This window comes from Gastrolobium bilobum, unplaced genomic scaffold, assembly GCF_033153095.1.
Source record: "Gastrolobium bilobum isolate Gb01-03AN ecotype WA unplaced genomic scaffold, APGP_CSIRO_Gbil_v1 utg793, whole genome shotgun sequence".
Classification (NCBI taxonomy): domain Eukaryota; kingdom Viridiplantae; phylum Streptophyta; class Magnoliopsida; order Fabales; family Fabaceae; genus Gastrolobium; species Gastrolobium bilobum.
Genome location: NW_026895763.1, coordinates 14,590 through 158,768, shown reverse-complemented (window position 1 = coordinate 158,768; position 144,179 = coordinate 14,590). Strand labels below are relative to the sequence as shown.

General features: G+C 36.9%; 3 protein-coding genes and 1 non-coding gene across 10 annotated transcripts in view; 3 read left to right on the top strand and 1 right to left on the bottom strand.

Moving 5' to 3' along the window:
• LOC133295698 (truncated transcription factor CAULIFLOWER A-like) overlaps window positions 1–5,233 on the top strand; it is a 12,933-nt gene extending 7,700 nt beyond the window's left edge. For both annotated transcript variants that reach the window (XM_061494553.1, XM_061494554.1), the window contains exons 2-8: window positions 1,595–1,673; window positions 2,073–2,137; window positions 2,219–2,318; window positions 2,408–2,449; window positions 3,923–3,964; window positions 4,056–4,171; window positions 4,826–5,233. In XM_061494553.1, coding sequence (XP_061350537.1) covers window positions 1,595–1,673; window positions 2,073–2,137; window positions 2,219–2,318; window positions 2,408–2,449; window positions 3,923–3,964; window positions 4,056–4,171; window positions 4,826–4,934 — 553 coding nt within the window. In that variant the 3' untranslated portion in view covers window positions 4,935–5,233. The remainder of the gene's footprint in view (window positions 1–1,594; window positions 1,674–2,072; window positions 2,138–2,218; window positions 2,319–2,407; window positions 2,450–3,922; window positions 3,965–4,055; window positions 4,172–4,825) is intronic.
• Window positions 5,234–20,286: 15,053 nt separating this feature from the next.
• On the top strand, window positions 20,287–20,393 carry LOC133295700 (small nucleolar RNA R71). The gene has a single exon (XR_009749390.1). It is a non-coding gene; the product is annotated as a small nucleolar RNA R71 (small nucleolar RNA).
• Window positions 20,394–51,925: 31,532 nt separating this feature from the next.
• LOC133295697 (hexosyltransferase GAUT11-like) lies at window positions 51,926–55,950 on the top strand. Its single transcript, XM_061494552.1, has 2 exons — window positions 51,926–52,359; window positions 54,496–55,950. Exons 1-2 carry the CDS (start codon window positions 52,207–52,209, stop codon window positions 55,948–55,950), a joined length of 1,608 nt encoding a protein of 535 aa, XP_061350536.1. The 5' UTR covers window positions 51,926–52,206.
• Window positions 55,951–79,671: 23,721 nt separating this feature from the next.
• On the bottom strand, window positions 79,672–126,907 carry LOC133295696 (uncharacterized). 6 transcript variants are annotated; one of them, XM_061494549.1, is made up of 27 exons: window positions 126,825–126,907; window positions 123,871–124,560; window positions 123,236–123,344; window positions 123,017–123,114; window positions 115,760–115,915; window positions 115,097–115,165; window positions 114,715–114,837; window positions 114,475–114,624; window positions 114,249–114,380; window positions 114,093–114,172; window positions 110,829–110,923; window positions 110,672–110,739; window positions 110,361–110,462; window positions 110,193–110,266; window positions 104,545–104,652; window positions 104,296–104,371; window positions 98,604–98,740; window positions 98,330–98,489; window positions 98,056–98,235; window positions 97,798–97,914; window positions 97,517–97,672; window positions 82,459–82,626; window positions 82,052–82,164; window positions 80,715–80,838; window positions 80,405–80,500; window positions 80,187–80,249; window positions 79,672–80,100 (listed from the first exon to the last, which is right to left on the bottom strand). In XM_061494549.1, exons 2-27 carry the CDS (start codon window positions 124,369–124,371, stop codon window positions 80,077–80,079), a joined length of 3,279 nt encoding a protein of 1,092 aa, XP_061350533.1. In that variant the 5' UTR covers window positions 124,372–124,560; window positions 126,825–126,907; the 3' UTR covers window positions 79,672–80,076. The 6 variants fall into 6 exon arrangements, 4 of the variants coding, with proteins under 4 accessions (XP_061350533.1, XP_061350532.1, XP_061350534.1 ...); XM_061494548.1 differs by lacking the exon at window positions 126,825–126,907 and adding an exon at window positions 124,774–125,005; XR_009749388.1 differs by lacking the exons at window positions 79,672–80,100; window positions 80,187–80,249; window positions 80,405–80,500; window positions 126,825–126,907 and adding an exon at window positions 124,774–125,005 and having other exon boundaries at window positions 80,735–80,838; window positions 81,610–82,164.
• Between the last annotated feature and the right edge of the window lie 17,272 nt (window positions 126,908–144,179).

Below are 144,179 nucleotides of genomic sequence, written 5' to 3'. Positions count from 1 at the left end.
TCAGTTACATAATATACAATTTTTTCCTTCAATTTCTTCTCTAATCTTATTCGAATCCCTTCAGAGGCACACCCAACCTACTTGTGTAAATATAGATATAGAAAAAATTGGGTTGATGCATACTCCTAGAAAGAATATGCAACAAAATGGTGGTAGCTTAGTTGGCGCATGAGAGCTAAGCAGGTGGGGGTGAGAGTAAGGGTGTAAATGGACCAGTCTAGGCCAGGCTTTGGCCTTCCTGGCCTAAGGCCGTCTACGTAAAAAAATGTTCAGCCTATCTAGCCTATTGGCCTATTAAAGGCTTCGTTTATAAGTCTGGCCTAGCCTATTGTTAAAAATTATAAAGCCTGATATGGCCTACAGGCCTTATAGGCCTCCCGATATAGATACTAAGCAAAGAAAATAATTGTACAGAGCAAAGGAAGTTCCATCATGTATGCATTTACATTTCTCATAAGAAATAAAAGATGACAAACAAGAAAGAGTCAACATAATACCGCAGTTCTAGAATGTATATGAGAAAGGAATAAAGTCAAAGAAATGGGAAAAATAAGAAGAAAATACAATTACTTTAAAAAATTATTTTAAAGTAATTTTAAAATATATTATATTATTTTAAAAAATTAAATAGGCTAGCCTACAAGGCTTTAGGCCAGACTTGACAAAGTTGGCCTATGGTCTATTTGTTAAAAAAGCTTTCCTATAAGCCTAAGCCAACTCTATTTTTCAGAGAGGCTAGGCTAGGCCATGCCAAATATAGGCCAGGCTGTAGGACGAGCCAGGCCAGCCTGGCTCATTTACACCCCTAGGTGCAGTATCATCTTTTGGAGGGATTTAAAGCCTTAATCCTGGACCCTTCCGAATCAAATTAGTTGCGAAACAGTGAACCGATTAGAATATTTCCAAAAAAAGAAGAAGAAAGAATATGCAAGACGAATGTAGATGGCATTATTTTGTTTCTTTCTCTTTTCAAAAAGAAGAGGTAGTAATGTATGATTAAGAAATGTTGACAAATATTTTATTGGGATTGTGGAATTCTTGCCTGTGTAACTGAGTGTATTTGAAAGTCAAAATGACAAACAATTTCTTGGAGTATCAATCTTAGCTTTAGATTAATATTTACGCAATATATCATGAAATGCCCGAAATGAAGATGATAATTCAATCCGCTTAAAATTAATTTCCTTTCCTTCAATATCAATTCCTGTATATATATGTCTGAGAATTCATTTCTACAATGTGTGTGAATTTGATATTGGCTGAAAATTAGAAGTCTCTTTGTGCAATCCATTCTCTTTTGCTTGGAATAAAAAGTTGTTATCAATATGGGAAAGGTTATACTTACTACCTTTTTTTCTTACTACTTCTTACTACCAAATCTTAACCGTTGATTTCCTTCAATCTAACGGTTATAATTTATTGGATTACATTTATTAATTAATTATTAATTTTCAATAAATTATAACCGTTAGATCAACGGAAATCAACGGTTAGGATTTGGTAGTAAGAAGTAGTAAAAAAAAAGGTAGTAAGTATAACATTTCCCTATCAATATATACAATATTTGGTCACTTTTACTTTTCTTTGTCAACAGCATGGAAAGAATTCTTGAACGGTATGAGAGATATTCGTATGCGGAGAGGCAGCTTGTTGCAAATGATCAGCAACCAAATGTAGGTCATCAACTCCTATAAATCAATTTTGAACTGATTTCATTGCTTTATTTGTTAATTGATGTTAACTGAAGATTATTGTCTTTTTAATACAGTGACATCACTAAGATTTGAATCTATATATCCCTCACGACTAACACATTCTTTATGACTTTTTGTTTCGTATCTCTATACCATTCCTACCACCATTTTCCAAACCAACTAATTTATTAATTTTTATATAAGTCAATTCATGTACACATTTCTATTCTATCCTCACCACTTTCTAATATGTGTATGCTCTTATAGAAGTTTCCAACTGATGAAAACTTCTTTCTTTATGGCAATTCAAAAATCAATTAAATATTTATTGCACCTTGTTGTTGCTGCAATCATAACATTGATTTTATTATTTGTTAGGAAAATTGGACTCTAGAACACGCAAAGCTCAAAGCAAGGTTGGAAGTCCTACAGAGAAATCAAAGGTATTTAAGAAGTACAAGCAACGGTTCTTGTGTTTTATAATTGATGAAATATGAAGTAGGGTTTCTTGCTTTGTTTTGCAGGAATTTTATGGGAGAAGAACTGGATGGCCTAAGTATAAAAGAGCTTCAAAATTTGGAACATCAGCTTGATTCTGCTCTCAAACACATTAGATCACGAAAGGTAAACAAAAATGCGACCCAGAGTATTGGCAATATAGTATTGAACTGTATGTCATAGTCATTCTAACTGTTTAATTATATAACTTGCAGAACCAACTCATGTATGAATCTATTTCAGAGCTTCATAAAAAGGTAAATCTTGTTGCATTCATCTTGTTATAAAGTTTAAGTTGAACAATAACCATATTGCAATTGATAAATAAGTAGAAACTAATTTTTTCTTCTCCAAAATGTGAAAGTAACTCATGGTTATAGCATATTTGGAAGAGCTTATTTTTAGCCTTTTGAGATTATCTACTACAATAGGTGCTTATAAAGTATTTTGGTCATGTTTGTTTGAGCTTATCAAGATAACTTTTGAAATTCTTGGGCTTATTTTCATAAGCTAGAAATTGAAGCTTATCCAAATGAGTTGTTGTAAAAGCTAAAATAAAGTTAGGCAATAGTTGTTTTTATAATAATTTCTAACTAAATTAGATGATATTTATTAAAATTTTGTTTACATAAGCACTTATTCAAGCTTCATTCCAAATGCAATTTACACTTACTTTAAACCACATTATAGTTAAGCTTACTTAAAAGTACTTTCTGAATAAATACTTATTTAAGATATTTATTCAAAGTAGGTGAAAATAAGGGTGAATCTAGTAGATTAAAATAATAATTTTTTAATGGGTTAGATTTGATAGCAATCTATCATAAATAAAAACATTATTTTCTTATCTGGTAAAATATAAACATTTGTAAATGTTGTACAAAATACAAAAGAATGATCATTTGGGACTTACGAATTGAATATTAAACTAATTTGAACAGGGAAAGATAGAAAGAAAGAGTATTGTTTTCTTATTTAGAATCCTCATTGAAACCACTAATTTTGGGTTGCGTTTTTTTAGATAATTACCTTGACATTTGCACACCTATCTCGGATTACTTTGTTATTTATTTTTAAAGAAAAATTAAGTAGCAATAAAATAAAAATAAGGAAAGTAAATGTAATTTCTCATACAAGGAAGGGAGGATGGAGTAATAGACATTAATCTCACGGGAGGTCAACATTTGCTTTTTGTTCCTTTAGACAAATGAGTAATTAATAAATATAAGGTTATATCAATTTATTGTGATACACTTTATTTTATGAACTATAATTTCCCTATTTTTGTTAATATTTGTGTGTATACATCAACATCAACATCAACAACACCTTTATCCCAAATTAATTGGGGTCGGTGGTAGATGAACCCACATGAAAGATACAAAACGGTTGAAAAAAAAAAAAAAGTAAAAAAGTAAAAAAGCCAAAAATAAATAAATAAAAATAAACAAATAAAATAAAAATATAAAATAAGATAAAATAAAATAACAATATATGTATAAATAAATAAATAAGAGTAAAAAAGAAAGGGACAAGAAGAAGTGGGGGAAATGAAGGACAATTGGTTTTGCATTAAGGACAATTGTAATGTAGATATGTCATTTTAAATATCGTAAATTATTAAATATATTGATAATTAAATATCAATTTGTAGTATACCATTAGTTGAAACACCATCACGATTTAATTAGTTGTTGTGTATTAGCAAATTTTTTTGTTTGACGATGCAGGATAAGGCCCTCCAAGAACAAAACACCTTGCTTGCTAAGAAGGTAATACTGTTTTTTATTTCTCCATAGCTCTTGTAGGCTGTGGTTTAGTTGGATTATGAGTCTCACTTTACTTGATTGCATGAAAAAATAGATAAAGGAGAAAGAGAAGGCACTGACCCAACAGGCCCAACTGGAGCAGCAAACTGATGATATGGATCTAGCCTCTTCTGCCGTCGTACCTCAATCATTGCAAACCTTGAATATTGGGTTAGTGTATTTTATTTTGTACATCACTTGTTCATTAACTAATTTGTACATATAGAGATGCACAATGAATAGGAGAGTTATTATATATTGCATTTAGAGTGCCATGCATGAGCAATAATGTGCAAATAGGAACAAGAACTACTGTTTCGTGATCTACTTATGGATATGAAAAAAATACATTATGCTCTATAACTTCTAATGCACTTAAGGGTCTCGGAGTTGGATTGGACCGAAACTTGGCTAGTTGCATCAAAACGAGGTATTGAATAAGAGTCATTTGAAATTATCGATGGATTTTTTTTTTTGTTACAAAATGGTTTCAATAAGTTTTTAATATTTTTACCTTTAGTGATAATATCCGTAATTTTATATATATATATATATATATATATATATATATATATATATATATTTTTGATAACATAATTTTATATTTTTAATTAAATTAGATTTGAACTTCTAATTTTTATTATTCTGATAATTAATTAGAGAATAAGGTTTTTCTTTACTAATCCTAATTCTTTTGTGTAGCTAATATTCTATGCATTTTGCATGAACTTTAAGAATGTCTCGAAGGCATTATTCATCATACTCATTCACCTTAGCTTTTGTTTGAACGTAAAGTTATAACACTAAGTGGGTTGCTTGATGCAGTGGTTCCTTGCAAGGGAGAGGTGATGGGGAAGATAATGAAGGAACCCCAACGCGAACCCAAGCTACTGCCCTTCTTCCACCTTGGATGCTTCGTCCCATAAATGAATAGATGACAATTACACAACTTTTTATAATAAATATGAATATGGCTAGTACGAAGCCTACCTTATGTGTTGTGAAGAGGTCTAGTGTCTTGTTATGTTGAACGACTTATGGTGAATTAGACGGTCTAATACACACGCATATGGCTAGTACGAGGTCTAGTGATAATATCATATGGCTAGTACGAAGCCTACCTTATGCGTGTGTATTACTCATGGTTATGGCAAAATGGTCATTGTAATATTTGAATATAATGTGTATGTAATATGTCTGGATGACTACAATTCATAGTTACATGGTGAATTAGACGGTCTACTCACAAGCCTATAATACACACGCACGCATACACATATATGGAACAGTGGCCATTTTGTCACTGTTGGCCAAAAAAATTACCAAACTGTCACGCCAACAGTAAATTTTGTCAAAATGTCACGTGGCATATTTCGCTACACTGTGTAGCAAAATATGTGTGCAAATAATTCGCTACACAGTGTAGTGAAATATGCCACGTCAGAACCAAAAATGCCACGTGTCAAAATTGTAGAAATTCGCTACCCTATGTAGCGAATTTCTTCAATTTTAACATATGGCATTTTTGGTTCTGAGCAGTCTGACGTGGTATGTTTGGCTACACTGTGTAGCGAATTATTTGAACACATATTTCGCTACACAGTGTAGCGAAATATGCCACGTGGCATTTTGACAAAATTTACTGTTGGCGTGGCAGTCTGGTAATTTTTTTGGCCAACAGTGACATTTTGGTCACTGTTCCCACATATATAGTATCAAATATGGCTGGTTCTTATTAAAGGTTTAATTTGAACCAGGAGACCCACCAGACAAATGTGTAGTTGACATGGATAAAGAATATGAGGAATTAAATATAAGAGTAAATATCATTTTTGGTTCTCAGCAAATTTCACGATGCCTTTTTTAGTCCCTAGCAAATAAAAAGGCCCATCGTGATCCCTAAAAAATTCAAAATGGACCCGTTTAGTTGAAATCGAGGTCCCTCACAAATTCAAAAAAGACTCATATTAGTCCCCAAAAGGACTAAAATGGGTCCATTTTGAATTTTTTAGGGACCACGATGGGCCTTTTTATTTGCCAGGGATTAAAGCGGACTTTGTGAAATTTGCTGAGGACCAAAAATGGTATTTACTCTAAATATAATCTGGGTATTAACCGTTGAAGGATTACAATATATATGTATATATATATGGTTTCAATTTTCTCATGCTATAGATATAACAATGTATAGTAATTATAAATAAAAGAGTAAACACCATTTTTAGTCCTTGTCAATATCTACGAAATCCTTTTTAGTCCCTGGCAATAAAAAAGTACCAAATTGGTCCTTGAAATTACAAAAAAAGGGCCATGTTAGTCCTTATGTCAACTCCCAAATATGTAGAGTGGCCCTTTTCTTGTACTTTCAGGGACCAATTTGGTCCTTTTTTATTGCCAGGGACTGAAAAAGACTTCGTAGATATTGCCAGGGACTAAAAAAGGTGTTTACTCTAAATAAAATTACATAAGTATAGGAAATTATGGAATTATATAGTTAAGTTATGTAATTTCACGAAAAATATGTTACGGAAGCCAGAATTGATCTGTTAATCATCCGATTGACATGATATAAGTTATAGAAATACAATTTATACCAAGCAAGTCAATTATGACCCTTATAATAATATTTAAAAAATTTAGGGTCAAAGTTTTATTATGTAAAAGTTTAGGAACCAATTTGCAAATGGGCAAAACTTGGCCTAAACTTGATTTAATTGGTTTAATTAAATTTCGTAGAAAAATTTATTGGTTTAGAGTGATCTTAGTTTAATCTATATATGATTAGATTATTTGTTGAAAATAAGTCAAAAAACTTTGTATTCTAGTCATACATATTATTCTAGTATATATACTTACTTTTCATAATTTTCCGGGATACTTCATAGGTATGCATTTATACCGTGAGGCAGAACCGGTATCTGCACTTTTCGTCAGAAAAGCGACTTTCAACATTATTAATCACTTACTATAATTATTTAAGCCTTCTCATAATTATTAGGGTCAATTATGGAATTATTTCCTAAATTCACATTTAAATTAATTAAATTCCTAATTTAACGGTGCAGGTTCTTACACTGATCAACTCATGTCCTTGTGTATCATGTGCAGAGTTATGGCTAACCTTGGGAGTGCTCGAGAGATAACAAATGGGCGATCAGATCCCATTGCCACTGCATTGGCTGAGATGCAAATTGCTATGAAAGCTGAGTTAGGAGCGATTAGAGAGGCTAATCAGACTATGATGGTCACCATGTGGGAGGAAAACTAGAAAGCCATTGAGGATGTACTTCAGGCGAACCTATTGGTAAACATGACTATGATGAGGGTCATGTTGGAGGAGATGAGGACTGGTCACAATGATGGCCAACATCCTCCTCCGTGGCCACCCCCACCTCACCGTCAAGATGGGAATAGGAGTGGAGGAAATCATTTTCAGGAAGACATGGGTCATAGTAACTTGGAAGATGTTAGTCATCTTACTGGCATGATGCAGCCATACTACAAGCCTATTGAGGACCAGGAGACGAGAGACCGCCGACTGAATGCTTTTCGTAAGCATAACCAACCATCCTTTGATGGATCATATGATCCGATTGTCGCAGCCAAGTGGTTGCAGGCCCTGGATAAGATTTTCAGGGTGATGCAGTATACTGATCCAAATAAGTTATTGTTCGCTACCTACATGCTTGAGGGAGATGCACATGAGTGGTGGATGAACACCTCTCAAGCATACGAGATGCAGGACCAGATTATGACATGGCCATTCTTCGAGGAGATATTTTTGGTGAAGTATTTCCCATATGATACGATGGAGCGCAAGTAGGGAGTGTTCGAGCGTCTTGTACAGGGCTCGATGACTGTAGATGAGTATTTGGCTAAATTCAATGAATTAGCCAAGTTTGCTCATTTTTGGATGGCGATGCCAACACCGGTGTTTCTAGCTTCTAAATTCTGTAGAGGTCTCAGTGAGGAGATAATAGATAGGATTGCTGGAACAGCATGCAGAGACTTCGACACCTTGATTCAGCAGTGTCGTGACATTGAGGATGTTTGTGTGGTTAGCAAGGCCAAGAAGGCCAAGGTGTCTGAGGAGAGAGGAGCGGACACTTCTACTCATGATAGATATAGGAGATTTGATAGCAGAAGCAAAGGCAAAAGTCTTCACGTAAAGAAATTATATTAGTAGTTCAAGAAGACTACTACTCAGGCAGACAACTTTGCTAGACCTTCGACTATTCCGAAGTGTGCTGGTTACGGGAAGACGCATATGGGACCCTGTGCTATAGGAAAGATTGTTTGTTTCAAGTGTGGCAAGGAGGACCACTATGCCAGAAACTGCTTTATACCTGTTGCTAGTGCTACGGTTGCTCATATAGCACCACTTCAGATGATTCCTGCACCACTGGTTACTGATAGAGTCTACACTTTAAATCGTCAGCAATCAGATAGAGCTTTGAACCTTGTGAGAGGTATAATTCACGTTGTGGATACTTCAGTAATCTATTGTTTGACTTAGGGACTGCACACTTATTTATTGCGAGTCCGATTGTTGTGGGGCTAAACTTGCCCATGTCTGAGCTTTCTCTATTTTCGAGGGTTACTACCACTACGGGAGAGAAATACGACGCTTCATTTATTTTTCGGGATGTGGTATTTCAGTTGGATGGCCGAGATTGCATAGCAAATCTCATTTGTCTACCCATGGTCAACCTTGAGATCATTTTGGGTATGGACTTGCTATTAAGAAATTGTGTGTGTTGAATTATTGTGATTGCATAATATGATGTCTGAAATATGTATCATATATGGAATATTGTAATTAAGTGTTTAATAATACAACAGGGTGAACTAGGTTGATTGAGTGGGTTATTGGCCATTAGTGTATTATGGACTATCCTTGGAAGGGATGTATCCAAAGAGGTTTCCTCTGAGGAATTCCATTGGACACTCAGTTGATATGTGATTCATTGAGTGGTCTTTGTGTAAAGGTACACCAGAGGCTGGTATGCCTACTAGTTCTTGGCCAATAATCAATGTCATGGGCTTTCCTTTGGGGATTGGATCCTAAGAGTGTTGACTCTTGGAAGTCCCATGAGGGCACCAATTTGAGAGTGACTCATCGGGGGTCCTGGTGCACGAGGTGCACAGTTCAAGAAATTTTAGTTTGTCTCATAGTATAATAATGCATTAAGAGACTTGAAATATGAGTTTATACTCTACAGCCACCAAGTGGTGGAATGAGTAAAATATACGAAGAGTGATATGCCAAAGTTTGGCATGAAAGGTAAGGTGCCTTACGTCATTACATAATTTGTGATGGTGCTTTATTTTAAAAACGCAAGAGATGATATCTTATTGCGTGTGAGTGAAAAACACTCTCTAGTTAGGTTTGTTTGAGAATGTCAAATTCTCTTTAAGGAATTAAATGTGTAACACTTGGAATTTGTGGCAAGGCCACGCGTGAACTGGATATGTGTAAGAACCCGCACCGATAAATTAGGAATTTAAATAATTAAATTATGAGTTTAGGAAATAACTCCATAATTGACCTTGGATAAATATAGGAAGATTAGAATAATTATTGAGATGGACAAATAATGCTTAAATCGTTGTTCTGATGAAAAATGCAGACATCAGTTCTGTTTTACGGTATAAATGTGTACCGGTGAAGTATTTCGAAAAAAATAATAAAAATATAAATACTCCTAGAAAAATATCTAGGTCTAGGATATCAAGTTTGGAATAAGAATAATGAGCGGTGATGCCAGAACTAATATCGGTTACGTATAAAAAGCCTACTGGCAAAGTGCTTCGAAAATTATAAAAATATATATGATAATTCCTAGAAAAATGTCTAGGTTCAGAATATTAAGTTGTGTAGAAAAATGATTAGTGGAGCTATTAGAACTAATACCGATGGATTAATTAATTGCACCTATAAATAGCCTTTGCACATAAACCTAGGTCAATTTTTCTAATCTTCTACGTAGAGTGTTCTTGTGTTTAATGGCTGCCACCTTCCTACATTCTTAAAAGCTTGAGCTTTTTGATTGGAAATCACTCAAGACACCACCTTTTCTATTGGTTCTTCCTCTCTAATCTTTTAAACACTTGAGAGCAGACTTGGTGAGGGGGAAAAACCACTTCTTGAGAGGTTCTGAACTCTGTTTGAGGGCGGGTGGGGGGTAGAGTTGCTGACTTTTGGTTGAGAGTGTGAAGGCCATTTTCACTCACTTTGGTGCTTCAAGAAGCATGGTGGAGCAAAGAACCTTGTTGGTAGATCAAATTCGTGGCCTTGTTGAGTCAGAGTTGTAGGGTGGTGAGGACTGATTCAAGACCCTCCCTTTTTTCTGTTTTCACAAGCCTTAAGGTAAACTATGATAATTTCCATTGAAATTTCATGAACATAGCTTGTGTGAGTCCTTAAAAATAGGAACTTTGATTGTTCAAGTTAAGGGTTGTTAATCTATGTTTAATAAGTGTTAATAAACTTCTATTTGTGGAGAAATTGGACTTAGAACCATTGGAGAACCCTTAAAATCAAGTTTATGCAGAAACCATTCGAGTTTCTGCATTCTGTCTGAAAAGTATTCGAATACTTTTCGTGGAGTATTGGGATACTTTTGGTATTCGAATACTTTTGTGAAAGTATTGGGATACTTTTATGGGAATGGCACTATTCGAATACTTCAGTTAAAGTATTCGAATACTTATCGTGGAGTATTAAGATACTTGGTATTCGGATACTCCAGAAAAAGTATTGGGATACTTAGTGGTATTTGGATACTTTAGTAAAAGTATTGGGATACTTTTAGTATTCAAATACTTTAGTAAAAGTATTGGGATACTTTTGGTATTCAAATACTTTAGTAAAAGTATTGGGATTCTTTTCTGGGAACAAGAAGTATTCGAATACTTATCGAGGAGTATTCGAGTACTCTTGGTAGATTGAGCCTAAAATCAATTTTAACAAGTTGGGAAGCCTTAAAAACAATATAGGACCTTAATGAATCAATGTCGGCTTGTCCTATAAGTGTTCAAGTGATAAAAAATGAAGAGTAAACACCTTTTTTGGTCCCTAACAAAAAACATGATTCCCACTTTAGTCCCTTACAAAAATAAATTAGTCAGTTAGTCCCTAACAAATTCAAAGTGGATCAATTTAGTTAAAGTCGTGGTCCCTCACAAATTCAAAAAAGACCCATATTAGTCCCTCAAAAGGACTAAAATGGGTCCACTTTGAATTTGTTAGGGACTAACTGACTAATTTATTTTTGTAAGGGACTAAAATGGGGACCGTGTTTTTTGTTAGGGACCAAAAATGGTGTTTACTCAAAAATGAAATAACCCATTATTAAAGCTTTGGGAGAAACCTATAATCATTAAACAAAAAAGAAAATGTTGTCCTTATGCAATGAAACTCTAGACAATGAATATTAATGATATTTTTGGTATAAACAGACTGTGACCTTGTTGTTTGGTGACCCGGGGATTTTGTGTGGACTTTAGCTTGATATTGCTAGCTGGACAGGTAAGCTTTTGGTCCTCGGTTTTACCCATTACTTGTTCTACCAAACCCTATGGAGATTGGTTTATGTGCATGGTATGTTTTATGGAAATTATATATGTTATGTTATGAGAATTGGATATGCTGTTTCTAACACCCCGTGTGCACCCGGTGTATTAAACATATGAATGGTAATAGCGCAGCTAATTAAATGCGGAAGCTAATTTTTTTCTTTCCAATTATGAATACTTACCATATTTACCAAGTGGAATTACTTATCCATTTCCAAAATACTGCCTGTATGTAAATTACAATAATAACTACGCTGAATATCCTCATATTATAAATAGTATCAAGTCACAGAACTACAACACGTAGACCAGACAATATCCTGATACGTTATACAACTCAAGACTAAATAACATAACAGAAATAAATGTGGCATGAACAACCCCCATGCTCACCAAATTAGGCAACATAGCCAAACCAAGTCTCAAATCCAACAACAATATACTGAAAATAAAAATGATCAATATCCAGGCATAACAGCAATCAACATGCATAATCAACTCAACTCCGGTCTCCTGCCGCTAAAGGTATCTACTCCCGAGGTACCTGTACCTGAAAATGTGCCCCAACACAGGGTGAGATCTCTAAAAGGAAATTTCAGTAAGACAAGGGGTCCTCAAGGATCTCTCCACCCCAAGCTCACTTACATGTGCAATATAAGTTCCAAAACAGCATAACAATATAATTTCCAAAACTTGTCCATGCAGCATATATCCATGTCATGTGTGTATGCATCCTACTGGCCAGAGAATAAAATGTAGGGATTATATACATCTACAACCTACAGCACATGGAACACCGCTTATACCCCATCCACGGAGTTGCCATCTTGTATGTCTCCACATACTCAGGATTACCGTCTAGGTGGTACACCACATACATATCATATGGCACTTGCACTCAATAAAACAGCTCAATAGCATTTCAGTAATCATCACATAATTTCATAAAAACACATCATGAATATAAACCATCCCTCCATGAGGTAAGGTGGAACCAACAATGAGAAAAATCGAGGACACAGAAGCTTACCTTGCAAGCTAACAATCCCAAGTCAAGAGTTCCCAAAAGCCTAAGGTCACCAAACAACACAATCACAATCTGTTTAGACCATAAATCTCATCAACATTCAAAATCTAAAAGTTCATTACATTATGACAACGTTTCCTTTTTCGTTTCATGCCTTTAGGCTTCTCTCAAAGACATAAGCCTTTAATCGAAGTGATTTTGACTTAGTTAACTTATTACAGAGGTTCATACTAACCAATCATGGGTTCAGAAACCCAATCCAAGCTTCTGTTCGGACAGAACAGGTCAACACACGAAATTCCCAGAATATCGGGATATTTCACGGGGGCATATCCGGATATCCATATCTGGATATCCATATCCAGATATCTCAAACTCCATATCCGGATATCATATCCGGATATTTCGTGATAGAATACAGTTTCTGCATTTCGTGAAGATATCCCTCCAAGGTTCCATTTTTAGCACTTCTACACGTCCAAGAATTCATTTTAGACATATGTAGACCAATGTTCATGCTAGTTACTTAATCATCTCATTTAACATGCTAAAACTTGATTTTTAACAAGGAAACTCATGAACAAAGGTGATGAACATACCTAAAGGCTTCAAGACAGATGAAAAAGGTGATCTTGGAGCTTCCTATATGGCCTTACACTTCTGACTTCACAAGACCACAAATTTGCCTTGCAAGCTTGATCCTTTTACATAGAAAAATGGCTTCTTGAAACTACAAGTGCCAAAAAAATGGCTCCCACACAACAACAAAGGAGTCAGCCCCTAAACACCCCAGCCAGCATCCCTCCACTCAGCAAGAAGGTGTCTTTCTCCCTCACAATGCACACTCTCAAGTGCTCACAAGGTAGAAGAGGAAGAATGAAAAAGAAAGGTGATGACTTGGTGATCACAAGGAAGGCTATGTAGTTTGGTGGAGAGGGTGGAAGCCACCAGAAAACTCACGTAGGAACAATAGAAGCTGAAGGATCAGCCTAGGGCTTTGTGCAACCTTAGTATATATAGGTGCATTAAGTTTAATCCCACTGCATTAGCCCTAATATCTCCGTTAATCATTTTAATCTCAAACTTCATATTATGAACCTAGCCATTTTTCTAGGATTTATCGTATTTTTTTTTATAATTTTCGCAGCACTTTGTCGGTACGCATTTTTACGTAGCCAGTACAAGTTCTGACGACAGTTCTTGTTATTATGACTCCAAACTTGCTATACTTGTCCTAGATATTATTCTAAGATTATTCATGTACTTATTATAATTTTTCGGGATACTTCATCGGTACGCATTTATACCGTGAAGTAGAACTGGTATTTGCACTTTTCGTCAGAAAAGCGACTTTCAACATTATTAAGCCCTTACTATAATTATTTAAGTCTTCCCATATTTATTCAAAGTCAATTATGGAATTATTCCTTAAACTCAATATAAATTATTAAAATTCCTAATTTAACGGTGCGGGTTCTTACACTGTTTAGCTGGATTATGGAATTATATCTATTTATGTTGTGAGTATGGTATATGTTGATGAGCTGAATTTTGCTATAGTGCATTGCCACATGTATATGTAGGTGGGGTAGTGTGCACAACTCCTGTGTGGGGTTCCTGAGCATGGTGGACTCCATGTAAGGGGTAGAACTCCTGCAGTGTGGGTATAAGGTGAACTCCTTATACTTTTGAGTAGGTTGTAGACGTGCATAATACCTGCATTGTTCTCTGGCCAGTAGGATTATGATTTGCGCACCCACATAATGTATGTTTGAGGATGCATACACACATGACATGGACATATGCGACATTACACACTCATTTGATATACTGCATGACATGCTCATTTTATATACTGCATTATTTACTGCTATAAATGGCCTGGTATGGCCATTCCCTTTATCTTGTTATTAATCTGCTTTTTTATATACTGCCTACACTATTTTAGAACTTATATTATACCTGTAAGTGAGCTTGGGATGAAGGATTCCTTGAGGAACCCTTGTCTTACTGAGATTCCTGTTAGAAATCTCATCCCTTTTGAGGCACATTTTCAGGAGATGACGTTCGTGAGATGGACACTGATAGAGGCAAGAGGCCAACATAGAGATTTCGTTATTGTTATGAGTCGTGCATATTATGATTATCAATTTTGTCATGATGAGATTTTATTATGACTAGACTTGATGGATTATGTTGTTATTTGTGGTGAGCATATGGGTTGTCTATGCCACTAACAAATAATCTGTTTATTTGTTGATTTAAGTATTTGTATTGTAGCACCATGAGTTATGGATGCTTTTGAATTGTTATTTATGAGTATAAGGTATTTTAGGTTTTATTTTAGTGTTGCAATTACATAAGGATTGTTATTAAATTGAAAAGTTAATCCACCATGAGGATTTGCCTGGTTTAATTATATTAAATCGTATATTGCTTCAGCTATTAATTATTGCAAGCTGCGCTTTTAAATACCATTTGTATTTTAATACACCGGCTGCAGATGAGGTATTACATTTTATGGTATCAGAGTAAACTTTCTAGGAAAAAATCCTTATGTATTGCAATAACCTAGGATATCTTGTGAGTGTTAAGATGTCTTGTGAGTTTTAGGATATCTTGTGAGTCACTCTTAGAACTTACCATGATGATGCATGTGTGACCACTTGGTATGGGCCTGATCAACTCATTACTCTGTGTACCGTGTGCAGAGTTATGGTTAACCTAAGGAGTCCTCGAGGGACAACACATGGGAGTTCAGATCCCATTGCAGTTGGATTGGCTGAGATGCGGGCTGTTATGTGTTGCGTAAAATCGGCAAGTGCACCGATCCTACCAAGTAATAAAATAGTGAGTAGAGATCGTCTCCACGAGGATTAAGGCACCGAATTTATTTTTGACTATTCATTTCTTATTGGATGAACAAAATTTGGTTTGAGAGTAATTGTGTTTGTAAAAATTGTGAACTATTCAAGATTTGTGAACAATTCAGAGATAAATTTGAAAACTTAAGAGTAAAAGATTACGATTGAGAAAATATGTAAAAGCCTATTGCAGTAAAGGATGCCAACACATTTCTGATCCCCACCTTGTAATATTAATTAAAGTTTACAGTTAATTACCCAATTGATCAAACAATTCACCATCTATTAATTGATTAGTTAAGCCCTAATTCCTTAGTGATCTTAACTTTACTAACCCTATTAGAATCCTTTTTGAGTTAATCCTTTAAATTAGTGAATTTTCCACGTTTGCAGTTCATGTAGCCTATCCCTAGTGCATACATGAACTGTTATTTTACCCATTGTCAGGAACTAGAATCCCAATATTCCTATTGAAAACCCTAACCCTCGCAATCCTAATAGAGTGATCAATTCTAGAAGAATTAGAGATGAAGAACAAGGTAAAATAAATGCAATTGAAATAATTAAATGTAAAAACTAACCAAACTACAAGGGGTTCACATCAAGGGTTGTGACCCTTACCACAATATTAAAAGACTAGAAAGACATATTCATGTCTGACAATTTAAATAATGAGAAAGAGTTCATGAAAATGTAAAACCGAAAGAAGAAGAAGAAGTCTAGAATCTTCAGTTACCGAGAGCTTCCTCTCCAATTTCTCCTTGCCAAAAGATGATTTTCTTTTAGAGTTTCTGCTTTCTTTATATAGTCAGCTACTCAATCAGGTCATAATCCTTGAATTAATTTTGATTAAATTTCCATTTTCCTCATAATTCCACCAATCAATCAGGTCATAATCCTCTAATTAATTCTGATTAAATTTCCATTTTTCTCATAATTCCACCAATCAGGTCATAATCCTCTCATTAATTTGATTAAATTTTTATTTTCATCAAACTCCACAAATCAAGGAATGCATTCATGATGCCCGCGTGATCAGTGCCAAATTCGCGACTCCACAAATCAAGGACTGCATTCATGACGCCTGTGCGATCAGCGCCAAATCCGCGCGGACAAACAGAAAGTAATTTGCCAAAATCACACGGATCGCGCCATTTTCGCGCTTTTTGCGCGAGACTATGCAATTTCAACTTCTCTCTTTCACTTCTTTTTGGTGTTTCCTGCTATCAAAATGCATAAATTGAGTGAGAGAATGATTGAGAAGGAATAATCAATATTTCTTGCATTTATGAGCTTATTTTCACACATTTATGATTAATTCCTTGCTTCTTTTACTTAGAAATCACCATATGTTAGACACATATCAAACAATTCCCAAATTTAGATGTTGCTGTCCTCAGCAATAAATAAGATCAAACATCAGGCAGCAAGGATTAACTCTGTGAGAAGAATTTATATCACTAATGCAATTTTCTACATTGAAGAGATTCAGAGTTATAATGCTATGCATGAGTGAATTCCAAGTTGAGAATTTTCAGGAATCTCTTTTGGTGTAAGGAATTAGAATCTAGTTTGATCACTTCTTACCAGGATAATCACTGCACTTGTCACTCTTGTGTATTGGATTTAACTCTCAATCCATCAGTGCAATAAGACTACCATAAGCTTGATCCTATTCTCAAGTTCCTAAAGATGAGGAACATGTAAAACATGCACAATTAGATCCAAAGGTCTTTGCAGGGTTGTAACTTGGCTTAGGCTAAGGTATGAATATTTAGGAAAGTGGTTACTTTTTACTGTATATGAGATTGAAACACAACTATTTACTTTCAGTTGTTCATACTCAGACACAATTTCACTTAGTCTTTTCCTTTCTATGCATACTTTTCCTTTTTCTTCTTGACCTTTTCATGCTTTGTTGTTGCTTTGCAACTTTTCATTTTGTTTCTTTTCTCTTTGGTCCCAGCTTTTGCTTTCACTATCACTTTATTTCGGTGAAATTGTTCCTTGAATATCTATAATCAGTGCTTCAATCTCATCCAAGGTGTGTTGATAGGAATTAAGCTAAGAGTCTTATGGTTAAATTCAACAAGAAACAACAGGCTAAGGCTCAAAGGGCTAGCAATGAAATTTTTTATTTTATTTTTCGGGTCAGCTATTTGGCCAATGAGTTAACAAGAAAGAATTGCCTTTAACATTTCAGATCATGCATATATTACAGAGAAACAAATCAAGTTCTAGAGTATTATCACAGTGAGGTCTCTCTAAAAAAATTTATTGTATAGGCTCAAACCTCACGGCTGTGCAATCAAACTAGAATCTAAATTCCATTATCATCACATATCAACTGTAACTCTCAACAAAGAATTCGATCAAACGAGCAATAACAACTCTTATACTTCAATGCATTACTCAAAACATTAATCCATTATGACTTCTCACACAGTATCTTATATGCTCTCTAAGATTTAATCATCTTATTGCATAAGTAGCTAACACATATCTAGGTATGTTGCTCAGAGAATTTCTTCTATCAAAACCAAATATCAAAACAAAAACAAAAATATCAACAGAAATTGAGACAAAAGGTTCAGATATCTCCCCTGATTCAGAAATTTTTTCTGTTGGAGGTCATTTCTGTCTGGTTCCGCTGTACCGCATGTGGTGCGCTCAATTCCCAGATTTAGAACATTGCTGTCCCCAGCAATATAAACTAAATTAGGCAAAGAATAAGAAATTTTGTGCAAGTAACACACTCACACTGGTTAAAGCATCAAGTCAACATATATCAAAAGATATCTAAACATCATAACATCTCAATTGTCTCCACACAAAACAAGAATGTAAAAACATAATCAAAATAACAAATAACAAAAAATAAAAAAATAAAAAAAATAAATAAAAATAAATAAATAAATTGAAAAGGACTGACTCAACATTCTTGGGTTGCCTCCCAAGAAGCGCTTGTTTAACGTCACGAGCCTGACGTACCTCTTGTGATTTATGGTGGTTGGAAGCACGCTACCTTTGATGACCCAGTCTTCTTGGTCCAGTATTGTTTCCTTCCATGATCATATGCATGTGGATGAGGAGGAGGGTTCTCAAGAACTTTAAACTTAGTTTCCACATATTTTTCCTTGCTCTTGGGCTTTCCCATCTTCACCTTTGGCTTGCTTCTTTCATGCCATTGATGAACTTCCTTCTTGTTCCCTTCCTCAGCCTTTTTCTCCGTAATGTAATTGACTTGATTCTTAGGTTGAGACGCAAGCAATGAAGGAGCTTCATTTATGAGTACCTTGAATGTTGCTTGCTCTCCATCCACGCGCATTATCAATTCACCCTTAGGTACATCGATTAACGCTCCTGAGGTTTCTAAGAATGGCCTCCTGAAGATCATAGGCACACTGGCATCTTCATCAATGTCAAGGATGACAAAATCAACAGGAATTAGAAATTTGTCTACCTTGACTAGCACATCTTCCACAATACCATGTGCTTGCTTTGTTGAGCGGTCGGCCAGTTGAACATTCATCCTACTTGGCTTCACTTCATTAATTCCCAGCTTATTCATCAGATTTAATGGCATCACATTAATGCTAGCACCAAGATCGCATAAGACTCTCTCTACAGTCGTCTTGCCAATGGTGCATGGAATACTGAAGCTTCCTGGATCCTTCAACTTTGGAGGCATGTTTTTCTCTAAGATTGCACTGCACTCCTCTGTTAGTGTAATCGGTTCATCCTCTGTGAGCTTCCTCTTCTTAGATAATGTTTCCTTCAGGAATTTGGCATATGAAGGCATTTGCTCCAGAGCTTCTGCAAAAGGAATATTAATATGTAATTTCTTAAAAATATCTAAAAATTTAGAAAATTTCTTCCTTTGCTCATTTTGCTTGGGCCTCACTGGATATGGAAGTTTCTCAAAACGTGAGAAATCCCATTGCTTCTTTTGAACTGCAGGAGGTTGTTCTTTTGCTTTTTCTTTGCCTTCTTGAGTGTGCTCATTCTTTCCTGTAGAAGCTTCAACTTCCTTTTTTTCTAGCTCCTCACTTTTAGTAGTGATGGCATTGCAGTGCTCCCTTGGATTCACAATGGTATCACTAGGGATTGTTCCTTGACTCCTTTCAGCAAGTTGTCTTGAAAGTTGGCCTATTTGAGTCTATAAGTTTCTAATGGATGCATCTTGATTCTTGTGGTAGGCTCTTGTCTCATTTATGTGATCATTAGTGGTCTTGGAAAACTGTATCATCGCTTTCTCCAATTCCGATGGCTCTTTATGTGGAAGAGAAGGAGGTTGCAGATAATTGTTGGAGTTGTAATCCAGACCTCCACCTTGATTTCTCCTCTGAAAGTTGTTCCCTTGGCCGCCATTCTGATTCCTCTGGTAACTTTGGGTATTCTGTGGTGGCCTTGGATCATACCAAATTCCATTGACCTGGAATGGTTCAGCTCCACTGAATGTAGGGCACTCATTAGTATCATGCGGCTCCTTGCAGTACTCACAGTTAAATACATTAACTTTAGATGTTGAGATCTGCATCTTGTCGAGCTTGGCATTCAGACTGGCTAGCTGTTGAGAGATTACTTTTTGCTCAGCTAGTGACGCATCATTGTTCCCCAGTTGTAAGATTCCTTTCTTGGGTTGAAATGGCTGAACTTCCATTGAAGCATTATCGGTTCTCGCCATGTAAACAATCAGTTCCAGAGTTTCAGCTTCTGTCTTCCTTCTTATGGTTCCACCGGCTGCACCGTTGAAAACCATCCTGGAGTCGGGTGTCATCCCATTGTAGAAGACTCTGACCTTCTTGTCATAAGGGAAGTCATATTGAGGGCATTTTCTGATCAACTCCTGGAATCTAGCCCAGGCTGCACAGAGTGTCTCTCCCGGCTGCTGAATGAAGTTGGTGATTTCATTCACCAACTTATTGTACTTTTCCCGAGAAAAATTCTCAGCAAAGAACTTAGCGGCTAGTTCATCCCATGTTCGGATACTGTTAGGAGCTTGTCGATCTAGCCATCTGAGGGTTTTTTCGGTCACAGTAAAAAGAAACAACTTGTGTCTGATTGCATCATCAGACACTCTATGATGCTTAGTGGTGTCACAGATTCTCAGAAATCTGTCATTGAAGTCGGAGGATCTTCGTAATCCTCTTCACCGAAAGAGTTCTTCTCCACCAAGTTAATCAGAGACGGGTTGATATCAAAATTGTTGGCCTCTATGTGTGGCCGGACAACACTAGAGTTCGGCCTCGTGAACATAGGAGCAAGAATTGACTCCATCAACTCTGCTGCAAGAGGTGGAGGAGGAGGTTGATTATTAGCATCCATGACTTGTTTAGTGTGTGGCTTGGAACTTGCAGATTCTTCTTGCTTTCTCTGCTTGGCTTGTTTTCGATTTTCCTTTGCAGTTTTCTCAATTTCTGGATCAAACTGTAAAGAATCTCGATCTAATTTACCTCGCATAAACTACAGCAAAAAGATCAGTAACAAAACAATATACAATCAAGAAATTCAAAAGTTAAAAATAAAATTGGCGTAGTCAATCCCCGACAACGGCGCCAAAAACTTGTTGCGTAAAATCGGCAAGTGCACCGATCGTACCAAGTAATAAAATAGTGAGTAGAGATCGTCTCCACGAGGATTGAGGCACCAAATTTTTTTTTGACTATTCATTTCTTATTGGATGAACAAAATTTGGTTTTAGAGTAATTGTGTTTGTAAAAATTGTGAACTATTCAAGATTTGTGAACAATTCAGAGATAAATTTGAAAACTTAAGAGTAAAAGATTACGATTGAGAAAATATGTTAAAAGCTATTGCAGTAAAGGATGCCAACACATTTTCGATCCCCACCTTGTAATATTAATTAAAGTTTACAGTTAATTACCCAATTGATCAAACAATTCACCATCTATTAATTGATTAGTTAAGCCCTAATTCCTTAGTGATCTTAAATTTACTAACCCTATTAGAATCCTAATCCCTTAGAAATCCTTTTTTGAGTTAATCCTTTAAATTAGTGAATTTTCCACGTTTGCAGTTCATGTAGCCTATTCCTAGTACATATATGAACTTTTATTTTACCCATTGTCAGGAACTAGAATCCCAATATTCTTATTGAAAACCCTAACCCTCGCAATCCTAATAGAGTGATCAATTCTAGAAGAATTAGAGATGAAGAACAAGGTAAAATAAATGCAATTGAAATAATTAAATGTAAAAACTAACCAAACTACAAGGGGTTCACATCAAGGGTTGTGACCATTACCACAATATTAAAAGACTAGCCAGATAGATTCATGTCTGACAATTTAAATAATGAGAAAGAGTTCATGAAAATGTAAAACCGGAAGAAGAAGAAGAAGTCTTGAATATTCAGTCACTGAGAGCTTCCTCTCCAATTTCTCCTTGCCAAAAGATGATTTTCTTTTAGATTTTCTGCTTTCTTTATATAGCCAGCTACTCAATCAGGTCATAATCCTTGAATTAATTATGATTAAATTTCCATTTTTCTCATAATTCCACCAATCAATCAGGTCATAATCCTCTAATTAATTCTGATTAAATTTCCATTTTTCTCATAATTCCACCAATCAATCAGGTCATAATCCTCTCATTAATTTGATTAAATTTCCATTTTCATCAAACTCCACAAATCAAGGAATGCATTCATGACTCCCGCGCGATCAGTGCCAAATTCACGACTCCACAAATCAAGGACTGCATTCATGACGCCTGCGCGATCAGCGCCAAATCCGCGCGGATCGCGCGGACAAACAGAAAGTAATTTGCCAAAATCACGCGGATCACGCCATTTTCGCTCGTTTTGCGCGAGACTATGCAATTTCAACTTCTCTCTTTCACTTCTTTTTGGTGTTTCCTGCTATCAAAATGGTGAGAGAATGATTGAGAAGGAATAATCAATATTTCTTGCATTTATGAGCTTATTTTCACACATTTATGATTCATTCCTTGCTTCTTTTACTTAGAAATCACCATATGTTAGACGCATATCATTATGCAAGTTGAGTTAGGAGCGATTAGAAGGGCTAATCAGGCTATAATGGACACCATGCGAGAGACAAACTGGAAGGCTATTGAGGACGTAATAAAGGCTAACCGACTGGCGAATATGGCTGTGATGCGAGTCATGTTGGAGGAGATGAGGATTGGTCGGAATGACGGTTAGTATCCACCACCACCACCACCACCACCACTGCCTACATTCCATCACCAGGATATGAATGAAAATGGAGGGACGCATGTTCAGAAGAACATTGGACAAAGAAACATGGAGAACGCGAGTAGCTATTTCAGTATGATCCAGCCACACTACGAACCCATTGAGGACTAGGAGACGAGAGAACTCAAGCTGAATGCTTTTCGTAAGTATAATCCACCTTCATTTGATGGAGCCTATGATACTATCATCACAGCTAGATGGTTTCAAGCCTTGGATAAGATCTTCAGGGTGATGCAGAGCGCTGAACAGCAAAAGTTGATGTTTGCCACCTACTAGCTAGAAGGAGATGCTTATGAGTGGTGGACGAACTCCTCTATGGCTTATGAGATGCAGGGCCAGATTATGACTTGGCAGTTCTTTAAGGAGCTGTTCCTGGGAAAGTATTTCCCCTATGATGCTATGGAGCAAAAATAGGGAAAGTTTGAACGCCTTGTACAGGGCTCAATGTCAGTTGACGAGTGTTTGTCTAAGTTCAATGAGCTAGCTAAGTTTGCTAACTTTAGAATGGCGATGCCTTCACAGGAGTTCTTGGCTTCCAAGTTCAGAAGAGGCCTAAATGAAGAGATATCTAGGAGGATTACCGGAGCTGCATCTAGAGACTTTGGCACTTTGATCCAGCAGTGTCGTGACATAGAGGAAATATGCGTAGTCAACAAGGCAAAGAGAATTAAAGAGTCTGAGGCTAAAAGAGTTAATGGTTCCTCTCGAGGGAGGGACAAGGGGTACGTGGACAGGAACAAAAGAAAGGGTTTGCAAGGCAAGCAGTTGTTTAATAAATTCAAGAAGAAAATTCTACTCATTCTGGGAACTATGTGAGGCCTGCCCATATTTCCAGATGTGCTGGGTGTGGGAAGGAACATACGGGGCATTGTGCTTCGGGACAACTTGTGTGTTTCAAGTGTGGCAAGAGTGGTCACTTTGCTTACCAGTGTTTCCAAGGTCAGGCCAAGGTTACAGTGGCACATGCTATTCCTCTTCAGATGATTCCTGCACCACCAGTTACTAGTAGAGTCTACACTCTAGATTGTCAGTGGTCTAATAGTGCTTCGAACCTCGTGAGAGGTATGGTTTACATTGGTGGAAATAACATTGATGTGTGGTTAGACTATGGGGCTACGTATTTACGTATTGCGAGTCTGATTGCCGTGGGGCTAACCTTGCCCATATCTAAGCTTTCTCTATCTCTGAGGGTTACTACCACTACAGGGGAGAAATACGATGCTTCATCTATTTATCAAGATAAGGTATTTCAGTTGAATGGTCAAGGCTGCATAGCAGATCTTATTTGTTTATCCATGGTCAACCTTGAGATCATTTTGGGTACAAACTGACTGTTGAGAAATTATGAGTGTTGGATTATTGTGATATCATTATATGATGTCTAAATTATATTTTATATATTGAATGTGGCAATAAAGTGTTTGGTAATATAACCTGAGGAACTAGGTTGATTGAGTGGGTTATTGGCCATCAACGTATTGTGGATTATCCCTGGAAGAGATGTATCCGAAGAAGTTTCCTCTGAGGAGTTTGATTGGACGCTCAGTTGATGTTTGATTCATTGAGTGGTCCTTGTGTACGAGGTGCACGGGAGGCTGGTATGCCTAATTGTTCTTCGGCCAATAATCTATGTCAGGGGCTTTCCTTTAGGGATTGGATCCTAAGAGTGTTGACTCTTGGAAGTCCCATGAGGGCACCGATTTGAGTGTGACTCATCGGGGGTCCTGTGCACGAGGTGCACAAATCAATCAATTTTAGTTTGCCTCATGGTATAATGATTCATTGAGAGACTTGACATATGAGTTTATACTCTACAACCACCAAATGGTGGGATGATTAACATATACAAAGAGTGATATGACAAAGTTTGACATGAATGGTAAGATGTCTTACGCCATTATATAATCTGTGATGATGCTTTATTTTAACAACGTAAGAGATGATATCTTATTGTGTGTGAGTGAAAAACACTCTCTAGTCAGGTTTGTTTGAGAGTGTGAAATTCTCTTTAAGGAATTAAGTGTGTAACACTTGGACTTTATGGCAAGGCCATGCGTGACCTTGTATATGCGAGACAGGTGCATGTACAATTAGTTTTGTGGGTTGAGTGTTCTAATGACTCCAGGTTAATATGTAAATTGTTGATCAGCCACATATGTTGATTGCATGTGAACACCATGGAAAGTACTAAGCATGAAAAAAATGCTATGAACTGTGTTAATTTATCGATGTTATACCATCCTTTATTGACTTTCAATCTTGCAGATGCCATGGAGATTGAGGTATGCAGTTAAGTAGAATTATTGTACCTTTCTGTTTGAATTGTAAACTTTGCAGGTAACATGAACTGAGGTATGCCACTGGGTGAATTGGTATATTAATTAAAATGTATTGATTGAAATGAACATGAATATGATTTTGTACTATGAAAGAAACTATGGCTTTATTTTAAAAGAGTAATGACTTATGGAGATTGTAAGTCGTGACATAATAGAGTCATGGAATAGAACCTAAACTCACCCAAGTTAGTGTGAAGTAAAGTCACTGGGTCAGGTTATATTTGCGGATGGAGTGACTGTTGGCCCTAGTAAAATCGAGGAAATTATAAAGTTGGAAGGGTCCCTGAATGTCTTAGAAATCAGGAACTTTCCTTGTTGATAAATTCTGAAAGGATATTCATTCTAGGACACTCTCTGAGGGTACTACACTTAACTTGTTTACTAGGAAAGATATTCCTTTTGTGTAAATTCATGAGTGCGAATGACGATTTTGAAATTTTATGGAGACATTGATAACTACATCGGTGTTGATTCTATCAAATCCTGAAAGTGAATTGGGAAATGCTTCGGAGTTCCGTATGTTGATGTTGGATCGGTATTGACACAAGGTCATGAAAACTTAAGCTAGGGAATCATTCATCGATGTTGCTACGACTTCAAGACATCAGTATTGAAACGTATGCGAGCAAGTATATGAACTTGCACGAAGAAAAGAGCATATTGTCTCGACAATTTTGAGAAAATTCCTCAAGGAAGTAATCATTATATGAGGGTGACCTGAGATGTTATTCTCGGATTGTCAAAGATTTAGACTTCTCTCAACTCTGTTTGGTTATCGTGGACATGACAACTTGTCTGCCCAAATTTTTTCCTAGGAAGGCAAGCTCTTCCACGGAGCGGTTGGCTCAACGTTATACTAATGTTATAGTAAGAACTTCTTAGGGTACATGAGAGAATTATCAATGATTGGTACCCGAAGTTCACCTCTCATGTTAGAGTGCATTGCAAAGAGCTTTCGTCACTCAATCGAAAATAAGTATTGCATATCATCCTCCGATGGATGGTCAAATTGTGTGGATCTTTCCAATAATGGAGGAAATACTGAGAGCGTGTGCTCTGTGGCAGAGCACATCACGGAAAGATACTTTTCACAGTATGAGTGAATTCAAACCACTATTGAACATAATTGATTAGAGATAACCTAAGGTAGAACTCCTGAGGAGTGTACTTGGAAGCGGGAGAATGAGCTTCTCTGGCAATACCCCAAATTAACCATTTGTAAGTTAATACACCCACTGCAGACAAAGTGTTACATTATGCGAGATAGGTGCATGTACAATTAGTAACGTGGGTTGAGTGGTCTCCATGACTCTAGATTAATATGTAAATGGTTGATCTGTTACATATGTAGATTGCATGTGAACACCATGGATAGTACTAAGCATGAAGTAAATACTATGAACTGTGTTAATATATCGATGTTGTACCATCCTTTATTGACTTTCGATTTTACAGATGCCATGGAGATTAAGGTATGCTATTATGTAGAATTATTTTACCTTTCTGTTTGAATTATAAATTTTGCAGGTGTTCGCTACCATGTGAATTGGTATATTAATTAACATGTATAGACTCAAATTAACATGAATATGATTTTGTACTATGAACGAAATTATGGATTTATTTTAAAGAGTAATGACTTATGGAAATTGTAAGTCGTGACACTACTAGAGTCATGGAATAGGACCTTAACTCACTCAAGTATTGTGTGAAATAGAGTATGTGGGTCAGATCATCTCTGTCAATAGAGTGACTGTTGATCCTAGTAAAATGGAGGTAGTTGTGAATTAGAAACACTTAGAGAATATAAAACCTTTAAATTCTAAATCCTATGATTATATTTAAAATATGAGTTAAAGGATAGGATTAGTGAAAATCCTGAATTCAGTGTTAGAATACGTAAAAAGGATAAAACGGTAAATTGACAAACACGTAACCCTAGGAAATGAAATATGAGTAGAAGGTCTCAAATGGAAAAACTAACCCTGGAAATGGATTCATAACAAAAAATTGATTTGTTAGACAAGTTTCTTGAATTTGAGGAATAATGTCTTTACCGGGTAAAAATACAGCGGTACAGTTGCACCGAAAAATGTGCCGAGTGAAATTTGAGCTCTAGATTTAAAAATAAGTTCGAAAAGGTACATAGGACTAAGAATTATAATTATTGATGAAATTTGATGAAAATTAGGATTTTTGGAAAAACGTGCCAACTGTGAACACATCGGGTTAAAACTGTGATTTCTCCGAATGACCGAAAAACTTCGGATTCATCTGATCAAGTATAATTAAAAGATTTTGGTGAATGTTAAATTTGAGATTTTTTAAATAGTTCATGAATTAATTGAAGATTAGTGGTGAGATTAAGTGAGTTTAAGTAAGGTGGCACTTGTTGTGCTCACTCACACTTAAGTGACATGTCACATCACCTATTCCCCTCATTTTCCTTTCCTTTTGTGCGCTCAAACAACCCCCCATCTGCAGATTTTGGGTAGCCCTCCTCACCTCCATGGAAGCATGAAGCCAAGCTCCTAACTCCTTACACAAGCCTAGAATCAAAAAATGCTATCTCACAAAAGTTGTTGCCTTGGCCGATTCTAAGTGAAACCAACCATCATTTGCACTTGGGGAGCATTGTTGGAGGAGAAAACCACCATGGAAAGATCTGAGAAAATCTGAAAGGGAGCTTGAAGGAGACATTGTAGCTGTTTCAAAGCTTAGGGGAAACACTCATTGGGGTCTTGGGACTTGATTGGTGGTGAGTTTCCTTGATTAATTCCATGGACTTTGTGTTAGGTTTTACGAATTTGGGGCTGTTAATGATGATATTTTAATGTTGGTTGATGATGAATTTAAGTGGTTTTATTGATGTTTAAGTTGGTTAATGAGTTGTGATGGATTGGCTTTCTCTACTACAAAAAGGAATTGAAATCTCAAAAGGGATAAGATTAAGGAACTCCATATGGTTCAGATTTTGTGTGTAAAAATATGCACACCAAGTGTTTGATAATATGGCTAATTGAAATAAAAGATAGTATATGTATTGATGAAGGTTCAAGTGATAGAAAAATTGAAAGAGAATTCATTAAACCTTAAACTAGACAAAGCGGTTATCATGTGATAAAATAGGTAAATTATGTGTTTAATTATGTATATCAAGTGTTTGATATATTGCCTAAGTGGTATCATGAAATTAGAATGATTTTATTAGGACTTGAGTGAAGAAAATGGTAACTAGTTTATAAGAAAATTGATGAACCTTAAATGGGAAATTCAGCCTAGCATGAATAAGATACATGGCGATGAGTTTAATGATGTTATGTTAAGTTAAGAATATGTTTTTAGTGGTAAGATTATGGTTCATTGATTAGAAGTTGCATTAATGCATGAAATTCCTTTTGTTATGTAAGCTCCGACTATTGAGCTTTAAATTAAGCTATGAGATTGTTTTAGAGTTTGTCATGAAAGAACAAAGTTTAAATTACTTTGACATTTATGGTGTAAAAGAAACTTATGGATGTAAAGGTTTTAAGTGCTGTCAGAATTTTACGTAATAGTGAGCTCAGTTGTAGAAAAATCATATCTCAATCAATTCTTAACCAAATGGCTTGTGTGAGGTACTAAATTGAAGCTTAGAATGTCTAGCTTCTTGTCCTAAAATATGAGAATTTTATGATCTCACTTTACAATTTTCAAAAAAAAATTAGTGGGCATTGTTCATTCCCGTTTCAGTTTTATAGCAAGCAACATTGAGTTTGCGAAATTCATATCTCCTTCATTACTTAACGAAACAGGATGATTCTTATGTCAAATTAAAGATTAAGATGTCTAGTATTTGTCATAAAAATTACAGAATAAAATGGGCAGTAGATCATTCCAGAATAAATAAATAGTCCGCGACCCTGTTCTAGTGACGTTGGATTTTCAGTTTACTACTTAGGGCGGACGTATCTTGAGCTGTACTTATCAGAATAAGGCATATGATATATCGTTGGAAAGCTTGTGACACGTAGATTATGATGGTTAAGTATAAGAATACTAGGAAAATTTTGGTTGGATGAGCATGAATTGGTGTTGTGTTTTAACTTGGTTTACAGGTGGATTGATGATCCTATGTGTGATCGTTGTAGGTTACCTCCCACGAACGTGATCATTGAGGATTGAGCTTGGTAGATTGCCTTTGGTCCTTAACCAAAATTTTTTGGGCGTCTCGAAGTGGACGAAGTTATGGTAAAACTTACATTGGAGCTACTTACCTAGCTTGAGAGCTTCAATAAGGTAATCCCTTGGTACTGGGGTTAGTCCCTGTGTGTGCTCCACCATGCCCCTTGGGGGTAGTGGTTGGAGGTTTATGTTGATAGTGTATTATAACATGCTCATGCATATATGTATGTATAGTGGTACATAGGATGTACCGTGTCTCTGGCCAGTAGACCGTTGCCTTCAGGCGTCACAGACTTCCACTGGATAGGTCTTCGTGAGGGAGTTCCAGTTGACCTGGAGGTCATGGAGTGTCATCCATTGAGGAAAACTCTAGGAATGTCTCGGGTGTATATGGATGGAGGGTGTAAGAACCCGAACCGTTAATTAAGGAAATTAATTAATTAATTATGTGAAATTATGAGATAATTCCATAATTGACCCTAGTAATTATTATGAGGCTCTAATAATTATAGTAAGTGAGTAATAATGATGAAAGTCGTTTTTCTGACGAAAAGTGCAGATACCGATTCTGCTACTCGGTATAAATGCGTACCGAAAAAGTATCCCGGAAAATTATAAAAGGTACATGATAATTACTAGAATAATATGTAGGACTTGTAAAACGAGTTTCAAGTTAAAATAATGAGAACTGGTGCCAGAAACTGGTACTGGCTATGAAAAGCGCGTACCGAAAAGGTGCTCCGAAAAATATAAGAAAAATATCATAATTCTTGTAAAATTGAGTAGGTTAAGAATCCTGAGTTTGGGATTAAAATGCTAAGCGTAGCAATTAATGTTAATACTGTGTCTTTAATTCTTAAGTGGCCTATATATAGGACTTTTGCACAAAACCCTAGGCCATATTGTTGCCTCTACGTGAGTTTTGCTGAGCCTTGTAGTTAGCCACCCTTTGCCACCTTCTCCTCCATTGTTGTGAACCAAGGAGCTTCCTTTCTTCTTGGTTTCTTCTTCAAAATACATTGGGCTTGTGAGAGCTTGCTTGGTGGGGGAGTGTGAGTGTACATTCCGAGTTCCAGCCACTATGTGTTGGGGAGGGTGCTGACCTTGTGAGGTTTGGGTGTTGAGAAGCCTTGGTTATGGCATTTGGAGGTCCAAGTAGTGACCTTTGAGTTGAAAGAACCAACCTTTGGTGGAACATTTTCGTTTTGGGACCAAGTCAGAACCTTTGGAGTTGGTTGTGAGCTCTAAGAGTCTTCCATTTCTGAGTTTGAAGCTTTGGTGAGTTGCCTAACCTTGATCATGAGTTTAAATGATTTAAAGGTGGTGTCTTTGCATGTAAATGGGTTAAGCAAGTAACTAACATGTGTGTGAACCTGTATAGACCTAAAAATGGAGTCTTGAACGCTTTTATTTGGTAAAAGTTGGACCTTTGGTGGATATCTTCGCGAAATGCAGAAACTGCATTCTGTCGCGAAATATCCGGATATTTGGTCGATAAATATCCGGATATGGATATCCGGATATGGGGATCTGGATATCCAGATATTGATATCCGAATATTGCCAGTGAGATATCCAGATATTGATATCCGGATATGCCCCCGACAGATATCCGGATATTCTGGGTTTTCGTGAACAGTGAAGGTACTGTTCATACAAAATTGAGTTATGGGTTTGTGGACCCTATGTTGATGAAGTTGAACTTTTGTGTTAATTGAACTAAGTCAGAATCAAGTGATTAAGGGCTTATGGCTTTGTGGGAAGCCTTAAGACGTAAAACGTAAAGGAAAACATAGTCTTTATGTTTATGCTTTGGAGCTATCTATGTTGATTTGCTTGCTGCTCCTAAATCAGATTGTGATCTGCTGTGTTTGGGCTTTGAGGTTGTGTGGACTTGACTTGGATTGATTGCTTAAGAGGTAAGCTTTCGTTTCCTCGGTTTAGCCATTGTTGGTTCCACCATTTCCCATGGGGGGATGGTTGTATGCATGATGTGTTTTCATGTACTGTTTTTTTGAAATGCTATGGAGCTATTAAGTGCAATTGCTTATGATATGTATGTAGTGTTACGCCTGCAGGAGGCCAGGGGGCGATCCTGTGGGTGGGTGCAGCGAATGCTAGTACCGTGTGGGTTTATGAATTCCTACACTTCTCTGATCAGTAGAATAGTTAACACACATGTCATGATTATATGCTGCATTGCACTATTTTGGAAATTATATTGTTAAACTGCTTTTGAACTTATATTGCACATGTAAGTGAGCTTGGGGTGGAAGATCCTTGAGGACCCCTTGTCTTATTGAGATTTCTTGTTTAAAGATCTCACCCCACGTTTGGGGACGCTTATTTCAGGTTCAGGTAATTTGGGGGCTGATGCCTGTGGCGGCAAGAGGCCGGAGCTTAGTTGATGATTATTGTTGTTATTATTATATTGCTGGATGCTGGATTTGGATGCTGTTTATGTTTTCCGCCTTATTATTATGTGGTTGATGTTGAGACTTATGTTGGGCTTTGTTGCCTTATTTGGGTGAGCATGAGGTTTGTCCATGCCACTTGTTGTTAGCTCTTTTTAGTTTGAGTTGTATAAACTATTAGTTGTCCGATCAACGTGTTGTAGTTCCGTGACTAAAGACATATTTGTGATATTAATTAATGAGGTATTTCAGTTAGCTGTCTTTTTCAATATTCATACAGGCGATGTTTTTATGAAAATGGTTAAGTAATCAACTTGGCTAAGTATAATGACGTCATAATTGAAAAGAAAAATATATTCCGCATTTTTAAATTAAGCGTGGCTTAATACGATGACATGTTAACAAATCGGGTTAACACAGGGTGTTACATTTTATGGTATCAAAGCAATAGTTCTAGGGAAAAGCCTGTATGTATTGCAATAACTTAGGATGTTGTGTTGTGTCTTGTCTTGTGTGGTTGCTCCGTTGGGTTGTTATTATGATGATGCATATTTGATCACATTGCGTGGGCCTGATCAACTCATAATTTGTGTAACTCGTGCAGAGTCATGGTAGGATCCAAGAGAACACATGAGACTGCTGAGGATCAACTCGATCCTATCCTGACTGCATTGGCTGAGATGCAGGCGGATAGATTAGCCGACCAGGAGGCCTCTAGATTGGCCAACGTGGCAATGATGGACGCCATTCGTGAGGCGAACCGGAAAGCCGCAGAGGATGTTCGCGAGGAAAATCGGAGAACCACTGAGGATGTCCTTGAGGCGAACAGGATGGCGAACATGACGATGATGAGAGTCATGTTGGAGGAGATGAGGGATGGTCCTGCTGTTGGTCAGTTCCCTCCACCACCCCACCACCGCCGCCGCCTCCACCTAGTCTGCAGGAGGAGAGCCAGAGCCTTGTTGGTGGTACTGGTCACCGTACTGGGGCATTGGAAACCTTTGTTCGGCCTACGGAAGACCGTGATGTTATTGATTGCCGGCTGAATGCCTTCCGAAAGCACAAGCCACCTTCCTTCAACGGGTCACTTGATCCCATTGCTGCTGCTAGATGGCTACAGGCATTGGATAAAATCTTTCGGGTCATGCAGTGTACTGATCCGCAGAAGCTGATGTTCGCCACATACATGCTGGAGGGCGATGCACACGAGTGGTGGATAAACACCTCTCAGGCGTATGAGATGCAGGGTCATTTTATGATGTGGCCGTTCTTCGAGGACTGATTTTTGGACAGATACTTCCCTTACGATGCGCAGAAGAGGAAGCATAGGGAGTTTGATAGATTGGTTCAGGGCTCGATGTCTTTTGACGAGTACCTGGCCAAGTTTAATGAACTTGTGAGGTTCGCTCACTTTCGGATGACGGCGCCCACTCTGATGTTTTTGGCTGCTAAGTTCCGCAGGGGACTTAGTGAGGTGATTGCAGAGCATATTGCTGGAGCTGCATCGAGGGACTTCGGTACACTGGTGCAGCAGTGAAAGGACATCGAGGATGTCTGTATCACGAGTAAGGCCAAGAGGGCCAAGGTTGCTGATGTGAAGGGAACTGGTAGTTCCATTTCCTGGAAGGACAGGAAGTTTGCTGGTCAAGGAAAAGAAAAGCAGTTGGCGGCTAGGCAAGCGCCAAATCAGTTTCAGGGGACTACTACTCAGGGTAGTACAACGAGACCTCCTCCTCCCAGATGCTCGGGATGTGGGAAGTTTCATTTGGGGCCGTGTGCTAACGGTCAGACTATATGTTTTCAGTGTAGCAAGGAGGGCCACTTTACTAGAGAGTGTCTGTCGTCGACGGCGAGGGCTGCAGCTGTTCGTGCAGTTCCATTACAGATGGTTCCCCTTCCACCTACAGCGGCACCATATGTGCCACCTGCCATGGGGCGAGTTTACACATTAGATCGGCAGCAGCCGGACCGAGCTCCGAACCTTGTCAGAGGTACTGTTTCCTTTGGTGGAATTGTGGTTGTTGTTTTGCTTGATTCCAGGGCTACACATTCGTTAGTTGCAACCCCGATTGCTTTGGGGCTTGAGTTGCCCATGTTTGTGTTTCTCCACCGTTGCGGGTGACTACCGCCACCGGAGAAAAGTGTGATGCTACCACTGTACATCGAGATGTCGTGTTTCAGTGGGAAGGCCGTGACTTCTCGGTAGATCAAATAGGATTGTCGATGGCTAATTTGGAAATCATCCTTGGCAAGGATTGGTTGTCCACGTTTTGTTTTTTAATTGATTGGTTGTTGTGCCTAGCGAGTGGTGATGTCTCCGTGTGATTCCACAGCCAGTTCCTCGCCTTATATATCTTTTTACAGGCAAGGAGAGCCTTGAGTGCAGGGGCATTCAGATATGTCTGTTGGGAGGTTGGGTGAGTGGGACACAAGAGGATCTCACTGGCAGTCCTTTGGTGAAGGAATTCCTCGAGGTGTGTCCTGAGGAGATTCCTGAGATCCGCCATAGAGGGAGATAGAGTTCTCCATTGAATTGTTGCCTGGTGTGGGGCCTTGTTATTAGCTCCCTACCAGATGTCGCCACCAGAGTTGGCTGAGTTGAAGTAGCGTTCTGAGGGTCTTTCGGCGAAAGACTTCTATCGACCTAGCGTGTCTCCTTGGGAGCACCGGTCATTTTCGTTGTAAGGTAAGATGCCTTACGCCATAACTTAAGCGTGATGGTGCTCTGTTTGAGGATGTGAAATTCTCTTCAAGAAACTGAGTGTGTAACACTTGGAATTTGTGGCAAGGCCACACGCGTTCTTGTATATGCGAGTTTTGTGCATGTTCAAGTAGATTGTGAGTTGAGTGGTCTTCATGATTCTAGGTTCGTATGCTGATTATTGATATACTTAATAAGTAGTTGGCATGTTAACACCATGGGCAGTGTAAAGCATGAAATAAGTACGATAAATTATGGTAATGTATCAATATCATTTCACCTTTATATGACTTCGATTTTGCAGATGCCATGGAGAGTGAGGTATAATATTGCATAGAGTACTTGATTTATTATGTTATTAAAATAAAAATTTTGCAGGTGTACGTGAACTAAGGTACGTTACTATGTGAATGAGAATGTTAACTGACATGTATTGGTTGAAATGAACATGATTATGATTTCTGACTATGAAATGAATATGAATTTACTTCGAGGACATTGATTTTATATTGTAAGTCTTGTCGAGGTTAGAGTCATGGAATAGGATCAAACTCACTCAAGTCTTGTGTAGATTAGAGTTGTGGGGTTAGGTCACCTCTTTTGAGAGAGTGACTGGGAATCCCAGTGAATCGAACGACGTTTTGATGTCATTATAAAGTTTTGAGTTCGGTCGGTGACCTCCTTTTTTGGGGGTGCACTTCTCGAATGGAAACCGTGAGAGTCGAGATGAGCTTGTGGAGAGAACCAGGACAGTGTATCCTGGAATGAGATGGGGCATTGTTGCTGAGTGCCCTATTGTTGGGATGCCCGAAGGTGAAGATCGAACACCAGAAGCCGTTGATGAGCTTCAACCTCTTGATGTACTGCAGTGGAAGTGGAAAAGTATTTCCATGGACTTCGTTGTGGGTTTGCCAAAGACTCCGACTGGATGTGACTCTTTTTGGGTCTTTGCGGACAGATTGTCAACGTCTGCCTACTTTCTTTTAGTAAGGGTGAGCACGTGTTTGTGAAACTTTCACTGTCACCGGTGTTGTTCGGGAACTCGGAGCGAGGAAACTGAGCCCGCAATTCATTGGGCCAAACCAGTTACGTGGTCGAGTAGGACTTGTTGCCTACCGGTTTGCCTTGTCTCTGAACTTGACCAACACCCACGACGTGTTTTACGTGTCTCAACTTCGCAAGTTGTAGCGGATCCTTCGCACGTGGTGCAACCGGATGTTGTGGAGGTTCGGGAGAACTTGAAAACTCCTGTCGGACCACTCAAGTTTCACGATCGTGGCGAGAAGCAGCTGAGGAGCAAGATTATTCCGATGGTCAACGTGTAATGGACGGGAAGAACTCCTGAGGAGTGTACCTGGGAGCGAGAGGACGAGCAGCTGAGGAGCGAGATCATTTCGATGGTTAGAGTACGTTGAACGGGAAGAATTCCTGAAGGGTAATTCTGGAAACGAGAGGACGAGCTTCTGCGACAAGTATCCCGCGCTTCGGGACATGTATGTTTTCTGATTTTGAGGACAAAATCCTAAAAAGGTGGGGTGAATGTAAGAACCCGCACCGTTAATTAAGGAAATTAATTAATTAATTATGTGAAATTATGAGATAATTCCATAATTGACCCTAATAATTATTACGAGGCTCTAATAATTATAGTAAGTGAGTAATAATGATGAAAGTCGATTTTCTGACGAAAAATGCAGATACCGGTTCTGCTACTCGGTATAAATGCGTACCGAAAAAGTATCCCAGAAAATTATAAAAAGTACATGATAATTACTAGAATAATATGTAGGACTTGAAAAACGAGTTTCAAGTTAAAATAATGAGAACTGGTGCCAGAAACTGGTACTAGCTATAAAAAGCACGTACCGAAAAGGTGCTCCGAAAAATATAAGAAAAATATGATAATTCTTGTAAAATTGAGTAGGTTAATAATCCTGAGTTTGGGATTAAAATGCTAAGCGTAGCAATTAATGTTAATATTGTGTGTTTAATTCTTAAGTGGCCTATATATAGGACTTTTGCACAAAACCCTAGGCCATATTGTTGCCTCTACGTGAGTTTTACTGAGCCTTGTAGTTAGCCACCCTTTGCCACCTTCTCCTCCATTGTTGTGAGCCCAGGAGATTCCTTTCTTCTTGGTTTCTTCTTCAAAATACCTTGGGCTTGTGAGAGCTTGCTTGGTGGGGGAGTGTGAGTGTACATTCTGAGTTCCAGCCACTGTGTGTTGGGGAGGGTGCTGACCTTGTGAGGTTTGGGTGTTGAGAAGCCTTGGTCATGGCATTTGGAGGTCCAAGTAGTGACCTTTGAGTTGAAAGAACCAACCTTTGGTGGAGCATTTTCGTTTTGGGACCAAGTCAGAACCTTTGGGGTTGGTTGTGAGCTCCAAGAGCTTTCCATTTCTGAGTTTGAAGCTTTGGTGAGTTGCCTAACCTTTATCATGAGTTTAAATGATTTAAAGGTGGTGTCTTTGCATGTAAATGGGTTAAGCACGTAACTAACATGTGTATGAACCTGTATAGACCTAAAAATGGAGTCTTGAACGCTTTTATTTGGTAAAAGTTGGACCTTTGGTGGATATCTTCGCAAAATGCAGAAACTGCATTCTGTCGCGAAATATTCGGATATATGGTCGATAAATATCCGGATATGGATATCCGGATATGGGGATCTGGTTATCCGGATATGGATATCTGGATATTGCCAGTGAGATATCTAGATATTGATATCCGAATATGCCCCGGACAGATATCCGGATATTCTGGGTTTTCGTGAACAGTGAAGATACTGTTCATACAGAACTGAGTTCTGGGTTTGTGGACCCTATCTTGATGAAGTTGAACTTCTGTGTTAATTCAACTAAGTCAGAATCAAGTGATTAAGGGCTTAAGGCTTTGTGGGAAGGCTTATGGCTTTGTGGGAAGCCTTAAGACGTAAAACGTAAAAGGAAAACGTAGTTTTTATGTTTATGCTTTGGAGCTATGTATGTTGATATGCTTGCTGGTCCTAAATCAGATTGTGATATGCTGTGTTTGGGCTTTGAGGTTGTGTGGACTTGACTTGGATTGATTGACACGAGCTGTCGAACTCGCGCAAATTAAAAATTATTTTTTATTAGGGTTCAGAAAATTTGTAGTAAAGTGGAAACCCTAAGTCGTCTCTCAAGGAAATTGTTTTGGTAAAAATCGCTTATGATGACAGAAAATTAAAAGGGGGTTTTGGATTTTGATTGAATAATTAAAAAGGTAGAATATAAATTTGGAATAAAAATTCGTAATTAAAAACTAAGGTTAGGGTTCCATGGACGTCCTTCCTCGGATAAAAAGATATCAGAATCGTGATTGATCGTCAATCGAATCAGAATCCTTATTTCCAATTGACAACCCTCTCTAAGCGATCGCTTAGCATTTGATCAAATACGGTGCTTCTACTCATACAATCGCAAAGTATCAGCCCGTTTGATTTAAGGTCATAAGGTCAATCAATCTTACCATCAAATATGATGATTAATCCCTTTTCATAATCGCAATCGCGAACCTCAGATTGAATATACACGATCGCACGATATCAATCTGAGTTGGGAAGGGAAACAAAACTGATTTAAAATAAAGCGCAGACCCTCAAGACTAATCCATGGAATCCGTTACCCTTAGGTTGATTAAAAGGTTCTTAGCCTCGCATGGCTAAGGTAAACATGATTAAAATAAAATAAAAATAAGAAGAAGAAAAAGATGAAGAACGCTCCAGAGAAAGTGCTTTGATCCCAAAATACGAAAATTCAGAATGAATAAAGTGTTTTCTACTCTGCCGTCATATACCCCTACCCAAAGCGGGTTAGGGTTCAGTTCTGATCGGTCCATCTATCTAAAATGCGAAATAAAATAAATAAAATAAAATAAAATAAAACTTGGCTTTGTGCCACTTATGTAATTGGGTTTTAAATTACAAGTCTAAAACTTCAGCAAAACACGTTCTTCTTGGCTTCAGAAATCTACCAGCTTCCAATCCGAATTGGGCTTTGAGCTCTTCATAAGAATTGTAGCTCTCTGTGTTATCTGAAAAACCCAACAAGAACGGAGTCAATCCGACAACTGTGGATCGAGATATGGCCAAAATACAGAAGTAACGTAAAGCTGAAAAATTCTGACGATAATAAATTAAACCCAATCAAACACTAAAAATGTAAATTAACTCAAAACATCATTATTTTATTCAAATAAATCCTAAAAATACTAATCAATAGTAACAAATAAGTGTAATAAAATATGAGTTATCATTGATTGCTTAAGAGGTAAGCTTTCGTGTCATCGGTTTAGCCATTGTTGGTTCCACCATTTCCCATGGGGGATGGTTGTATGCATGATGTGTTTTCATGTACTGTTTTATTGAAATGATATGGAGCTATTAAGTGCAATTGCTTATGCCTAATATGTGTGTCTTTACCACTTTGCTTTCATCACAGGCATAACTTTGTTTTGCAGTATCCATCGTTCTCCAATCCCTCATAACTTCTTGTCAATTTTAGTGACATGACTTTTAATCCACTATAATGTAAATCTTGCATAGGCCAAGGCCATACCTAGGTTGCACTTTCACTATTTTATAGGTAATAGTTAGCTATGTTACAAGTTCGTCTGCCTAACCTCACTTTATTTTTCCTTTTTCTCTATTTCTTTGACCCAAGGTCATTCACAATAACCTCAAAAAGTTTCCAAGTATCTTTACCGGTCATTTCTTGAACATTTTAACTCACACTTTCTTTAGTACTTCAATCCTTTCGCTACTAATATTGTTTCAACAACACATCAATATACCAGTCTTTTCCACTAATAATACTAATCTTACAATCTCGTTGATGCCTTAACTTCCCCACAAGCATATACCTTCTAGTTTCAACGATACTCTACAGTACCCAATAATCCCAACTCACAATGAATTCCGTATTTATATACTTTACTTAACTTTATCACCGGTCTCCACATCTTCTTAGATAATCACAACTACACTTTCTCTTAGTGATGAAGGCTAACAACCCTCATCATAGTTCATACTTCATGTCAGTCACTTCAAGGTCTTCATCCACAAATCCATTCATGAAACTTTCCATCTACAACGTCATATCTATAACTCATACCCATTTTCATCTATTTATCAACTAGCCACCTTAACTCTATCAACTTAGGCATCTTAAAGTCTAAACACAAAATCAATCGATGACCTCCGCATCAAAGGCCTCATGCCTAATATTTTCACCAACTAACCATTTTTACTTATCATTCAATGCAAATGTTGTAATTTAAACATATGTTCCACTTATTTATACCTTAATTTCTTAATCATCGACATTTGGTCATGGATGTCCATCTCAATATACTGTATCATATTCTTACATATAAGTCCCATCACACTGGGATTTTCCAAACATAACTGTTTAATCATCTGGAACTAATTTCATCCTTAAATCAATTTTTAAAATTCTATCCATATATTGTATCTCCAAAGATATATTTCTCCCACCAAGCATGTATAAACATATAATACTCTAAGTCACTCTACTGAGTTATCAACCTTTTCTTCAACCGAACACAACTTAAGTTACCAGTCATTATTACTTGACTTCGTCACAACTAACTTCTCATTGAAGGCCATCGGCCATCGTCTTAACTTAACATCTCATCATCACAAGCCTTCCTCGAGGAACATTTACTCAATTCATCAGTACTAAACAAGTTGTTATTCCTTTCACACAGGGTGAGAATCCCAACCACCTCACAACATCACGTGAAACCAGAATTCATATCCTCACACTTGGTGAACACATAGTACAGAGTGCTCCAAAATGACGCTTTAGAAATCCTTCTCATGATGCCTCACATCGTATACCCAATTTGATATATTACTGTTCACTCAGAAGTACTTGATATCACAACTTGTGTTCTTCACACGACATAATCTCTATTGTGCAATAACATAATGCATCTCACCTGTACCAGCAATTATATCAATGCAGGATACTTCCTTGTATCCAAGTCCTTATAGAAGATAATAATAGTCTTCGGGAACATAATCCGCATAAAGATAACAAGAGTCTCCGGGAAAATAAGCCGCACAGAGATAACCATACTCTCCGGGCACATAAGCCGCACAAAGATAGTAGTATCTAGTCATATAACGTGAACCCAGCGCACAGGGGAATTTATATTTATAATATGTCCATATATAACGGCAAAACGTGTACCCAGTACACTCCAGATCACACATGGACCTAGCCTATTTGGTGTATGTATCATATCCGTATATAACGCCCAAATATGTTTCGTATATTCACATGGGGCTACCCCGGTAATAATAGTAGTAGTGGTATGATATAAACACATTACATATAGGTATAATTAATCATAACTCCCTCGGTTATTCTTCCCATAGATAGTTTACTCTTTCATTTTGATTAGTCATCTGCCATGGTTTATAACATAGTCACTATTACATGAATCCATATTCTCCTTAGAATTTTGTACATATTTCACAATTCTTAATAGTTCTTGTATCCTATTTCAATTCTAATTCATTGCCTACTATGGCTTACATAACCTATGCTCAATTGTAGAGCAACCCACCACTTTCCTTGCTCGTTTCTCCTCTTGGTGGTTGTAGAATATCCATTACATTTAAAATATCTCCACTCCGTCTATCAATCCTTTAATATGTCACGAAGAATGCCATCACACCAAAACCACCTGATGAGTCCCACTTCAAACAATGTCTACCTGGGACTTCCAAGAGTTATACTTCTTAGGATCCAATCCCTAAAGGGAAGCCCAGAACAATTTTACGGTCGCGACGTCTATGTATAGGCACTCAGGCCATCACAGGATCATTGTCCATTTATTCTTTCAAGATGTAGATTGGCAATCAGTCCCTTAAGTATAATCCATTTATCCTTTACGGATATCCACCATATTTAAGTTTATCCAATGACATATAAGCCTATTCAATGGCATGTGGGCCTATTATGTTCCTAGACATAATATTTAATGGTTACTTCCAATATTAGCCTTCAACTATAGCCCTGCTCTTTGGTTAACACCGTCTGACAATCCACACAAGCTATTGCTCTCGGGAAAGTCCCATCCCCACTACCAGGAGACCATATTCATATGTATATATATATATATATATATATATATATATATATATATATATATATATATATTTATATATCACGTCATACTATATTCTCCATATTTCATATCAATTATACGATTATTTCACAAGTACACTACTATTATTAATATATATACATCACTGGATCATAATTTCTTATATAATTCTCATTACTATTTTACGTAAGATTATACAATTCAACTGTCCTATTCATTTTACCTATGGCAAGTATGCCAATTAAAATCGACATCCATTAATTACAATGGTGTCCTCATTATACATTCATCCTATGTCACTCATGGCAACTCTCTCAACTTCTTCCTTGTACACACAATATATAGTGAATTCCTCTTACCTAAATCTATTCAGTAATACCTCGTTATGTAATTACATTCTATCATATCTAGCATTAACACTTCACTTACATAACCATTCCAAATGATCATCTCCCTCAGGTTCAGATTTCAAATATTCCATTTATTTCTCTACATTAACCATCTCAATTTATTCAAGTGTACGCTATTAATCAGGGACTTATTACTTTCTAATCAAACATCAAAATATTCAAACTCGTACCTAAGCATACTTGTTCACATTTTTCAAGAATTCACCGGGGTTCCTAGTCACTCTCCGTGTCAAAGTCAACCACTAAGTTCACTTGTACATAATTGTTTTAACTAACTCTACACATATAGGGAAGGTCTAGAAACATTTCTTCATGATATTATTCCACCTCATTTATCTTTACTAACTGTAATACCACAATATCCACCTATAATAGCACTCTACATAAAAGGGTTAGACATAGCATCCAAATTGTTCTTGTTAAGTCCTCAACCATATATAATTTACTTACATTCATCTTTGTCTGTGGAACAGTTAACATTGTAGCCACAACATCAGGCTAAGGACTTGCATTAGGTGCTCCAGGGTTGCCCCACGGGCTCTTATGATGACCACACATATAACACAAAATGAATAGGTTGATCAGACCCACACTAAGGAATCGTATATGCAATAATCAATAAGAATCTACATACAACTATACAGCACTTAACACAATCATACAACAATCAGAGTTCCCTAACAAACTACTCTGATACCATAAAATGTACTATCCCGTTGTACACCGGTATTGTTAACATTGATTATGATATTAAGCGCAGTTACAATCACAACATTTTATTTAAAATGCGAGTAAACTTTTTCCTTTTCATTACGTAAGCGTTTAAAACGGTAATAAAACGTAATGTGTAAAAGTTGTGTTCATAACTGAAATATAAATGCGAAATAATTAAAAATAATTACTTAATTATCATACTATACTTATCTTAAGTCACTAAGGGGTTCTCATAAACTCACTTAGCATAATTTTCACTTTTACGATTTTTACATAATTGAACATGGTTCAGTAATCTGGACATTGCGAGAGATTTAGTGGTTACCAGCCTCTCATATTTTAGTATGTTATTCTAGACTCAATTATCTTTCCAGGAAACTATCATATGCTCCATAAAGTTCTCGTTTGCTCCAGTTATCACCGTTTGAAGTTGGACAAGCAAGGCTGCCAGCCAACCCCAAATAGGACTCCAAACATACCTTACCATTTCTGCGATTCTGAACAAACTACTCCACCAATTTCTCTCAAAGTTTTATACAGTAAACTATACACCTTAAGCTTCAATTTGACATATCATGGGCCTGATTTGACCAAGAATTGATGGAGAAATAAATTTTTCAAAAAGTGCTCTCGACAGCCCCCAAGTGGAGGGCAATTAGGACAGTCCTCACTCTTCTGCGTCTCTAGGTCTGCATACAACTCCAATGGCTACCAAATCTCTTCAAGAATTCATGGCAAGGGGTCAAGGATTTCTCCTAATCTAGTGAGTTTCAAGGGTTGGGAGTAGCATGGTTGGGTTTGGATGATGTTTTACTAGAAGTTTGATGACAAACTTTGTTAATTTTGGTGGCTAAATCATCAAGAATTCAAAGCAAGAAAATCTCCCCCCTTTCTACATGTAGGCCGCGGTTTTGGAGAGAGATAAGGTGAGGAAGAACATGAATAGTGCCTTGTGCACATGTGTCATGTTATAACTTAAGTGGGTGGGTCTCACTGCCACCTCGTGCGTTTCAAATTAATTCAAATCTCCCGCTTAAACCACTAAACTCCAATTAATTCTAGACTATTTAGAAACTTCAATTTTTAACATTCACCAATGTCCTTTAATTGTCCTTGATCAAATGAATCCGAAGTTTTTCGATCGTTCAGTGAAATCACAGTTTTAAGTTGTTATGTGCATTGTGGGCACGCTTCCCCAAAAACCCTAATTTCATTGAATTTTCATCAGAAATCATAATTCCTAGTCCTATTATGACACCCTCCCTTGTATGCATCCAGGGAAGAGTCTGCTAAAACTGATTAGAGACGTAACGTTGACGAGTAAAATTCTTATTCAGTAAAAACAATTTTATGTTACCAATTAAAATCTTGCTAGGAAAACTGACTTCACAAAACAAAAGCAGCAAGTAAATTTTTGGAAAGGCTTTCGCTGCGCAACTCTGATTTTTCTTGAAAACAGCCTGTCTTGCAAAAATCATGTAAATTCGAAATCAACAGCTTAAAAAAATATTCTATGATATATAGAAACTAGACATCTGGGGCTTCGCGTACATATAAATTATAAGCGAATCGGAGGTGAATAGCCCCACGAAACAGAACTCGCAAGGTACTTGAAAATTCATTGTATTTTTTCAGAAATCTCCTGACTTGTAAAAATCATAATAAATCGGAATTACAAGCTTTGAACATAATCTGTATATAATTTGAAAGTAGACAACTGGGGCTTTACGTACATATGAATTATACCTCATTCGGAGGTCTGTAGCCCCAGAACGACAACTCGCAAAGTGCTCGCAAAAACAGTTCAAAAATTCAAATTTAAGTACAACAACAATTCTTTTCGCAAACTAATTACTAGAATTATAAATATCATGCTACACTTCTTTTCAAAACAGAATATACATCATGGCAAGCCATTCTTTAAGAAACTACATCAAGGTCAAATATTCAGAATACACTCAATAGAGACAGCGAGCAAATAGCAAGGTTGTCAATATCATAACTTAACAGAATTGTTATGTAATCATGTCATCAAACACTTCCTCAAATGCTTCTAAGTCCTCCTGCAATTTATAAAAATTGAGCCCCCGAAGGGGTGAGAAAAATCCCAGTAGTGTGATAGCAAAACCAATAATGCAACAGTATTAAACTAGGCACAAAATTCCAAAACAGTCGCATCAACATTTAAAATTTCGTACAGCTGTTAATCATCATCTTATTGCGCATATAACGCCATGGTCATGTATATTCATAATAGTCATAATAGTGCGTATATAACGCCATTTCCTTGTTAGTGCATATATAACGCCATTTCCTTGTACGTTTATAGCACCGTCGTGCACGTACTAACATATACAGTGGATATTCCATGAGGGCTCCCTTAAAGGTGAATTCCAACTGTGGCCTATGCGGACGGAAGCCAAGTGTCCCGTACCTTGGTACCGAAGGGATGCCTATATGATGCGTGCTCAAATGTATGCATATTTATATAAATATACTAGTCCATGAGCAACATGAAATTCGTGCATGTATGCCATGATATGCTTCACACACAAATAAGAAACAAATGAATTATGAGGTGTATATGCATCACTAGATCATCATCATAATATCATATATTTCATGTACTTTCAGTACCAAACTGCCACATAACAATTACTTCTCATAACAGAATTTTCCATCTTGTCACATTCATAGAAAGCATACATATAGCATATAACAGCACATTAATCCAAGGCACGTGTGAGCAACAATTCACAATTCTATACGCTAGCTAATAGTCACATTAGGTAATACCACTAAACACTTACCTCAAGTCTTTAACATTTTTAATCAACATATCACCGAATAGTCCACATTTAGGATTTTGCGCACCTAAACAATACATGTATCAAGTCAGAATTTGTTACACCTTTCCTTATACACTACGCAGCTTTACCACATTCCTAAATCCTTGGTTCATCATCGGTTTTATGGTTCTTAAATTAAATAAATAAATTGACTCAGGTTGCATTACCATATGTTCTCAAGTGACATACATTGATTAACATCTTCCCAGTGAGCACATAATTCCTCCGCTAAATCCTGAACCCTCATGGTGAAGGAATCAGAATGAAAGCATCAATTGATATAGTGCGCGGACCTGTAATCAATTGGTTCAAGAAAAAACAGAAAGAGAGAGAGAGACAAAAAAACAAATTGTATTATTTCCTTCCAAGATGAATGTTCCAGAGATACATGACATCTCCCTGTATACAAGGCCAACTAATTGACTCAAAAAAGACAACAACCGAATCCCCGATACTAACTCCTTTACAATCGATTCCCCCTTCAACCCACATAATCTTGGCCCAAACAAGCCTTCTCCTATCTCTTATGGGCCTATCTACAGAGCCCAATGTTTGGATCATTGCCATGAAAAAGGAGATTGTTGTAAATAATAATTATTTAGTTATTATTTAGTCATTTATTTGTTGTATTGGGCCAAGCCCATTAGGTCAAAATTAGGTCAAGTATTCTCTATAAATAGATAACCCTTTGTACAGATTATTTACAATTCTATAATATATTAGAATACCCTTTTTCAAGTTGGTATCAGAGCTCTCGATCTGAGGGCTTTGCTTCCGCACATATTATCTTCCTTTTTTAACAAAACCCTAATTTCTTTGCCTCTTGCCGCCATCAGCCGCCACTGGAAAATTTTTCCGGGGACCTTTTGGACCAAGGGGACCATTGTTGACCTTATTTTTCCTCCGTTCTATCATTCTACGCACTGTTCCTCCGCCACAAACGACCGAAACACCTCCGACCGCCTCCAATCAGATCTGTCTTCACCGTTTGAACCACTTTCCGACGACTTTTCAACCGCGACCACCCACAGACAGGTGTTCGCTCACCGGACGACCACACCAGAAAAATCTCAGCCGGAGAAGCCCCTCCACGCGCTCTCACGCCCCGCCCCCTTTCCCGGCGAGTGAATCCCACGCGCAACTCCTTTCTCCAGCGCGTGGAGGCGCGTGCGACCATGTTTTTGGACCGGACCACCACCATTCTTCTCGTCTTCTTGTCTTCTGTCTGGATCTGTGATTATTTTTCTGATCAGAGGTCATTTGATATTCTGTTTGGTTGATTTTATCGCTGGTTGTTAACTTTTTTGTTAAAGAATGACCGAGCATGATAGTTCTTCGATCTTATCTGGTAAGAGCACACGTTCTATATCTCTTCTTGCTTCTTGCACTGATTTTAAAACCTCATGGATTTTGGATTCTGGTGCAACTGATCATATGGCTTGTCGTACTGAGTTGTTTTGTTCTTATCATCCTACTGTTGGTAGTCATACTATATCCGTAGCTGATGGATCCCATAAATCAGTTATTGGTTCTGGTAACATTCAAATTCAACCTTCCTTGTTTCTTAAAAATGTTCTTTATGTTCCTCAGCTTTCTACTAATCTTATCTCCACTCAAAACCTTACAACTGATTTGAATTGTTCTATCACATTTTTTCCTTCTCATTGTCTTATTCAGGATCTTACCACGAAGAAGACAATTGGAGTTGCTAATGAACAGGATGGGTTGTATCATCTCCTTCCAGACCATGCTAGCAAAAATCAGTTATTAATGACATGTCATCCTTCTACTGCAAAGTCTATGATTTGGGTCCATCACAAGCGTCTGGGGCATCCACCATTTAGTCTTTTGAAGTCTATGTTCCCCTCTCTGTTTCTCAATAATTCGGTTGAGACCTTTCATTGTGATGTTTGTGAATTTGCAAAACACCATCGAGTGTCATTTCCTTCTAGCACTATTAAAAGCAGGGAACCTTTTTCTTTTATCCATTCTGATGTTTGGGGCCCTTCTAAAGTGCACAGTGTTTCAGGTGCAAGGTGGTTTGTTTCTTTTATTGACGATTGTACTCGGATAACATGGATATACTTGATGAAAAACAAGTCTGAAGTACCAGCGATATTTATTCGGTTTCATCACATGGTTGAGACTCAGTTTGGTAAGGGTATTAAAAGACTCAGATCTGATAATGGTACTGAGTACGTCAATCAACGCCTGTCACAATTCATTTCAGACAGAGGTATGATTCATGAGCTCACATGTGTTGATACCCCTCAACAAAACGGGGTTGCTGAAAGGAAAAATCGTCACCTTCTTGAAGTTGCTAGAGCACTACTTTTCCAGAAATCTGTTCCTAGTTCTTATTGGGGAGAAGCAGTATTAGCTGCAACTTTTTTGATCAACCGTTTACCTTCACGGGTCCTTAACAATATCAGTCCTATTCATTCCATGACTTCCTTCTTTCCTTCTGTTCCCATATTGCAGACCTTCCACCAAGAGTGTTTGGATGTGTTGCCTTTGTCCATGTTCATAAACAACATCGGAGTAAGTTGGATCCTAGGGCTCTTAAGTGTGTCCTCCTTGGTTATACCCCTTATAAAAAAGGGTACAAGTGTTATCATCCACCAAGTCGGAAATTTTTTGTTTTTATGGATGTCACCTTTCAAGAATCTGAATCTTATTTCCTAGGTCCTCATCGTCAGGGGGAGAACAGTTCTTCAGAAGACTCGTCCCCTTCCTTCTTTGAGTCTGGATCAATCTTCTCTCTTCCTAGTGTGTCTGCTTCTGGTGTGTCAAAACCTTCAAATACACCTGAGATACAACCTATACTGTCTCACCAGCAACCTCAATCGTCTGAACCACTGGTAAGTCCTGAATCTCCTATTTCTTCTGAGTCTCCTGAATCTCCTGTTTCTGATTCTAATATTATTTCCTCTCATGATTTGTCTATTTCTTCTGATATCTCTAATGACTTACCCATTGCTTCTACTTCTGATGACTTACCTATTGCTCTTAGAAAAGGAAAAAGATCTTGTCACAAAAAAACTTGTTCTTCCTGTCCCTCTTGTACTCAATACCCTATCTCCCACTTTGTTTCCTCTGCTAATCTTTCTGTGCAGCACAAAAGCTTTGTTTCAGTACTAGATTCTATTGCAATTCCAAAATCAGTACATGAAGCCTTGAAATATAGGAATTGGGCTCAAGCCATGCAAGAGGAGATGAATGCTTTGGAGTAAAATAAAACATGGGAGGTTATTGATAGACCCAACGGAAAGAAAGCAGTAGGGTGCAGATGGGTTTATGCCCTGAAATATAATTCTGATGGCACTCTTGAGAGATATAAGGCTCGATTAGTGGCCAAAGGTTACACTCAAACCTATGGCATTGATTATGAAGAAACCTTTGCTCCAGTTGCAAAGATGAATACAGTGAGAATCTTGTTATCCCTTGCTGCCCATTACAATTGGGATATAAATCAATTTGATGTGAAAAATGATTTCCTCAATGGTGAGTTAAAAGAAGAAGTCTACATGGAAATCCCGCCTGGTTTTGATTCTGTGAAGGGGGAAAATAAAGTTTGTAGATTAAAAAAGGCCTTGTATGGATTGAAGCAGTCACCTTGTGCTTGGTTTGGAAGATTTACTAAGGTTATGATGACCTTAGGATACAGACAGAGTCAAGGAGATCACATTTTTTTCTTCAAGCACTCCCAAAATGGGAAGCTTACTGTGCTCCTTGTATATGTTGATGATATTATTATCACAGGTGATGATTTTGTGGAGAGACAGATTCTGCAAACACGGCTTGCCTCTGAGTTTGAAATCAAAGACCTTGGGAAACTGAGATATTTCCTAGGGATAGAAGTAGCTCATTCAAGCAAAGGAATTTTTATCAGCCAGAGGAAATATGTTCTTGATCTTCTCAAAGAAGCAGGAAAGCTCGGGTGTAAACCCTCTAATACTCCTATTGAGCAGAATCACAAGATGGGCTATGAAGAAGAGAGTCCTCCAGTTGACAAAGGACAATATCAACGGCTAGTTGGAAAATTGATATATCTGGCCCATACTAGACCAGACCTAGCTTATGTTGTTAGTGTTGTCAGTCAGTTTATGCACGATCCAAAAGAAAAACACATGCAGGCAGTAGAGAGAATTCTTCAGTATCTTAAAGGTACTCCTGGTAAAGGATTGTTATTCCGACGTGATGACAATCTATCTTTAGAAGTCTACACAGATGCTGATTATGCTGGATCCGTGACTGACCGTCGTTCTACCACTGGTTATTGCATGTTTCTTTGCGGTAACTTGGTGACATGGAGAAGTAAGAAACAAGATATGGTTGCCAGATCAAGTGCAGAAGCTGAATTTCGAGCTATGGCTCAAGGCATTTGTGAGTTACTGTGGCTGAAAATTGTACTTGATGATCTCAAAATAAAATGTGAGGGACCTATGAAGCTGCTATGTGATAATAAGTCCGCTATTTGTATAGCTCATAATCCAGTTCAACATGATCGGACTAAACATATTGAGGTTGACCGCCATTTCATCAAAGAGAAACTTGATAGCGGGTTGATTACCACTCCATACATTCTCACTGGGCGTCAATTAGTTGATCTATTAAGGCTTCCTTCAGACAGATTTCAAGAACTTACTAGCAAGCTGGGAATGATAAATATCTATTCCTCAGCTTGAGGGGGAGTGTTGTAAATAATAATTATTTAGTTATTATTTAATTATTATTTAATCATTTATTTGTTGTATTGGGCCAAGCCCATTAGGTCAAAATTAGGTCAAGTATTCTCTGTAAATAGAGAACCATTTATACAGATTATTATTTACAATTCTATAATATATTAGAATACCCTTTTTCAAGTGGGATCTTCATCTTGATAAACTTTAGAGGAAAACATGAATCAGGTGACTTAGTATGAACATTGGGTGACTCCTACAACCTTGTCTCCATCGACTATTGAGACTCTAGTTGCAAGGATAGCTTGCGAAGGCGAACATTCATGGCAAGGCTAGTTGCTGTTGAACTTGTCGTTGACTTTTTTCCATACGCTGATGGAGCTCAGAATGCTCGAAAGCAAGTTCATCCGATAGATCTTGCACCCTTAAGGTGGCCACTGTATTTGGAGTGAAAGCACGAATTGACTAAAAATCAATCTAACAGAAGCAATTAACTTCTAACGGCTCCTAAAGAACCAATTATTTCCAACGAAAAGCAATTGACTCCTAACCGTTGTTTTAACCATAACAGGCAGCCACTACATCATCCAATACAAAGATCCACCGCAAGCAGGTTCTATGCGCATCATAACCATGTCACACTAAACTAACTCGGGTTTTTCCAAACATCGCCATCATGCTACCTGTCTTACTTCTAGGCAATTTTTTTTTATTTTTTTTTATTTTAGAATGACATTATTTCATGAGGACACCATGTGAAATGGTCTCTTGCACATTTGGTATGTCCATATGTGCAAGACTCTCCATTTGTAATTATTTTTTTTTAATATACCAATTTCATTTTTTTTTTGTGGTCTCTCCACTTTAATAAAAAAAAAGGATTGAAGAATTCTCAAATTATATGATAAAAATTTCTTCTCCTAAGCATATAATAAATATGTGAGTCTCACTAAAAAAATTTTCCCCTTCTTTCTAGTGGACCCACATGTTTTATTATTTGTGTAGGAAAAATATTATTATCACTTAACATGAGAAATTTTTAACCAAAGAATGTATTATCTTCTCTCGACAAATTTGATTATTGTCACTAATAAAATTTAGAGTAAAATTTATTTTGGGTCCTTAATAAAAAACATGGTTTCAACCTTTGTCCCTTACCAAAAAATAAAATTAATTCTAAAATCTATAAAAAATTCAAAATGAACTCATTTAATTGAAATTGTGATCTTTCACAAATTTCAAAAAGACTCACCTTAATTCTCAAAAGAACTAAAATAAATCTACTTTAAATTTCATAGAAACTACGAGATTTCTTTTTTATTTAAGAGACTAAAGTAAAAATCACAATTTATTTTTTGGTTAGGGATCCAAAATTACTTATCCTGAAATTTAAGTGGAGATGAAATAATGAACCGAAAAGTGTCACCATTCACTTCATCATATCCACATGCGATCATGTGCCCGCGCTTCCTTTATAGACTTCCTCATCTATCTTTTTGGCTTTTTATATTTTGTTTATGGCTTTGTTTATGCTTTGTTGGTTCTTTATTATGTTTTAACAATCTACGGTGAATACAAAGCAAACCTAGGATGTAACTTCCATAGTTTCAAATTTCTCCTCTTATGTATGTATATCCTGTTTGTGTTCTCACTCTCATTGGAGAAACCAAACCTCTTTGCTTAATTCTCTCTCTCTCTCTCTCTCTCTCTCTCTGTTTCTCTACTTTCACTTGTCGGACTCAATATTCTTTATTTGATTATACTGCCACTAAAAACAAAGAATAGATCATCAACATTTGCACTTGCGCTTTTTTCCTATTTGCTATCACTTCTTTGACAAGTAACAACCCAACTCGTTTCTGATTCTTGCTCCCTCTATCCTCAGTCCAAGGCAAGTGCATGTCACAGGGTACAAGGTTGGGGGTGTACAGTGAGTGAACATTCGTTTTCTTGCACGAGGGCGCCAAAAGGCCATTCTTTTATGGCTCTTTGATCGAATCCGAATCATGGGTTGGTATCATTTCTCGTTTTGGTGCTGAATTGTGGACGGAAAAGGTGAAAAATGCGGCGACGGGCTGCCGAGTTTCGGCGCCCGGTGCGGCGGAGGTTCTCTCATTGGATCTGGTTGCTTCTTGGCGCGTTCTTTGTTGTGGGTTTTGTTTTGTTCATTGTGCAACACAATCACCATGAAGATCGGGTCCAAGATCCCCTTCTGGTAAGAACATAACAAAACAGGGTCCCCTATGTTGCTTGATACTTAACGTGTTTCTTTCATTGGATATGCTTGTTCATTTCATAAAGTAAATGATTTTGGCGATGCCCAATTGGGCTTAGAACGTGGTTATGGCTGTGTACTAGGACCTACACGCTGTTTGAATTGGTTTCATCATCCGAGCACTTATGATGATATGATGTTGTTATGGTTTTAAAGGATTCTCTTTTGCATATCTAGTTTTCTAAACTTTTCCATCTTTGCTCACTTCTGTGAATTGTGTTTTGAATCAATTCATCCGAACGTTTCTGTTTCGTACTTGTAGGTGTTAATTCCATTAACATCTAACTATTGGCTCGTCTTTGAGTGCTTTTAATGTGGATCATGTGTATTCTTGAATCTCAAAACTTTGTTTTCTTTCTTGTTTCACATGCACAAGTTTAGTATCTTTGGAACTGAAAACTGTTCATCTTTCTTCTACTTTTTCTCATTGCTTTTATTCAATATGTAATAAAAATTTTCCTGGGACTGTGATTGTGGACTTCCTGTTATCATGAACGAGTATTAGTTAGCTCTTGATGCTAGAGATCCTATTGTTTCTGTTTTTTGGGATTTTATTTATTTATTTCTTTTGGACTAAGAACTAGATATCATAGTTGTTTCACTTTCAGTCATCTGTAATTCAGAATTATTGCTTGGAGAATTGATTCTATTTCTGATCCCCTGTCTATGTCAGAGTGAGTTACAATTTTTTGTAGTTACTTGCATAGCTGAACTTTTGGGAGTCAATTGTGGTGGAAATAGTTAATTTGATACTATCAGATGTGATCGACAGATATATGAAAAATCATCTTTTTTTTCTTTGCTATTTCCTGTTTTGAAGTCAAGCTTAACCTGAGTATAGATGGATCTTCCCATGGTTCATGATGTTATATATGCACACGGTTGATGTTGAGGCAAGAGTCCAGCAGTTTGAATGATATCTGAGATGTACTCTGGCAATAAGATGTGCTACTAATATAAACTGAAAGAAGATATATTACTTGATTATTTTTCATTCTAAATTTATGATTTTGTAATTGTTCATTGTTTTGGTCATAGTAGTATTATCTCTGGTGGATGAGCTAATTGGGGCAGGGAACCCTCCAAGACTCTTTTCATCACACTGGAGTTTTTATTTTGTGTGTGTGTGTGTGTGTGGGGCGGGGGGAGTTTATGACTGGCTCCATTTTTTGTTTCCAGATTCAGACTAGTTTTTGTTTAGCATACTAACACAAATTTCCATTTGAATTTTGGGTACTCTGTAGCATTTGTGTTTTAAAATCCTACTGAAATGGAAGAGAGAAAAAATTGCTTGTAGTTAAATTAAGGTGGTTTTGTCATGTGAGAACAGGAACAATAGAAGCTCCCATGAGAAAAGTGAATCAAATGAAAAATACTCCAGTTAAGAGAGGCAGAGGAGAATCGAAGAAAACATTAGGAGAAACTATAAATAAGGAACTTGCTCTAAATTGATTTGTTGAAATTTTGGTTTTTGAGAGTCCAATGAGATCTTTTGATTCATGTAGCCAGGCCCCCCTAGTGAGGTAAGGCTTGGTTGTTGTTGTACTAATTTTCAAGGAAAAGGGTGATCAAAAGGTTTTGGAAGGGAAATTGTTTTAATATTTATTTTTGGCCGCTAACAGGGGAAAATACTGTAGAACAGATATTGTGGTAGAAGTCATTCAATCATTTATTACTATGCAAAACAGGTGCTTGCTACTCATTCCTATAGCCATTCTGCATTTCAATATCAATGTATTACTCATTGAGTTCATTTGACCTGCTTCTAGATATCTAGTTATGTTGCATAGACAATCTGCCTTTCAACATTGTATTGTTACTATAAAGCTTTTGTATTTGTTGATTTATCATGGTTCTCATTATAATGGTAATTCTTTAGTTAATTTCTTTTCAGTCACCTACATTGAGGAAAATATCTAACTGCATGCTTTTTGAGAAAGTTTCTTCATGAATATACGTTGTTGTGACAGCGATTTTCGTGGCCCGACTGACTGAATGACTGTTGTTTCGCTTTAGGAGATATTGATTTTGTTATTAAAACTATTTCCTTACAGAGAAAGTGACTTATCATTGCAGGAGAGAAATGCAAAAGTTGAACATTTTGCTAAGGAGAGTTTGAATTTTACCGAAGAAATTTTAAGTGCAACATCCTTTTCACGCCAATTAGCAGAGCAAATGGTTCTGGCCAAGGCTTATGTGGTTATTGCCAAAGAGCACAATAATCTTCACCTAGCCTGGGAGCTTAGCTCAAAGATTAGAAGTTGCCAGCTTTTGCTTTCAAAAGCTGCCATGACTGGGGAGCCTGTCACCCTTGAGGAAGCCAAGCCAATTATTAAAAGTCTATCTTCTCTAATTTTCAAAGCACAAGATGTCCATTATGACATTGCAACCACTATAGTGACAATGAAATCCCATATTCAAGCTCTCGAAGAGCGAGCCAATGCTGCGACAGTTCAAAGCACTGTGTTTGCTCAAATATCAGCTGAAGCACTGCCCAAGAGTCTTCATTGCCTAAATGTGAAACTTATGGCTGATTGGCTAAAGACGCGATCCCTGCAAGAACTCTCAGATGAGAGGAGGAACTCTCCCCAGCGCATGGACAACAATCTATTTCATTTCTGCATTTTTTCAGATAATGTACTGGCAACATCTGTAGTTGTTAACTCTACAGTCTTCAATGCTGACCATCCGAAACAGTTGGTTTTTCACATTGTCACTGATGGTGTTAATTATGGAGCAATGCAAGCATGGTTCCTCAGTAATGACTATAAAGGGGCCACCATAGAGGTGCAGAATATTGAGGAGTTTCATTGGTTGAATGATTCTTATTCTCCAATTGTCAAACAGCTACGCAATCCCCAATCACGAGCCTTCTATTTTGGATCTTATCAAGATATAAATGTTGAACCTAAAATGCGGAACCCCAAGTTCGTCTCTCTACTGAATCATCTCCGGTTTTACATCCCTGAGATTTATCCACAACTTGAGAAGGTTGTTTTCCTTGACGACGATGTTGTTGTCCAGAAGGACCTGACCCCACTTTTCTCACTGGATTTGCATGGAAATGTGAATGGTGCAGTTGAAACTTGTCTTGAAGCGTTTCATCGTTACTACAAGTATCTCAATTTCTCAAATTCAATAGTAAGCTCAAAGTTTGATCCACAGGCATGTGGATGGGCATTTGGTATGAATATTTTTGACTTGGTTGCATGGAGGAAAGAAAATGTGACTGCAAGATATCACTATTGGCAAGAGCAGAATGCTGATGGAACACTCTGGAAGCTTGGTACAATTCCTCCTGCTCTTCTAAGTTTTTATGGTTTGACAGAACCACTTGATAGAAGATGGCATGTCTTAGGATTGGGTTACGACCTAAATATTGATAACCGCCTCATAGAAAGTGCCGCGGTTATTCACTTCAATGGGAACATGAAGCCATGGCTTAAGTTAGCTATAGGCAGGTATAAGCCACTTTGGCACAAGTACATAAATCAAAGTCACCCTCATCTTCAAGATTGTGCCATAGGTTAAAATGCACTACTTCTTGATTGCTTTTGGATTATGCAATCTCAAGATTATTTTAAACTCTTAGATCTGTGATTGCATTAGCCATTACTGTATAGTCAGAAGTAGAAAGATTTTGACCTTACTAGGAATTTTGTTTTTTGTTTTTTGTTTTTTATTTTTTCTCTTTTACCTTTCAATGACAGTGTCTTGAAGTAGAAAAAGAATGAATTCTTATACACTAGAAAGTTTAAATGCGTTAGGTGAAGAGATGTGGGAGAATCCATTTTTTGGCTGGTGGGGCTATCCTTTTCCCCTTCTGCAAGTTGTAGAATTATTTTTTCTTCAGTAATTATTGTAATAATTATAAGCTCTTTAAAATAGTAATTTAATTGAACGGAAACATTTTTACCCCCTTCTCCCTCATGTCATGTCTTATGCCAATTCAATTGTTTTTTCTTTGCTAAGCCAACCATATTTTGTTGAGTTATGACACTCCTTCAAGAATTTAGCATCATTTTTTTTAGTAAATAGAATTTAGCATCATTTGTCAAGGAAGAAACTAGAATGTGAATCTAAAATCGCTGGAAAAAAACTAACTAATTCAAAAGTTTAAACTATTAGATAAATATTATATTAATGATTTTATATTATATATATCCAATACGATATCTCACGCAAGAGTTCATTCGGGCGGACAATATACAAATAATGCTTATTTATATTAAGAAACTTTGTAATATTTAATTACGTATTAATAGAATGGAGACGACAAAAATCGAACTTGTGATCACTTGTCACATAAGCTTTGATATTTTGTAAAAAAATAATTTAATCTTAAAACTTAAGTTGTTAGGTGAATGCTACATTAATAACTTTATATTATATCTATCTAATTTTAAGGAATAACAATCTAAAAAATTCACAAAAAGTAAATTACATAATAATATGAAAATGTCGGCACTGGTTAGCACGAATTAAAATCTTTCGGCTTTTTATCTACTCAACCAGGAGAAGCGTGTCAACTGCTTTATGTATTGTTTTCAATTTTTAAAATATATCTAAACGGAGTACATGTCTTTGTCAAAACTCACAAACAAGTTATTGGACAAAACGGTTCATGTACACAGCATTATTATGTTTGATACATAGTATAGGATAAGGCCTGATAGTATAAGATTTGATAGTATAAGGCATGATTGTATAAGATCTGATTGAATTTTAATACCATCCAGCGTTTAGCACGGTATTGTATAAAATAATATATTATATAAGATAATATCATCTAATATTTGATAATGCACTGTATAATACTATATATGATAAAAATAAATATTTTTAATAAAAATATCCTTTAATAAAGAATTTATATAATTCTTCAAAAAATGTCATATGATATTAATTTTTATAAAAATTTATTGATCAGTGTGTCCAAAATATAAATTAATTTTTATAAAAATAAAAATATTCAATATTTTAAAATTAATATATTAAAAAATTAATTTTTATTTTAATAGATTAATATTAAAAAAATATATTAATTTTTGAGAATTACATTGGTCAACGATGTTAATACATTAATCTCTTATTAGGTCTTATCCATCACCCTTAGGCCGGATTAAGTTATACATCGTTTTGATGTATTAAGGGATTATGCTGTATAAGCTTATACTATATGATGGTCACACCAAACAACTGAAAATGTCATAACGTATAGTATAAGCTTATACTATCATGTCTTATACCTCAAACCTACAAAGCACCGATACCGACACGGCATTTTCGATACGTTCCCGATACGTGATATTGATACGTTGCTTCAAAAATACTAATATTTTGATACGTTCCGACACGTCTTAGTATTAAATAATATTTTTAATATAAAGAATATATTTTACATTAACAGAATATAATAAAAGAAATTATAAGCATAGATAATAGATTATTCATACAGAATCATAAAATTTAAGAAATACATAACATAAAAAGAAAATCAAGACAAAAGCATACATAATTAACATAATACAAAAATAAATAAATAAATTAATGAACAACAATAATAACAATGACACATAAAAAAGAGAAAAGATTAAAGTATAGATGGTAATTTAAATCGTGTGTAAAATATTATTGAACAAAATTGATTTTATTTTAATTTTTTTTTATCAAAAGGACTAGTAAAAAAAATGGATAGAAAGATATACGAATTATAATGTTTCCCAAAATTAAAAAAAGATATACAATATTATTAATGCTCTGCTATTTCATATACCTAATAAAGAAAAAAAGAATGAAAGAGGATAACCGACAAAGAGAAAGGATAAAGATAAACCGACAGATACAAAGCCCAAAGGCACATCAGCACATGCAAATAGAGAGAGGTATCTGAAGAAGTCTTTGGCTGTGGGTATTGGAGGAAAGCGACAAATAAAATAAACTATTGACAGTTATAGAAGGCAGATGTACGAAGCCAAGAAGGAAGATCCAAAGAGGTCGCCGGAGCAAAAAAGGAGGAACAGCAACGGCGTCCAGAGAGGAAGAACAAAGACAGCTTATTCGAATGAGGTGAGTATATAAGTGAGATTTCGATTTAGGTACTTCTGGGCCAAAATCATCCGTTAGAAAACAACCTTCATTTTTTAAAAATTCTCAAAACTTTCATTTGACCGTATCGAAGAAGTCGTTGACCCATCCGATACTGCAAAAACCGTGTCAGAAGCTTACCCGTCTGGGACGCATATCGGATACGTGAATTTTATTTTTTTTTAACGAATCGGTGCTTCATAGCCTCACACCAAACAAGCCCTAACATTTAGCAATATCTATCGTATTTTCAATCAATCCATTCTATCTCATTCCTAAATAAGTTATCATTAGAGGTGGTTGGAGAAATAAAAATCAATGCCAGAGCTACGTTTTATCTTTATCATACCAAATGAAAGCTAACATTTTTTCGCCGTTATGACCACAAAAACTTTGCATCAACTTATAGAGTTCAAAATGGAGCCAAATTTCAACACACAAAGGACAACATAATGGTGACACATGATGAATTTCAAGATATTCACAAAAGAACAAATGCTGTCAATTAGAAAAACAATAAATGATGTGAGGAACAAAATAAGGATTTCGGACATACCATTGATACTATAGTACTTCAAAAAAAAAAAGTTAAAGTAAATCACACGTTAAAAGGACCTTTTTCTAAGATGGAGCCTTTAAAATTTAAATAGTTGATAATAGGTACCTATCGTATATTGACATAGGATAGGCAATCATTTCGGATTGGGTTCTCTCTAATTACTAACTATCTCACACTTTATGCAAATTCAAGGATCAACAACGCCTTGGTGCTCTTAACCCATCACAGTTTATATCAATTTACTTAATTTACAACTCATTAATTACATTATCAAAACTTAAACCATTTCAATCACCTTGATCCATTAACATGCATTCTTTAAACATAAAACATAAATTATATTGTAGAATAGGCCTATTGCCCTTTCATCATATAACATGCTTCAATATTACACAAGGTCTCAAATTACAATTTGCAAGTTCTCCAATGAAACATAATACAATTTACATCTCCAATTACAACATAATAATTCCTCAAATAAAACATGATAAATCATCAACTAAACTTAGACAAAATATGACATGAACAAAGACGGCAATATGAATAATCTTATATCAACATACAACGTTCATGTCCAAAGTCTAGCCTAGGTCACATGGCCACAAAATGCAAAATATGCTCTAAGCTCTCATGCTCATCCTACGGGGCCTCTTGCCCGCCGCTCCAGTGCCATTGCCACTACTTGAAATAAAGTCCCCAAAATGGGGTGAGATATACGGATATATCTCAGTAACCCAGAGGTTCTGAAGACTATTCTACCCAATGGCTCACTCAGATATACATTAACAATATACCACAACATTCAAAAGGGGATAAAACAAGGGATTTAGTGAAGTAGGGAAGCATAGGGAGTAAAATACGATGAAGCTGGAATGGTCAATGCCAAAGTCACGCAACATCCGACCTATTGGCCTCGGCATATAGCCTACGGGTTCTCATCCAAGGAAGTGTTCTCAGAACATCAACCAAGGAACCCTCCATCCATATACACCCGAGACTTTCCTAGTGTGCTCCTCAACGGATAACACACCAAGACCCCAGGTCAACTGGAACTCTCTCATGGAGACTGTAAAATCCTGAGCACTGACGATGGCGGGGAGTGAGCGCCGGTGCAAAGAGGCACGGACAAGGAGTGGCTCCTGACAGGATTCCAGCGGGGGGTTACATGCATGAATGATTAGAATCGACACCCGAAAGAGAGGGATTCCAAAGACTGTGCAGGTATGAGACTGCACAGTTTAGGATAGCTTATAAGAATTAATTGGTACTACTTATACTAGCAAGATGCATCTGCATTTTGGTAGCCCGGAACAGAAGAATTCCACAGTTAAGCATGCTTGACTTGGAGAAATTCTGGGATGGGTGACCTCCTGGGAAGTTTTCCCGAGAAGAGTGCGAGTGAGGAAAAAGCACCGTAAAAAGTCTCGTGTTAGTGTGTGAGGATAGTCATTGATTCTTGAAGCGGCCATGCGTTACAAGTGGTATTAGAGCAGGGCCTCTCTTCCAGTACGGTGTGGTTCGAGGACGAACCAGGCGGAAGCTGGTGGACATGTAACATCCTGAGCGCTGACGAGGGCAGGGAGTGATCGCCGGTGAAAAGAGGCACAGACAAGGAGCAGCTCCTGACAAGCTTCCAGCGGGGGTTACATGCATGAATGAATCGAATCGACACCTGAAAGAGAGGGATTCCAAAGACTGTGCAGGTATGAGACTGCACAGGTTGGGATAGCTTATAAGAATTAATTGGTACTACCTATACTAACAAGATGCATCTGCTTTTCGGTAGCCCAGAATAGAAGATTTCCACAGTTAAGCGTGCTTGACTTGGAGCAATTCTAGGATGGGTGACCTCCTAGAAAGTTTTCCCGGGAAGTGTGCGAGTGAGAAAAAAGCACACTGAAAAGTCTTGTGTTAGTGTGTGGGGATAATCCTTGATTCTTGAAGCGACCAGACGTTACAGAGACCTATCCAGTGGAAGTACGTAACGCCCGAAGGCAACAATCTACTGGTAAGAGACACGGTACATCCTATGTACCACTATACATACAATAATGCATGAACATATTATACTATATTACCAATATACACCTTCAACCACTACCATCAAGGGGCATGGTGGAGCACACACGGGGACTAAACCCCAGTACTAAGGGATTACTTGATGCCAACTCCCACTCTTGGTAGCTCCAACTCACAGTACCACCGAGCTTGGTCCACAAGAAATGCCTACACATAGGCCATTCCCATTACAATTATAATAAACCAAGACATATACATGCTTAATACAGTATTCATGCATATATTCATAACAACTCACCACAATCCCTTTGATCAAGGACCAAAGGCAACCCATCAAACTCAAAGCTCCGAATTTACATCCGTGGGAGGCAACCTACAATGATCACACAAGGATCATCAATACAAGGTGCAACCAACTAATCACAAAGCACCAAAGATCCCTCCCCATAAGCATAGGTTCGACCAATGACCTTAAATTTACAAAACCATTTTCTTAATGTTATTTTAATTTACCATTAACATCTCAAGGTTACCGCAACATTCATTCAAGCCTTTAATTCCATTTAATATCAACCTAGCACCATTCTCTCTAATTTTCCTTAAATGGCCGAAACACATATACACACATCACCTAATAATTTTCCTTCCAATTCAATGCATCAACTCAACATACAACTCATTTAAACACCATTCACATTCACACAACATCCATTACACAATTTTTACATCATCCATCCTTATTTCCCCTCATTGGCTGAATTCATCATGCAAGGCTACCAAGGGATTTCCAACTTATTTCAACACTTCCACACATCATACAATCCTATAATCAACTCATACAAACACTCCACAACTCAATTACACAATCCTACAACATATCAATTTCACAAAGTGTTGAAATCCCAACTCAAAATTTCCTAAGTTATACAATTATTTCCTCAATAATTTTTATGGTTTCTATCATTATAAAACATCATTCTAAGCCACTTTTATCTAATAAACATTTTTAATTTGAGCTCTCTAACTACATTAATCCATGCACACTAACCCTAGGTTCATAAATTTCAATCCAATGAAAACTTAATAAAAGAGTGGAATTACTTACCACCAACAACCCAAGATTGGAAAGGAAGAAGCTCTTCAAGCTCCCATGAGCTCCAATCCACCAAAATCTCCAAAAACTTCAATATTTTTGCAACTGAAAATGGGTAGTATCTCCCTCTACACTGCACCAAACTCAAAAATAAGGATATAAATGGATTCCTTGCGAAATTTTAAGTGAGTTAGGCTTTGGAACCACTCAATTTGGTGACCTTGAACTCAAGTTACAATTGTTTGAAGTTTTCAAAACCTTAACCATGGTGACCCACGAATTTGCCGTTGTATAGGAAGGGGAAGAGTTTCAAATTCTGATTTCCACATGTGCTTAAATTGTCATTTAAGTGGGGGTGGGTCCCACAAGTGCCACCTCACTCAAAACTCACTTAAACTCACTTAATCTCACCACTAATCTTCGATTAATTCACGACCTATTTATAAAATCCAAAATTTAATGTTAACCAAAGTCCTTTAATTATACTTGATCAGATGAATCCAGAGTTTTTTGGTTATTCGGTGAAATTAAAGTTTTAAGCTATATGTGCATCGTTGGCACGTTTTCCCAAAAATCCTAATTTTAATCAAATTTCACTAGTGATCATAATTCTTAGTCCTACGTACCATTTATAACTTATTTTCAAACCTAGAGCACAAAATTTATTCGGCACGCTTTACGGTGCAACTGTACCGCGATATTTTTACCCGGTAAAAACACTATTCATCAAATTTCCAGAAACTTGCCTAACCATTCAATTTTTCGTTCAGAATCCAATTACAGGGTTAGTTTTCTCATTTGAGACCTTCTACTCAAATTTCTTTTCCTAGAGTTACGTGTTTGGCAAATTACCGTTTTATCTTTTTTACGTGTTTTGACTCCGAATTTTAGGATTTTCATTAATCCTACCCTTTAATTCATATTTATAATATACTTATATAATTTAAAATTATGAGGTGTTATATTCACCCCTCGTTTTTGAAATTTTGTCCGCAAAATTAGCATCGTACCGATCCACTAACTCGGGATGTAGCCAGAGAATCTCATCCTTTCGCTCTCAAGTAGCTTCCTCATATGTGCATCTTTACCACTTTACTTTCATCACAGACATAACCATGTTTTGCAGTATCGAACGTTCCCTAATCCATCATAAACACTTGCCAATTCCGGTAATATGTCTTTTTAATTCACTATATTTTAAATTTTTCCATAGGTCAGGGCCATACCTTAGGTTGCACTTTCACTAATTTATAGGTAATAATTAGCTATGTCACAAGTTCGTCTGTCTAACCTCTTTTCATTCTCATTTTTATCTATTCTCTGTCCCAAGGTCATTCACAACAACCTCAAACAGTTTCCAAGTATCTTTGCCGGTCATTTCCTGAACATTTTAACTCTCACTTTCTTTAGTACTTCAATCCTTTTGCTACTAAGATTGTTTCAACAATACCCCAGGATGCCAGTCCTTTCCACTAATAATACTAATCTTACAACTTCGTTGGTTCTTTAGCCTTTCCACAAGCATATTACCTTCTAATTTCAAAGGTACCCTATAGTATCCTAGAATCCCAACTCACAATGAAATCCATATTTATACACTTTACTTTACTTTATCACATGTCTCCACGTCTTCTTAGATAATCACAACTATATTTTCTCTTAGTGATACAGGGACTAACAACCCCCGTCATAGTTTATATCTCAGGTCAGTCATTTCGAGGCTTTCATTCCCCAAATCCATTCATGAAATTTTCCATACACAAAGCCGTATTTATAATTTACATCGATCATTCATTTGTCTATCAACTTAGCTTTCTCAAGGTCTAAGCACAAAATTCATCAATGACTTCCGCATCAAAGGCCTTATGCCTAAGATTTCCTCTAACTAACCATTTTTACTCATCATTCAGTGCCAATATTGTAGATTCAACATATGTTTCACTCATTTATACCTTAATTTCATAATCATTGACATTCAATCATGGATGTCCATCGTAATATATTATATCATAATTCTCTCATATAAGTCTCATCACACTGGTAATTTTCAAACATAGTCGTTCTATCACATGGAACTAATTTCATCCTTAAACCAATTTTAAAATTTCTATCCATATATTGTATCTCCAAAGGATGTATTTCTCCCAACTAGCACGTACAACATATTGTACTCTGAGTCACTCCACTGAGCTATCAACCTTTCTTTAGTAAACACAATTTAAGTTACCGGTCATTATTAGTCATCGTTACTTGACCCCTTCACGACTAACTTCTTATGTAAGGCCATTAGGCCACAATCTTAACTCCACATTTATTCATCACTAGTCCTCCTAGCATAGCATTTACTCAATTTGTCAGTATTAACAAGTTGTTATCCTTTCCAATAGGGCAAGAATCCCCAATAAACTTCAAAATTTCCATGAAACCCAAAATCCATGTCACCGCACTTGGTGCACACACACACACACACACCACCGAGTACTCCAAAATCACACCTCAAAATACCTTCTCATGACACCTCACATATTATATCATATTTGATATATTACTGTTCACTTAAAAGTACCTGATATCACATCTTGCGTTCTTCACACGGCACAATCCCCGTCGTGCAGTAACATAAGGCATCTTATCTGTACTAGCAGTCACATCAATGCAGGATACTTCCTTGTATCCAAGTCCTTATAGAAGATAACAATAGTCTCCGGGAACATAATCCGCGCAGAGATAACAAGAGTCTCGGGGAACATAATCCGCGCAGAGATAACAAGAGTCTCCGGGAACATAATCCACGCAGAGATAACAAGAGTCTCCGGGAACATAACCCGCACAGAGATAACAAGAGTCTCTGGGAATATAATCCGCACAGATATAGCCATACACTCTGGGGACATAAGCCGCACAGAGGTATCCATACTCTCTGGGCACATAAGCCGCACAGAGATAGTAATATCAAGTCATATAATGTGCACCCAGTGCATAGAAAATTCATATTTATAATATATCCGTATATAACGACAAAACGTGTACCCAGTACACTCCATAGCACATATGGAGCCAGTCCATTTGGTGTCTGTATCATATCCGTATATAACGGCAAAATGTGTTTTGTATATCCACATAGGTCTACCCCCATAATCATAGTAATAGTAGTATAATAATCATATTGCATATATGTACAGTCCATTATTTCTTTCTTGGTTATTTCTTCCCACAGATAGCTTACTCATTTATTTTAATTAGTCATCAGACAGGGTTCATAACATAATCACTATTACACGAGTCCATAATCTCCTCAGAACTTTGTACACATCTCACAATTTTTAAGAGTTTCTTCTATCGTGTTACAGTTAAAATCCATTGTCCATTATTTCTTGCTCGTTACTCCTCTTGGTGGTTGTAGAATATCCATTACATTTAAAATATCATTACTCTGTTTATCAATTCTTCAATATGTCATGAGGAATGCCATCATTTACTGGTTCACGCGATCCGCACACAAAGACCATCCGATGAGTTCCACTTCGAACAATGTCCACCTGGGACTTCCAAGAGTCATACCTCTTAGGATCTAATCTCCAAAGGAAAGCTCAGAACAATTTCACGGTCACAACATCTACGTACTGACACTCAGGTCAACTCGCAGTATATATATATATATATATATTGGCACTTAGGCCATCACAGAATCATTATCCCTTTATTCAGTCAAGAGGTAGACAGACAATCAGTCCATTATGTGTACTCCATTTATCCTTTACAGGTATCCATTGTCATTTAAGTATATCCAATGGCATGTAAGCCTATACGATGGCATATAAGTCCATTTTGTTTCTACATATAATATCCAATGGGTACTTCCAAGAGTAACCTTTAATATAGCCCTACTCTTGGGTCAACACCACCTGGCAATCCACACAGGGTATTTCTCTAGGGGAAGTCTCGACCCACTACCAGGAGACCATATACATATGTATATATTGTATATCACATCATACTATGTTCCTCACATTTCATATCAATTATCAGATTATTTCACAAGCACACTACCATTAGTAGTATATATATACACACCACTGGATCATAATTTCTTATACAATTCTCATTACTATTTTACGTAAGATTATACAATTCAACCATCCTATCCATTTTATCAATGGCAAGTATGCCAATTAGAATAGGTATCCATTAACTACAATGATGCCTTCCCTGTACATTTATCTTATGCCCTCTATGGCAATTCTCTCAACTTCTTCCTTATGCACATAATACATAATTAATTCATCTCACCTATGTTTAATCAATACCACCTCCTTATGGATTTAAATTCCATATTCCAATATATCTCAAATTAACACATCAATGACATAATCATTCCAAGTGGTCAAATCCCCTAGGATTAGATATCAAAGGTTTAATTCATTTCTAAAAATCTCAATTTATTCAAGTGTACGCCCTCAAATCAGGGACTTCTAACTTTCTAATTTAATATCAAGGTACTCAAGCTTACATCTAAACATACATGTTCATATTTTTCAATAATTCATTAGGTTCTAAGTCACTCACCGTATTGAAGTCAAATCGCTAAGTTAACCTATGATAACACTGTACATTAAAAGGTCAGACAGAACATCCAAATTTGTTTTCATTAAGTCCTCAAATATTTATATTTTACTTACAGTCGTCTCTGTCCATGGAGCAGTCAACACTGCAGCCACAACATCAGGCTAAGGACTTGCATTAGGTGCTCCAGGGTTACCACACAGGCTTCTTATGATGACCACACATATAACACAAAAGAATGGGTTGATCAGACCCACACTAAGGAATCACATGCAATAATCAATAAGAGACTACATACCACTATACAATACTTAACACAATCATACAACAATCAGAGTTCCCTAGTAAACTTCTTTGATACCATAAAATGTAACAACCCCTTTATGTACCGGTATTGTTAACATTGATTATGATATTAAGCGCAGTTACAATCACAACAGTTCATTTATAAAAATGCGAGTAAACTTTTTCCTTTTCATTACGCGAGCATTTAAAACAATAATAAAGCGTAATGAGTAAAAGTTGTGACCATAATTGAAAAATAAATGAAGAATAATAATATTAATTTTCTAACTATCATATAAGACTTCTCTCAAGTCACCAAGAGGTTCCCATAAACTCACTTAGCATAAATCTCACTTTTACGGTTTCTACCTATCCGAACATGGTTCTGTATTTTAGATACTACAGAAAATTCGCGTGACGCGAACCTCTCATCTTTTAGTATGTTATTCTAGACTTAATTATCTTCCCAAATATCTATCACACACTCCATAAAGTTCTCGTTTTCTCTGGTTATCACCGTTTGGAATTGGACAAGCAAATCTGTCAGCCAATCTCAAACAGGGCTCCAAACAGCCCTTGCTCTTTCCACGATTTCGGACAAACCACTCCACGAATTGCTCTCACATTTTTATAAAGTAAACTAGATACCTCAAGCTTCAATTTGACATATCATGGGCCTAATTTGACTAAGAATTGTGATAGTAATAATTTTTCCAAAAACAGATTGCGACAACCCCAAGTGCAGAGGATTTCTAAGCAGTCTGTGTTAAAAGGCCTCTACAGGGCAGTGTACTACTCCTATGGTTCTCAAATTTTTAAAAACTGTAGTTGACATCTCAATCTTCAATATGGTGTATGGTACGTCCCTATTGGGCTTCTATAGAGGGAGCTATGCTCTCCCAAAGTTCACCCAAAATCTGCCATTTTCTAGAAAATTCGATGGCATCTCCTTTGTTTTCCCAACATATCCATTTTTGTAAAAGTGTGTTATCTATCATCAAGGTTACCTAATAGACACGGGTGGCACTCAAGGACCAACAATGCCTTGGTGCTCTTACAACCCATCACAGTTTATATCAATTTACTTAATTTACAACTCATTAATTGCATTATCAAAACTTAAACCATTTCAATCACCTTGATCCATTTACATGCATTCTTTAGATATAAAACATAATTCATATCCTAGAATAGGCCTATTTCCCTTTCATCATATAACATGCTTCAATATTACACAAGGTCCCAATATTACAATTTGCAAGTTCTCTAATGAAATATAATACAATTTACATCTCAAATTACAACATAATAATTCCTCAAATAAAACATGATAAATCATCAACTAAACCTACACAAAATATGACATGAACAAATTTGGCAATATAAATAATCCTAGATCAACATAAAATGTTCATGTCCTAAGTCTAGCCTAGGCCAAATGGCCACAAAATGCAAAATATGTTCTAAGCTCTCATGCTCATCATACGAGCATCTTGCCCGCCGCTCCAGTGCCACTGCCACTACCTGAAATAAAGTCTCCAAAACGGGATGAGATATACGGATATATTTCAGTAACCCAAAGGTTTTGGAGATTACTCCGCCCAACGACTCACTCAGATGTACATTAACAATATACCACAACATTCACAAAAGGGATAAAGCAAGGGATTTAGTGAAATAAGGAAGCATATGGAGTGAAATACGATGAAGCTGGAATGGTCAATGCCAAAGTCACGCAACATTCGGCTTATTGTCCTCGGTAAATAGCTATGGGTTCTCATCCAAGGAAGTGTTCCCAGAACATCAACCAAGGCACCATCCATCCATATACACCCGAGACTTTCCTAGTGTGCTCCTCAACGGGTAACACACCATGACCCCAAGTCAACTGGAACTCCATCATGGAGACCTATTCAGTGGAAGTCCGTAACGCCCAAAGGTAGCAATCTACTGGCAAGAGACACGGTACATTCTATGTACCGTTATACATACAATAATGCATGAATATGTTATACTATATTACCAACATACACCTTCAACCACTACCATCAAAGGGGCATGGTGGAACACACACGGGGACTAAACTCCAGTACCAAGGGATTACCTGATGCAAACTCCCTCTCTTGGTAGCTCCAACTCACAGTACCACCGAGCTTGGTCCACAAGAAATGCTTACACATAGGCCATTTCCATTACAATTATAATCAACCAAGATATATACATGCTTATTACAGTATTCATGCATATATTCATAACAACTCACCTCAATCCCTTTGATCAAGGACCAAAGGCAACCCACCAAGCTCAAAGCTCCGAATTTACATCCGTGGGAGGCAACCTACAATTTTCACACAAGGATCATCAATACAAGGTGCAACAAATTAATCACAAAGCACCAAAGATCCCTCTCAATAAGCATAGGTTCGGCCAATGGCCTTAAATTTACAAAACCATTTTCTTAATTTTATTTCAGTTTACCATTAACATCCCAAGGTTACCACAACACTCATTCAAGCTTTTAATTCCATTTAATATCAACCTAGCACCATTCTCTATAATTTTCCTTAAATGGCTGAAACACATACACACACATCACTTAATAATTTTCCTTCCAATTCAATTCATCAACTTAACATGCAACTCATTTAAACACCATTCACATTCACACAACATCCATTACACTATTTTTACATCATCCATCCTTGTTTCCCCTCATTGGCCGAATTCATCATGCAAGGCTACCAAGGGATTTCCAACTCATTTCAACACTTCCACACATCATACAATCCTATAATCAACTCATACAAGCACTCCACAACTCAATTACACAATCCTACAACATATCAATTTCACAAAGTGTTGAAATGCCAACTCAAAATTGTTAGTATATGGGTGTCCTAGAGACAATCTTTTTGATTAAATAAGGACATAAGATGTGGACCTTTTTGTCGCAAATAAATAATAAGCACTCTTTATCCTATTTCATATTTTGTCTCGATATTATTGTTAATATATTATGAATAAACTGGATAAACCCCTTGAAATAGAACATGTATTTCTTGAGTATCTGTGATGAGATCACGATTATGAGGATTCAAGGATACCACACATTTATTCCTAATTCTATGTTCCTAGTCTAGAGACACTGAGAATGAGGATCAGTGATCTCGGGTAAGACTAGCACGACTTATCTACTTGTATTTGGATACAAGGTAAAGACCTCATCTACTATAGATATGGAGATGTCTTAGCTAAAGTCGTGGGTGGACCTATAAGGGTATAGCTCGCACTGAACAGACCCACAAAGAGACTCTATGAGAAAATCTCACAGAGAGTATCATTAGAGTAGTCTTTTTATATTTGGGTATGTCTTTCCTTAGACCAGAAGTTATTACCTAGACTGTGTTCTAGAAGGCACGCTTTGACTGTATACCTCGTCTGCCTGAAACATGGAGACTCATAGGTACACTGTTGGGCTTGTCCTGAAAGAGCACAAGGCTAGGGTGATAAGCTGAAGGAATTCGTCAAATCTCTGTGAGAGATTAGGTTATCTGTAAACCGGAGAAATTGGGATGACATTTACAAGGACTCGGGAATCTATGCATAGTAAAAGAGGTCATGAGATGATCTGCCGTTAGAGTCAGTAAATTGAAGATTCCCTATTTCGAATAAAGCTTACCCTAAACCGCAAGGGTTGATATGTTTCCTTACCCTAGGTTTAATGAGGAAGGTAACCGAGATGAAAGGAAATATATACGGCAACCAAATATGTGTAATAGGATGATTATGTCATTAACCTAACTAGCTCTACAGCAACAAAGCATTGCTAGTGCTCTGTGTTGTCATTAGATGGGTTGTGGGCTTGTTGGGCACAAGCCCATTTATGTCAGTGGCTATGTTGGGCCTAATGGGTCACACACTAACACCTTATTGTCATGATAATATAGCATTAAAGGTATTGGGCCTAATAATGGTTGTTAGCCCAAGAAGAAGTTTGGAACCCCACCAAAAGGGAAAAGGGCGCATGGATCATGTAATGAGCTTGGATGGTCCAAGACATTACTAATTAATTTAATTAGTTAAATTAGTTATCAAATATTTAAATTTTGAATTTTGAATTTGAATTTTGAAATTTGAATTTTGGATTTGAATTTTGAAATTCGAATTTTGAATTTGGTATTTGAATTTTAAATTTTGAATTTTAAATTTTGAATTTTGAAATTTGAATTTTGAATTTGAATTTTGAATTTTGAATTTTGAATTTAGAATTTAGAATTTAAATTTTGAATTTGAATTTTGAATTTAAATGTTTGAACGTTTGAATTTAAATGTATGAATTTGAATTTGAATTGGCTATGAAAGGTTGTTTCATAACAAAAGGATAAGGTAAGATCTTGTTGGAACAAATCCCAAGTATCAAGAGGAGATCTTTGAGCATCATCCAAGGATGATTTGGGGCGCTGATTTTGGGGTCTTGTGATGGTCATAGGATCAACCAAATGAGCTCCAATCAAATTTGGTTTGTTGAGAGAATAAGTGAGTGAGTTGGTTCAAGTTTGAATGCAACTGCTCAACGTATTTGGACTATTTTAAGGCTCAATGGGGCGCACCATATGGCTGGCCATATGATGGTTGTTAAGTCAGATTTTTTTTGAGATATGCACTTGATATCATGAGGATATGATAGGAGGTTGTTGGCAAGATTTGATTTGCAACAACTCCACTCATTCCTTTCCTAGTGTGCGCTACATAGGGCTGATTTTTGAGTGAAGAAATCAGATTTTTATTCACTCATTCTCTCATCTCCTTTTGTCATCCTTTTGTGAGGTTTTTCTTAAGAGAGTTTTGAAAATTACCTAGAACTTTCTAAGTGAATTCCATGCGTCACTTTTGTGTTTTTTCTTGCTGAAAATTCTCTCAACTAAACACCTTGAAACCTTGCCTTCTACCTCTCCATTAGGGATGCCTAGCTTGCCTACCTTGGTGATCGTTGGTGGCCTTAAAGAAGAGTTCTTTCGTCTTGCCAAAGGGTGGTGTGGATCAACATTAGAGGGCTTGTATCTTCAAGCCTAACCTTGATCATCTTCAAGTTTTGAAAGCAAACAAGGTAACATCCATGTCCTAAAGCATGTTTCTTGATATGGTATGTGTAATTCCGCTTTGAAAATTTTGTTTTCATCTTCACATGCCTACGGCCTTCAAGGTCATTTTCTTTCAAGTGGTATCAGAGCCCGATCGCTTTACTATTGGCGGGTGATGGGACTTTGTTTGTAAAAACTTGTTCTTTACGGTCAAAAATTCTTTAAAGAATTAAAGCAAGAATCATAGCATATGGATTTTGAAATACTATGCTTTAAATTGTTAAAGTTTTTATTTTATGAACATGATAATGTGATTGCTATGTTCATATATTTGTATGTGTTCATGGTTTTGTTTCTTTTTCTTTGTGAAAGTTTTGAAAAGAAACACCTTTTTGAAAGGGATGACTCGGCCATAAGGGGTACTTTGAGTACCTTGATTGTTTTCTTATTTTTTCTCTATGAATTGTTCCATGAGAATGACATGAAATTTTTGTGAAATTTTTTATCATATATATGGATATGTGATTCGGTCATACAAGGTGTGGTGTCTACATGTGTGGTTTAATTTTGCGTTCTTTGAGAAAGAGTCATCAAAATTTGAATTATATTAATTGTTATATAATTCGGCCATTAAGAAAATTTGAATCGTGATTCTTGCAATGATATTTTAATTGTTAAAATGATAAGACTTATGGATAAACATGTTTTATAATATTTGATATTATGTGCTTGCAAGTTATTTGGATTTTCAGGTGCAAATTGGAAGAGGATGGTCATGGTGCCCGAGTTTGAATTTCAAATTTTATATTTTAAATTAAAGGTGTAATTTTGCTCGATTTGAATTAAAATGTAAATTTGAATTTAAAATTTTGAATATTCATTTGTCCCTCCAAAGATGTTTTGGAGTTTCTTTAATTATTTTGTAATTAGAGAATTAGGCTAGTGGCGTTTAGACGACAAGGAGCCGTTGCTTGAGAAGCAAGAAGGACGAATGCACGAGCACCATGACCGTCTCAAATAAAATTGTTTTATATGCATGTATGCTTTTATGTTTTAAAAAAAATGACTAGTATGCATGAAATTGGACAAATCGCATTTGTATGTATTATTATGCACGTCCAATTACGACTAGTGTAATCCGATAGATGTTTGAGATAGGATACGACTAGCATGATAATTATACCTATGCGTTTGATGAGACTTAATAAACCCTAAATAAAAGGAACCCTTAAAAGGAATAAAATTATTAAACATGATTACCTCCCACCACCAATATTACTCAAACCTCCTCTAAATAGTGGTGCTCCACAACTCAGTTGGGACCCACTGTTTCGTTGAGTAAGAGTAGTATTAGAAGTGTTAGACACTTAGGGTGCTGGTTAATGCTTAACTGAGGCATAAGTTGCAGGCTCAGCCGGGCTTATGTGCTTAGGGTAATAATGCTAGGTTGGTTGCATGAGATGCACCACTAAGTGACTAGGAGTTGTCAACCTAATGTTAAGAGAGGGTATGAGATACTGTTGATAAGGATCAACCCATTATTTAAATTAATCTTGCGATCACAGACGGGGGTTAAAATAGATAAACGCACTCTTAATCTCACTAAGGTAAAATCTAAAAGTAGATTAACCCTAAGTCAAACGGTAACGGTCATTGACTTAGATAAAATAGTGGGAGGGGCAAATTATTTAAAGTCTTTAATAATTTGTTTTTACTACATGTCGAAATATATTAATTAAATTATCTTTACATCTTTTCAGTTTTTAGTATAACTAATCCACTGTCACTGCGCTCAATACTCGATACGAACAAACTGATCGGTTCAAACTTTATGGACTGGTATCGGAACTTAAGAATTGTTCTTAGGGCCGAAAAAATAGCCTATGTTCTGGATGCTGCATTACTCGTAGCTTCTAAGGAAGGGGAAGATGGGTTCGCGGAATTTGATTTCGAGGCCCACAAACAGCACATGGATGACAATGTGTTGACTGTCTGTATCATGTTGGCATCCATGTCGCCTGAACTGCAAAAGCAGCATGAGCATATGGATGCTCCCTCTATTGTCTTACATCTCAAAGAGTTGTATGACATTAAAGGCAGGCATGAGAGGTATGAGGCTCTATAGAATTGTTCTCATGCAGGATGTCTGAGAGCATGTCTGTGAGCAGTCATGTTCTTAAGATGATCGGGCTCATTGAGAAGCTAGGAAATCTAGGCTTCGTGATGGATGCCGAGCTAATTAATGACTTAGTCCGGACCTCGCTTCCACCTTCCTTCAGTCAATTCATTATGAATTACAACATGCATGGGATGCTTGTGAGCTTGCCTGAATTGTTAAGCATGTTAACAACTGCTGAAGTGTCTATCAAGAAGGATATGACACATGCTCTTCTGATTGGTGGGCCTAGCAAGGCCAAGGGTAAGGGCAAGGAGCCTGCGAAAGGCGACTCCCTTAAGCCCAAAGGAAAACCCAAGAAGAAGAAAGGAAAAAAGAAGGGTAAGAACGCATCCAAGGACAAAAGCGATGTTGAGTGCTTCCATTGTGGCAAGAAAGGCCATTAGAAAAGGAATTGTCCAAACTACCTGAAGAGTGTGAAGGACAAGAAGCATGGTGATGCTTCTACCTCAGGTATTTACATGATTGAGATAAATTATTCTTGTGCTAATCTGACTTCATGGGTATTGGATACCGGTTGTGGTTCTCATATTTGCAATTCGTTGCAGGTGCTTAGGAATCCTAGAAGATTGGAAAAGAATGAGGTGGACCTCCGCGTTGGTAATGGAGCAAGAGTTACTGCTCAAGCTGTTGGAGATGCCGACCTCATTTTGCCTACGGGCCTTGTATTGCATTTGAATAATTGTCTTTATGTTCCTAGCATTTCCAGAAACATTATTTCTATTTCTTGTTTAGAACAATATGGTTTTGCTTTCACTATTAGGGATGGTACATTTTTTATCATTTCGAATGATATTATTTTTGGTACTGCTTCTTTAATAAATGGCTTATATGTTTTGGAAATGAGAACCGAAGTGCTCAATGTAAATGTGAAACGACCTAAGATAGATAATCAATCTTATCTTTGGCATTGTAGACTAGGGCACATAAACGAAACAAGATTGTCTAGGATGCATGCAAATGGATACCTAGATTCCATGGATTTGGAATCCTATGGACAATGTGAATCTTGTCTAGCAAGGAAAATGACTTGTCACAAGCCCAAAGGGTTTGAGAGTCATAGGGCTAGTGAGTTATTAGAACTCATTCACACTGATGTTTGTGGGCCAATGTTTATAGAGGCTAGAGGAGGATACTCCTATTTCATTTCCTTTACTGATGATAAATCAAGATTTGGGTACGTGTACCTAATGAGATATAAATCTGAAGCTTTTGAAAAATTCAAAGAGTTTAGGAATGAAGTAGAGAAACAGTGTGGCAAGATGATTAAGACATTACGATCAGATCGTGGTGGTGAATATCTGAGCCATGAGTTTCAGGATTATCTGAGAGAAAATGAAATTCTCTCGCAGTTTACCGCACCTTACACACCAAACCAAAATGGTGTCTCCGAAAGGAGAAACAGGACCTTGTTAGACATGGTCAGGTCTATGATGAGTGAGACTCAACTTCCAAAATCGTTTTGGGGATATGCCTTAGACACAGTGACATACCTCCTAAATAGGGTACCTTCTAAATCTGTTCAGACCACACCATATGAGATATGGAATGGTAAGAGACCCAACCTGAGTTACCTCAGGGTATGGGGATCACCAACTTATGTCAAAGCATCGGCATCAGACAAGCTTAGTGCTAAGAGTACTAAATGTCTATTTATGGGGTATCCCAAAGGTACTAAGGGATACTACTTTTACTCCATGGATGAACACAAGGTGTTTGTGTCAAAGAATGTTGAGTTCCTTGAGAAGGATTTGATCTCTCAAGGAGCCAGTGGGAGTAAGATTGATCTTGAAGAAGTTCAAGAACCACATGAACAGATTGAGGAACCCGAGTCTGCACCGCAAGCGACGTTCTCCAATAGAGAAGTAAACACACAACTCCATAGGTCAACGTGGGTCATCCATCCACCTGAGAGGTATGGGTTTGTGATTGAGAATCAGCAAACCGTCGAGGATGATGAACAAAGTAACTACGAAGAGGCAGTCAAGGATGTTGACTCTTCTAGATGGCTTGAAGCCATGGAATCTGAAATGGATTCGATGTATCAAAACAAGGTATAGACTTAGGAAATGTCCTTCTCAATTTTTGAATTTTTATTTCTTTTTTGGAGTAATAAAAAAAATTGGTGATCACAAATACAATATATTTAATTACCTAAAAATCTTTGTTCTCCTAATTCAATCTTATATGATAAGCATATCATTAAGGTTTACCAAAAATCTCTCCTTCCATTTTCTTTAATTTTTTTAAGCTTCTACTTGAAATAAGTAACCCATCCTTTCTAACATACGCAAAATATCGATCTTGTTTCTTTTTACACACAAATATTTTAAAAACAATTCTTTATCTCTTTTGACCAAGGAACCACCTTTACCAAATTAAAAAATATATATATTATTTTTCTTCACAAAACATATACGCTCTTGAAACTTGATTTCCAAAAGAGCTTCAAGATTCCAAATTCTCACAATTAAAAATTTAGGCATTTCATCATGAAAAAAATGATTGATAGAAAATCATTATTGTTAGTGGATAAAGAAAAGCGTATTGTGAAGCATTGAAGGATATTGAGATTGATGGTAACCTAAGCTTGAATCCCTCAGATTTGTCTTAAACATTCATTTAGTGTTGTTGTTCTTCGTAGAACTCAAAGCAAGGGTGCCTAAATTCCAAAGGTTCGCATCTTGTTTTTCCTAAAAAGTTTGAATTCTTGTAATAAATTCTTGAACCCATCCTTGATTCCTTTCAAAAATCATTTGGTAATTTTGACCGAGAGTGTGTGTGGGATTTTGAAGCATCTTTTAATTAATTTTTGTTATATAAATATTGATCAATTTTAAGAAAATAAAAAAAAAATTGAGTTTCCTCGTTGGCCTAAAGATTTGATTTTTTTTATACTCTAAACGATTGAATAATGACAATTATTATTTTTTTGAACTATTTATTCATTGCAAGATTTGGTCATAAATCCTTCTTGCATATTCATAGAAAATATTGTCTTGACTAAAACTTATTATTTTTCTTAAGTGTTTATTTGACATTAAATCACTAATTGGTATTTCATTATCCTTGCATACTCTTTCATTTTTTGAACAATATCAATTTGTGTATCTTGTATTTTTTGAAGTGAGTAGGATTGTATTGATGTTGCACATAGAGGTGCTTACTTTCTTTATATCTTTCCGTTGTCAAATTGATCATAGGTTGTAGTGCCTGTTTGATTCCATTGTATTGTTTGTTGATCAATCAATTGACCATATTTGGGTAGTCTCGAATGAAGATTATCTTGAACATTTGGCTAGCTCGGCTTGAGAAATCTCAAGGCTTGAAGCATAGAGCTGCCCTAGGTGAGGGTAAACTCAAAGTAGGATCAAAGTGCGAGTCACACTTTGCCTTGATTTTTTGCTTGACTTGAGAGTGATTGCTTGGAGCTTAGAGCTAGTGTAGGGTTCAGTTGAATCACTTTGATATAGGGTAATTGATAGGTTATCACTAGACTTAAATTAAAAGTTGATTGATTGTAAAAACACTTGATATAAATTAATAGTAACAAATATCTAGTACTTCATCACCTAGGGAGTGCACATAGCCTCCCTTTTGCACTTAAGGGTTATAAACCAATATAAATTTGTTGTGTGAATCTATCTTCCCTTATCTCCATTTACATTTGTGCTTAGTTGTCTTTGATACAACAAATTCTTAGTTTACTTTACTCATTGCTTTTGCATCAAGTTAACTCTGATCTTAAATTTTTTTTGGGCGTTGGGACCTTTTCACCTAATTATATATTTTGGAGTTGAATTAGTTTGTTAGATTAATTGACATGGTTATCAAATCTAGTTGTGTACTAAAGTCACAAAGGCCAAAGGTATTTGTAGGATGCTTGAATTGAGCTATATTTAACTTGTTTTTAAATAAAAAAATTTAAAGCACTCTATTTACCACCACCCCCCAACCATAGAATTGTGTTATACTCTCCTTGTCGGAAGCCACTTGCCAAACCAAGTATTGAATTGAGCACTTACCACTAGGCCAAAAGCTATAGCTATTATTCAGGGCGCAACTCTTTCTACTTACCCCTATCAGTCCAAACGTCATGGTTCAATCTGACTCTAACTCACACTAGACTTACCAAGACAAGATGTTGGCCTCACCAACAATCCCCCCCTAACACCCGCCTTATGCAAAGTGTCATTCATGGGAATCAAACCCATAACCTCATTTGTGATACCAAGCGTTGGATTAAGCGCTTACCACTAGGCCGAAAGCTATAACTGTTAGTTAAGGCACAACTTTTTCTACTTATCTCTACTAGATCAAACACCATGGTTCGATTGACTCCAACCCATACTTGGCCTTGCCAAGGCAAGATGTTCGCTCACCAACACATATATTTCAACCATACCCATTCAGTCATGTAAACAAAAAAAAAGTGTACAAAATATATAGGCAAACATGTATATTTTAATCTTTGCAAAAGGATTTGATGCTTTCAGCCATTAATCAACCACTTTGAATATATAGAAACTGTTCCAAGGATTTTCTTTTAAAACAGGTCATACATATCCAAGTTAGGGAATTAGCTAGTGGAAAAACACTTTTCTTTATTTCAAATGAATTTGAATTCCTCAACCATGATTCAATAACCTCATCATTGAAAAAAAAAATTGCCTAAGTTTCAGTCATACATTCACTCCCTTATATACATACATCTTTTCCGTGTACAATAAAACTATCCATTAAATATATTTATAAATAGATCATTTACCTCCTCCGGCACTTGCTGACATAGAGCAATCCGGCATAATGATGTTTCATTCTAAATGTCCCTCCATACCCATATTAGTTTCTTGGACACTAAGTGTAACACCCTACATCGACAACGATAATTTACACTCACATGATTCAAGCACTCAACCAAAATGAATATACACTTTAGAATTCACAATTAAAAATAAATTACTCACTTTCACAACTACATAATTACATCAATTAATATCATACCCAATGTCATAAGTTATTTAATTGATCACTTGTATTTAGGGACAACCGTTACCAATTCTTATTGGCAATCTAGACCATAATTCTCTCTTAAATATACCTTAGATGCATTATATTCAAGCGGTGGTAAAAAATTATTAAGGCTGACAGGTTTTAGAACACACCCTAAAAAGTTGTTTATTCCCTAGAATCACCGTTTTGCAAGATTTGCTGTAATGATCATAAATGACCATAATCACAACATATGATATTACACAAGGATAGTGCATCCACTTAAAATTAAAAAAATTTATACAATTGGAAATGTCTCAAATACTATTAACAATTACCTAAGCATGTACATAAAGGTTTGTGTACAAATTAACATCATACATAAACTAACACCTTCAAGTTTTCGTTGAACACCACAACACATCCATGGATTTACAACATACATCAACCTTGAGCATTACAAAATAGCCCGAGAAGCAATTTTACTCAACATAGGTTTACGTAATGTCATCACAAAATAGAGATACGCACAATCTCTCAATAATTCAAGAAGGAGATGGTGTTGAGCTTCCACGGACGCGGTGATGAAGATATATAAATAATTCTAACATTTGTCGCATATCCAATCGGGTTTCATAGCGTCTCATTTTTTTGTTAGCCAGTAGTATTTTGAGATCTTTTATGACCAAGCAGATTTAAAGGTGGATCCCTTATTCACTCGGTCTAAAGACAAACTTTATAGGGTTTTATTTTATTTTACTTACAAACAAACTTCAGAATAGCCTGCACAATCTTTAAAGTACTAGTTCTCTGCATCAAGAATACTCTGAAAAGACAACATCTCAGGTCAGCAAAGTGAAATTGGAAATAAAATTGTCCGTTGAATATCATGAGATTGAATAAGGTCACGACCTTGATGATCATGATGGCTGCATCCTTGTGCAAAACCTCGTTATACTCATGGCAAGCAAAGCTCTACAATGCAAGAAACTTTATGAAAACCAAATGCGAAAATTGGACGCAACTAAAACTCACTCCCCAGTTTACTAATTTTCTTCTTAACCAAAAATAGAGTAGAAATTCAAATTGAAAAAAAATGACGAATAATTAAAAAAAAAAAAAATCCAGACCTGAACACAATTAGGGCAACCTACTTCCACTGAGCAGCAGCAACATGTGAGAACCTCTAATGCAGCTGCCAGGAGCTTTGTGAAACAGGGTTGAACCTGTCAAAAAATTCCAAAAATTTTAATCCAAAGTGAATATGTTGCCATTGATTGGCACTCAGATCTCAGGAAGATTGTTAAACCTGAAACTACCAGTATATTACAGCAAGTTAATTTAATCACCAAAACATCAAAAGCATTAGATAAGTATAAGGGAAATTAAAAAGAAAAGAAGTGAAAGATCATCTATATTGTTAGGCTTCAAGTTTTTTACCTGTACTGCAATTCCAGACCCTCCAGGATGTTGATCATATATTAGAATTCTTTCAGGGTAATACCGGCTATCATGAGGATTTGGACACTCAGGAGCCAAGTCAGACAAGTTGCATGTTATATGTCTGCAAGCAATGTTATCATAATATATAGACATAAAACTAATAATAGAAAGGGAAAAGTATTTCTCGTGTAATAAGAGATAAAGTTATCTCCTGCAATCCCAAAACGACGTTGTTTTAGGAAAAAATAAAGGGCATTTTGAGAATTTTACTTATATCTTGCAACATGAATTTTCCCAAAATGCCCCGCATTTTGATCCCCAAATCCCAAAACCATATCTCATATTGAGGTTGTAGGAGATAACATGAGAAACACCAAACCCTAATAGAAATTACATAGGATGAACAAGAATAACAGTATCATGAAGTACAAAGAGGAAGAGGTTTTAATTTTTTAGTTGGATAGTCTAAACGTCCAACCATTAAGCAACATAGAATGTAGTAGGGACTGACAGACAAACAAATTTTACTTTCCATATTAACTTTGATCAAGATAAGGTATGGAGTGCAGAAAAAAGGATTTATAAACTTCTCTAACATCTAAAAGAGAAGAAATTCACAGCTACATTCCTTCCATTAAACACATGCATAAACACCAAAGAATAGCAGGATCTTCATACACACTGATAGTCAATTATGCTTCTTTTACGATCATATTCAAATAAAAATCCTTATGTAGTTCACCTCTAGGGTACCAACGGACAATTAATGAGCAACCAACATCTTGCTTGGATTAAAAGTCACATTCATATCATAAAATCTCCTAATGCTAAGAGTAGTATATTATTTACATGCAGAACTCTAAACGTTAGAAGCTTCAGCTGAAAGTTTTACCAAAACTTGTATATCATGTGCTGGACTCCAATTCTTTCAAAAGTTACACTATCCTCCCTTGTTTGTCAGACACTGTTTAAAATATTTTTGATGCATAAATCCCCTCAACAACCTTCATTACGGGTAAAAAAAACTAAGACAAGGGGCATCAGTGTAATTTATGAAAAAGTAATGAGCTGAGCGTAATTCAGAGGTGTAATTTACTCTAACAATGATTAATAATGTTATTAATAATTAATGTGAAGTGGTGAGAAGGAAAACAAAATGATAAATGCAAGTAAAGCTATTTAAAACAAAGAATTAGAAAAGAGCATAGCATATGTACTAACTCCAAATGCAAAGTATTTGACCGACAATCTGCAGAACTTGGACGGAGGTAATAAGACTTTTGCATATCATGAAGCTGCCAAAACTTTAAAATTAACATTTATAGAAAACTTACAAAGGCACTACATTTAATATGGCATGTGAAGCAGCATGCAAACCACCACGGAAATCATAATTTTGCTTGACTACTGCTTCTTTTATTGACTGTGGCACCGGAACCCAAACTGCCTACTTAGAGGAAAAGAACATATCAACGTTAAAACAAACACAGATGTCATAGAAGGATAATTAAAAGAAAGTTATTAAGGGAAAACCTCGATGCACAAGGCTCCCCAACTTGCGAGGATATGGATGAGGTTCGATTGTACACAGTCTTACCCTTGTAATTTTGCAAAGAGGCCGTTTCCCATACTTGCACCCGTGACCTTCGGGTCACAAGGAACAATAGTATGCCTCCTCCAAGGCTCACCCTCAATTAAAAGAAAGTCATTAAAAAAAAAATCTAAGAATGCTCAAATTCACCTGTGACTCATATGAATATTGAGGAAGTGCTAGGTCAACAGTGTCAAAGATTTGATTGCTTCCTCTCCAAATTCGATAAAAACCAAACCAAGTAGTTGTTACTTTGCATATATGAGCTTGGGCATTTGTTTTTGGAAATATGTTGGAGGAAACCATTACTGGATAAGCCTGACAAAAGAAGGGGCATGAGTTCTTAAAAACCTGAACATCTCTATAGCATTATCCATCTGTCAGGTAGAAGCATTACTTCAAATTTCATGCAAATGCATTTCACTGAATTCAAGGACCCCATACCAGAAGATTATAGGAGATTTCAGTTAAACAATCATTCCTTAATAGGGTTGTTTGTGGTTGATACTAATTTTATGAGTTATTGTCTTAGATACTAGTTTTAAGAGTTTATTTTTCCTGATCAGTATTTGTAAGGAACTGAAATAGAGGTCACAAACAACGGATAAGAACTAGTATATTAATTCTGTAAATCTGATATCAAAATGATATCAAATTCAATATGGTGTATTACAATAACGATAAATGGAAGAAAATGAAAGAAAAATGTAGTCTGGAGCATTTCAAAGGCTCTAGTCTCTCCCAAGACTTCTCTCTAAAATATTATATCCCTTCACACACCCTCCCTCTCCTCTCTTTACTCATACTCACCCACAGTTGCTGTAACAGCTTTTCCTTCCGAAATCCAACTCACACAGCATGGGCTTCTTAGGGGTCCCCTCTAATGCCTCCTATAATAAACGTAGGGCGTCACTCGCAGCAAAAATGGCATCACAATCTTTTAGGGCGTCATTTCATTACTAGAACTAATCAATGGAGCTTAAAGTATCTTACTGAGCAGAGATTATTAGGAGAGGGGCAGCAGCGTTAGGTGACAAAACTTCTAGGGTTTGATTTTGAAATTCAGTACAAGTCGAGTACTGAAAACAAAGTTGTTGATGGCTTGTCAAGGGTGATGGAATGCAAGGAGCTGGCTATGGTTTCTAGTCCGAATTTAGAGGCACTGGCTGATGAGATTTTAGCTGACCCAAGCACAAAGCAAGTCATGACGGAAGTCATGAAGGACGCTACATCAAACCTAGGTTACCGAGTTGCAAAGGGCTGCCTTTGGTTCCATGACCGTTTAGTCATTCCACGTTCTTCAAAACATATTCCAATTCTGTTAGAAGAGTTTCATGCCTCTCCTAGGGGTGGCCACTCAGGGGAGATGAGGGCTTAAAGGAGGTTGGCAACCATTTTTAGGTGGAAAGGGAAGTAGAGAGACGTGCAGGAATTTGTACCAGCTTGTGTTACGTGTCAACAACAGAAAAATCAGCACATACAGCCTGCGGGTTTATTGAACCCCTTGCCAATTCCTTCCCAGATTTGGGAAGATATTATGGTTGTGGTTGATCGACTCTCTAAATATGCTCATTTTATCACTCTGACTCACCTTTTCACTGCTGGAGTTGTGGCAGCAACTTTTGTTAAGGAGATCGTTCGTTTACGTGGATTTCCCAGCTCAATTGTGTCTGATAGGGATCGGATTTTTGTCAACAAGTTCTGGAGAGAGCTATTCAAATTATCTGGCACTAAATTGAAGTTCAGTTCTTCCTATCACCCACAAATAGATGGGCAGACTAATGTAGTCAATTGGATCCTTGAAACTTATTTAAGATGCTTTGCTAATGGTTATCCTAAGGGTTAGGCAAAATGAATTCCGTGGGCAGAATTTAGGTTTAATACCAATTACAACCATTCAACCCGGATGACTCCTTTTAAGGTAGTTTACGGAAGAGACCCACCTACAATCATCATTCATTTTGCAAAAGGGGGAACAACAGTAGAGGCTGTGGATAAGTAGCTGGAAGCTCGTGATGTCATTTTGCAAGAATTAAAAAAGAGCTTTTGTATTGCCCCAGAGAGAATGAAAGCTAAGGCAGATAAACAAAGGCGGGAGGTGGAGTTTACTGTGGGAGATATGGTTTACTTAAAAATGCAACCTTATAAATAGAGGTCCTTGTCCAGCTATCTCAACCAAAAATTGAGTCATAGATTTTATGGCCCTTTTATAGTCATAAAAAAAGTAGGTCCTGTCAACTTTCAAGTCATTAAAAGGTGCATGTGGTATTTCATGTATCACAGCTCAGAAAGGCCATTAGTCTTGTGGTTCCTGTCCTTGATCTTCCTAAATGTTTAGCTGACACCCTAGAGCTGCAAGTTCGACCAGCAGCTGTCTAGGATGCTCGTAGGCTGATTAATGGCAAAACTTAAGTGTTGGTAGAGTGGGAAGAATTTCCTGAGTGTGAGAGATCATGGAAAGTATTGAAAAGAAGTTTCTGTATATTGATATTGAATAATTTACATGAGTGAGTATTTATACAAGAAAGAATCGCTAGGAATGACTAAGCGATGACTAATCAATCCTAATCACAATCAATTCTAATCAATTACAATCAATCCTAATCAATCACAATCAATCCTAATTAATAGGAAATAAAAACGGAAACATGTTTGAATTCTGATTTTCTACACTCCCCCTCAAGTTGGGAGGTAAATATTGATCATTCCCAACTTGCCAATCAAGTCTTCGAATGCTGGACGGTGTAGGCCCTTGGTAAGGATATCTGCCGTTTGCTCTTTGGTTGGAACATATATCAAACGCACACTTCCATCATCTAATTTTTCTTTGATGAAGTGACGATCAACTTCCACGTGCTTTGTTCGATCATGATGCACAGGATTTTGAGCAATGCTAACAGCTGCCTTGTTGTCACAATATAGTTTTATTGGTAGGGAATATGAAATCTTCAACTCTTGAAGAAGTCTTCTCAACCAGATTCCTTCACAAACTCCATGAGCTAAAGCTCGAAATTCTGCTTCAGCACTACTTCTTGCAACCACTGTTTGCTTTTTGCTTCTCCAAGTAACAAGATTTCCCCACACATAGGTGCAATAGCCTGAGGTAGATCTCCTGTCTACTGATGAGCCTGCCCAATCTGCATCAGTGTAGATTTCAATTGTCCTTTTATACCCCTTTTTAAAGAATAATCCTCTTCCTGGAGTATTCTTGAGGTATCTAAGCACCCTATAGACTGCACTAAGATGCTTCTCCTTGGGTGAGTGCATGAATTGACTAATCATACTCACCGCAAAGGCAATGTCAGGACGCGTATGAGATAAGTAGATTAGTTTACCAACCAATCGCTGATATTGTTCTTTATCCACCTCATTCCCATCTTCAATACCTAACTTGGTATTAGGTTCCACAGGTGTCTCAGCAGGTTTACACCCTAACATTCCTGTTTCCAACAAAAGATCTAGAACATATTTCTTTTGTGTTAGAGTGATGCCTGTTTTGCTCCTAGCAACTTCCATACCAAGGAAATATTTGAGAGTGCCAAGGTCTTTGAGTTCAAATTGAGCTGCTAGAAATTTCTTCAAGGTGTTCAATTCCTCAATATCATCACCTGTAAGAATTATATCATCTACATATACAATAAGAATAGCAGTTTTACCATCCTTAGAGTGTTTGTGGAAGAGAGTATGATCAGTCTGTGCTTGAATGAAGCCTCTTCTTTTGACTGCTTGTGTGAATTTGTCGAACCATTCTATGGGAGACTGTTTCAATCCATATTGAGACTTTTTTAGTTTACACACTGATCCATTTCCCTTTTCAAAACCAGGTGGAGGATCCATATAGACTTCTTCATGTAAGTCACCATTTAGGAATGCATTCTTCACATCTAACTGTTGCAGAGGCCAATCTAGATTGGCAGCAAGAGATAAGAGAACTCGGATGGTATTGACTTTAGCAACCGGAGCAAAAGTCTCATGATAATCTATCCCATGAGTCTGAGTGAAACCCTTTGCAACCAATCTTGCCTTGTATCTGTTGATGCTATTATCTGCATTGAATTTTATTGTAAACACTCATTTGCATCCTACTGCCAGTTTTCCTTTGGGTAGGGTCACTATCTCCCAAGTTCCATTTCTTTCTAAAGCATTCATTTCTTCAAACACAGCATCCCTCCATTTTTTATCATTGAGAGCCTCATGTATATTTCTCGATATCTTTGTACTATCCAACATAGTATTGAAAGCACGAAACCCTGGGGACAACTTTCCATATGAAATATGATTAGAAATAGGATGAGTAGTACAAGATCGAGTACCTTTTCTAAGAGCAATGGGCAAGTGTAGATCATTTTCACCATGACACTCAAGTATTGGGGTGCTGGAACTAGAACATGGTTCAGAATACTGGCAGTGTAGAGGCTCTGGGTTATTCACACTTTGAGGAGGCTTTCGCCTGCTATAAACTTGTCCCCATTTTGAGGAGGCTCCTGATGATGAGGATTCTGTAGCTCCCCTTGTTTCCAAAAGTAGAGGTAATACCATGGCATCAGTAGGTTCCCATGACTGATCTTCATCTACTCCTATAGACTCCCCCTGAAGAGAAGTCGAGGGGAAGAAAGGGTCATTCTCAGAAAAAGTGACATCCATAGAGACAAAGACCTTACGAAGAGAGGGTGAATAACACTTATAGCCACGTTGAGTAGGAGAATAACCAATAAAGACACACTGGAGAGACTTAGGATCAAGCTTAGACCGTTGATGGGAGGGAATATGGACAAATACAACGCAACCAAATAACTTGAGAGGTAAGGAGGAGACACCTCGGAAGGAAGGGAAGATACAAACAAGACTAGAAAGAGGAGACTGAAATTTCAGAATGCGAGATGGCATTCGATTTATCAGATACGAGGCAATGAGAACTGCCTCTCCCCAAAGATATTTAGGAACACTCGTGGTAAACATAAGAGCCCGAGCAACTTCAAGGACATGTCGGTTTTTTCTTTCCGCAACTCCGTTTTGTTGGGGTGTGTCAGGACACGAGCTTTGGTGAAGGATGCCATGTTGGGAAAGATATTCTCCAAGAATAGAGTTAAAATACTCTTTGCCATTATCTGTACGAAGAATTTGTATAGCAACTTGGAATTGGGTTTGAACCATGGCATGAAATTTTTTAAACACGGATGAAGCATCGGACTTATCCTTTAGAAGATACACCCAACAGACTCGAGAATGGTCATGAATGAAGGTAATGAACCATCGAGTACCTGAAATATTTTTAACACGGGCTGGACCCCATATATCACTATGAATTAAGGAAAATGGGGAAGAGTCATGGTGAAATTTAGAAGGATAATGAGCACGAGTATGCTTGGCAAGTTGACAAATATCACAAGAAAACAAACTTGGACTTTTATTAATAAATAAGTTTGGCAACAACTTCTGAAGATAAATAAAATTTGGATGGCCTAGCCTACAATGCCACAGCATAACATCATTACATGAATCAAAAGAAAACATAGAGTTTTTTTCTACGAAAACAGCTTCATGAGTCACATCCTCCTCAAAGTAGTAAAGTCCACCATCCTCTCTAGCACTGCCAATCATCCTCTCCGAATCCTGTTCCTGAAAAACACAACCATGTGGAAAGAATTTAGCAAAGCAATGCAACTCAGAGGTGAGCTTGCTAATGGAAATGAGATTACAAGTCAGAGAAGGAACATAAAGAACTGATGTCAAAGTAATCAGCTCAGAAAGTTTAATGGTTTCGTGTCCCGCAATCTGGGAAAAACTGCCATCGGCGATCTTGACCCGAGAAGGTTCAGAATATGGAGTGTATGAACAAAACAAGCCAAGATTACCTGTCATATGATCAGAGGCTCCAGAATCAAGGATCCAATGATTTTGACTATCAACATGGAAAGCTGTACCTTGCTGGACCACATGACTAGTGGCCTTAGGAGGTTGAGTCAAAAGTCTCTGAAGTTGTTCAAACTGAGTCTTGCTAAGAAAGACACCATCAGAGTCAGAGTATGCATGAGGCTCATCAACCTTGTCATCAGTAGAGACCTGATATGCACGACCTTTATTTTGTCCTTTGGGCTTCCAATTTGCAGGTTTCCCGTGGATTTCCCAACATTTCTCACGGGTATGACCAATTTTATTGCAGTGGGTGCACCATGGACGACCATCCCGTTTTGATTCTCCGGAGGAACGGTCAATGGTACGGTTGGCAGCTAATGCAGACATATCATCAGACTTATCAAGCGACTCCTTTTCTCCCAGCATAACTCTCCGTCTACTGGCTTCTCGACGAACTTCAGCAAAGGCGTCAGCAAGTGAAGGTAACGGTCGCTGCCCCAATATTCGACCACGAACCTCATCAAGATCTCGGTTGAGTCCGGCAAGGAAATCATACAGTCTTTCCTTCTCCAAGTGTTTTTTAAATTGGGTATTAGCTTCCAATCCCTTAAGATCAGATGCATAATAAAGATCCAATTCCTGCCATAAATTCGTTAGTGCAGTAAAATATTCAGTAACAGTCATACCCCTTTGACGAAAGTCTCTCAACTTATTTCTCAGTTCAAAAACTTGAGAGGTATTCTCCAGATCGGAGTAATTCTGTTGAACAGCATCCCAAATTTCCTTGGCAGTATCAAAGAACAGATAGGTTTGGCCAATCTGTGGTTCCATGGAATTAGTCAGCCAAGCCATGACCAAGGAATTATTAATCTCCCAATCGTCATAATCAGGAGAATTCTCAGTAGGTTTCTTAATTTTTCCCTCAAGATAGCTCATCTTACCCTTTGCCCGGATGACCAACTTAACTGATTGAAACCATTGCAGAAAATTCTTACCGTTCAATCGGTGATTGGTGATCTGCAAACCTAAGTTGTCTCTAGAGGATTGAGAATTTGGGGTAGATGAGGAGGCGGAAGAGTGTTTTGAGGAAGCCATGAATAGAAAGAGAAGGGTTGACCGTTGATGAAAAATCAAGTTTTGTAAATTTTTGATCTGACCTCTAGAACAGGAAGGGCAGAAGCCGGCGAGAAGGTCTGTGCAAGTCGCGGCGGAAAAAGACGTTGGGAAGGCGGCGCGTGCGGCGGTTGACGGCGATGGGTCCAGCGGCGGTCGACTCGTCGGATCCTTCTGAGTCGAATGGTCACCTCACTATCTTGATCGGAGGTCAGTAGACTAGGTTTCTGTGTTGGACAGATTCAAGGAGGTGTTTAGGAGGTGTTTGACGGTGATGGAAGTGTTTGGATGGTTATTTCAGATTTGGATTAGGGTAGGAACGAACCCGCTCTTGACACCATATTGAAAAGAAGTTTCTGTATGTTGATATTGAATAATTTACATGAGTGAGTATTTATACAAGAAAGAATCGCTAGGAATGACTAAGCGATGACTAATCAATCCTAAACACAATCAATTCTAATCAATCACAATCAATCCTAATCAATCACAATCAATCCTAATTAGTAGGAAATAAAAACGGAAACATGTTTGAATTCTGATTTTCTACAGAAAGATGTTGATTTGTTGCAGGAGCATTTTCTTGCATTACACCTTGAGGGCAAGGTGATACTAAAAGGAGGGAGTATTGATGAGCCACCAATGAAGGTTTATAAGAGGAAGAAGCACCAAAATGAGGGGAGGATGGTCCAGGCCCAAGTTGAAGGAAAAAAGAACGAAATGGGGGCTGCTATTAGTAGTGGGAGCAAAGGAGTTGTTATAGAGAGAGAAAAAAGGAGTTAGTTAGTAAATTGGACAGCTGGCAAGCATTGAATGGTGAACCTGAGGTGGGAGATAGTGGGAAGGGAGAAGGAGATTCTGTTGTATATAAGGAGGAAGGCATGAATGTGAGTGGGATCTACTATGCATTTTCAAACTTTATGAGAGGGGTTTTCTCTTGTAAAGGGAGCAACGGGGGCTATGTTTTTCATTTAGTTTGTGAATAATACAAGTGTGCAATTTTTAGTATGTTCTTGGTTTAACAGTATAACAGTAGAGTACCCTATTTAAAGAGGAGAGAAAACGAATACCAATACAGATGGAGAAAACTGTGAGAAAACCACCAGAGCGATCATCGGAGGAGGAAGACATACCAAAGCGAAGTAATAAACGTAATAAAGATCGTGGAGAAAAATTCTCACATGATGTATCAATGGTTCCTAGGGAGGAATCCTGGATGAAGGACCAAGAGGAGGGTCGAATTTCATGGAAGGAGATGCTGCAACGTCATAATGGAGAGAAGAATGATGAGGAGGGTGCTGATACTCTTGAAGGTGAGAATTTGCAGGGTGAACCAGCTGAGGAAGAAGACGTTAATTTTGGGGGCATAAAGATGTGGGTGGAAGAGGATGGAAAGACTCATTTTGGTTGCACTAAGAGAGGAAGAAGACGCTTGCATAGAGTGTGGGAAAAAGCTTTGATTGTTAAGCTGCTGGGCAGGTCTACAGGTGTCTCGTTCATGAAGAAAAAGATCGAGGAGCTATGGGGAAGGAAAGGAAAAGTGAACGTCACAGATATTGGGAATGAGTTTTATGTGGTTCAATTTAGTGATGATGAATACATGGAATTTGCTCTAAGTGGAGGCCCTTGGGTTGTCCTAGGTCATTATCTGTCCTTACGTAAGTGGGAACCTGGCTTCAGGCCTAATGCTGAGGGCATATCAAAGATAGCAGCTTGGATCCGCCTTCCTAATATTCCATTGGAATTTTATGATGAAGTTTTCTTTCGTAGGGTGGGTAACTGGATAGGGAAGTTAATAAAGATTGATAGGACTACAAACCTTCATGCTAGGAGTCGCTTTGCAAGGATCTGTGTTGAACTAGATTTGGCTAAACCTTTAAAAGGAGAGTATGTTCTTGAGGGATTTTTGAAGCATATAGAATATGAAGGTCTAGGGCTCATTTGTTTCAACTGTGGAAAGTATGGCCATAGCAAGGATTGTTGTTCTGAGATTGTTCAAGAACAGATCGTGGTGAATGAATCTCATCCTTCTGGGGATGGTGAAGCTGATAAAGTTGAAGATAACCAGAACGGTCTTGGCCCTTGGATGGTGGTTAATCGCCAACGCCGCCCTAGAAGCCAAGCTGCTACCCAAGATGGAAGAACGCCGATGACTTCGAGAAAAATCACTCAACGTGATTTCCGGGAGAATACTGCGCAATTAAAGCAGTTATCAGTGCAATCATATCAGCCTGTTTTAAATGCAGTAAATACAAAATCACGTTATGACAGTTTAATGGTGATTGGGGATTTGAATCAAGCTGAGCTGGAAGTGATTAATGAGGAGCCTAATCATGGGCATAATCCTAGCGTAATTAATGACCAAAAATCAAGGGGAATTGAGGGAGCCATCAGCGTAGAAAATAATGGCATCATTAATAGTGGTTTAAAAGGTTTTAATCGAAAAGATGCCTCGAGTCATTCTAGCATTGAATTGGAAGAACATGCAGATAGGTACATCCTTGTTGGGGGACCCTCAAATGATAGGGTAGCCTCTAAAAATGTTCCTATGCCTTCAAAAAAAGAGGATTTGGCCAATAATATAGGGCTACGTCAGAAAGCTATTGCTAAAATTCAGAACCAGCATTTGACTACCCCTATGTTACTTGTAGATAGGCAAGTTGTGTTGCCTCCTGTTCAAAATACAGCAATGGAAGTGGATCAGAACGTGGGGGACCAAAGTGGGAGTGATAATGGTTTAAAATATCCTAAAGCTCCGGATCCTAATAGGACTTTGGTCACTACCCATTCGGATGCGTCTATTTTATCGCATCACATGGAGGTTGATAAAGGAGGTATAAATGAAGATAGTGTTGAGATTGTTAAGGGGTCAGCAGGGTACCAGGAACCTGCAACCCTTATGGTTGATTGATGTCTTTGCTGGCTTGGAATTGTCGCGGGGCGGCAAAGAAAAGGTTTTTAGGAACCTTAACTAGTATGATCCGAAAACACAGAATAGATTTGACTGCTATTTTTGAACCTAGAATAAGTGGTGCGAAAGCTCAAAAGATTATTAAAAGAACAGGGTATAACAACTGTATTGTGGAAGAAGCTCAAGGTTTCATGGGAGGGATCTGGGTTTTGTGGAACAAGGAGTTCTGTAATGTTACAATTTTGGAAAAGAACATGCAAATGGTTCATTTGAAAGTTTGTTTCTCCGATAATGTTGCGCTCTTATGCACATTTATTTACGCCAATCCTAGAGAAGAGGTGAGACGTAGCCTTTGGCAGGATCTTCGTCGGATTGCTGATTCTATGAATGAGCCCTGGCTTATCACCGGTGATTTTAATGAAATCGCTTCCCCTTTTGAGAAACGTGGAGGTGCCCCGGTAGATTTATATAAATGTAACAGGTTTGCTTCCTTGCTTACGGATCTGAAGATGATTGATTTGAATAGTTCTGGTTCGAGATTTACTTGGCGTGGTCCTCGTTTCCTGAATATGGATAGAGTTTTCAAACGGTTAGATCGTGCTTGCAGTAACGATTTATGGAGGGTTACATTTGAGGAGGGTCATGTTAGAGCCCTTCCTAGGTTAAACAGTGACCATAACCCCCTTCTTATATCCTTGTCTTCTTCAAAAGATGAGTGGAAGGATCGTCCTTTCCGTTTCCATTCCTTTTGGCAGGACCATATCCTGTTCAATCAATTTTTAAAGGACAATTGGCACGTGCATGGGAACATTGCTGATTGTTTGAAGGTTCTTACCCCTTGCATTAAGGAATGGAATGAGAAGGTGATTGGGAATATTAAGCATAGGAAGAATAAGTTGATGAGAAGACTTGAAGGTATTCAAAGAGCCATTTCTGAGCACAATAAAGATTATCTGGAGAAAGTGGAGTGCAAGATCAAAGCTGAACTTGAGGAGGTCCTTGATCAAGAGGAGTTATTATGGTATGAAAAGTCTCGAACTCAGTGGATTAATCAAGGTGACAGAAACACGAGATACTATCATACAAAGACTATTGTCAGAAGGAAAAGAGGTAGAATCGTGGAACTCAAATATGATAATGGAAGTTGGATTTGTGAAGAGGAAGGCCTGGTTAAGATGATCCGCGATTTTTATATTAATCTTTTCAAAGATGAAAGCTGTCATCGTGAGTGGATCAATACTCGATGGCCTATTGTTCCTGAGGAAGTCATGGATAAATTAAGGGTGAGTGTTACTAAGGAGGAAGTTAAAAAAGCTTTTTTCACAATGAAAGGCTCAAAAGCCCCAGGGGAGGATGGGTACATAGCTGCTTTTTATCAAAAGAACTGGAATCTGGTAGGTGATCAAGTCTGGAATGCTTTCCTAGCTTATTTGGAAAACCCGCAAACCATTGCTGATATTAATGGTACGATTATTACCCTTATCCCAAAGGTTAATAAGCCTACGTTGGTTTCTCAATTCAGGTCAATTTCCTTGTGCAATGTGATTTACAAAGGCATGAGTAAAGTTATAGTGGGTAGACTGAAGGAAGTAATAGAAGCTTTGGTTTCTGATAACCAAACCAGCTTTGTCCCAAACAGAAACTTGCAGAATAACATTATTGCAGCTAAAGAGATTGCCCATTCGATGACAAAGTTTAAAGGTAAGATGGGTACTGTGGCCATTAAAATTGATTTAGAGAAAGCCTATGATAAGCTGAATTGGTCGTTTATTCGTAAGGTTATCTCTGAAATACAGCTTCCGTCTTGGATGGTTGAATTCATTATGGCGTCTATCACAACTAATAGTTTCAAAGTGCTTGTGAATGGGGGCTTGTCTGAAACTATTATTCCTGAACGTGGAATTCGACAGGGTGATCCATTATCCCCATACATCTTTGTCTTATGTGTTGAAAAGCTATCTCATCTTATTGCTCAAAGGGTTGGCAGTGGTGTGTGGAAACCGATCAGAGTGTGTAGAGGTGGTCCAGCAGTCTCCCATCTCATGTTTGCAGATGATATTGTCCTTTTCTCTGAAGCTTCGGTGCAGCAAATGCAGGTAATAATGGAGTGTTTAGATCTTTTTTGCAGAATGTCTGGTCAAAGTATAAGTGTTCATAAGTCTACCATTTATTTCTCTTCCAATACATCTGATGCAACTGCAAATGCAATTTCTGCGCTCTCTGGGTTCAAAAGAGTCAGTAGCATTGGTAAATATCTGGGCTCTTTTATCAGGCAAGGGCGAAATTTGAAATCAAATTATGCTGATCTAATAGATCGGGTTCGTAAGAAACTTGATGGATGGAAGCATCAAAGTTTATCTTTTGCGGGGAGAGTCACTCTGGCTAAATCAGTGATTGGTGTTATTCCCTCTTTTCATATGCAGAATGGTCTTCTTCCCACTTCTGTGTATGATGAGATTGAACAGCTTCAACGGAACTTCATTTGGGGTATTAATAAAGCTCATTTAGTGGCTGGGGACACAATGTATAAGCCGAAGGAAATGGGAGGTCTTGGTATTATCAGATTGCGTACTCAAAATGAGGCTTATATTCATAAGTTGGCTTGGAAAATCTTAACTGACAAGGAGGAACTTTGGGTTAAGATTTTGAGAGCCAAGTATGGCAGAGGTAAAGATTTGAGGCGTGAGATAAGCTCTAAGCCTTATGATTCTAAACTTTGGCGGGACCTTTCTAAATGTTGGAACAGTTTTTTAGCCGGTCTTCGATGGGAGGTGGGTGATGGAGAGACTATTAAATTCTGGGCGGATAATTGGTTGAATCTGGATGATAATCTTTGTAATTTAGCTCCTAATCACATTCCTGATCTGGAATTGCATAGAACCATTGCTGAGATCTTTCAGCATGGTACCTGGGATGTTCGATATTTGAAGCAATTCTTAAATGATGAGCTAATCTCTAAGGTATTTTGTGTTCCTGTTGCTTTGGAAGATAATACTGAGGATAAGTTAGTTTGGTGTCAGAATCATGTGTCCTTTTCCTTAGTTAAGGTTGCCTACTTGAACTTGATGAATTTTCAACATGCTCAAAGGAATGTTCCCTGGAAGAAGATTTGGGACTGGAAGGGTCCAGAAAGAATCAAGACTATGATGTGGCTGGCTTTTCTTAATAAGCTTCCAGTTAGGAGTCGTACATGCAAATGGAATGGGGGTCCTAATTTTTGCATTAACTGTCCAAACAGTGAAGAAACTCTTATTCATGTCCTTAGAGATTGTTCTCAAGCCAAAAGATTGTGGATAGATTGGTTTGGTAGAAGGGTCCCCAATGACTTCTTCACATTAGACCTACAGCCTTGGCTCATCAAAAATGTGAGTAAGGGTTGGAATTATCAAATTCATGTTGATTGGAGAGATGTTTTCTATACTACTTGCTGGAATCTTTGGAATTGGCGTAATCATCATATTCATGATGATAGTTTCCGAAGGCCAAGCAATGATAAGCGTGTCATTTCTGATTTTATTGCGCATTTAATTGAAGCTAGAGGTAAGAATAGAAGCATTCTTGGCAGCTTCCCTAATGCCCATCAGCCTACTAAATGGTGTCGTCCTGAACCTGGTCGGTTGAAGAATAACACAGATGGTGCTTCTTCCTTATCTAGGCAGCATGCTAGCTGTGGAGGCCTTGCTAGAGATCACAATGGTGCTTTTCTGGGTGGTTTCTCTTTCAGATTAGGTTTCTGTAATCCTCTTGATGCAGAACTCTGGGGTATCCTCAAAGGCTTAGAGCTGGCCTAGGGTACTGGTGCTAGGAGAGTGGAGTTGGAATGTGACTCAGAAATTGCTCTTAGCACTATCCAAGAAGGGAGCAATAATCACAGAAACTCTCAGGTTGTTTCCCGTATTCACAAATGGCTTGCTGAAGATTGGGATGTTCGTTGGGTCCACACTTTTCGAGAAAATAACAGATGTGCTCACTGGTTTGCTTCTAGGCATTTTGAGGATGATAATAATCTTATTGTTTATCATTCTCCTCCTTCTCCTTTGTTAGAGCTCCTTCTTCAGGATGCTTCTGTAGATCTTTTAAGTTCTCGCGTCGTGTAATTTTTGTTTTGTTTGGGGCTTTTGCCCCTCTTTAGTACAAAAAAAAAAAAAAAAAAAAAAAAAAAGAGGAGAGAATTTATTGATAGAAATGATGCAATACAAAGAAGATATAATATAAGAGCTAAAGCGTCTTAGCCAAGTAGTATTCCTTCTAGTCTTGCCTAGTATGACAACAATATTGACTTCCCATATATACCATGACCAGCGCTATTGCCCTTCTTAAATAAGAACTGGCAAAATCAGAAAATCAACATCCTAGTAACTAGCTCCTAAAATTAAGGAAAGCAAAACTAACTTTTTATCCTAATCAGAAATACTTTCAAAACAAAAGCAAAACATCCTAATCCTAATCTTAATCTTCTAAACAGAACAAGGTACATACTGATGGCACCAAGAGCATTAAAAAGAAAATTGCACACTTGTATTATTCACAAACTAAGGGAAACAGTCCTCTTTTGCTTTACAGTATACTCAATATAACAGTATCAACCACCAGAAAATTGACTCAATAACACTAACACACTAATAGAGTTATTGCTCCCTTTAGTTTTGTTCTTGGAATTGCATACTAAAACGAAAATGCATTAAACCAAGAACAATAGGACTAAAGGGAATTGACTCAATAACAGTATTATTCACCAAAAAAAAAGGGAGCAACAACTTTATTAGATACTCAATATAACAGTATCAACGGGGGCTATTGTTCTTGGTTTAATGGTGAAAATTGATTCAATTACACTAACACTAACATATTAGATACTCAATAGGGTAATCTAATCCTATCAGCATTATTCTTGGAAACCGTTATTGCTCCTGCCATGGCATCCTAAAGTAGTATCTGACTCAATTGATCCATCAGTATGTATCATCTCTAGAAAAAATTGAGCGTTGCAATCCTCTCCCTTGTTCTAGGAAAGAGGTCGTACATGTAGTTTTCATTTCACTAACACTTAAGCCTAAACCAAAGTTAATAGTAAAACCATTCCCCATTAAACCCCGACTAGTGAGATTGGAGCGAGGATAATCCTTGTATGCAGTCTTATCTTTATTTCCCGAATTTGAACCCGTGACCTTTCGGTCACGAAGGAACAATTTTCCAAAGGATCTGTGTACATGTACTTGCACAAGTCTAAAGAACAAGAACCATTAATGTCCATAATATAACTATATATACATGTTATAACTTTTTAAACAAAATGTAAAAATCTTTATCAAATTGGAGATTACATACTATATTACCCCCAATGACATGAATATCAGTGTAATCTCGAGTCTTTGTATAGTACTTCAGATCAGCCTCGTTGCAGAAAGCAGTCTTGATAGATAGATCTAACTTTTCAACCAAATAGGTTTTCCCCTGGCACATGTACACAGCACCTTCATATACCTGAATCAAGTAAACATGAATATACTTTATGAGGTAGTGAGAACAAGCAGAAGACAAATTACCCTTTCATGGGGAAAGGTAGGAAAGTCCTTTTTCCAGATATATCAGTAAGTATAAGTCACTACCTGAAAGAAAGCCTTGCTTTCCTCTATTTCTTCAAGGACTTTCTTTCTTTTCTGATCTATGACACTGTATCTTACACTTTCTATTGCTCGGATATTGACCACATGGGAAGGTAATTTCTGGAACAGAGAAGGTACCATGAAAAAACAAGAAAAATTAGTAATCTTACAATCTCCAAATATTTCATAGAGCTCAATAATGAAGAAGACAACTAGAAAAGAAAGACATGGAAACCTAATTTGTTCAAAAATCTCATATACCTCAGGACCAATGTAGTTCCATATTCTAGAAGAAGAATCAGATGAGATATCAGAACACAAGTATCCTCTAGCTTTTAGAGAAATTAAAACACTCTCTAAGCAAGAACCAAAATACTGCTCATCATACTGCACACTCAGAGGGTGTTCATGAGCTGCACAGACCAAATGTTGCGCAAGAACCTGAACAAAGCATGTCATAATAAGCATAAACCCCTCCATTTGTTAAAACTTGATACAAATAATCTTAGAAAAAAATTAATCTAAAGTTAAGAACCTGCTTGTTTTGGGAATCAACGTGACAGCATTCAATCGATTGTTCAAAAAGTTTCCTGGGATGTTTCATGAAGTATTGATCAAGAGGCCCACCAAATGCAACATAGACCGCAAGAGATGGTCTATCTCTCCTTCCACCCCTACCAGCTTGTTGCCACAAACTAGAAGTATAAAAGATTTGAAGCAGAATGAAAAGGAAATTAGATAATTGCACACAAAAGTAGCTATTAAAAAGCTTTAATTTGATATGAATATCAAAGCAACTGGGTAAATACCTTGCTATACTACCAGGAAATCCAAGATGCAGAGTGACATCAATTTCTCCAACATCAATACCCAGCTCAAGAGCATTAGTTGCAGCAACACCACAAATTTGACCGCCAAAAAATGCACTCTCTATTTTTCTTCTTTCCTGTCAATGTGAAGCAGCAGCCAATATTAAGTCTCAGGTGATCGGCCTGTTAATCAAACAAAACAAAAGAATGAACACTACAAATGGATTGAAATAAGAAATAGTCAACCAGAATTTAATTTACATGGAAGGTTGATTTTGCTTCCAAGCTTCAATAACACAAAAAAAAAAGATTGAACTAAGGGTAAACATAGAATCCAATCAATAATGCCAAGTTCCACATTAAGAACATTAAAATAAATGGTATATTCCACATAAGAAAGATTACAATAATATGCAGATAGAGTAGAAGGTATAACTCCCAACTCAATAACAACAATTATGTTTACATAGATCAACCGACGTCGTTGGGCTCTATCAAAAACAAAATTTTCAGTGAAACCATTTATAGGAAGCTCTTTTTAATGGTTTCTCTTAAAGTTTTCGTAGGTCCGTCCATCTTCCTGCATTTCTTTCAAAAGTTTTTTTTTTCCATTTTATACACTTTTGTCATTTGAGCTTATAAGTTATCATTTCATACGACCAAACCACCTTAGCAAAGTTTTTGTCATCTCCTCCTCAAGAGGTATTACTCCAACTTTGTCTCAAAAACTTGTTCCCAATCCTATATTTTTCTGTATGTCCATTTCATCATTCTAATCTCCACTACATTCATGCTTTGATCTAGTTGGCACTTTGTTGCCCAACATTCATTACTATGGTAGGATTTTCTTGAGTTTGATCGGCATGTTAGGAACACAAGTTATGAACTAAACAATTTCTCCATTTCATCCATCTAGTTTGAGTCCTGAGGGCAAGCCTCGGGGCAGCAGTAAGGACCAGAAAGTTATAGGTTTAAATCTGGAAAACAACCTCTTTGCAAAAAAAATGCAAGGGTGGGGTTGCGTAAAATCGACCCTTACCCCTACTCTCACAAAGTCAAGAAGCCTTGTACACTGGAGCTTTTCCTTTTGCCCTTCATCCATCTAGTTGGAATCATGTGATACATCCTTGTCAATCTCCCCATCACTTTTTAAAATGAATCCGAAAAACATAAACCTTGCAACTTGTGGTATGACACAATAACATTTTCGCTTATTAGTGAAGTGTATAGCTTTTCAACCATGCTCTGGGGCTGTTTTAGGCCATAAAGAGATTTATTTAACTTACAATCAAGCCTTTTATTTGAATCTTCAAAACCAGGGGGTTGGACCATATACACCTCCTCCTCCAAGTCCCCGTTACGAAAAGCATTGTTATCGTCCAATTGTCTTAGAACCCAGCCATTAGTGAGAGCTAGTGTAAGCATTATCTGAATGATAACTGGTCGTACAACAAGGCTAAATGTTTTGTTGTAGTCAAAGCCTAGCTGTTGGTGAACCCTTAGCAGCCAGTCGAATTTGTTAATGGTGCCATTTGGTTTCTCTTTGACCCTAAACACTCATTTTAACCCTATAGCTTTCGTGTTAGGAGGCAAATCAACAAGAGTCCAAGTATGGTTAGTCAACAAATCATTAAATTCGGGTTTCATTGCCTCAAGCCAAGGAGGACTAGCTAATGCTTGTTTACCAATTTAGCATATGCAATCAATTCATGCATGATCTAAGGGGAGATGCTTACATGCCATAGACAGAATTCTCCATTATCTTAAAGCTATGCCAAGGAGATGATATCTATTCCAAAAAGATGAAAAACTTTCCATAGAAGTGTATATTGATGTTGATTATGCAGAATCCATTACTGACTGAAGATCAACCTCAGGCTATTCTTTGTTTCTTTATGGGGATTTAGTAACATGGATCAGTAAAAAACAAAATGTGCTAGCTCGGTCAAGCATAAAGGCAGAATTTAGAACTACGGCTCAAGGTGTTTGTAAACTTCTATGGCTGAAAATTATACTAGACGCCTTGAAAGTGAAATATGAAGAACCTATGGAGTTGTTATGTTATAATAAATATGTCATTTGTATAGCTTATAATCTAGTTCACATGATAAAAGAAAACATATTGAGATCACAACCACCACATCAAGGAGAAATTAGATAGCAGGTTGATTTATGCATCATACATCCCTTCAAGACTTAAATTAGCTTGTGTTGACTGTAAGGAACCTTGGGATACACCACTCCGAAAGCTAGCTCAAGGGGTGGGAGTGCCCAAGGCCTTATAAACTTCATATTAGTTGCTCATTCAACCAATGTGGGACTATATATCTCAACACGCCCCCTCACACGAGAGCCCATTGGGTTTGAAGAGTGGAAGATGCAATAGACCCAGCCTACCTGTGCTAAGAAAGTCCACAAGAGAAAGTGGGGGGCGGCGAGGCTCTGATACCATATAAGGAACCTTGGGATACACCACTCCGAAAGCTAGCTCAAGGGGTGGGAGTGCCCAAGGCCTTATAAACTCCATATTAGTTGCTCATTCAACCAATGTGGGACTATATATCTCAACATTGACTAAGGGACTTAAGACTTCAATTAGCTTAAGTGTTGACTAAGGGATTTCCCACCGAGAGATTTCAAGACAACACTAGCAAGCATGTTAAATATTCATTCATCAAATTGAGAGTGCTAATAAATACAAAACTACCGTGTGTAATAAGGCCGAAGGTGGTTGAGCCACCACCATTAACTCTTGATTTTTTTACTAACATTAGTCTAAATATTGTAAACATTTATAAATGAATGAGAAAAGAGAAAATATTCAGATTCAGATTTCTAAGTATCATCTATTTATAAACGTAAAGAAGTGAGTACAGCACAGAAGATCACAATAACAACTTCTTAAGAACAGCAACAATATATCTGATGCCGAAAGCGCATAGAAAAGTGGCTAAACAGAAAGTTAGGATTTCATAAGAGAGTAACCCTCCGGTTCTCAATTTCTAATTATCAAATAACAAAATTTTCAGATTCAGATTTCTAAGTATCATCTATTTATTCTAAGAGTTGAATTTTGTTATTTGATAATTAGAAATTGAGAACCGAAGGGTTACTCTTTTGTGAAATCCTTACTTTCTGTTTAGCCACTTTTCTATGCGCTTTCGGCATCATTAATGATGCACCCGAGCTGACTCGCTTGGATTGGACTTTTTCATTATTTATTTCTTTCTTTAGGGAATTTTAATAATTGCTAATTATTTCCTTTTTGTTATTTTAGATTATGTTTGAGTGTGCGTTAATTGTGCGTTATCTCCTTTGATTGCGCATGATTATAGTTATTTACTTTTTTTGTTATTTTATTTTTGCCTATTTAAGGCTTGGAGAACCCTATTGTTATTAAGTTGTTTTTGGTTAAAGAAAATTAAGAAAAGAAAAATAGCGTTTTCTCGCAATCCTTGTGTTCGTTCTTATTTCTGTTTAGCCAATTGGTTACTGCTTCGGCATTATTTGGTAATCAGAGCTCTGGTTGTCACATAAATGGCTGAACAGAACAATGGCGGTCGAGGTCGAGGTCGTGGACGACGGGGTCGAGGCGACGGCGGCGGTAGAGGGCATGTTAACACCCTTAACGACGACGGCGAACAACCACACATTGACATACGACACACCATAATTGTAGCAATGGCTGCTACATTGGCAGAACATGGTAGGCGAATTCAGGAGCTCGAACAACTATTTGCCCAAACACAGTTGGACGAGTCAGATGAAGGAAGGGAATCTGAAAGATCATCTCATGAGGAGGAAAGGAGCAAAAACTCATTCTGGAATTGGAATGAGGAGCGACGAGGACGAAGTCAACCTCGAAATCAATCCTTTTTGCTAATATTGGGGTGAAGATTGAGATCCCGGAATTCGAGGGCACCACTCATACAGATGAGTTTATCGACGGGTCACACCGTCGAAAAGGTCTTTGACATCATAGACTTGACAAAAGACCAGAAGGTCCCGATCTATGATGAATATGATGACGAGCAAGATGATGAGAATCCTATTATGGATGCTCCAATTTATGACGAGTTCCCTATCTATGATAAGTATGATTGGGAGCAAGACGACGAGAATCCAGAGGTGGAAGAAATCTCTCGTAGTGATTCCGATGGGAAGTCAGTTATTAGAAATTCTAATATCTCTTACAAAGATAAAGTTCTACCCATAGATATCATGCAGAATGATCCTGCATCCAAGAAGTCTTTAGTTTGCAAGCAGTATTATGAATTTGGGGACAACGAGCATAACAACCTTATGCTCCATGGAGATAAAGATTTAGCTTTTGGTAAAAGCTTAATTGGAGATCGTCAAGGGCAATGGGACTTGCTGGTACATCAGACAAAGTTTTCCTACGACGGATCACAGATGCGATCATTGATCCAAACTACAAATGAATATACCAAAAATATCAAAGAATTGCATTTTCAAGTCCTAATCTTAATTAGGAAATTTGGTGATATTGTACCAGAAGAGTTACCACCTGAAGAAGTTCATATCAATGAAGACGAAGCAGATTCGAGGGCGAATCTTTTTCAAGTGGAAGAGAATGATGCACCCGAGCTGACTCGCTTGGATTGGACTTTTTCATTATTTATTTCTTTCTTTAGAGAATTTTAATAATTGCTAGTTATTTCCTTTTTGTTATTTTAGATTATGTTTGAGTGTGCGTTGATTGTGCGTTATCTCCTTTGATTGCGCATGATTATAGTTATTTACTTTTTTTGTTATTTTATTTTTGCCTATTTAAGGCTTGGAGAACCCTATTGTTATTAAGTTGTTTTTGGTTAAAGAAAATTAAGAAAAGAGAAATAGTGTTTTCTCACAATCCTTGTATTTGTTCTTATTTCTGTTTAGCCAATAGCTTACTGCTTCGGCATTAATATCCTAGGTCCTGGAGCCCATGAAAGTTCTATATGTTGTATTTTTTGTTGGATAGCTAAAGAATATTTTTAAAGATCATTCATGCCAAGTCCCTAACAGTTTATGTTCACAATTCACATTATATATTGTAAATAATCAATTCAACCCAAAAACTTAAGCTATTAGGTGAGGGCCTTTTTAATGGTTTATATTAAACTCTAACACGCCCCCTCACAAAAGAGCTCATTGGGCTTGAAAGGTGGATGACGCATCAGGCCCAACCTACCTGTGCTAAGAAATTTCACAAGGAAAATGGGAGAGGGGGGTGAGGATCGAACCCGGGACACCGAGGCTCTGATACCATGTAAAGAACCGATTCAACCCAAAAGCTTAAGCTATTAGGTGAGGACCTCTTTAATGGTTTTTTTTTTTTATATATATATATGTTTCTATTTATCCTAGCTTACCATGAGATAAGTAATAAAGCCAGGTATAATCTATTAAATGAAATATATAAATATTGGCAATGATAAAGGTAAGGAAAAAGACCAAATATGAAAATCACATAAAGTAAGGAGTTTACTAGTGATTAAATCATAGTCTAATTTGTTCCTAGTGCGCAATAGCATTTTACTTCAGCAATTTGCAGTCCTCAAGTGTATCAGTTACATGAACAAGGTATTACATTACACATGACAATGCTTATAAACAAGAAGATAACTTACATGCGCAGACACAAATTAAATTTCTATTTTAAAACCAGAGAAAAAGAAGTAAAATTGACCTCTGCAATGTAGCCTCCACGATATGCACATATAGAATCCACCAGATGGGGGGCTGTCTCATGAAGAATCTCGCGTCTATTTTATTTACAGCGATTCAATTGCATGAGCATCTTCCATTTTTAACAACTAAATAGCAATAAACTTGAATTCCAAAATGGATCAAAACCAGAATCTAGGAAAAACAAACAATCCTATCACAATATTGATTCTACTGAACTACACAAGTACATGAAATTGATTTGACATACGTATATGATAAAACAAGCTCACAAAGTTTCCGTGATTTACAAAATGTGATGCAACGAAGACGATGCTGAACCATTTCTGCAAAAAGGCGAGAAACATCCACAATTGGGCTGCAAATTTAACATGGCACAAGACATTTAAAATAAAATACTTAAAAATACTACAAACCCTAGATAAATGTGCACAATTCTTTAAAAAAAAAAAAAGGGAAAACTTCCAAAAAACCCCTGAGTTTTCTTAATTATCACTTACCCCCCTCACAAAATTTTTGAATCATTTACACCCTTATTTAGATTTTTTTTTATCGCTTACTCCCCTGACTTAAATTTTTTTTATCACTTAGGGGGGTAAATGATAAAAAAACTTTAAGTCAAGGGGGTAAATGATTCAAAATTTTGGGAAGAGGATAAATGATTATAAATAAAGTTACAGGGGGCTTTTTGAAGTTTTCCCAAAAAAAAAATCATTATTCACCACTCTTCATTTCTACACAACATGTTAAGTTGATATAATGGTATGCACTAACTCTAATTGTTAGAAATAATATTGTATTCAATAGTATTGTATTTTTATTATTCTGTTATTCTAGCAGGTTATTTGGACTTGGCTCATTAGGTCTTTTAACCTCTTTAAATAGAGGACTTTTGTATAGTTTAATATATAATTGAATACAATACATTCATACATTATAATTTGGTACCAGAGCCCTTTGTTCTGGGAACTATCGCTTCCGCTAAAACCCTAAGCCCACTGCTTAGGCATTCTCTCCTTCCTTTACGCCGTGCGTCCCTCCGGCTTGTTTCTACATTGTTCACGCGGGTGTACTGTTCATTGATGTTACTATTCGCGCGACACTGTTCATCGTGTCCATACAGACACTGTTTACCGCTGCCCCGTACAGACACTGTTCATCGCCTCAGTACAGACAATGTTCACGTCGTCCGTACAATCACTGTTCACACGTCCGTATTGTCACTGTTCACGCGTATTTTTCCGGCCATTCCAAGATAGATCAGCTCGCCTTCCTCTCCTCTTTCCAGATCTGGTCTCCGTTCGTTGTGGGTCCCATCCGTTAAGAAGATATCGGCGAAAAACACATTGTTTGGACATCTTTTTTAATTATTTTTGTGCGATTTCTTGTGAGTTTGTTGTTTCTTGTTTTTATCTGGTCATCTCTTTTATTTTTGTGATGGAGGGCTCAAGTAATGCGTCCAAAAACACTACTGGCGTCATCTCCAGTACTACCCCATTCATTACAATGATGAAACTGACCGGATCTTCTACTTACAAGACCTGGTCTACCTCAGTTAAGATCTGGTTTACGGGTCAGTGGTACGGAAAACATCTCACAACTAAGTCTGCCGATATTTCAAAGGATCAGACATCTGAATGGGAAAAGGATGATGCTCAACTGCTAAGTATCCTTTGGCAGTCCATTGATCCGACAATTATAGATATTTTCATCCCTTTTGAGACCTGCTATGACGTAAGGGAGGAAGCTACAAACCTCTACACCAATGACATTCAGCAGCTTTATTCCATTGTTTCTCAAATAATGGAATTGCGCAAATCACCAGAATCTCAAATGGAGACTTATATAGAGACTTTTTTAGTTTACACACTGATCCATTTCCTTTTTCAAAACCAGGTGGAGAATCCATATAGGCCTCTTCAGGTAAGTCACCATTTAGGAATGCATTCTTCACATCTAACTATTGCAGAGGCCAATCTAGGTTGGCAGCAAATGATAAGAGAACTCGGATGGTATTGACTTTAGCAACTGGAGCAAAAGTCTCGTGATAATCTATCCCACGAGTCTGCGTGAACCCCTTTGCAACCAATCTTGCCTTGTATCTGTTGATGCTATTATTTTCATTGAATTTTATTGTAAACACCAATTTGCATTCTACTGCCTGTTTTCCCTTTGGTAGGGTCACTATCTCCCAAGTTCCATTTCTTTCTAAAGCATTCATTTCTTCAAGGACAGCATCCCTCCATTTTTGATCATTGAGAGCCTCATGTATATTTCTCGGTATTTTTGTACTATCCAACATAGTATTGAAAGCATGGAACCCTCGGGACAACTTTTCATATGAAATATGATTAGAAATAGGATGAGTAGTACAAGATCGAGTACTTTTTATGAGAGCAATGGGCAAGTGTAGATCATTTTTATCATGGCACTCAAGTGTTGGGGTGCTGGAACTAGAACTTAGTTCAGAATCCTAGCAGTGTAAAGGATCTAGGTTATTCACACTTTGAGACTTTCGCCTGCTATAAACATGTCCCCACTTTGAGGAGGCTCCTTATGGCGAGGATTCTGAAGCTCCCCTTGTTTTCAATAGTAGAGGTAATACTGTGGCATCAGTAGGTTCCCATGACTGATCTTCATCTGCTCCTATAGACTCCCCCTAAAGAAAAGTCAAGGGAAATAAAGGTTGAGTCTCAGAAAAGATGACATCCATAGAGATAAAGACCTTACGAAGAAAGGGTGAATAACACTTATAGCCACGTTGAGTAGGAGAATAACCAATAAAGACATACCGGAGAGACCTAGGATCAAGCTTAGACCGTTGATGAGAGGGAATATGGACAAATACACCGGAATAAAGACACACCAAATAATTTGAGAGAGGGGAAGAGATGCCTCGGAAAGAAGGGAAGGTGCAGTAAAGACTAGAAAGAGGAGACTAAAAGTTGAGAGAGAGAGGCATTTAATTGATCAGGTAAGAGGCAGTAAGAACGGCTTTCCCCCAAAGATATTTAGGAACACTCATAGTGAATATAAGAGCCCGAGCAACTTCAAGGAGATGTCAATTTTTTCTTTCAGCAACTTCGTTTTGTTGGCGTGTGTCAGGACACGAGCTTTGGTGAAGGATGCCATGTTGGGAAATATATTCTCCAAGAATATAGTTAAAATACTCTTTGACATTATCTGTACGAAGAATTTGTATAGGAACTTGGAATTGGGTTTGAACCATGGCATGAAACTTTTTAAAAATGGATGCAGCATCTGACTTGTCCTTTAGAAGGTATACCCAACAAACTCGGGAATGGTCATCAATGAAGGTAATGAACTATCAAGCACCTGAAATATTCTTTACACGGGCTAGACCCCATATGTCACTATGAATTAAAGAAAATGGGGAAGAGACATGATGAGCTTTAGAAGGATAATGAACATGAGTATGCTTGGCAAGTTGACAAATATCACAAGAAAAAAAACTAGGACTTTTATTAATAAATACATTTGGTAACAACTTCTGAAAATAGATAAAATTGGGATGGCCTAGCCTCCGGTGCCACAGCATAACATCATTACATGAATCAAAAGGAAACATAGAGTCTTTTTCCACAAAAACAGCTTCATGAGTCACACATCCTCCTCAAAGTAGTAAAGTTCATCATCCTCTCAAGCACTGCCAATCATCCGCTCCTGAAAAACACAACCATGTGGAAAGAATTTAGCAAAATAATGCAACTCAGAAGTCAGCTTGCTAATGGAAATGAGATTGCAAGCCAGAGAATAAACATGAAGAATTGATGTTAAATTAATCTACTTAGAAAGTTTAATGGTTTCGTGTCCTGCAATCTGGGAGAAGCTGCCATCGGCAATCTTGACCCGAGAGGGTTCAGACAGTATGGAGTGTAAGAACAAAACAAGGTCGGATTACCTGTCATATGGTATAAGGCTTCAAAATCAAGGATCCAATGATTTTGACTATCAATATGGAAAGTTGTACCTTGCTGGGCCACATTACTAGTGGCCTTAGGAGGTTGAGTCAAAAGTCTCTGAAGTTATTCAAACTGAATCTTGCTAAGAAATACACCATCAGAGTCAGAGGGTGCACGAGACTCATCAACCTTGTCATCATTAGAGACCTGATATGCACGACCTTTATTTTGTCCTTTTGGCTTCCAATTTGCAGGTTTCTCGTGGATATCCCAACATTTCTCACGGGTATGACCAATTTTATTGAAGTGGGTGCACCATGGACGACCATCCCATTTTGATTCTCCAGAGGGACGGTCAATTGTACGTTTGGCAGCCAATGCAGACATATCATCAGACTTATCAATTGACTCCTTTTCTCCAAACATAACTCACCGTCTACTAGCTTCTCTCCGAACTTCAGCAAAGGCATCAGCAAGTGAGGGTAATGGTCGCTGTCCCAATATTCGACCACGAACCTCATCAAAATCTCGGTTGAGGCAAGCAAGGAAATCATAAAGTCGTTGCTTCTCCAAGTGTTTTTTAAACTGGGTATTAGCTTCCAATCCTTTAAGGTCGGATGCATAATAAAGATCCAGTTCTTGCCATAAATTTGTTAGTGCAGTAAAATATTTAGTAATAGTCATACCCCTTTAACGAAAGTCTCTCAACTTATTTCTCAGTTCAAAGACTTGAGAGGTATTCTCCAGATCTGAATAATTTTGTTGAACAGCATCCCAAATCTCCTTGCCAATATCGAAGAACAAATAGGTTTGGCCAATCTGTGGTTACATGGAATTAGTCAGCCACGCTATTACCAAAGAATTATTAATCTCCCAATTTTCATAATCAAGAGCATCCTCAGCAGGTTTCTTAATTTTTTCCTCGAGATAACCCATCTTACCTTTTGCCCGGATGACCAACTTAACAGATTGAAACCATTGCAGAAAATTCTTACCGTTCAACTGGTGACTAGTGATCTGCATACCTAAGTTGTCTCCAGAGGACTGCAAATTTGAGGCAAATGAGGAAGAGGAAGAACGATCTGAGGAAGCCATGAATAGAGAGAAAAGGTTTGACCATGGACCAAAAAATCAAGTTGCTCTGATTTTAGATCTGACCACTGGAATAGGTAGAGAAGGAGCTGACGAGATGAACTGGCAGGTCGCGTCGAAAAAAAATTCCGGGAAGGTGGCGCGTGGGCTACACGCGCCGGAGAGTGACCGCACGTGTGGCGGCGCGTGGGACGTTTGACAGCGATGGGTCCGGTGGCGTTCAACTTGTCGGAGCCTTCTAAGTTCAATGGTTACTCCACCTTTTCGATTGGAGATCTGTAGGTATGATTTCTGGGATTTGGAAGAGGTTGGTTTGTGTTTGGATGATTCTTGGATGATTTTTGAACTGGTTTTAGCCTGGAGGGTGGCAGATCTAGGGTAGGAACGAACCTGCTCTTGATACCATATAAAGAATCACTTCAACTCTTGATACCATTGAAATAAAAAGAATTGTTTTTTCTATATTGATTCACAATGATTTACACTGATAGAGAGATTTATACAAGAGAAAATAAGAAAGAATTAATAAGGATGACTCAGCAATGAGTCATTAGTCCTATCCACTAATTAATAGAAAATAAAAAACGGAAATATTTTTAATTCTAATTTCCTACAAAATTAAATATCAGCCCAAGGTCAAATGGGCCTATGCATTGACCATGCCTTAAGCCTAAATGGCTCTCTTGCATGAGATAAAATGTTAGAGATGTAAAATCATTCCTAGGCCTCCATCTAATAATATCTTAAGCTAATAACACACATTATTCAATCTGAAACTGTTTCAAATGAGTAAAGCATGCAGGTTAACATAAGGCTGCATACACCAACATCAATAGTTGCAAAGTGTTACACCGTTCAAGTTCATACATATGGAGATTATCACCTTGAACGAACAAAATTAGCACTTTCATCTGCCAACTCATCAGTACCCATAGCAAACAGTGCTTTCTTCAAGATCTGCGGCCAGGTGGCAACAGCGTTTAGTTTGTAAAATTATGTCTTTAGCTAACACTATATATAACTTCATAAAAACATTAAAACTTCAACTCACAGCTTTTGGACGCAGAGTAGGATTCCAAAGGATGAAAAGTTTCCTAGCAGATGGACTTCCATCATTCTGAAATAGCTCCAGTGTTGATAGATTTGCTAGTTCCTGGAACATAGAAAATTCATGCTTTAATCTAAGTATAGCAGTAAAACAATTCTGGGAAGATTACGACACAGCCTTATAATCCGAACGTAGAAAAGACAACACAAAACATTCCTGTATTAAAAGATCAGGTACACATGTGACTAACAGCATGTTCAAAAAGATGTAATACTAAGTGTGTAAAATTGTGATTATTTCAAAGAAATATTTACCATAGAATGCTCACGAGGATTTGCAGAAGTTGCAGTAGAAAAAACAAAAGAAGGAACAGCTCCATATACTGCAGGTGGAAGCAATAGTGTATTCCAATTTCCATTTAAATTTAAATCGAAAAATTTATATGAAAACATTTCCTGAAGCTCCACAAACCATGTGAGCAGAGTCGCCTGAGCCTCCTTAATATAAGTGCAGTATGACATCCAAATCCTCCCTTGTAAGTATGAGTTTCATCGATTACCACAAACCTAATTAGTTAAGAAAGAGTAAACCTCTCTAAAATAACAATACGTTAAGTAATAAAAACTGTAGAAAATCTGAAGATTATTTCCATTCATTAAGACATTTTGTCAAATCCCTAATTGATGGAATTCAATCAATTAGGATCAGTTTCTATTTCCGTTTTTATTCAGGATTGATTAGTTTCCTTTTCTTATTTCATTTCTGATAGAACCAGAAAATTACAGCACTTATTTTATTAACACTAATACCAGAAAATATGCACCAGAAGACCTCAACTCACCCTCAAAGCCAACAACCTTGGGCTTCAAGAGATCCCTAAATTCCCCACTAAACCAATACTGAATTCATGCCCACCTCACTTCCCACATTCCTCTCCTTTTATCCTAACCTCTTAGAATATTCTAGAACTAACTAACTCTTTTTTCTCTCTCTCTATAACAACCCCTATACTATTATTACATCATACTTCAAGCCCTCCTCAAGGTGAAGAAAAAGGATAGGCAATGTGAGAGAACTTCCACCTAGGTCCCTTGTTTGAAGCACCTAAACCAAGTTACTCTTGTAGCCAAAAAACTAGAGGGTCACCCCAAATGGTTCCTGATGAAGTCCCCAGCCAACATGAGCTTTCCAAGATCAATGTTGGTTTTCATACCAATCCCATTCAGCATGTACACAATATCTTGAGGGACCCACTGTACTAATCCCCATTTGGAGGGACACAAAAATATTAGAAAAGGATAGCTCGTAAGTGTCATGGAAACGGACAAGAAGGTTCTCTACTGGAATAACAACCATTACAGCCAAAAGCCTATAGTTCCTGATGTTCCAACTCCAATTGTGTCACTAAGGAAGATTTCAAAGCAACCCACGTCATAAAGTTCTTTAGCAACATATGCCACCTTTGAGGGAAGAATGGGTCCTTTCACTAAGCATCCAACAACATATGTTACATACCTGAAAGAAAAATTGCGCCTACTTCGATCGTCCATCTCCTCTTGTGTTAGGCGGTGAAATCTTGACCCACAACGTCCTTTTTGCCCGCCATCCTCAGTTGTTGCTCCCTCTAGCGCCATTGCTCCTCTCTCTTCTTCCCTTTCGATTTCTCCTATTCCAACTAGCAAGACGTTGAGGTGAGGATTTTGGCATACCTGTTCAGGGAAGACAGGACCCTCACAATGGGCCCATAATTTTCGGTGCATCTGGTCATTCAACTCCTCCACCTTCAATCTATGATATTGCGAACTTCTAGGATTATCTCGACCTTCGTTTCCTACAGTGTTGGCACTCCCTGTTGTCCCTTTCATTCTTAGGTCATTAGAAAAGTTTAACCCTAATGGATAAGCTTTCCTCATAATCGACCCTGGATTATGACCTTCGATACCAGCTTGGGCCAGTCCCCTTTGACGAACTGAATTAGGCCCATTTATGATTTCATTAACTCTAGTATTGGGTTGCCCCTCCCAATTACCATCAGGTTTATTACACAAAGCAGATTGTGAATAACACTTAGATCCAATTCCCGACCCGTAACCCATTTCACTCTTGGTTGGTCCAACCCCACTTCGAACATTCTCCCACCATCCTCTGGTTGTGCTTCTGCATTACCTGCTTCAAGACATCGAGATGCAAACGCTCCTCCGTCTCTATAATTTCTAATCTGGAATCACACCAACGATAGAGAAATGAGACCCATATTTGTCTTCTTCTTGTTCTTCTTTTTCGTCTTCGGTCTCTTCTTCTCCTTCTTCGATTTCTTCTTCATCATCTTCTTTTGCTATGTTTCCATCTTCTTCTTCTTCGTTTTCGTCTCCTTCTCCTTCGTCTTCTACGCACCCTGTTGTTACCTTTCTTTCTTTTTTTCTTTTTCTTCGTCTATTTGTTTTCCTGACAGAATACCTCCTCCTCCTTCTCCAAACTCCATCTTATTCTTTGGCAGTTTTGATTTCTTCAGCTTCTTCATTTTTTTCTTCCATATTTTCTTTTTCTCTGTTTCTTCGATTCTTCGCGTTCCAGATCCTTCATCCCTTGGATCTAGTCGTTCCAGAAAATCCAAAATTGTTTCCTTTAGTTGACGAACATACTCTTCTATTTTCCCCATCTTTTCCTCCACTCGTCCTATTCGTCGCTCCACAACTTCCAATCTGTTCTCCGTTTTTTTTTTAAAGACCAGAAGCATCTCTGGAATCGAAGATGCTCTGATACCAAATTGATGGAACCAGAAAATTACAGCACTTATTTAATTAACAATGGAGGCATAGTCTCTTTTTACAAACAATGATACCAGAAAGAATACACCAAAAGACCTCAACTCACCCTCAAAGCCAACAACCCTAGGCTTCAAGAGATCCCCAAATTCCCCACTAAACCAATACTAAATTCATGTCTACCTCACCCCCCACATTCCTCTCCTTTTATCCGAACCTCTTAGAATATTCTAGAACTAACTCACTCTTTTTTTCTCTCTCTATAACAACCCCTATACTATTATTACATCATACTTCAGGCCCATCAATTTTCTTTTTTAATCACACATGGTGTATATTTTATATATGTATCCTTTCCTTATTGGAATATGATTCAATGAAACCTTTTCTTCTTAGAACTCTCACAAAAACCACTCCTCATTAAACCCCGACTAGTGCGGATAGGGGTGAGGAAAATCTTTGTATGCAGCCTTACCCTTGCATATTTGCAAAGAGATTGTTTCCCTGATTTGAACCCGTGTATTGTTACAAAGTAGTAACGTTACCACTGCTCTAAGCTCACCCAAAACAATATTAAGTAATATTCCATATTGTTAGAGAAATACAATATAAAATATAAAACCATTAATTTCCTTCCCCTAAAAACTTAAGTTTTTGAGTTGAAATTGTTCATTTTACATAGTATCAAAGTGCTTCTATTACTACGTGGTCTAAAGTTGGATTTTTACAGCCCCCATTCTATTAATAAATAATTTAATATTGTGGAGTTTCTTAGCACAAATAGGTGGATCAATTCATTGCCCACCTTTCGAACCCAATGAACTTTTGTATGAGGGGGCATGTTAAAGAAATAAAATATAAAATCATTAATGTCTCTCACTTAACAACTTAAGCTTTTGAATTGAAATGATTCATTTACACATACAAATGCAAAACCAATATGGTTGATAAATATTCCATATAAAAATACCTTAGATTTGATAAAATCCGACTAAATCGCCGATGGTGGGGCAAGATTGATATGTGTAACATATCTGGATTTGTGATCAACTGCAATATAATATAAAATGATGAACATTTCACGAGAATATGTCCAGTCAAAGGGAGAAATTAGTTATTCGATTACCAGCCTAGAATTATCACGCAGCCATGTCCTCTCACTTTGAGAAGTGTCACCATCGTATATACCAATATTGAAGTCAGCATCAAATCCTTTTGTCATGTATGACAAAGCTCTTAGTTGATCCTGAGCTAATGCCTGCATACATGAAATGTAGCTATCCAATTACAAAAACCCACACCACAGGGAAGGAAAAAAAAAACTAGAACTTAGGTTTTACTATTGAACAAACCTTTGTCGGAAATATGTACAAAGCACATGATGATGAATTCTTGCACAACACTTCTAGAACTGGCAGGTTATAACAAAGAGACTTGCCACTAGATGTCATTGTAGCCACGACAACATTCTTCCCATGAAGGGACGCTTGTATAGACTCAGCCTGTGTAAAACAAGTAGCAGAAAATCTTTGATTCTGAGAGTGAGAAACTAGTAGCTGTGAAGACACCAATTGCACATACTAAATTTATACCTGGTGACTGTACAATTTGGAAACTCCAATACACTTCAGTGCAGATCTCATTTTCTCAGACAGTTCAATTAGGATCTCACTGTGAATGGCTTTTCTGGCACATATGTCTTCAATATGCACAATCTGCATTAATCAAACCATTAATGTCCTTCATTTAACCAAACTTTAACGTAGCACCTAGCCAGTAAGACATGCCTTGATACACATTCATAAGTGAAAAATGACATCAAGTTTGACTATAAGCATTCTTGCCTGTGTCTATTTTTCAGTAAACTAATGGCTGCAGATCCAGCAAATCATGTTGAATTGAAGATTTCATGTTTTATAATTCTGAAAGCCAAAAATCCTTATTACAATAAAATAGGTTGGGGGGGAAAAAAACCTGTCCTTCGGATCCAATTCCTTTCTTAAGATGTTCAACCATGTCCACAGCCAGTAATGATTTTGTGTCCTGCCAATCCAAGAACAAGTGATATAAAGCAATCCTATACGTTCTACCCCCTGACAGTAGAATTTGAAAATTCTTGTGTTGCAGCAGGAAAGTATCGTGCAGGTTGAGCAGCACAAAGAGAAGAAGCAAAAAAAAACAAAGCTTATTAAACTTTCCCAAAATCCGTGTTAGTTTCCCAGCAATATATTGTGAAATGCAATAATTTCTCACAACCATCACTTTGTACATCAAATCAAATATCTGTCGAAAATTGGGCTAATATATGAAACACATATATGCACACAAGTTTAAATTTTGAAATCTTACCACAGCCATATTATTTTGGGTTGGATGGGGAATTGTCGTAATAGAAAACCCATTGACCAAGAAGAAAAAAGAGAAAAAAATTAAGTGCATTGATAGCATTGGTCGCGAATTAACAAAACAAATCGCAATCAAACCTTAGAATTAGCAAAGTTTGTTTAGACATATGAAAACCGCCATTTTATTTTCCTCTAATGCTTTCTATCTTTATGTTCTTGCATTTGATAAATTTTGATTAGATACAGAAGAATAACAGTTAAGAATAAATATATAACATGGATGATAACATACTTGACACCCAATGTGGTCCAAGTCAGGTTTTGAGGTAGTTGAGTTTCTCTTAACACGTTTTGATTTGTTTTCTTTTCCTACATAATCATGGTACTTGACTGCTGCAAGCAGTTCTTCCAAGGAAATTCCCACAGCCATCCCATCTCGAAATTCAAACTGCAAATAAGATCAATGAACATTATTCAACATCACAAATATTACAGACACATCGTTCCTGATGCAGAAGCAGTTTATTTAATGTTCTGCTTTTATGTTTTTGTTTTTTTCCAAGTCTGTTTTATTTTGCATATAAAGTGTTTTTCTATGTAGTTAGGGTTAGATGGAACCCAATTAAATCTTTGTGTTTCTGAATTAATCTTTAATGCAATTTTCCCTTTTATTTGTCTGTTCTTTATGCTTCTATGAGTCAATCTTCTGTAGACTGATCTATGGTTCATGTATGACAATAGAGATGTTTATATGAACTGGGGTTGGTAAATTCATCATTGATTTGTATAAATCTAGAGATAGACATATAAATCGTCGAATCCTTATACCATTTTTATGATTCTTGATTTTAATGCTTAAATACTTTTGATAAATATCAAGGAATTAGGATTCCCTTAAAGGAGTAAAGGATTAGAATACCAAGGGATTGAGTAACTAAATTAGATGAATTGATTGGCAAAATAAAAGGGCGATTAATTAAGGTTTTAATTCAGAACATAAAGGGGAGATTGGGGGAAATCAAATCCCTAACTATGCTTTTCTTAATTACTTGAATATTTGATTTTGCATTTTGTTCTTGTTTTTATATTAATTATTAATTAATTTTAAATCAAATCTCTCATTCAAACTGTCCAACTTAAGTAAAAATAGTGAACTAGTGCTTGAAAATCTAATCCTCATGGGAACGATACTCTTACTCATGCACTTTATTACTTGTACGACCAGCGCACTTGCCGAGTTCACAACAAGCTTTTGGCACTGTTGCCGGAGATTCTATTTCAACATTAGTAGTAGCTGTAGACATTTTACATTGGACCATTATTTTCTGTTATTTAATTTTGTTTTTGCTATTTTGCTTTAGTTTTTATTTAATTATTCTATTTTCTAGTTTATGCGAGGTACCGCTGACACCGAGTCTTGGCAATTTGATTCAGAGATGGAGAAAACCGCAAAAAGAAACAAAAAGCTTGCAAGGGAAAGAAGGCAACAAGAAGCCTCTAGTTCACAGTCAACAGTGGTAGCCACGATGGGAGAAAATAATCCTCCCCAAGAGGAGTTGATGGATGCATTTCTGACTCCAAACTTCACCAAGGCCACATCAAGCATCGTAAGACCAACAGTTGCTACAAATAATTTTGAGATCACGCCGGCACTACTTTCATTGGTCAAACAGAATCAATTTGGGGGAAGCGATGTAGAAGACCATCACCTTCATCTTGATAAATTCTTGTTGATTGGTGAAACTGTAAAGATGAATGGTGTGTCTAATGAAGCTATTCGTCTAAGGTTGTTCCAATTTTCATTGAAAGACAAGGCACTGAGTTGGTTGAATCAATAGCCTGCAGGCATTATCAGCTCTTGGCATTATCAGTATTTCTAGGAAGTAAAAATATGATGTGAATGAGAAAAATATGTAGATTATGAATTTGTGGGTTAAAATGGATGATTTAAGAAAGTTAAGTGACATGTGGGACCCACTTAAGTGACTTATGTGATTGAATAGGCAAAGTGTGAAACAAGAATCTGAAGTTTCTCTCTCCTCTTCTCTTCCCCACCGTCGTGCTCCTTGGCCATTGAAGAAGCTTTGGGCTTTTTGATTTTCATCTCCTTTTCTAGACACTTTTGAGAGAAACTTCCAACTACAAAGTTGTTCCCCTTAATCTTGTGAGTGACTTTCATGTAGAGTGCATCTTGTGAGGAGCATTGTGTGAGGATATAATCCCCATTTACAGCCACGAAAATTTGGCTATTTTGGGGGATTTTTGTGCTCTTTTGATTTGATCCATTGGTTGGAAATCATCCCCTTGGACCATAGGAAGCTATTGGTGGTAAGTTTTCCAACTCTTAATTGGTTTATGAAGAGATCACATTTTGGTTAAACTTAAGTGTATGTGTTGGTTGGTTGATGTAGTTGGAGGCTTTTCATGATGTTGCTTCTTTGGAATTTAATGCTTAGAATGATAAATAATGATGATTGAAGCATTAAAAATCTAAGGAGATGTGTTTAGTAACTTAGGCAATTTATGATGGGAATTGTCTTGAGAATCATAAATGTGATGGTTGGGAATTAATGGTTGGTCGTTGGGATATTAATGAGGATCATTAATGATGGTTAAATCATATAAAAATAGTTGAAAATCCCCTTATGTGATTGAGGAGGAACCCATCGACCTATAGGGAATTTTGGGGAAAATGATGTGAAAGTTATTGTGTAATCAATGGTTGATGCCTTGGTGCATTAATGGTGGAATGGTGAGTTAGTTTAATGACTAAAATGAGTGGAATAGTTGAAATAAATGTAAGATAGCCCTTAGGACTAAGTGGATAGGTTTGGGTATTATTGTTATGAAATTAAATTACTTGCTATGCAAGTTATTGATTGATCATATTGTATATGGTCTTGCAGATTTCCTCTCACGGATTCCATACTGGAAGATTGAGCTTGGAGCTTACGTTGGAGAGCTTTCTTGAGGAGCAAGGAAGCGGAGCTTGTGAAGGAGTTACTTGAGGTAATCCCTTGGTACTGGGGTTAGTCTCCGTGTGTGCTCCACCATGCCCCTTTGAGGTAGTGGTTGGAGGTGGATGTTAATGATGTATTATAACATGTTCATGCATATATGTATGTATAGTGGGTACATAGGATGTACCGTGCCTCTGGCCAGTAGACTGTTGCCTTCGGGCGTTACGGACTTTCAATGGATAGGTCTCCGTGAGGGAGTTCCAGTTGACCTGGGGTCATGGAGTTGTTATCCGTTGAGGAGCACTCTAGGAATGTCTCGGGTGTATATGGATGGAAAGGTGCCTTGGTTGATGTTCTGGCAACACTTCCTTGGATGAGAACCCGTAGGCTATATGCCGAGGCCAATAGGCCAGATGTTGCGTGGCTTTGGCATCGACCATTCCAGCTTCATCGTATTTTTACTCCCTATGCATCCCTACTTCACTAAATCTCTTGCTTTATCCCTTTTTGGTTGTTGTAATATGTTATTGATTTACATTTGAGTGAGCCATGGGGCGGAGTAATCTCCAGAACCTCTAGGTTACTGAGATATATTCGTATATCTCACCCTGCGTTTGGGGGCATCATTTCAGGTTCTAGTGAGCATGGAGGATCTTCGGGCAAAAGGCCTGCATATAGAAGAAGTTGATCAGGGTGTGCATATGGAGAGCATAGCAATTTGGAGAGTTATATTTGATGCACACAGCATTGTATCTAGTATTTTGGACTAGGTTATGAACATGCTGCATGTTGATATTGTTATGTTTTTGGTGTTCATGATTAGATTACAAGTCTTTTGTAATTGATGTATATTTCATGTCTCTTGTGTATATTGGTATTTTGGTGAGCATGAGATTTGTCCATGGCCACATATTATGTTTTGAGGCATTTGGAACTTATTGATGTAAATTGGCCATATGATGTTTAAATGGCAATGAAATGGTGAATCTTGTAATTGATACATTGTACAAGGTTTATGCATGATGGAAGGGTCTATGGCCTACATTAGTAATTTGTACAGGTTTTATATTTAGTATTAAAGTGTTAGGAGTGAGATACTTGGTTTCTTTTGAAGTCAAAAAGCTGTCAAAATATGATTACCCAGTAGGGTAATCAATTACCTTCAAGGCGATAATCAATTACCTAAAGCAGGGAACGCAGATTTCAGCCACTGTGAGGGCTGGTAATCGATTACCTTGAGGATGGTAATCGATTACCTTGAGGATGGTAATCGGTTACCTAGTTCATTAATCGATTACCTTGAGTATGATAATCGATTACCCAAAACAGGGGAGCCAAAATTGAGCTTCTGCCTCTACAGTAACCTGATGGTAATCGATTACCTCAAGGAGAGTAATCGATTACCTCACTGCAGATTTGAAAAAGATGTTGTTTTATAACCCAGAGTTGATGGTATTGCTCGGAGGGGTTATAAAGAATAAGTATTGTGCTTTCGCGAGTTTTGCAATTATAATTACGGTGTTGGTTATAATTGATTACGGAAATGGTTAATGGTTTACAACAAGGAAGTAACAAAGGAAAAAGTTTACCCGTAATTTAATTAACTCAATTACTGTGATTGTAACTGCGCTTAATAACATATGCAATGTTAACATTACCGATACGTAACGGATTGTTACATTATGCAATGATACTTGTTCCTCATTAAATCTGACTTCTAATCTCATAGCTACTTTTTTTTCCCATTTATTTACGTCCCTTTTAGCCAGGCCACATTACAGCCTTAATAAAAGACCCCATGATCTACTATATACCACTGAGACTGTGTAGAGTGAGAGTATAACCAAGCCTATGGAAGTGTTGTTTCAGTGAAACACATACCTTCAGACACTTGAGTGTGAGTGAATTGAAAATCCTAATTAAAGGGTGTTGTCTTGAGAATTCTTATTACAATTCTATGACTTGTGGATTGTGAATACTTGCTTGATTTAGTGCCTCGTTATCTTTTTACATTAAGCTTGAATGTTTCATTGATTTTGACATTGATTGATTAACTTGTTGAAAATTCATTGAGCACATGAACTCATCTCATTTCCCATAATTTTGTTTTAATTTTATTGCTGACGACAGCAATATTCTAAATCTGGAAATGATTTGATAAACTCATAGTTATTCATGTTTTAAAGAACTAAAATCACTATTATATCTAGTCAAAAGCATAAAATCTTTTATTTGGCTAAAAAGCATTAACTTTGAATTATTAACTCATGTGAATGATTTTTGCTTGTTTTGTAGGACAATTGAGTTGAATTTGAGCATTAGTGCAATGACTAAGCTAGAAAGACTTAAAGTAATAAATGAGGAGCAACCATTTAGTGAAAATCTCTTTGAAGTTGTCTTCCAACCAATTTTTCTTATCCAAGATGATGGATTTGGACCTTGTGTTCTCGTAAAAATTGTAGATCTTTCCTTTTATCTTTTCAATGAGACCAAGATCACATCAATCGGACGAGTATAGCTCAAGTTATATCCAAAATACGAAACAATGCTTTTGCTGTCACAGTAGCGCGTTTTAAAGCCCGGTTGCAACCCAATTAAGGCCCATTACGTAATTTTCATCTAAAACAAGGATTCTTACACCTATTTAAGCTATTATTCATGAATTCTTAACAAAACTTGACACCGGGAACATAGTTTTCATCGGAGACGAGTCGGAATCAAGATTACACTAGGATTCTTGAAGATTCACTGCGCTATCACACCAATGAAGTTTCGGGAAACTTTCTTGATTTCTTGTGTTCTTGTTTCCATTATGTTAGGCTAGTTTTCTTTGTAGTTAGGGTTAGATGAAACCCAATTGAATCTTTGTGTTTCTGAATTAATCTTTCATGCAATTTTCCCCTTTTATATTGAATGGATTTGCTTGTTCTTCATGCTTCTATAAGTCAATCTTTTTATAGACTGAACTAAGGTTCATGTATGACAATAAAGATAATGGTATATGAATTGGGGTTGGAAAATTCATCATTGATTTGTATGAATTTAGAGATAGACATGAATCGTGCAATCCTTATACCATTTTTATGATTCTTGATTTTAATGCTTAAATCCTTTAGAGAAACACCAAGAAATTAGGATTCTCTTAAAGGAGTAAAAGGTTAGAATACCAAGGGATTGGGTTTTAACTAAATTAGATGAATTGATTGGCAATATAAAATGGGCTTAATTAAGATTTTAATTCAGAACATAAAAGGGGGATTACGGGAAATCAAATCCTTAACTACGTTGTTGACTGTCGGACTTGTATGATTGGATAGATCGAGAGGAGGCGGTCCAAATTGGTCACCGGAAAATTTTACGATCGTCCAAGAAGACGACCATAGTTCAAATATGAGGCGAGTGCAGGCATATGGCTGGCCGGATGACTGTGGGTCCACAGGGATCTACTGGACTTGAGGAGACACTCTTGATATGGTGGTCACCGGTAGGAAAGTTGTCCATAAATTTTTCCGGTGGCCTGAAAAGTTGTTGGAAATTTTTTTTTTTGGTGGCCAATAAAGTCGCTAACGATGGTTGGAAGATGCATGATTGCTTCCAGAATGACGACACAACAGTGGGCAATAACAAATGAGTCAGAGAGACAACATGGCAAAGATGGTGACAAAAGATTGCCTGAGATGCAGTGGAAGAAGCTAATTCAGTGAAGGTTGATGAAAAAAGTAGTTAACATTTTGAATTTTAAGGAACTCAGCAATGGAAAAGTGACGGGACAGATGAAGAAAAGCAGAGAACACTGATACCATGATAAAAATTATAGGGGTTTAGGCATAGATGAAGAAAAAAGGAGAACACTGAATAATATGTCAATAATATTGTATTTTGAAGTGATAGAGGTGATTACAAAAGAAAAAACACTAATTCCTATTTATATACTAAATAGAAAACCTTAAAATAAAGAAACAAATCATAAAATATAAGGAAGTAGGAAACTAATTCTAAGAAATCATCTGAGATACTCTAAAATATTCTAGACACAATCAAGATATTATAAGATATTCTAACGAATCCTAATGCCCAATTAAATCCTTTGCTAGTGAAAATTTTGAATTTAGAATGATACAAATAAAGAAAATACTGAGCTATCTTTTCTTTTTGGGATTTAATTGTGTCCAAATTGAACAAAACAAAGAAAGAATCTCATTCTTTTTCCATACTGCATGTGAAAGATGATCAATTTCTTGCCAATTGTTATTGCTAACCAAAAGTTGAGAACAATATTCAGATAGAAGTTTCAAAAAAAAAAAAATTCCTCACATAATTGTAATGATATAGTTGTTAGTTAAGAACTCATCACCCTATAAATTGCATGAAACAATAATCCAGCACTATTAAATGAAATATCAGTCAAAGTTCAGGCATATGGATGTATCAGCTATAATGCAAATCCTATCATACTTACTTGTACACTCAATGTTCAGTTCAGGTGTAAATGCGCATCTATTACAATAAGGATAAATGCAAACTTGCACTTCACATATATGGGTCCACAATGGATCAATCCTGCTGGTTAATGTTAAAAAAGAACATACCGGCAGCTGCTCAATAGCCGACCACAGATTATTTCGGAAAGAACTATCCCTTCTCTTCAATGTACTGACAATCTTTGAAACAAACAACCACCTGCGAGCTATTAAACAAGACATTTCAAACAAAACAGAAAAAAAAAAAAAAAAAAATTGTTCTCATGGAAAAGAAGAACATCAGTAAACTTCAAAACCACAAAACAACAGTACACATCTTCAATATACCTCTTTTAGGATTATCTTCAATTTGATCTTTACTGCTAGTTGAATGGTTAACGACAATAATGACATCACCAAAACTTGTCTTCTCTGAGTCATCTCCAAAACATACTAGCTGCAAAGTATTCAAATCACAAATTTGAGCAAGACACTGGAAATGCTTCACGGTTGCAGACTTGGTAACAACAAAAAAGAAGGCAATCAATAGGGAATAATTATTTCAAGGAACAATCTTTATTCTTACAGCCTGTAAAGAACCAATTCAACCCAAAAGCTTAAGCTGTTGGGTGAGGTTACATTAATGATTTTATATATCTCAACACACCCCCTCACATGAGAGCCCACTGGACTTGAAGAGTAGACGATGCACAGGCCCACCTACCTGTGCGAAGAAAGAAATTCCACTAGAAAGAAAGTGGGGAGCGGTGAGGATCGAACCCGGTACACCGAGGCTCTGATACCATGTAAAGAATCAATTTAACCCAAAAGCTTAAGCTGTTGGATGAAGCTACATTAATGATTTTATATATCTCAACACACACAGCCTCTTCTTTAGTATATAAAATGCATACCAAACATCACAACATGAATCATAAGGTGAACCTTTTGAATGAAAGAAATAACAAAATCAATAAATTTACATGAGGACAAAGAAGTGAAAGATTCTTCATGTCCTGGAGGCCAAGTTTGACTCCAAACTTTGCAAGCTGATTAAGTGCATCTTCCAGAACACATGAGGTCATTTTCCTACGGTGCAAATGAAGAAACGCGGAAAAAATGTTTATGAAAGCAAATGCCTTTATTACTATCTTCAACCATGGTGGACACAAGCATGTGTTACCATCATTGGCACAACCTCCCTTCAAACGTGCTCTTTCGAACAACTTGCAGTGTCCAAGAGGAAGATCCGATAAACAATTCACAGACTCCAAAACCTTCAAAAACACCTCACAATTATGCTCGCCAAGAGCAACCTCACTAGAACACTGCAGTGTATTCAATATGAGATGATATGGAAGCTCTATTTGCTTCTCAGGACCAAAACCCCCTTTAGTTTCGTTCTCCACCACTTTCTCTTTTTCAAAATTAGATGCATTATCACCACTTTCAGTGGTCTCGCGCAAATGTGACAAATCCTCCATTATACTGAACCATGTAGAATCCGCGAGATTAGAGATTGAAGCACTGTGAGCAACATTTGACGAAGCCTGAACCGGGTCCGGTTTATCGGTCCGAGTTGATTCCTTCTTAGCAAAGGGAACCAAAACAAGAAACTCGCCGCGTTGGATGGAATAAGAACCAATCTGAGCCTGCAATCTCAATTTCTCACCCTGAAACCAGCAACGCAATATTATTATTATTATTATTATCATATTGATAGTGAAATGCCATTGCTTCTACAAAAGGCATAAAGAATAGGTAACAGCATGAGAGAGTGAATTAAAAGACTTTTGAAGTTGTAGAAAGAAGAATAAAAATGATAATGAGTACAGAAGTTTCATAAAAGAGTAATGGAACAAAAAATAAAGGGAGAGAGATTGTGCCTTGAAAAAAAGGTGGAAATTGGGGGAGTTGGTAGCGGGTGGGAACGATTGGTTGAGGAGAAGTTTGAGGTCTTGGACGGTTATTGTAGAAGGGATGTGAAGAGTGATGGATTCACCGGTTAGGGCTCGGATTTCGATTTCCTTCTGGCTGCTCTCTGCCATTGTCCTTTCAATTTCATGGGAATTTCATTCTGTACTCATTCACTTGCTGTGCTTCTTTTCCATCGGAAACTTTTAGTGTGGTCGGTAGACTACGACTACGAAAGCTATTGCCGTGAAATTTATGTTATACCCTGGTTCTGTTCTTTTTTTTTTTTTTAAGGCATAAAAAATAATGTTCAATTTATTTATTATTTATATATTGTAAGAGAATTGGCCTCAAAATTCATGAGCTAGATGAATTAAGTTTTATAAAGTATTTTTTAAAAATAACTCTTTAGTATTTTTTAAAAAAAATATCTTTAATATTTGATTTAAGACACCAACCCTATCTGAATATACAAATGTGTGATCAAAGATATGAGCTAGTGAGTAAGTAAATTGTCATGACTCGAATCTGAGCGATGATCGGCGTACAGGCTTAGGTAACTCAAACACTCTTGGTTTGGCAAGCCTATCTTCCACAAAGAATGCATAAAACAAAAGAAAACTCCAACAAATTTATATTCTAAAATTTTACTAAAATTTTGAGAGAATCTCCTTTGTATTTCTAACATCTCAAAACAAACCTAACACCTGATATACAATACTAGCCAACAACAAAATATATAATCCAGGCATTAGAAACTTAAAGCAATCTAAAAGTTTTCACTAACAAACTTCTCATACTTGCAAAATGCTCAGATATCCAAAATAGACAAAAGACTACATGTCTAAGGGTGAATCATCCAAATAAAGCTACAAGATGAGATGCGACTTCTAGCAATTTACTATTTAGCTACTTAACGATCTAGACGGAAAAGTAAAGGGGATGTGAGTCACATAAACTTAGTGAGGGCATAATAATCACAATGAACGAGAAGGGGAAACAAAATATGCACGAGGGATTTTCTCTTTTTATGCGCATAAGTTATAAACATGCTTGGACAATGGAAATAAATAATATGAATAAAATCAATAAAGTATGTGTTTAAAAAAATCAAAAAATCATAAATTAATATAATTGACATTTACAAAACAAGAAAATAAAATAAAAAAAAAAAAAGATAAAATAAAAATTATAACTTAATAAGATACGGATCACTCATGAGAGAATCAAGTACAAGGCGGCTTTGCCTCGTTGATAGTCCTCTCCTCCTAAGGGTGGCTTTTCCTTAGTGGCGACTCCATCAAATGGGCAGCCCTCTTCTTTCTTAATTTAGGTCAAATCTTAATATCTCATCGGGGGCGGCTCCATCTGAAGGATAGCCATCTCCTCTCGTAATAAAGTATCCATATATAAAACTAGGTACACCTAGACCGTTACCCTCACTAACGGCTATGGGATTCTAACATATCCCAAAAATATATATAAAATAATTTAACAAATCAACTTTTAGTTCGAATCAATCCAACTCCAACAATAAGTAAAACTATCAAATCTTATACTTTTAAAAAAATATCTCTTATTAAATTTTCTCTCTGACATTTCAAAATAAATATCAGTATTATAAATCATAAATATGATGTTATTATGTAAAAATATTTACAACATGTAAATTTTGAATATGAGAATTTAACCAATCACGAAATAAAATATTTGTTTCCCCATGCACATATTAAACAATAATTATATAACTAAATTTGAAAAAAAATAATTATAAAATATGTTATGATAATCATTATTCACTCATAGCTTTGAAGAAACAATTAATGCACTTCCAATGACTACGGTCAAACAAATGAGATAGATTTTAGTCAAATTTGAGCACCAACAAATATTTTAACAATGCCTTATAAATTACTCAAGGATAACTTAACAAATGGGTAATAAGGATGTTAGAAATAAGCCCTAGGTTTATGCTCAAAGTTCAAAACACATCTATGCAAAACAAACTTATGCAAAAACTTACATTTTCTCGTGTTTGAATTATGGGTTTACCTCAAAGAGCTCAAAAAGTCAATTTCTAAGGAATGGGTTGCACCTTTTTTCTCCATGAAGCACCTTCCTCAACTCAAAAATTCAATTCAAAATCTACTTCTAAGATTAAGGAACGCGCACGGTTTTAAAGTTCTAATAGAGCATCAAAATGATATTTAATGGAAGAAAAGAAAAAAAATGAGAGAAAGAAGAAGATGATGAAGAAGGAGTAAAGAGGAATGGGGACAATAGGAACAATGGGGTTAGGGTTATTAGTTTTATAAAACTTAAAGTTACTATTTTGCCCTTTCTTTCTTTTATCTCTTTTTTTTAAGAAAAAAACTATGGTTGTTTCATTCTTCCCCCTTAAAAAAATTGCATCCTAGAATATAGTCTATTACTAACCTTATATATCAAAATTGTAAAGAAAGATGGATAAATGATAATGTAAGAACTCGCGCTGCTAAATAATTAATTAAATAACATTTGGTGTCGGAACATGGATTTAATAAAGATTATATATAATTATAGTAAGACAAATATTTAGAAAGTTGAATAATGCTTAAGTCACTTTTATGATGAAAAATGCAAATACTGATTTTGCTTCGTGGTATAAATGCGTACCGGTGAAGTGTTCCAAAAAATTATAATAAAAATATGATAATTCTTAGAAAAATGTGTAGGTTAAGAATATGAAGTTTGGAAGAAAAATAATTAGTAAAGCGATTAGAACTAATACCGACGATTTGAGCGAGCACAGCTATATATAGGAAATGCACATAAACATAGGTCAGATTTTACAAGTTTCTACGTAAGTGTTCTCTTTGGTTTCATGGCTGCCACCTTCTTCCACACATCTCCATAGCCTTCCTTGCATGAAAATCACCTAAGACACCACTTTTCCACTTGATTCTTCCTTCTTGTAAAACACTTGAGAGAAAATTTGGTGAGGGAGAAAAACCACTTCTTGAGAGGGTGGGGTTCTGTTTGTGGGTGTTGAGAGGCTGACCTCTTAGATTGATGGGATGGAAGTCATTTCCCTTGCTTTTGGTGCTTAAAGAAACCATCTTGTAGAGAAAATGACCTACTTGTGAACCAAATTTGTGGCTATAACACCTCGTATTTCTAAAACATATAATTATATATTAAAATATGGATTAAAGGGTATGATTAGTGAAAATCCTGAAATTAGAACCAAAATACATAAAAAAAGGTTAAATGGTAATTTGTCAAACACGTAGCCCTAGGAAAAGAAATTTGAGTAGAAGGTTTCGAATAGGAAAAATAACCCTGGAAATAGATTCAGAACGAAAAATTGAGTGGTTTGGTAAGTTTCTGGAAAAATGATGAATAGTGTTTTTATCGGGTAAAAATATCGCGGTATAGTTGCATCGTAAAGCGTGACGAATGAATTTTGAGCTCTAAGTTTGGAAATAAGTTATAAATGGTAGATAGGACTAGGAATTATGATTTCTTATGGAAATTGAATGAAATTAGGGTTTTTGAGGAAGCGTGTCCACAGTGAGCATAACAGCTTAAAACTGTGATTTCACCTAACGACCGAAAAACTCTGGATTCATCTAACCAAGGACAATTAAAAGACAATGGTTAATGTTAAAAATTGGAGTTTCTAAATAGTCCAGAAATTAATGGACGTTTAGTGGTTTAAGCGAGAGTTTTAAATTAATTTAATCGCGTGAGATGGCGGTGGGATCCACCCCACTTAAGTGACTTAAGCCACATGTGCTTGAAACTATTCATGCTTCACTTTCCTCCTTCGTTCTTCTCCAAACACCAACAAATCGAAGGAATTATCACTGATTTAAATCTTTTGCAAGAGTGATAGTTTATCTAACTAACATCAATGTTGGCTAGGCTGTATTAGTTCTATGATTATTCAGAACCATTTCACTTTTTTCAGGATATCATAATTTATGGTGATTTTGTTAATGTTGCAGGCAAACCAAAGCCTTGGACGGTTTTGACAATGACATTGGAATCTTGAACAGCCGCGTGAATGGTGCTAATCAACGTACTCGTCGTTTACTTGGAAAATATGGGTGCAGATCATGAGATTGATTCCAACTTATGTTATTTCCTTCATTCCCTGCTCCCCTACTTTTCATTATTCAATTGAAGGAGCTTCAAACTTTCTACGAAACTCGTTTCAAATATTGTAATGTACAATCTGCTTGTGAAAAAATTGTTTTTGGAATATAGTATTGATTTTAGATTATTTTTTATTCAATTATCAATATCATAATTCATGCGCTACTGTTTTCAGCATTATTAACAGTATAGTGATAGATTGAAATAACGTGAGTTTGCTTTTTTACGAACAACAACAAACTTAATACAACAACTAACCCTCGAATTGTTTTTAGAAAAATACAGTATTTAACCTTCAAATTATTGTTAGAAAAGACTTAGTACACGAAGTAAGTGTTTTTCTTAGTCTTTATCTATCTCTTAACTATTAAATACCCTTTAGGCCTTTATCTAATCCATTCCTTATAACCGTTGGGCTTGTATTATTCTTCATCTCCTTCAAACACCATCAAATCTCCATCAAAACACAACTTTCACTACATCAAACTTTAAGTAAATGGCATTCTAAACACAACCATGTTAGTCTCAAGGCTTGAAACTCACTAAATTGGGAGAAATCAAGTACCCATGCCAGCGGCCATTGTGTGAAAAATTGATGTCTTGGAGTTGATTGATCCTTCAATGCTTGGGTATTGTGTGGAGGAGTCCAATGCCTTGATTGTGGGTAAGTTTCAACACATTTCATTGGTTGATTCATTGGATTTGATTTTGAAGACCTAGGGCTTACATGCATGAATTGATATGGTTAGGGACTTTAAATCGAAAATGTGTATTAGAAAAAGCGTCTTAGAATAATGTTTTATGATGATTGAGCTCATAAAAATTATTGGTAAAAATGTTGATAACTTAGGCAAATTTTGAGTTGGTATGCAAGACTTTGTGAAATGGATATGTTGTGGGATTGTGTAATTGAGTTGTAGAGTAATTGTATGATTTAATTATAGGATTGTATGATGTGTGGAAGTGTTGAAATGAATAAAAAAACCCTAGATGTACAAGCATGAACAATTCGGCCATGTGAGGAGAAATAAGGATGGATGATGTAAAAATTATGTAGTTGGCGTTGTGTGACTGTGAATCATGTTTAAATAGGTTGTATGTTGATTTGATGCATTGAATTGGAAGCAAAACCATTGGTTGATGTGTATGTGTCAATTCGGCCATGATGAGGAACCTTAAGGAGAATGGTGTTGTGATGGGATTGAATGAAATTAAGGAGTTGGTTTGGTGTTGTGATAAGCTTAGGAAGCTATTAGAACCTTGAAATCAAATTATGAACATGGCTAGGTATTTTGGGCCATTTGATCGAACCTATGTATATGTAGGTGGGAGTGTGGTGCTTTGTGTTTTGACTTGTTTGCACCAAGGTATTGATGATCATTGTGTGGTCATTGTAGGTTTCCTCCAACAGACGTGAACTTGGAACAGTGAGCTTGGTGGGTTTCCTTTGGTCAAGGACCAAAGAGATTGTGGTAAGTGTTTATGGCAAATTGCATGAATGCTTAAATAACCATGTGTATGTTTTATTGGTTATAATTGAAATGGGAATAAATGACCTGTGTGTAGGCATTTCTAGTTGGACCAAGCTTGGTGGTGCCTTGCATTGGAGTTACCTAGAGAGGGAGTGTAACGTTCCAAAAAAAATAAAAATAAAATAAATAATACTAATAATAAATAAATAATACTAATAATAAAATTTATATATATATATAATACTAAATAAAATAAAGTAAATAAAATAGCTAATAATAAAAAAAAAACAATTTTTTAAAGTCTAAGTAAATGAACGAATATGACTATTATATGTAACATTATATAACTTTGAATGTTAAGAAAATTTTTGTAAATATTAACATAAAACATGATAACATAGATGAGTGCTGATAAAGATATTTTTTTGAGAGTAATGATGAAGGATACACATGTCAGAAAATTAACGGAGAAACCACAACCGGATAAGTACAAAAAAAAAAGTGATACCGACAGAAGGTAATTTTGAGTGTGAAATCCTTCTCAGTCTCTTTCAGCATCACTTTGTTTACCATTTTTTTTGTATCACTTCTTTCTATTTATGAAGTATTCTCTGTCTACAGAAACACTTTTTAAGATTCTCACACGGCTGTAGTTATATCATTGTTATTTTTGGGATTCAGTATCTCTATGTGTTGTAGTACTCTCTTATATGCGATTTATTTTTAACTTTAAACCTTATATATTAATTGTTGCTTGCAATTTTATTTAAGTATTGAACTTTAAATTACTATTGGATGAGATACTGTTTTTTTTTATTGATTTTGATGGACACCTCTTTTGTTTTTATTTTTATCGTTTCTTATTGTAGATGCTGCTATTTCGTTTTTGACTTTTAATATAGAAACGGTTAAAGATAAGTACTATACAAGAAATCTAAAACATAAATTTAAGTATTCAATGATGACCGAATATATAAACAGGCTAGTTTATCTTTATTTTATTTTTTGCATTTTTTGGGTATGAATATATAACATGTTCGTTCATTTTCTTTGATATCTATACACCTGGTCATGTTTTTTTTATAAATATTGCTCACTGTGTATTTGTGTATATACGCAGACCTGTGTTAAAAAGATGTAAATATATATAGTGCTCTGGCTTGATGCTATATTGTCATGTTTGATGCTACTCTTTTATTTTTATACTACTGCTCTTTAGTTTTTCGTTTTTTATTTTAAGATGAAAACTGTTGTTTGGTCTTATTATAACTATTAGATATAGGTATTGTAATAAGAAACCCAAAAATGAGAAGGCAGTGCTCAAAGATGACGGAATATATATACACAGTCAAATCATTTTTTTATTATTATCGCTTCAGTTTTGGGTATTTGTTTACAAATATCATTCTTTGGATTCAACTAATTATAAATGAAGCCTGTATAGTTTTATTTTATTTTATCCATTATTCTAGGTATTGAATGGACCTTGAAATGTTCCTGGAAATCATACAAAGTAGTATTATTCACCTCTTTGAAGACAATAATAATAATAATAATAAATAATATAGATAAATTGATTATAGATAAATAATGTATAACGAATCGAACTATCAAATGAACCATAGAATTTAGTTTACATATCAATTGTTGTTCATATTTTATAGTTCACAGCATGATTGAATCATGGGTTGTGAAAGTAAAATATTTAAATGGATTAATGAGTTAATAATAATATAGAATATTTTGAGTTGTTTATTTCTGATGTGACGCTGACCCAATTAGAAATGGGATTCAGTAGATTATATAGTAGGGGATGCCCCACTCTGGTATGAGCTCAACCATGTATATATCTCTCACAGTCAGAACCTCAAAGTTTGAGTACAGTTATATTTAGTCACTGTTTAATAATAATTTATGTTGTTTATCTTATATTAAATTATTTGACATGAGAAGGTATTTTCCACATAAATGTGGCTGGAAATGTTATTGTGCGAAAACGCTCAAGATTACTGAGAATATTTCTCACCTGTGCATTTTATCTTTTATCTAACATTTCCAGATTAGTACGAAATGGATTGGATGTATCTCTGTGAAACAGGATGGGAACTGCTTATCTTGATATATGAAGACCATACAGAGGCTCACCTACGCCTCTATTTGTTTACTTAGCTATGTAGTGGAAGATCACTTTTGTAGGATTTCTACTTCTACCATCTTTTTGGATGTAGATATTGATGTAGGAGAATGAAAATCCTTTACATTATAGTGTGGATGATTTTGGGGCCTGCGAGCCACTTATTTTAACTGTAGTTTTTGGAAACCTATAATGGATATCTGTATGCACTACAGTTGATTATGGATATGAATTAATATATGAAGGAATTAACTTTTAGGCTACAATTGATCATTCTTAGTAAATTATACTAAAAAATAAGAAACAAATATAAAGAAATAAAATGAAATAATTAACATACTATAATAATTGTTTACGTAAGGTGTTACAGGGAGCTTTAACAAGGTAATCCTTTGGTACTGGGGTTGTAACAGCCCCAAACCCTGTAGCAGGATATTGTCCGCTCTGCCCCGCGCACAAGCACCGTCGAGCTCACGGTTTTACGTTTCGGGTTACCCCCAAAAGGCCTCCTACAAGGAAAGGTATCCACACCCTTATATAAGGCATGCTTCGTTCCCCTCTCCAACCGATGTGGGACATTACATCCTCCCCCACTGGGAATACAGCGTCCCCGCTGTACACACCGGTCCAGGGCCAGACTCTGATACCAAATGTAACAGCCCCAAACCCTGTAGCAGGATATTGTCCGCTCTGCCCCGCGCACAAGCACCGTCGAGCTCACGGTTTTACGTTTCGGGTTACCCCCAAAAGGCCTCCTACAAGGAAAGGTATCCACACCCTTATATAAGCCATGTTTCGTTCCCCTCTCCAACCGATGTGGGACATTACAGGGGTTAATCCCGTTTGTGCTCCACCATGCCCTTAGGGGTAGTGGTTGGAGGTGTATGTTGATAATGTATTGTAACATGCTCATGCATATATGTATGTATAATGAGTACATAGGATGTACCGTGTCTCTTGCTAGTAGATTGTTGCCTTCGGGCGTTACAGACTTCCACTAGATAGGTCTCCGTGAGGGAATTCCAGTTAACCTAAGGTCATGGAGTGTCATCCATTGAGGAGCACTCTAGGAAAGTCTTGGGTGTATATAGATGGAGGGTGCCTTGGCTGATGTTCTAGGAACATTTCCTTGGATGAGAACCCGTGGGCTATATGTCGAGGCCAATAGGTTGGATGTTGCGTGCCTTTGGCATTGACCATTCCAGCTTCATCGTATTTTTACTCCATATGCATCCCTACTTCACTAAATCCCTTGCTTTATCTCTCTTTGGTTGTTGTAATATATTGTTGATTTACATCTGAGTGAGCCATTGGGCGGAGTAATCTCCAAAACCTCTACTTTATTGAGATATATTCGTATATCTCTTCCTGTGTTGGGGCATTTATTGCAAGTAGTAGCAGTGGGGCTGGAGCCGTGGGCAAGAGGCCCATAGGATAAGCATTGGAGACTTATGCACTTTTTGCATTTTTAGGCCATTTTGGCATAGGCTAGACTTAGGGCATGAACATTGTATATGAATTTAGGATTATGCATATTGTCATATTTGTTCATGCCACATTTTGTCTAAGTCTAGTTGTATATTTATAATGATGTAAATTGTAGTTCATTTTATTGTATTTGGAGGACTTATTGTATTATGATTTCCATTGGAGAATTGTAAATTGTAATTATTAGACCTTGTGTAATCTTGAAGCATGATGTATGATGAAAGGGCAATAGGCCTATTTTAGGTTATGATTATGTGTATTTTTAAAGAATGCATGCAAATGGAACAATGTGTTTGAAATGGTTTAAGTTTTATAATGTAAGTAATGAATCTTAAAGTGAGGTAATTGTTATAAATTGTGATGGGTTGTAAGAGCACCAAGGCATTGTTGGTCCTTGAGTGCCACCCTTATCTATTAGGTACCATTTGAGGATAATAACACACTTTTGATAAAGAGGGATAGGTTGAATAAACAAAGGAGATGCCGTCGAATTTTCTATAAAATGGCAGATTTTGGGTAAATTTTTGGAGACAACATCTCCCTCCAAAGAGGTCTGATAGGGACGTTCCATACACTATTTTGAAGATAGAGATGTGAACTATGTTGTGTCAAAAATTGATAGCCATTGGAGTTGTACGCAGACCTGTAGAGACGTTTGATTAGGGACTGTCCAGGATGCCTGCTGCAGGGGCTGTCGGGTACCATGTTTTGGAAATTTTATTTCTCCCTCAATTATTTGTCAAATTAGGCTTATGATATGTCAAATTGAAGTTTCTTGTGTCTAGTTTACTGTATAAAAATTTGAGAGCAATTGGTGGGGTATTTTGTCTAGAATCGCTGAAAGAGTAAAGACTGTTTGGAGCCCTGTTTGAGGTTGGTTGACAGCTTTGTTTATCCAACTTCAAACGGTGATAACCGGAGCAAACAAGAACTTTATGGAGCATGTGATAGCGTGTTGGAAAGATAATTAAGTCTAGAATAACATACTAAAATATGAGAGGTTTATAACCACTTAATCTCTCGGAATGTTCAGATTACTGAACCATGTTCAGTTATGTAAAACCGTAAAAGTAAGAATTATGCTACGTGAGTTTATGGGAACCCCTTAGTGACTTGAGAAAAGTATTATATGATAGTTAGACATTATTTATAATTATTACGCATTTAGATTTCAGTTACGATCACAACTTTTACTCATTACATTTTATTATTATTTTAAATGCTCTCGTAATGAAAAGGAAAAAGTTTACTCGCTTTTTTAAATAAAATTTTGTGATTGTAACTGCGCTTAATATCATAATCAACGTTAACAACACCGGTACGTAACGGGCTGTTACAGTGGCCTTGTTGGGATAAATCGTAGGGTGGTGTAGAGTGAAAGTAAAATGGCCTTGAAGGCCGTAGCATGTGAGAGGGAAAAACAAAATTTTTCATATGCGGAATTACACATGCAATCAAGAATCATTCTTTATTGCATGTGATGTTACCTTTGTTTGTGAGTTCAAAACTCCAAGACGATCAGTGTTAGGTTTGAAGGGTTCAAACCATCTAACGTTGATCGACACCACCCACGTCAAGATGCAAGAATGCTTTCTTGAAAGCCACCAATTGACCACCACAAAGAGGCTTGCTATGCGCTCAATAAGTGAAGAAGGAGGCTAGGTATATGTGTTTAGAAGAGTGAAGTCTCCAACATGAAAACTTCACAAGAGTGGGAATGGTATATAGAAGAATTGGCTAGGTTCTTTTGAAAAACCTTAAGGAGGAACTCACCAACTAGGCGCACAAGAGAGGGAGAGAATTAGTGTATCAAATCAGAATTTTTACTTTACTTATAATGAAAGTGGCGCACAAGTGAGTGAGACAAAGGTGGAGTTGTTGCAATTCAAAAATCCCAACAACCTCCCCTTTGAATCCTCATAAGACTAGGTCTTTATCTAGTCAAAATTCTGGACCAATGGTCATCATATGACCACCAATTCATGCGCCCCTATTCAACCCAAAAAGGGTCCAGATACATTTGAGCTGTTGCATTCAAGTTTGAACCAACTAGCTCACTGATTCTCTCAACAACCAAATCTGATTGGAGCTTGTTGGTTTGACAAGATGACAATCAGCCCTTGGAGATCTCCATAGATCTTCTCTTGATACAAGGGATTTGTTCCAACAAGATCTCATCTTATCCTTTTGTTATGAAACAACTTTTCATAGTCAATTCAAATTCGAATTCAAACATTTAAATTCAAACGTTCAAACATTTAAATTCTAAATTCAAATTCAAATTTTAAATTCAAATTCAAATTTCAAATTCAAAATTCAAAATTCAAAATTCAAAATTCAAAATTCAAATTCAAAATTCAAAATTCAAAATTCAAATTCCAAATTCGAATTTCAAAATTCAAATTCAAAATTCAAATTTCAAAATTCAAATTTCCAATTCAAAATTCAAAATTTAAATATTTGATAATTAATTTAACTAATTAAATTAATTAGTAACATCTTGGACCATCCAAGCCCATTAACAATACCATGCGCCCTCTCCCTCTTAGGTGGGCTTCCAAACTTCATCTTGGGCTAACAACCATTATTAGGCCCAATACCTTTAATGCTATATCATCATGACATTAAGGTGTTAGTGTGTGACCCATTAGGTCCAACATAGCCACTGACATAAATGGGCTAGGGCTCAACATGCCCATAACCCATTTAATGACAACACAGAGCATTAGCAATGCTTTGTTGCCCTAGAGCTAGTTAGATTAATGACTTGATCATCCTATTACACATATTTGGTTGCCGTATGTATTTCTTTGCGTCTCGGTTACCTTCCCATAAAACCTAGGGTAAGGAAGCGTATCAACCCTTGCAGTTTAGGGTAAGCTTTATTCGAAATAGGGAATCTTCAATTTACTGACTCTAAAGGCAGATCATCTCATGATCTCTTTTACTATGCATAGATTCCCGAGTCCCTGTAAATGTCATCCTGATTTCTCCGGTTTACAGATAACCTAATCTCTCACAGAGATTTGACGAATTTCTTCAGCTTATCACCCTAGCCCTGTGCTCTTTCAGGACAAGCCCAACAGTATACCTATGAGTCTCCATGTTTCAGGCAGACGAGGTATACAGTCAAAGCATGCCTTCTAGATCACAGTCTAGGTAATAACTTATGGTCTAAGGAAAGACATACCCAAATATAAAGAGACTACTCTAATGATACTCTCAGTGAGATTTCCTCATAGAGTCTCTTTTGTGGGTCTGTTCAGTGCGAGCTATACCCTTATAGATCCACCCACGACTTTAGCTAAGACATCTTCATATATGTAGCTCATGAGGTCTTTACCTTGCATCCGAATACAAGTAGATAAGTCGTGCTAGTCTTACCCGAGATCACTGATCCCCATTCTCAGTGTCTCTAGACTAGGAACATAAAATTAGGAATAAATATCCAGTATCCTTGAACCCTCATGATCGTGATCTCATCACAGATACTCAAGAGATATCTATTTTATTCCAAGGGGTTTATCCAGTTACTCGTATAAAATATTAACAGTAATATTGAGACAAAATATGAAACATGATAAATAGTGCTTTTATTTATTTGCGACAATACAAAGGTCCACATATGTCCTAATCTAATTAAAAGATTATCTCTAGGACATCCATATACTAACAAGCTCCCACTTGGCCTAGAGCCAATCAGACCTAAGTCGTATACCCAAAGCCTCATAATGACTATCATGTTTTCTCTGAGAAACAGCCTTTGTTAGAGAATCGGCTAGGTGATCATATGTGGGAATATAATCCATCTTTACATCCATCCTATCAATGATTTCTCTAATCAGGTGATATTTGCGGAGCACGTGCTTAGATCTTTGATGAGACCTAGGTTCCTTTGACTGCGCAATGGCTCCAGTGTTGTCGCAAAGCAACTGTATGGGCTCATCCACGCTTGGAACCACCCTAAGTTCAGATATGAACTTCTTGATCCACACGACCTCCTTAGCTGCTTCTGAAGCAGCTATATATTCAGTTTCTGTCGTTGAATCTGTTGTTGTCTCCTGCTTGGAACTCTTCTAATATACTGCCCCACCATTTAAGGTGAATACGAACCCTGACTGTGACTTGCAGTCATCTTTGTCACTCTGAAAGATGGCATCAGTGAACCCTTTCACTGTTAGCTCATCAACCCCACCATAGACCAGAAACGCATCCTTAGTTCTTCTAAAGCATTTAAGGATGGTCTTGACTGCTGTCCAGTGACCCTCTCCAGGGTCCGACTGGTATCTGCTCGTAATGCTCAAAGCATATGAGACATCTGGTCTCGTACATATCATGGCATACATGATGGATCCAATAGCCGAAGCGTATGGAATTCCACTCATGCGATCCTTCTCAGGCTGTGACTTAGGACACATAGCCTTTGAAAGATGTACCCCATGACTGACGGGAAGAAAACCCCTTTTCGACCCTTCCATGCTAAACCTCTTTAGCATCTTGTCAACATACATGGATTGAGATAAACCCAGCAGCCTCTTGGATCTATCTCTATAGATCTTTATACCAAGTATAAAGGTCGCTTCTCCCAAATCCTTCATGGTGAAGCCTTTTGAAAGCCACTTTTTCGTTATTTGTAATGTGAGGATGTCATTTCCTATTAACAATATGTCATCTACATAAAGTACCAGGAAGACGACATTACTCCCACTAACCTTCTTGTAAACACAAGGTTCATCCTCATTCTTGATAAAACCGTTACTCTTAACGACTTCGTCAAAACGAATATTCTAACTCCTTGATGCTTGCTTTAGCCCATATATCGACCTTTGAAGTTTGCATACCATATGCTCCTGATATTTGATTTCAAAGCCCTCAGGTTGTGTCATGTACACTTCCTCCTTCAAGAACCCATTCAAGAAGGCGGTCTTGACATCCATTTTCCAAATTTCATAGTCGTGATATGCCGCTATTGCAAGCATGATCCTAATAGATTTGATCATGGCAACAGGCGAGAAAGTCTCATCATAGTTAACTCCTTGTCTTTGACGATACCCTTTCGCAACCAACCTAGCTTTGTAGATCTGAACGTTGCCATCTGCATAATTCTTTCTTTTAAAGACCCATTTGTTACCGATAGGAACTATTCCTTGCGGTTTAGGAACCAAGGTCCATACCTTATTTTGATACATCGAATCCATTTCAGATTCCATGGCTTCAAGCCATCTAGAAGAGTCAACATCCTTGACTTCCTCTTCGTAGTTACTTGGTTCATCATCCTCGACGGTTTGCTGATTCTCAATCACAAACCCATACCTCTCAGGTGGATGGATGACCCTCGTTGACCTACGGAGTTGTGTGTTTACTTCTCCATTGGAGAACGTCGCCTGCGGAGCAGACTCGGGTTCCTCAATCTGTTCATATGGTTCTTGAACTTCTTCAAGATCAATCTTACTCCCACTGGCTCCTTGAGAGATCAAATCCTTCTCAAGGAACTCAGCATTCTTTGACACAAACACCTTGTGTTCATCCATGGAGTAAAAGTAGTATCCCTTAGTACCTTTGGGATACCCCACAAATAGACATTTAGTACTCTTAGCACTAAGCTTGTCTGATGCCAACGCTTTGACATAAGCTGGCGATCCCCATACCCTGAGGTAACTCAGGTTGGGTCTCTTACCATTCCATATATCATATGGTGTGGTCTGAACAGATTTAGACGGTACCCTATTTAGAAGGTATGCCGTTGTGTCTAAGGCATATCCCCAAAACGATTTTGGAAGTTGAGTCTCACTCATCATAGACCTGACCATGTCTAACAAGGTCCTGTTTCTCCTTTCGGAGACACCATTTTGGTGTGGTGTGTAAGGTGCAGTAAACTGCGAGAGAATTCCATTTTCTCTCAGATAATCCTGAAACTCATGGCTCAGATATTCACCACCACAATCTGATCGTAATGTCTTAATCATCTTGCCACGCTGTTTCTCTACTTCATTCCTAAACTCCTTGAACTTTTCAAAGGCTTTAGATTTATATCTCATTAGGTACACGTATTCAAATCTTGATTTGTCATCAGTAAAGGTGATGAAATAGGAGTATCCTCCTCTAGCCTCTATAGACATTGGCCCACAAACATCAGTGTGAATGAGTTCTAATAACTCACTAGCCCTATGACTCTTAAGCTCTTTGGGCTTGTGACAAGTCATTTTCCTAGCTAGACAAGATTCACATTGTCCATAGGATTCCAAATCCATGGAATCTAGGTATCCATTTGCATGCATCCTAGACAATCTTGTTTCGTTTATGTGCCTTAGTCTACAATGCCAAAGATAAGATTGATTATCTATCCTAGGTCGTTTCACGGCTATATTGAGCACTTTAGTTCCCATTTCCAGAACATACAATCCATTTATTAAAGAAGGAGTACCATAAACAATATAATTCGAAATGATAGAAAATGTACCATTCTTAATACTAAAAGTAAAACCATCTTGTTCTAAACAAGAAATAGAAATAATGTTTCTAGAAATGTTTGGAACATAAAGACAATTATTCAAATGCAATAAAAGGCTCGTAGGAAAAATAAGGTCGACATCTCCAACAGAATGAGCAGCAACCCTTGCTCCATTGCCAACGCGGAGGTCCACCTCGTTTCTCTCCAATCTCCTTGGGCTCCTAAGCACCTGCAACATATTGCAGATATGAGAACCACAACCGGTATCCAATACCCATGAGGTAGGATTTGCACAAGAATAATTTATCTCAATCATGAAAGTACCTGAGGTAGAAGCATCACCATGCTTCTTGTCCTTCACACTCTTCAGGTAGTCTGGAAAATTCCTCTTCCAAACCACAATGGAAGCACTAAGCATCGCTTTTGTCCTTGGATGCACTCTTACCCTTCTTTTTGCCTTTCTTCTTCTTGGGTTTTCCTTTGGGTTTAAGGGAGTCTCCTTTCGCAGGCTCCTTGCCCTTACCCTTTGCCTTGCTAGGCCCACCAATCAGAAGAGCATGTGTCCTATCCTTATTGATAGACACTTCAGCAGTTGTTAACATGCTTAACAATTCAGGCAAGCTCACAAGCATCCCATGCATGTTGTAATTCATAATGAATTGACTGAAGGAAGTTGGAAGCGAGGTCAGGACTAAGTCATTACTTAGCTCGGCATCCATCACGAAGCCTAGATTTCCTAGCTTCTCAATGAGCCCGATCATCTTAAGAACATGACTGCTCACAGACATGTTCTCAGACATCCTGCATGAGAACAATTCTCTAGAGGCCTCATACTTCTCATGCCTGCCTTTAATGTCATACAACTCCTTGAGATGTAAGACAACAGAGGGAGCATCCACATGCTCATGCTGCTTTTCCAGTTCAGGCAACATGGATGCCAACATGATGCAGACAGTCAACACATTGTCATCCATGTGCTGTTTGTGGGCCTCGAAATCAAATTCGCGAACCCATCTTCCCCTTCCCTAGGAGCTACGGGTAATGCAGCATCCAGGGCATAAGCTATTTTTTCGGCCCTAAGAACAATTCTTAAGTTCCGATACTTGTCCATAAAGTTTGAATCGGTCAGTTTGTTCGTATCGAGTATTGAGCGCAGTGACAGTGGATTAGTCATACTAAAATCTGAAAAAGATGTAAAGATGATTTAATTAATATATTTAGACATGTTGTATAAACAAATTATTAAAGACTTTAAATAATTTTCCCCTCCCACTATTTTATCTAAGTCAATGACCCTTCCCATTTGACTTAGGGTTAATCTACTTTTAGATTTTACCTTAGTGAGATTAAGAATGCGATTATCTATTTTAACCCCCGTCTGTGACCGCAAGATTAATTTAAATAATGGGTTGATCCTCATCAACAGTATCTCATACCCTCTCTTAACATTAGGTTGACAACTCCTTGTCACTTAGTGGTGCATCTCATACAACCAACCTAGCATTATTACCCTAAGCACATAAGCCCGGCTGAGCCTGCAACTTATGTCTCAGTTAAGTTTTAACCAGCACCCTAAGTGTCTAACACTTCTAATACTACTCTTACTCAACGAAACAGTGGGGCCCAACTGAGTTGTGGAACACCACTATGTAGAGGAGGTTTGAGTAATATTGGTGGTGGGAGGTAATCATATGCTTAATAATTTATTCCTTTAAGGGTTCCTTTTATTTGGGGTTTATTAGGTCTCATCAAACGCATTTATATTATTATCATGCTAGTCGTTATCCTATGTCAGACATCTATCGGATTACACTAGTCGTAATTGTACATGCATAATAATACATACAAACACAATTTGTCTAATTCATGCATACTATTCGTTCAAAACATAAAAGCATACATGCATATAAAACAGTTTTATTTGAGATGGTCATGATGCTCGTGCATTTGTCCATCTTGCTTCTCAAGCATCAGCTCCTCGTCGTCTATACACCACTAGCCTAATTCTCTAATTACATATAATTAAAGAAACTCCAAAACATCTTTGGAGGGACAAATAATAAAAATACAAAATACAAAATTCAAATTACACATTAATTTAAAATTTTAAAATTCGAATTTCGGGCACCATGACCATCCCCTTCCAAATTGCACCTGAAAATTTAAATAGCTTGCAAGCACATAATATCAAATATTATATAAATATTTCCTCACATATATTTTGATAATTTAACAATTAAAATATCAAAACAAGAATCAAAATTCAAAAATTTTCCAATTTTCTCCCAATGGTCAAATTTTGCATCTTTATGCATAATTCAAATCTTTGTCAAATATTTCTCAAAGATCACAAAAATTAAACCATTTATTCAACCATAACTCATATGGCTGAACCATACATCATCATATACAAAAATTTTATTAAATAAAATCATGGAGAAAATAATGCATTTGAATATTCACATCATGGCAGAATCCTATTCCCTTTTCAAAAAAAATGTTTCTTTTGAAAACTTTCACAAAAAATCAAAACAAACAAAACCATGAAGTCATGTACATATATGAACACCATAATCATATTAAACATGTTCATAAAAAAAATCCACATGCAAAGAATTAATCTTTAACAAAAGACCTTTTGACCGTGAGAAAATTAATTTCACAAACAAAGTACCATCACCCGCCGATGGTAAAGCGACCGGGCTTTGATACCACTTGAAAGTAAAATGGCCTTGAAGGCCGTACCTTGTGAGAGGGAAAAACAAAATTTTTCATATGCGGAATTACACATGCAATCAAGAATCATGCTTTATGGCATGTGATGTTACCTTTGTTTGTGAGTTCAAAACTCCAAGACGATCAGTGTTAGGTTTGAAGGGTTCAAACCCTCTAACGTTGATCCACACCACCCACGTCAAGATGCAAGAACGCTTTCTTGAAAGCCACCAATTGACCACCACAGAGAGGCTTGCTATGCGCTCAATAGGTGAAGAAAGAGGCTAGGTATATGTGTTTAGAAGAGAGAAGTCTCCAACATGAAAACTTCACAAGAGTGGGAATGGTATATAGAAGAATTGGCTAGGTTCTTTTCAAAAACCTTAAGGAGGAACTCACCAACTAGGCGCACAAGAGAGGGAGAGAATTAGTGTATCAAATCAGAACTTTTACTTTACTTATAATGAAAGTGGCGCACAAGTGAGTGAGACAAAGGTGGAGTTGTTGCAATTCAAAAATCCCAACAACCTCCCCTTTGAATCCTCATAAGACTAGGTCTTTATCTAGTCCAAATTCTGAACCAATGGTCATCATACGACCACCAATTCATGCGCCCCTATTCAGCCCAAAAAGGGTCCAGATACATTTGAGCTGTTGTATTCAAGTTTGAACCAACTAGCTCACTGATTCTCTCAACAACCAAATCTGATTGGAGCTTGTTGGTTTGACAAGATGACAATCATCTCCCACCAAAATGGCGCCCCAAATTAGCCCTTGGAGATCTCCATAGATCTTCTCTTGATACAAGGGATTTGTTCCAACAAGATCTCATCTTATCCTTTTGTTATGAAACAACTTTTCATAGCCAATTCAAATTCTAATTCAAACATTTAAATTCAAACGTTCAAACATTTAAATTCTAAATTCAAATTCAAATTTTAAATTCAAATTCAAATTTCAAATTCAAAATTCAAAATT

Excerpts from the sequence above, each read along its gene's own strand:
- LOC133295697 (XM_061494552.1), top strand. The coding sequence starts at position 52,207 with ATGCGGCGACGGGCTGCCGAGTTTCGGCGCCCGGTGCGGCGGAGGTTC. Across the intron at positions 52,360-54,495 it reads GGGTCCAAGATCCCCTTCTG|GAGAGAAATGCAAAAGTTGA; the intron begins GTAAGAACATAA and ends TTATCATTGCAG.
- LOC133295696 (XM_061494548.1), bottom strand. The coding sequence starts at position 124,935 with ATGGCAGAGAGCAGCCAGAAGGAAATCGAAATCCGAGCCCTAACCGGT. Across the intron at positions 123,115-123,235 it reads TGAAGATAATCCTAAAAGAG|CTCGCAGGTGGTTGTTTGTT; the intron begins GTATATTGAAGA and ends CTTGTTTAATAG. Across the intron at positions 114,625-114,714 it reads CCAAATTGTACAGTCACCAG|GCTGAGTCTATACAAGCGTC; the intron begins GTATAAATTTAG and ends TGTTTTACACAG.